The sequence below is a fragment of the Hydra viridissima genome, unplaced genomic scaffold (genome assembly GCF_058129835.1).
Source record: "Hydra viridissima isolate aposymbiotic clone 2 unplaced genomic scaffold, HvirCarnegie_v1 scaffold_4, whole genome shotgun sequence".
Taxonomy (NCBI): domain Eukaryota; kingdom Metazoa; phylum Cnidaria; class Hydrozoa; order Anthoathecata; family Hydridae; genus Hydra; species Hydra viridissima.
In genome coordinates this window covers 5,978,331-6,121,396 of record NW_028324303.1, presented here as the reverse complement: position 1 = coordinate 6,121,396, position 143,066 = coordinate 5,978,331, and the positions used below count along the sequence as shown (strand labels likewise).

Genomic DNA, 143,066 nt, shown 5'->3' with positions numbered 1-143,066 from the left:
GATGAAATGCCAGAGTATGACACTGGCATTGAAAAAGTTGATTATTTCGAGTACCTTCCAACAAATCTCGATTTAAATTCTTCAGGATCAATCACTTTTGAGATTGATTGCCAGTCTGTGCAGACACTTCCGTCAGAGGCTTACATCCTCGTCGAAGGAGTTCTGAAAAAAGCTGACGGAACTGCTTACGCAGCAGCAGACAACATTGCCTTAGTGAACAACGCCATAATGTATTTGTTTAGCGTCGTCACTTATGACTTATCAGGACAACAAAATGAGAGAGTCATGTATCCAGGTCAAGGAACAACCATGCTTGGATTGTTGAAATACCCTTATGGTTTTCAGCTTGCAGATGGTTTGAAGCAAATGTGGTACAAAGATACTGGAACGCAAACTGGAACCACAAGATTCAACGTCAGACGAGACCACTTGTTCGCAGACACCACATCCATTGGATCTTTTTCGTTAAGGATACCTTTAAAACACATTTTTGGTTTTTGTGAAACATATGACAAAGTTGTTTATGGATTCAGACACACCATCACCTTTACAAAGAAAGAATATGACGACGCCATTTATAGAGCTGGGACTGTTGCTGCAGGAATGATCGACATTAAAAAATTCAGACTTTTTATGCCTAGAATTGACTTAGATATTTTGAAGAAAGCCGAATTCATGGATTTAATGACGAAGAAAATTTCTGTTCCAGTGGCATATAAGGCAAACAAAGTCGAAAGGCAAGCCATTCTCGCTGGTCTTACAGAATTTATCTGGACTCTCGAAAGAATCACGGACAAAAGCGTTCCTAGATATATCATATTCGGACTTCAGACAAACAGACCTTCCAGTCAAACTGCAAATCCAGCCGTATTCCATGATTGCGATGTCAACAATTTTTACGTGACTGTCAATGGGATAAAGTATCCAAATTACAATTACTACTTGAATTTTGGAGAAAAGAAAATTGTCATGGCTCATTCTGACGCGTTCTCTTTTGACGAAAAATATTACGGCACAAACGAGCTTGTTTGTCAATCTGGATTGTCTCTGCTTGAATATAAAAATTTGTATCCATTGTTCTTTGTCGATATCAGCAAGAAAAAGAAAGAGTTGTTTCTGAAACGGCTGAATTGGTTGTGAACCTTAAATTTCGAACAGCAACGCCAGATAGCACCATTATATTTGCAGTGATCATTTCCGACAAATTGATTAAATTTGTTTCAGACGGAACCAACATGAATGCTGTTTATTAGATTCTTTATTAATAAATCTTGACAAAAATGAATTAAACAAAATTTTTTTCTTTTTAAAAATAAAAACATGAGATTCACAAAAAATTATCTGAAAAAATTGCTGAGGGAAAATCACAAAAGAGTCACAAAAAATTCAAACAATTTGTTGACTTTGATGATGATTGCGGTTGAGAACAATCTGATCAGCAAAGATTTGCTTTTGGAAGGTGCAAAAGAAGACAGGCCTGTAGGTCGACCAAAAAAAGAAGTGAAAACGGAAAAGGTGAAAACAGAAATAGTGAAACAAGAAAATGTGAAAAAACCGATCGACCCAAAATACGAGAGAATTGGTTTAATTCGAAAAAAACCTGTGACTGTGAAAACGACCAACATCGAAACTGGGGAGGTGGTTGAATACGAATCCCTTTACAAAGCGATGAAAAAAACGGGGCACGGATGGAGATATTTGGAGCGTCGAGATGGAAAAGTGGACAATTTAATCAAGATTGAAATTTTAAATTCTGAAAAACTCGAAAACCGTAAAAACGACAAAATCGAAAAAAATTGATTTTGAGTTAAATAAATTTCTTGACATAATAAAATGGAAAACGAAATGAGGATTAGTGATGTGATTAGATTTGATGAATCAGGCCAAATACATGTATTTAATAGATATGGTGAAGAAATTAATCCTGTAGTAATTAATGGTGTAGAAATTTTTAGTGAATTGGCAACAGGAGAATATTCATCAGAAGAAGATGATTTGGAATACGATGAGGAACAAATACAAATATTAAGGGTTAAAATTTTGAAATCGGAAAAAAAGAGAATTTTGAAATCGGAAAAAAAATGGCAAAGTCAAAAAAAATTTTTTTAACATGAAACTATTTTAAAAAACTTTCTTGATGTAATAAAATGAAAAAAATTGATTTTGAGTTGAATAATTTTCTTGGCATAATAAAAATGGAAAACGAAACGTTAAAGAAAATGCGAAAAATCGCCAAAGTCCAAAAAATTGAAAAATTATTCAAAGATGCAAAAGGATGATCTCGTGAAAAAATAAACGCAGCATCATCATTCCAAATGAAAAAAATTGATTTTGAGTTGAATAATTTTCTTGGCATAATAAAAATGGAAAACGAAACGTTAAAGAAAATGCGAAAAATCGCCAAAGTCCAAAAAATTGAAAAATTATTCAAAGATGCAAAAGGATGATCTCGTGAAAAAATTAAACACAGCATCATCTCAAAGGAGCATACTTTCATGGGCTGTTAAAAAACCGGCTCTTGCTCCTCGTCCTGTAATCGCACCACGTCAAATTGTTCAAAAGCCTTTCATCGCTCCAAAACCATCCACAATTCCACCGAGACCTGTTGTTGTGAGGTCTAACATATTAAAACCTACTATTTGCTCCAAAACCATCTCATTTGCAAAATCCTGCTGTTCAAAGACCGGTTATTGCTCCGCGTCTCGTCGTTCAAAGACACGTTTCAAGACTTGTTATTGATCATCGCCCCGTCGTTCAAAAACACGTTTCAAAACTTGTTATTGATCCGAAACCAATTGTTCAAAGACCCGTTTCGAGACCGGTTCCTAATGAAAGACCTACAGTTGCGAGACTGGTTAAACCTACACAAAGGTCTTTTGTAAGGTTTGTTGTTGGACCTGATACTAAGCCATTCATTGCTCCAAAACCATCCACAATTGCACCGAGAACTGTTGTTGCTAGGTCTAACATATTAAAACCTCCTCTTGCTCCAAAACCATCTCATTTGCAAAATCCTGCTGCTCAAAAACCTGTTATTGCTCCGCGTCCAAATTCTAATTTATTTTCAAGATTGTCAACTGCTGAAAAAAATGCCATTGTTAACAGTTTTAACAGTGTTCTTGAATCAATTGATCCGTACGTTAAAGAGGCTGCGAAGAAAAAAGTGAAAGATGTGGTCGAAAAAAAATAAAGTCGATCGTATTCAACAAACCGGTCACTGCTACTAGACCGATTATCAAAAAACCATTCCAGCTCCTCGTCCCGTCAGACCACGCATTCATTTTCAATTGACCGATCACGCGTTAAGAAATGATGCCAAACAAATTTCGCATCAAGTCGAAGGAAATCATCATGACGCTTCTTCCTTTTTAGATTCAGCAAAAAACGGAGGGATTAAAATTCTTCAAGAAAATAAAAATAAAAAAAGCGTACATTGTTTTAATTTGCGAGATGTCGTGTGTGAGCATTACGACTGGGGATGAAGTGTCTCGAACTGTCACTTTTTCGTCAAAATCTGGAATTATTTTGGAGTCGAAGGATTTGGGAGAATTTTACGACACAGCAAAAGATGAAATCCTTGAAAACATGGTCAAATACAACAAAAAGGGCTCGAATTGCAGAGTGTCTGCCATCTTGAAAATGGACATTAACTTGATTGATTACAATCCAATCAGCGCGAGGTCATACATTCCTTTCGACGATTTTCTAGCGAGCAAAAAAACAATCATCAATATGGTCAACGAAGACAACGAATGTTTCAAATGGTGCTTCTCAAGGTTTTTAAACATGAAGGAAAAACACGGTGAAAAAACTGATAAAGACTTGATTAAAAAATCGAAAGAGTTAAATTGGAAAGGGATTGAATTTCCAGTTAAACTCGATCAAACCAAAAAATTTGAAAAAAATAATCCAGAAATAAGCGTTAGCGTTTTTGGGTACGAAAATAAATCTATTTAACCTTTACTAATATCCAAATGTTTAGACAGAAAACATAAAATAGATTTGCTGCTCATTTCAAACGAAAAAACAAATCATTATTGCTTGATCAAAAATCTAAGTCGATTGGCCTCATCGCAGTCATCTACACATCACGGCAAAAAATATTTTTGCAGAAATTGTCTGCAAGGGATGAATAGCGAGGAAGATCTTTCCAAACATTCGACTTATTGCAAAGAGCACAGCTCAGTACGAATCGAACTACCCAAAAAAAAATCTTTCATGAAATTTGAACAAAAAGAAAGGTCGATGAGAGTTCCTTTTGTCATTTACGCAGACTTTGAAAGTTTCATTACACCGATCAACACTTGCGTCCCCGACCCAAAACAGTCTTACACAAAACAGTACCAAAAACACACTTCGAGTTCGTTCTGCTATTTCATCAAATGCTTTGACGAAACCGTTTACAAAGGAAATCCGGTGACTTTTACCGCAACGAGAGAAACGGACGATGTTGCAAAAATATTTGTGGAGATGCTCGAAAAAGACATTACTGAAATTTATAAAATGACAAAATTCAAAAAAGAAATGATCATGAGCTTCTAAGAAAAAAAAAAATTTCAATTCTGCAACCGTATGTCACATTTGCGATGAAATTCTTGGAGATGACAAAGTGCGCGATCACTGGCATTTGACTGGAAAGTACCGAGGAGCTGCACACAACACTTACAACACAAAATACAAAATTCCAAAATTCTTCTCTGTTGTGTTTCACAATTTGTCAGGTTACGACAGCCACCTGTTCATCAAGAAATTGTCTAGTGAAAAATTAAAATGCATTCCAAACATTGAAGAAAAATACATAAGTTTCACAAAAGAAATAAAAATGGGTGAGTTTATTAAAGAGGGTAAGGTGATTGAAGTAAAACGAGAGTTGTGATTTATCGATAGTTTCAGATTCATGGCTTGCTCATTAAAAAATTTAACAGAAAACCTCATTAAAGATTTATGTGCTGAATGTGATAAGTTAGATGCAGAGACATGCAAGGAAAACTGTCAAGATAAAAAAGGGAATGGATGTAAATGTAAAATAAATTGTAAAGATTGTAAATCTAGAAGCTTAAAAAAAGCTGATACTGTGTGCAAGAATCTGAACTTAATGTATAGTGGAACAAAACGAAATTTGTTGCTAAGAAAAGGTGTGTACCCCTACGATTGGGTTGACTCGATTAATAAACTCTCTGAAACGCAATTACCACCAAAGGAGTCATTCTTCTCTAAACTCAGCGATGAAGGAATAAGTGATGAGGATTATTCACACGCCAAAACGGTTTGGAACGAATTTGGTTGTAAAACGTTTAGGGACTATCATGATTTATACAATTTGTCCGATGTGTTGATGCTATCTGATGTGTTTGAGAGTTTCAGAGATGTTTGCTTAAAAAATTACAAACTCGACCCTGCTTGGTACTATACGTCTCCAGGATTGGCCTGGAATGCTTGTTTGAAAATGACAAAAATAAAATTGGAGTTGTTGAGCGATTCTGACATGCTTCTCATGGTTCAAAAAGGAATCCGCGGAGGAATAAGCATGATTTCAAACCGACTTGGAAAATCAAACAACAAATAAATGGGAGATTCGTTTGACCCAAGTAAAGAGTCAACCTTCATTCAATACCTGGACGCCAACAACTTGTACGGATGGGCTATGAGCAAGCCTCTTCCAACGCACGGTTTCAAATGGATGACTGAAGACGAACTTTTAAATTGGGAATCGATTCCTTGCATTTTAGAAGTCGATTTGGATTATCCAGAAAGTCTTCACGAAAAACACAACGATTACCCTTAGGCTCCGGAAAAAATGACCATTGAAAAAGTGGAAAAACTCATTCCAAATTTAAGCAACAAAAAGAATTACGTCCTTCACCGCGAAAACCTTAAATTATATCAACGATTGGGAATGAAAATTTCAAAGGTACACAGAGGAATAAAATTTAAAGAGAGTGCTTGGTTAAAAGAATACATTGACCTTAACACCAATTTAAGAACAAAAGCCAAAAACGAATTTGAGAAGGATTTTTTCAAGCTGATGAACAATTCGGTGTTTGGAAAAACCATGGAAAACATTGACAAGCGAGTGGACGTGAGACTGGTGACAAAAAGGGAAGAAGCTGCGAAATTGTCGTCCAAACCAAATTACAACCGACACACAATTTTCGATGAAAACTTAATAGCCGTTCACATGAAAAGAACGAAGTTGTTTTACAACAAACCGATTTATTTGATAATGTCCATTTTTGATTTGAGTAAAACTTTGATGTTTGAATTTCATTACGATTACATCAGAAAAATGTATTCAGATCGGGCGAAATTGTTGATGACAGACACGGACTCGTTGATTTATGAAATAAAAACGGACGATTTTTACAAAGACATTGCTAAGGATGTAGAAAGCAAATTCGACAGGAGTGAATTTGACAAAAAACTTTCCGCCATTCATTGTGTTGGGTTTAAGGTTGGTGCAAACAAAAAAGCCATTTGGATGTTCAAAGACGAAACCGGAGGAAAGCAAATTGAAGAATTTGTAGGTCTACGGTCGAAATTGTACTCTTACAAAATCCATGAAAAAGAGAACAAAAAATGCAAAGGGGTGAAAAAAAAATGTGGTTAAAAAATACATTACTCACGAAGATTACAAAGACTGTCTCAAAACTAAAAAAGAAAAGGTAAATAAAATGAGCGTGATCAGATCCCATTTACACGAAATTTACATGGAAGAAATTAACAAAATCTCTCTCAGCGCCGACGACGACAAAAGAATCATTTTGGAAGATGGAATTCACACGTTGGCTTATGGCCATTACAAATTTAAAAAATCTACAGAGGCAACAACCAAGGAATAGTCCAAGAGAATTTAAAAAAATTTAACAAAGTAAAAAAATGAGTAACAAAAGAATCAATATGGAAGGAATTATTTTGCCAAACGAGGCTTTGACCAATTTTCAATTGATAAAGGCAGCAAAAAAACTGAAATTAAAAAACTTTAGAGGAGTTTTTGTCAGAGACGAATTGCCAAAAAAGGCAATGAAAAAAGAATGCGGAATTGTCAACATGAGGGAGTTCAAGCACTGAAGGGTTTCATTGGGTGTGTTGGTACAAAGACGGGGATAAAAAGTTCAGCTTTGACTCTTACGCCCAACCACCTCTCGTCGAGCTCGTCAACTATTTAAAAAGCCCCGTCTTTTACAACAGCGAAAGAGTTCAATTTGGAAATCCGTCTTACTGTGGTCACTTGTGTCTTTACGTCTTGAAAAATTGTAAAAGAGGGAAACAGCTTTCAAGACGTCGTCAACACTCTTTGGTAATTGCAAATCGAATTTAAAAAATTTTGTCCATTTAAAAATGATTGATAAATTCAACAGAAGCGAATTCAGCTTTTATTTCGATAATATTTCAACAGACTCAGCAAGCAACGTTTTTATTAAAACGGACGGTTCCAGCACCATCACTGCAGACATTGATTTTAATTCTCAAAAAATCATTAATTTGGCAGAACCAACAAACTCACACGACGCCGCCACAAAATATTATGTGGACACGCATTCGTCGGGAGGAACTGGCACGGTGATTGGAGCTGCGAACTTGGATTTAAATTCCCATAAATTAATCAATGTGCTTGATCCGTCAAACGCGCAAGACTCTGCGACAAAAAGTTACGCAGACGTTTTGTCACAAAAATCCAACTTTTTAGGACTTGTTCCAAATTCAAGCTTTTCATCCTTAGGGTTAAAGTCGCAAACTGTGACAGGATCAACCACCGCACCAGTCTTTAGCTACATAGACGGTCCTGGAGTTCTGAGAAGGTTATGGCTGGCCATAAGTGGAGCAGGAACAGTAGTTCCTGGACGTGTCTTTATTCAAATATTGGCAGATTGAGAGATTGTAGTTAAAAATGCTTCAACAACTTCGGAAGGAATAGAAGTGGACACCACTACCCTTGCTTGCGACTTGCTCTTTTCCCCTCTCGGCGGACCGGTTTACGCCAACTCTTTGCAAGGTTGCAACGTTTACAACACCACTTCCTTAGGAGGATATTTTACGCTCGACTTATCGTTTACAACAAACTTAACCATCAAATTGGTTAATAATAATACTACGGCAATCACTTACTGGATTCAACCTTTTATTTCCACATTCACAACCATCCCTCCTCTCTTTCCTCCGTTAAATTGTACTCGAAGACGTTCAGATATCTCAACACAACTTACGGAAACGAATACGTGCTTCTTAACACCATAGGAAAAGGAAATGGTGTTTTTCTGAAATACATAAGGATGCACGTCATCGGTTCCTCTGGAAGCTGGTGGGAGTCCAGAGTCAGAATGTATGACGGTAATTTATCTCCTGGCGACGGAACTGTCCTCAGTCCATGGACTCCTTACAATGCAAACAATTACAACACCTTCCCTGGGTATGACGGCGACAGCAAATACATTTTTTCCTCGTCTAGACTGGAAGACTTTTACTTGTCTTCGTGGAACGGATCAAACTTAATCTCGTTCAACAACAAATCAACAGGACTGCTATACCAATCCACCGCCTCTATCGGTTCCACCACCACCATCTCGTTTTACAGAATTTTTGCAGAAGCAGTCTCCATGCCAAGCGTCGCAGCTGGCAGAAGGCTCGTCGTCACGCTCAACTCTGGCGACGCGCAAGTCGGTCAATCCGGAAGCTTTTAACTTCTTCTCGGACAAGCGTATTATTACGCCTAATTCTAAACCTTTTTTAAATTTAATTTTGTGAAAATTTTTGACTTAAAGAAATTCTTGGCACATTAAAAATGAATTCCATTGAAACTCGCAAAATTAAAATCTTACGAAATGAAAACGGAAAAATTCGAAGTTTTAAAGTACTGTCTCAAGATCCCATTCAAATTTTAAAAAATAAAGGAATCAAATGGCGGGAGATAGAAATATGCAAATCAATCATCGAAACAAAAGAAGAACAAGACGAAAGAAAAAAAGAAAAAGAAGTTTTTCGAGCAAAAAAATTTAAACACCTTTACAAAAATTAAAATTTTTCATTACGCGTTTTCACGTCATGAAAAAAATGTTTTGTCCCCGAAAAATTTTACCGCGAGGAAGAAAAAAATAATTTTGTCCCAGACCTCTCATTTCCTAGTAGTCCTAACCTCTTTGGCTTCTTGTTGCAAAAATTATCCAGAAGAAACAAGTAAAGCCACATGACAGATTGAAAAGAATTAAACTTAAATAGTGGAAGGGAGTGGAAACGTAAAAGAAAAAAAGCCTTTTGGAAAAATATTTAGTTATCACATGAAATGAATTTAATCATAGTATCATTTAAAAATGTAGAAACTCTTGATTGTCCCAGAACTCTCATTTCCTAGTAGTCCTAACCTCTTTGGCTTCTTGTTGCAAAAATTATTCAACAAAAACTCTTGATTGTAAGTTTAGTTTTTAAAAAAAATTTTTTAAAAGTTCCGGAGATTATTTACACAAATATTTCTTTCATCAATATTTCTATGATTATAAAAATTGTTCTCTTTAAGCTGTCAATTATTAAAAATTGTTCTCTTTAAGCTGTCAATTATTAAAAATTGTTCTCTTTAAGCTGTCAAAGTATCTGCGCCTCCAAACAAATAACATCGTTGTGTTTTTTTTAAACGAGAAAATACAAAACTACAAAGTATGAGATGACCAAGGTCAGACGAGACCATATAAGACTAAATTTTCTTGTCTACTTTTGTTTAATTTCAAACGAGACAAAGGTAATTTGATTAAGATTTAAGAAATAACGATACGATAATTTCGAAATACTTTAAAATGAGAAACAAATTATGGCTAACCGTGGTTGAAAAGCTCTTCTAGTAGTTATCATATATATGTTGATTTATAATTAAAAAACATGCTTTGTTAAATAAAATCTAAAATCAAACAAAAGTATCAGTTACCTTTTTTTTTTTTTTTATCTTTTTAACCTTATACCTGCCCTGTTCTTCAAAAACTCCTCCTTTAACTTTGGCTTCACATAAATAACTTTCCACCATTTTTTAATAGCTCTTCAAAAGTTTAGCATTTCTCAATGATCAGATTTTAGACTTTTTGTCCGGATGATTAAATCTAGATGATCTCATGTCAACTCAATCAGATTTAAAGTCGACGATAGAGACCCTTGTTCCATAAAATTGAACAATCTTCTTTATTTTTTCTACATTTGAAAAGTGCTCATAGTTGTTATCTTCCTGAAGTACACATCACTAAACTCTAAAATCTGTTTGATAAATCTCACGAGTTACCCTGATTTTAACAAAATCACCAACCTTATTGTTTCCAAAACAGTTCTAAATCATCAATTAGTTCACTTCCATGTTTGGAATAATGTACTTATCCACAAGTTGTTCACCCTTGCATCGTTCAAATTATTTATTTGAAACATTGTCGTGTTCGTGTTTTGTAGTCCAAGCGTATCTTTTATTTTTTTATTTTTTGAGCGTGTGTCAGTGGTTTTTTTAATAGTTGCAATACATAAGAACCTATTTTGTTTTGCCTCATCTTCTACTGTTACTTCTACAACTTATGATCAATGTAATTTCCTGTTTTCAACAGAACAAGCAGTTTTTGCAAGTAAACCTTTTTCTTCAATATTTAAAGCATCCATAAGCAGTCTAAACTCGGATCATCGGTATGAATGCAAAGAGTGTGTACCACTTGCACCCACCAAAATGCACCATTTTGACTTCAGTGAAGCAAACGTTGAGAAACTTTGTAGCTATACTTGATTCACTTCTTTGTAAAAAAAACATACAACTATTTAAGCATAAAAAATTTTTTGTCTGTGAGTGTTTCTCTCAATACTAAACATGGTCCTTTTTTCATGACAATGTTTTTACAAAAATAACTATACTGATGTTTTTAATGTTTTCTTCTACTTCTTTGGGTAGAAACCTATACACACTTGAGGATAGAGGATAGAAACCTATACACACTTAAGGAATAAAAGCTATCTAGCTTTCTTAGCTCAGTATTCAGTATCTTTACACGTTGACTGCCAAAATACGGCAAAATGCGGCAAAATACGAGTTTTCTTGTAGTTGGCAGTCAAAATACGAGTTTTTTGTAGTTGGCAGTCAACGTGTTAAAAGCTTTTTTTTGTTTACTGACCAAAAAATCCTCCCTAAACTATGATGTCATCAAAAAATAACTTATTACCACGCGCAAGTCTTTCATACATCCTTTCCTCGCTACGACTCTGCACTGTTCAATAAGTTAAAAAAGATTTCCAACTTATGATACTTGCAAAGCGCAGTTCAAGGCTTTTTTTTTATTTTGTAGATTTCAAAAGTTGGCCCTTCTGATTAGATCTTTACAAAATAAAAAATGTTTCTTTGTTTTTAACAATATTTGTACTTCATGCAAAATCGTTATTTTAAAAACTGAGCAGTAGAATGCTTCGTTGCTGTTTTTGCAATGGCTTCTCATTTAAATTATAGTTTGTCTCATCTTTTAGAGCTTACGCAATTGAAACGTTGCATAATAAAACTGAAACGTGAGTACTTATTTTTACGTATATTCAACTTTTAAAAGAGTGTTTCGTAAAAAAATCTAAAAAAAGTCTGTTGTTTTTCTGCACTGAATGACTTTGAAAACAATTGACCTGAATTAAAGTTCCAATTCTGAACTGAATTGCCGATAATTTTTTACTAAAATTTTTAAATTATTTTTTTTTTACTAAGTTGTTAAAAATCCTAGAATATTTCTGAGTCAATAGTAGCCAAAAACAATAATACAATAATGTTAATTTAAAGAAGCTTTCCATTAGTTTAGACATTTTATTGGCTTAAATAGGTGTAAAGTGCTCTAATATTACCACAGGGAATATTTCTTGTGTTATTAAACAGTGGGCTTACAGTGTGACTAAGTGTTACAATAAAAACATGCTGGTAAGAAAACTTTTGAGTAAGTTTTATGTTTAACATTTTATTCGAGATATATAAATAATATTTTATTTTTACAAATTTAGTTTTTTTATTCCGTAAATTCTTAACATTATATGATAACATATATGTTGTTATATATGTTTTTAATGACAATATATATGTTGTTATATATGTTTTATATGACAATATATGTTGTTGTATAGTGTTCTCATACTTGTTAATTTTTCAATTCCACTTTTTGGAACTTCGCGATTTTTTAACATTTGTGTTCAATGTTTTATCAACTTTAACAACCAAAATTTTTTCTTAATAGAGGGAGAGAGAGGGAGAGAGAGGGAGAGAGAGGGAGAGAGAGGGAGAGAGAGGGAGAGAGAGGGAGAGAGAGGGAGAGAGGGAGAGAGGGAGAGAACAAGAAAGAGTGAAAGAGAACGAGATTTCCTGTCGAAAAAATATTCAAATTCATAAACGTTTACGAATTTTCTGCGGCGTAAATTTCGCTAATCCAAGCTTCAAGTAAAATTTCTTTGTTTATAAGTTATTTAACAAACATTGCACAATCAGGACCACATCACAAACAATCAGGACCACATCACAAACAATCAGGACAATTAAATTGCACAGTCATTAGCTTTTTTTTGCAGTTTTAAGTGCTTTAGTTTTTTTGATGCCAATTTGTGGAACGCAGTGAGTTTTATAGAAAAAAACTCTGTTAAGAAATAAAGTCTATTTAACTCTGTTAAGAAATAAACTCTGTTAAGAAATAAAGTCTATTTAACTCTGTTAAGAAATAAAATCTACAGAAATAAAGAACTTTAACATCTTTTGTTAGAAATTTAAATCTTTTTTTAAATGTCATTTCATTTTTCTGAAGTCTTTAAAAAACTGTTAGAGTTGATTTTGAATCTCCTAAAGACATACTTTTTAATCTCGCTAACCATTATTAAAATATTCAAAGGGCTTGTAAAGTTGTTAAATATTTAATATCTTTATCTGCTACAGATAAACATTTGCACTTTCTTTACGATTTAATCTTTGAAGTTTTTTTTTTGATCAGTTAAATAAAATTTTTGAAGGAAATATCGTTTTGAAGTTAAAGTGATAACAAATTTTTCTAGGTATTTGAACCTTTTTTCAACAAAACGTGTCAGTGACAAGTAAGATTCAATTTTCCTATTTTCCAACCTTTAAAAAAATCCAAAAAACGTGGTTTCTTTTTAGATATTCTTTGAAAAAATCAAGATTTGTTTTTAAGTTTGTGTTGGTTGAGGAAAACTTTACTTTAGTTTCTGATTCTAAAATATGAACGAAAATACAAAAGAAAACCTCGTTTGTACTTTCAGTTATAAAAATAAAAAATAAAAAAATAAAAATGTGTCAGTTATAACATTCGTTGATGCTATCAACATGTCAAATGGTTCACAGGCTCTGCAACTTTTCTGACAGCGAAATATAAAATGAGTTTAATCATTTATTTTACTATGAAAATGGCAAGATATCCACTTTGGAAGAACCGACTGATGTCGAACTGTAGTTCCAATTTCGTTAATATGTTTGCAAAAGTTTTTGCGAAAAATATTAAGTGTCTAACTACCTACAAAGTTGGGAATTGTTAACTATCTAGCTTCACCTACTAAATGATGCAATATAAATAACAGTTATTTTCTATGAGAAAAAGTAATGACGTTCAATTTAAATCTTTTGGAAAATTTATTTTTAAAAAAATTCTGCTCTTTGAAACAATAAGAAAGTTCTGTATAATATTCGTAAATGGTTCTGTGAGATAGTACCAAATAGTTTTTTCGTAAATAAAAAGAAACTATTTGACAGATGTTATCTTATTGACATTATTCCAATGCTTATGACGTTTTTTCTCATATAAATTATATACATAGTTTTTTTTCTATATCCTGGTCTAATACTTCATTATTGATCTCATCTGTTGTAAATACATATGTCTCTTTATCTCTCATCAATGTCCAATAAAAGTAGCCTTTTAGATAAAGATTTCTGTTACTGGTTAATTAACGCATTATTTTACAATTATAAAATAAGATATTTTTTAACGAAGGATTTCAATTTTTAAAAAATATTAGGGAAATCGAAGTTAGCAGTGTTTTATCGAATCCATTATTACAGTCGCTTCTCTCTTTCTTTCAACAAGGTATGAAAAATTTCATAGTTTCCTATGTTTTATAATATATATATATATATATATATATATATATATATATATATATATATATATATATATATATATATAAAACATAGGAAACGGATGTACATGCTAAAAAAGTTTATCATTAAACCATATGGAATTTATAAATAGACGATCTTTACGAAACATTTGGTTTAAAAGGAACACGATTATATTAGATGTGCGTATTATATATTTATATTAGAATTTGTATTCGTGCACTGTACAATGTAAACTCAAATTAATAGATAAACAAAATTTTCTTTTTTTCATATAAATTTATTTTAATTTTGATTGTTCGCATTGTCATATAACCTTTTTCCGCTGAAAAAATGTCACAGAAATTGTTCAGTTTTGATGTGCAGATGTGCAGCTAATTTTCGTTAACTATCGTGATCATATTTGTTGCGTGTTGTTAATTTTAAATGTTTGCTGTTTTTTTAGCTCGAGATTAAAATCAAAATTAAAAATCAAAATTAAAAATTATTAACTTTGTTAGATCTTTTTGGATATTCGGGAAATAAAATGGGATTTCGAAATTTGATGGCATTTTTAACTTTCTACAGTATTTTTTCAACACAGGCTACAAGAGCGGTAAGTTTTTTCTAGTTAAACAGCGACTTTTGAATAATTTTTACACAAACATAAAAACACCTAAGCACTCGCCCAGATCCGTTAACACGAATATACAGAGAGGTTAAGAGAACACAAACTCCGATACACGTGCGATCAGCATGGTAATTTAATTTCCTTTTTTTTATGAATGTTTTAGATATTTGATCGATGCTTGTCTCACGAAGATTGTTTGAAAGGATTTTGTTGTGCGTATGCTTTTCGGGTTTCACAAACGAACGGATTCTGCATGAGGAATAAAGTTCTTGGGGAGCCTTGCAACATTAGTTTTTTGGTGACTACTTTTCCTTTTCCTTTTGTTTCACAACAATACTGTTGCATTTTATTTTAACTTATTCGCAAGCCTTTTTACAGCTGATTTACTTCAGTAATTTTAAAAATGACTGTTAAACTTGAATTAGTAGGATTTGTCTCAATGTTGTCTTGATGTTGTCTCGATGTTTCTTAGATTCTAGTTGCATGCTATTACTTGCAGATTCAAGCTTAAACAGAAACCCATTATATTTAGAAAGACGAGGTGTTTACATGCGGTTGCGATTACGGGCTTACTTGTGCTGCTCCTGAAACAGTACTGAAAACTAAAGTAAATAAGAGTTTGCAGGCAGAACCGAACAAATACAGATGTATGAAAATTCCTTACGAAACTAAGGAAGAACTTGAAAAAAAAAAAGTGAACTTGAGGTAAAACTTCGTCGATGAAAATAAAATTAAAAAACTCGACCTAAATTAGTTAAGATATAAAAAAAATAAGAAAACTTGAGAATATTGTACTTTTTTGAGACTATTAAGTCAATTTGCCTCATCAAACATGTATATCAAAATATTTATATTTATGTATTGGAAAAGTACTTTCAGTTTGAATGCGTAACTTTAAAAATATAGTAAAAACACCCATAATGATAGCTCATAGAAGACACTTGCAATGATGAAAAAAAACTCACTGCAAGGTAGAAACTTTGAAAGTTATTCAAGGAATATCAAAGCTTTTTATCTAAAACTCCTTGCGAGAAAAGACTACAATGTTTTTTTTCTTGTAATTTTACAACAGCTTATAGAGTAATCACTACACGTTAAAACGATGCGAAAACCCAGTCAAAGTACAAACTGTTCTAAAGTCATGGGAAGATATACACAAGTTAAATTGTGTTAAATTATACATATAAAATACCATATTATCGTATCACCAAATATGCCACAGTATAATCTGTTATGGTATCACCAAGCATGATCTACCGCAAGAAGTCAGTCCGTGAACGTTGAAGGAAACGTTGTCTACTTGAAATAAAATTGTTTTAAAAGAAGCCTTTTGCTATGAGAAGTGATTCAGTATTTTAGTAAATTTTAGGATACCAATCGATTTGGTATCCACGTGATTGTCTACAACAAAAGCAATAATTCTCTTCTTGATATTTTCTGCTGCACCGATTACTGTAATCGATCCAATGTGATTCATGTTGTAGTACCAAAGTTATATTTCTTCATTTTTACTTATCTTACTGATAAAGGCAAAAATGGAGGAATATTTTTTTTTCATTCTTGACTGAGTTAAGATTTTCAAGTATAAATCTTTGATAACATTTGGTGTCATGGTATGCTTTAGTTCACTTTATCTCCTATCTCTTTCTCTCCTTACAACAAACCTTGAAAAAGTTAAAATTTAATATAAAATCAGCAGGCTATAATACAACCGATTCTACATATCTGGCACATGTTCCTGCAAATATCGTAGGCCTTAGTCTCATGTTGCTTAATCTGTCAGCTTCCTGTACTTTGCGTTTATAATTTTTTGGTACAGGTCCAAAATGATAGACATTTTAATAGTTACAAAACATATTTAATGAAGAAATTTTGTCAATTAAACACAACCATCTAAAAAAACCATTTTCTTCCTGATTTTTTAAAATTTTTTTTTTAAAATAAAACGACCGGAAGTTTATTAAACTTTTTTTAAAACTTTTTTTTTTGTTTAATTATTCTTTCTCTTTTTTTTGTTTAATTATTCTTTCTCTTTTTTTTGTTTAATTATTCTTTCTCTTTTTTTTGTTTAATTATTCTTTCTCTTGTCCCATTAAATGTTTTCCTAAGTAATATTTCCATTAACATATATGGAAATTTAGAGGTAAAAAAGGTAAATTAGATTGAGAAGTAGGACTAAATGATATTTCCAATTCAAACAGAATTTGCTATTCTATTTAAATTCTTTTCCGTAAAATCCTGGAATTATTTCCGTTTTCAATGTAAAAGCTATCATAAGATCATTTAGCGTTTTTTAAAGGAAGATATGGGGACCTAATCGAAAGACTTCCTTCCTCTCCCCAGACACACAAAGAGACAGATAACATGACATAAGTACATTACAAACTCGCTAAGAGATTGGTTTCATTAAGTACTAACAACGCCTACGCTACAAAAGCACTTTCAACATCTTTTACCAAACTTCTCTTTATATTTATTTCTTTTTTTTAAAAATATTTCTTTTTTTATTTGTTTAATTAACTGAGATCTTTTTTTTCTTCATCTAAAAAAAGTTGTTAACTTACTCTTTCCTATTCGAACCACTGGTCTTAAAACATAACTAGATAGCGCAATCTGTTGTTTTCTTTTTGTTTTTTTTTAAAAAAAAGTTGAACCCAAGTTGGCCACTCAAGATGTCGGCGATCAAAGCTTTTAGTGGTGATCGATTTACATTTTATAAGGCTTTACAGAAATACGAAAGGAAATAATTAGACGGAGTTATTTATGAAAAAAAAACTAGACAATCAAATGAATTTGTTAATAATTGAAAGAAATTATATGATTTAAAAAAAAAAGTTAGATAATGAAAGAAATTATTTATGTAAATATTAAAGATCAAAATATTGAATATACTTTTTAAGTGCTATTTACGATTAAAAGTAATATTTATATATAATTTATGTACCTTTTAGTTCTTAGTTACCCAACGTAGTGTGCTAGGAGGTTGATAACATAACTGCATTGTAAGCGGAAATTATGTCTACCTACAATTTTGATAAATCCTATATTTTCTATTTTTGTAGCAAGATACCAGATATTTACATGTTGCATGAATTATTAGCTGAGTGCTATGAGTACACACAACTCAGAGGTTCATTCTACGATTATCTAATTCATGAATGTTGTTAATTAATGGATATATTATTTAATAACAATAATTTATACAAAATATATATATTTTTATATTATATTTATATAATATAATATATAACATTTTATTTATATAATATTCTTTGTAAAATTCCAGCTCTCACCTATCGAGTTTTTGACTTGTTATTCAAAACGACTTTAAAAATTATTAAGGCAACTTTTTGATAACATACATAATGTATGTCATCAAAAAATGTATGGTACATATAAGTTTATGTCTTTAAATGTTAATAAAAATTATCCCTTAACGTTTTGGAATAATCACTCCTAGTTTAAGATATAAATGCATGTAAAAGCATCTTTAAAAAATTTCCATAATTCATATTGTTTAATAAATTTTTGAATAAAGAAAAATTTAAATCATCTGTTATACTTTTTTACCTGTATTATTTACTCTTATACTTGCTGTCATATATTATTATATATCGTCATATGTCATATATATTATTATTATATCGTCATATGTCATATATATTATGGCTACAGTTATATAGAAATTATATAACTTTATCATGATGCCAAGTTGCCAAAATATTTTATCTTAAAAAGAAATTCAGGTGTCTACCATGCAGTTGTGTTATTAACCTTCTAGTACACAGCAATATGGGTAGTTAAGAACTAAAAGGTAGATAAGTTATATAACAAATACTAGTTATTTCAAATTTGAGATTTCAACACAAGCAATTGATAAATTACTATGCTGGCAGCTGCCAACAGTTCTAAGTTAGTTAGCAATTATCATTTTAGACCTAATAAATATGTTTCTTTGGTCTGAAATGAAAACGTATGCAAATACTTTTTCTTTACTACTATTAAACAAGCTAAATCTCAACAAACTAAAATTAAAATTTGTACTTAGTTTTAACGAAAATTTTAACTTCATTTTATCATATTCTAAAAAACTAAAAAACAGAAAAGTTATATGCAACAAGTTACTGTAAGTGCGTTTTGTTAAACAAAAATATATATATTTATATTTGAAATTTATGTAAATATGTAATATTCCGTTATTTTTAAGAAAAAAAATGTTGTATTAAACAAAAAAATAGATTTTTGTTTAAAACTTATATATTTATCAATATTTGAACTTAAGATAAAAAACTTCATTATCATCAGTTTCTTAATTTTCATATAAGCGTTCGTTTATTCCGCCGACATCTTGAGAGGCCAAAACTGGCTTCAAAAAATTTGGCGTATACGCTATCCCGTTATTTTTTTAGATCAGTGATTCGAACATTCAACCAAAGCTATTAGTAATCTTGATTGTAAAAATTGTCTCGATAAATATATAGTTTTCTTAGTAACTCATCTAAAAATATGATTTTTTAAATAATTCAACTAAAAATGTAGTTTTCTAACTCAATCAAAAATATAGTTTTCTAAATAACTCAACTAAAAATGTAGTTATATACTCATCTTAAACGCACCTTTCTATATAACTTAACTTAAACGCACTTTTCTACATAACTTCATACCTTAAACAAAATTAAAATAATAAAAGTTATTAAAAAATTTTTAATGAACACTTATCTATAAATAACTTTAAAATCACTATCGGGTGTTATTTCCGCTTTATTGTTAGTTTTGTTGTTAATTAAAGTAAATTAAAGCATAAGCATAAATGATTTTTATTGTTTCACGCTTAAAGTATCTTATCTATCGCTTAATTATTGACACTAAAGAACTTACAAAAAGAAATAGAAACAGTTTGTTAAAGTTAAAATTACTAAACTGTTTAACTTTAATAAACTGTTGATTCGATTTCTTTAAAGTAAAGACATCTCAAAAATGGAGAAGGTTTGTAAAACTAGAATCGAAAAGTGATATTCTATTTTTTAAAATTCACAATGAAAAAAAATCTGAATGCGCTCTTGCACCAACATCGAAAAATATCAAAAACTTGTGTGGAAGACAGCAATACAGACAAAGTGGCAATCATCAAGATTTTCCTCGGTCAGGAAGGCTAAAAACTGTAACAACAAGAGAAGAGCATTTTATTGTTATGACCAGCAAACAAAAGAGACGATTAACAGCACCAGAAATTCGTGTTGAAGTAAACAAATATCTGGAAAAACGTCTACCTCTTACTTCAGTTATACGGATATGTGAATAAATAAAATACGAGATTTTGGTACTCCAAAATCTCGTATTCTGTTTATTCTTATATCGGTACAAATGAAAACGATCCTTATCTCCTATGATTAACTTGTGAATAAAGTTGACGTTAATTCTTGCAATCTCCTAAAATTTGATAGCGAAATTTAGCCGCTGTTGCAAGTCTAATAGTTGCATATATGTATAAATATTCTAATGATTGTGTAAAAATTGAGCCTTTTATGGAAAAATGTTCAAGCCTCTATGAATCTCTGCAACAACCTCCGTGAGATTCAAAGTTTTTGAGAAGGCCTTCGATTCAATGTAGTTGGATTGTCCTCAATACTGCGCCGCACTTTTTCTGTTTTTTCAGGCTTACTTACGGAGAGTCTTCGTCTAAGTCGATACCTATCAGCAACAGAATTCTGTTTTCAAAAACACTTCACCAATTTAGTTAATCTAGTCTTAGTTAGAGAATGCCTAACATTTAAATTGCGCATAAAGGATCTTTGTGTTAAAATAATTGTGTTTATTTTCAAAATTAAATTCGATTATCTTTACTCTTTCTTTGGATGTAAATTTATTCATGGTTAAATTTCCGAAGATTTTACTTTATAATCCTGAAAAGAAAATATAAATGAGCTGTTTTCTGATATGAACAAAGAACTTTAATGCGTATCTGAGTGGTTTAAATGTAACAAATTGACCTTAAACCTTGATAAAATAAAATACATTCTATTTCACCCTATATCTAAAAAACGTTTTTTACCAACAACCATGCCAAAAATTCTTATTGATGAACTAGAAATAAAAAAGGAAACTTTTACTAGTTTTCTTGGCATTTATCTTGATGAGAATGTTACATGGAAACCACATATTGACTACATTCGTTCAAAGGTTTCTAAAAATATAGGAGTCCTCTATAAGTCAAGAAATTATTTAAACAAAACCATTTTAACCCAACTCTATTACTCATTTATACATAGTTATATTAACTATGCAAATATTGCTTGGGGAAGTACAAGCAAAAGTAAGTTGCGTACTCTTTACCGTCGTCAGAAACACGCAATACGCTTAGTTTGTTTTGAAAATCGACTTACGCATTCAAAGTTTTTATTCAATAATATAAAAGTACTTAACATTTATGAAGTGAATGTATATAAAATATTATGCTTTATGTTTCAATGTAAAATCAATCCGTCCTTACACGTTTTTAAAGATTTTATTACCTTAAAAACAAAAAATAAGTATACACTACGAAATGATAACTCACTCTTTGAAACCTTTTGTCGAACAAAATTCAATCAATTCGGTATAGCTTATCGTGCACCCTATCTCTGGAACAAAATTGTTTTACCTAACTTTGATTTATCAATTACCTTCCCAGTCTTTAAAAAGAAATTTAAAAAATTCATTCTCTTTAATGACAATATGTTGAAATACTTTTAAAAATAAGAAATTTGTATAAACACGCTCTAGTTTTTTGTATTTTGTCATTTTTATTTGTCTATATTTATTAATGGCTTAAGTTATATTCTATTATAACTTTTTATGGTTCTGGCGACAAGATCAATAGATCTTCTATCAGTTACCAAGTTTTTATTTAAATTAGTCTATATATCACGGATTTTATTGCATCACGAAAGCATATATCTCGGATTTTGATGTATTACGAGAGCATATATCACGGACTTTATTGTATTACGACAAATTAAATGTAAAACTGAAAAAAAAAAAAAAAAAAAAAAAAAAGAAAATTAAGGTGTATTTCATTAATTTTCAAATAGGATCTTAAACATAGCTTAAAAAAAAACCAAATAAAATTGTTTTGAAGAACATGATTTGACCTTCAACAAATCCTAATCACAACCATTTTAATCTTAATCCTATATCTCAACTATATTGAACTCGACCATCTCATCCTTATCGAACTCGACCATCTCATCCTTACTGAACTCGACCATCTCATTCTAATTGAACTTCTATTGGACGAAAACGAGCTAGACAAAAAAAGCCATAACATGTGATCGTCATCAAAGAAGTGTGGAATATCTTAAAAAATAGTTGGGACAACATTTCATATTTAACCGTAAATAGTTTCGAAGCTCAGACTCGTTAAAAAAATGATTAAATTTTTGTTAAAAAGTTAGACATTTAACCTTGAAGTATTTACTAACATTAGACTATTTAAACCTTACAACATCAGTTAACATCATCGATGAAAACACTTTTTCAATATTTTTACTTAATTCCTGCGTTTGGTGTGTTAATTCCCTGTGTTGGTTAGTGCGCTGGTTTCCAAAATAAATATAAAAAAGTAGTATCTCCCAGCTTATTCCCACATTTTAATTTTTTTTTAAATTAATCATTCAAAATGCATCACATCAGAGAAAAAGCTATACAAGAAACTTTACATTAAAAAGAAATAGGAATTGTAAAAGAATAAGCATCTAAAATATTTGTATTGTAGTAACTTGATGCTATTGCAAGTAAAAATTATAACAAAAAAAAAGTTTTTAACTTCTATGTATCAAGTTCCCTATTTTGAAATATGTCATATTGTGAGAGAATTGTGGTTAATAAAAGAAACTGATACTAAAGTGAATTGGTTTAAAAATTTTTTACAATCGTTTTTTTTTTTTTATAATTCTGTATATTTAAACAGTATTTAAACCTTCTCATATCAGTTTTTATATTGTGTTCGTTCTTTTTGTTATTACATGAGTGGATTTTGATTAAATTTCTGTATGTTTTTGCAAACACCTTACCATGTTGATTTATTCATGAAACTTAATTTCCTTTTTTGTAATAGTTATACGGAAAGTAAAGCTATTACAAGAGTTTAAGAACATTTCAGGTTATTTATATTGAGAAGGGTATGTTGAATTACTTTCAATGCTGACTAAATGTGAGTAAATAATTCAGAGCATTCCGGTCTTGGAAATAATAAAATTTAATCCAAACAGTTTATGTAATGTTGAACTTTATGAGAAACTATATATTGAATTTTATCAGAACCTTGAATATTGAGAATATAAGAGAATATTGAGCTCAATATTCATCATAAACTTTAACTTTAAATAAACGTTTGAGGAATTTTTAAAACATTGAAAATATGCGGTTAATAAAGTTAATTTTGATAAATTTGCAATATTCTTTTAATAAACCTTATACGTTTTAAAAATGTAAGCTTTTATTGACGAGAACCATATGCTGGCGGTTTAAACGCTGACAATCCATCAGATCTGAACTTATGGTTATACCAGGTAAATGTCGAATTTCCTGAGTATTCGTCGTACGAATGCGCTCGATTGGTCGTTGATGTATTTAGTTTGCATGCGCATTCATAATTATTGCATTTGTTCAATGCCTGAGATTGGGATCTAAGCTCGCTTGCCGTTCGTTGATATTGTTGTAAGTTTGTATGAGTTTTTAAATGTTTGAAAAGTTCTTCTGATGTTTCAAAACGACTTCCACATTGCTTACTTTCCGACACCCAATTACATGTATACTGTTTGTTAGCCCCAAATTGAGACTTAGGGGAAAGCTGTTCTGATGTTTGATTCATTAGTGCAGTCCGATGAACTGTTTCCGGCTTAAAGCACTTTATACAGTTAGGATCACGGCAGACCGGTGAAGAGGCAAGATTATAAGGAAAGAAGGAATCTTTGTCTTTCTGAAGGCAAATTGAACACAGACATGCTGATATTGGTTTTGACTCAGTTATTGGCAAAGGGTCACTGCGGGGGCGGTTATTTACATAACTAAAATTTTCTATAAATTTTTTGTTCAGAAAAGGCGGAGAATTCTCTGACCAACTATCACTATTTAATATGAATTTTTTTTTCTCTGGTGATGTTGTTGAAAAAACTGAAGATGGCGAGTTAATTGTAGCAGGCAAAAAATACTGACGAGGAAAAGTTTCTTTATCAGATACCTTGGTGTCGATGTCGTAAGACTTGAATGCTGTATTAATCGTGTCGTACGGTTTAAATGTCGCACTAACTGTGTTTTTCATCTTTGGTTTGAAAGTGGACTGGAAGTTGCTGCTTGTTGTTAAACTGTTGTTTAATTTTGCTTTGTTGTTATTAGACAGTATAGATTTATGAAATTTTATTAGGTAGTCATCGCTTAAACTAAGTTTATCGCTTAAACCTTTATCACTTTTCCCAATGCTATTGCAGGTTGCGGCCAATAATACTAGCGGCGACGTTTGAGGAGCGCTGATCTAAAAAATAAAAAATAAAAATAAAAACAAAGAAGTTTTTTTTTGTGATCCAAAAATTAACAATTTATTATTTTTATATATTTATATATATAATTTTTAAAATATGAATTTAAGAAAGGATCTTAAATAAATAAAACTTTGAACTTCCTTAATATAACGATAATGAAAAATACCAAAGGTAAATACAAGTTTAAAGTTTACAGGAAAGAAGTCATTAGAAATATTCATATCAAACTTCACTTAAATCACGAACCCAAAGTTTTAAGCGCAATATTTAAAGTTAACGTTTACAAAACTTACTCTATATGCAGCGATTTACATTTACAAAATAAAATGAATTATCTAATAAAATAATTCAAATATTCAATGAAAAAATGGCTACGACGAAAGTCAACTGGTAAGTATTGCAAACCAAATAAGTAAAGAACGGTCAATACAGTATTATAAACTTCAATCCGAGTATGATGCCCTTCATACTGTATAATTACCGTGGATACAACTATGTATGGTGCTTAAAGTTAAACTGTCCCAAAAAATAAGAAAAATATCTTGAAAAGTTGGATATGAAGTTTTCAAATCATAGTTAAAGATCATCGCTAACATGTAAAAAATCTAAACTACCACGCAATAGCCAACAGGGAACTTATTTAATTGAATGCAATTGCTTAAAAAAATATGAAGGCGTAACTTTACAAATAAGAACTCGAGCAACACCTAAAAAGTATATATATATATATATATATATATATATATATATATATATATATATATATATATATATATATATATATATATATATAATCTTATAAAAAATTTAACAAAAAAACAAAAAAAACAAAATTTTTCCGTGCGTACATTTGACTGAAGATACTCCATTTGCAAATAAGAAGGTTGGCAAACCAGTTTGTCTTTAAGAAAGTTCATCGAAGCTTGCTGTTGTTGCAAAGATGCGGCTGAGATGGTCATGGTAATTTTTTTGTTTTGTTTTGAAGGTTTTTCTTTTACTAGTTGACATCAAATATGCCGCAGTAGACGACGAAGTGTTTAATATACGCCAATCTTAGAGCCTGTCAATTACTAAAAGTCTTATCTTCACCGATAGCCAATCATCTTTATATATCCTTAAAAGACGGTAATTTGATTGGTTTATAAAAAACACTAGGTTGTTATTAACAGTGATTAGTGAAAGATTGTGATACCATACACCCTAACGAGTAGTAGAAAGGCGGGATATAATTAAATTTTACGTCGCCATTACTCCCGCTGTAGACGTGAAATAAAAATTGTTTATTAAAAAAATTGCTGTCAATCAAATACTTACTTGAAGACTTGTCATAACCTCAAGTACGGTGTTTTGGCAAGAGGTCGGGTTACCGCATCCACAAATGTGCAACGTTACTGCTAAAACGCAATAAAACGAAAGTAAAGAATGTAAATAAAGATTAAAAATAACAGCAATCAACTTTAGAGAATTAGGGGCATTAATGTCAACAAATATTTGACAATTGTCATCAATATGAACGTCGTCATCGTCGGCATCCAAATGCTGTACGCTTGCTCTTGTAACTTAAACGTTGAATACGCTTGGTATAAAAGGTTAACCACTTCTTCTAATAAATACGCTTGGTATAAAAGGTTAACCACTTCTTCTGATGAAATTTTAGCTGTTACAATAAAAGTAAGCTCGACCAATGAGCTTACAATTATTTTGTTCATCAGATGCATCCAATTTAAGTTTTAACGCTTCAAAATATTTTTTAACAAAATATTTCTAAGTGAAACTTGTTTGAAACTGCTTTGCAACTACTTTGCAACTGGTTTATAACATCTTTATTACCTGAGACCTAAAAATTATCTTGTAGCAATAATAATTTTGAAAAGTTTAATTTGTATTTTAGATTGATTAAAAGTACCAAGAGTATTGACACCTTTAATCATGTATTGGGTATCTCTTATCTTGTATTGGGCACGGTTAATGAATTTGAAAAACTTTATCTTATTGTTTTACCAAACTTCTAAAACCTATTGGATGTATGCTGTCTTCATCAATCATTTTAAATTAAATTTTAAAATAACGTTTACAGTTTTCTGTAATTGTAGACACGTGTTAAGCCGAGGTCTAAATGGCGTCTTCGGTGTTTTAGAAGAGGTTAAATGGTGACTTTTCTGTCAGTTTCAAGTTGATCATCAAGTTTTAAGCTATTTAGATATCAATCGATTTTTGAACCTGTCTGCGTTTACAAGTGAGAAAACAATCGAACCAAGAATCGTAAAGAATTACAGATCAACGTTTTTCTTCCGCCAAATTAATTTTTCTTAATGTTTAGGTTATCACCTTAAAAAAGATTGCTTTAAGAAATGATTTTCTTCAAAGTTGCTTTTAAAAAAAATTATAATTATAACTATTATCAAATATTCCCAACCTTATAACCTAATAATCATTTTTAATAGTTGCAAAACATTTTGTAGTTTGTAATTATTTTAAATTATTTTACATTCACATTTTATAAATGCATTAGTCATGAGGAGCTTTACCTCAAGACAGGACCACGAAGTGGTTTTATGTGTAAACCGCCGACTATTATTTTTCACTAAACAGAGAAAATGCAACAACAACAACAACAAAAAAATGTTAATATAGGTTGAACTTTTTGTTGATAAATATATATATATATATATATATATATATATATATATATATATATATATATATATATATATATATATATATATATATATATATAACTTAAATCTTTTCTCATAATGTTTAATTAGGGATTTACAGACCTTTGATTGATTTATGTCTTAATCCAGGAAATGGAAGCTTTAGCCATCAAGTAAATGTTTTAAGTGATAGCTTTTTCTTTCAAATAAAAGTTTTATTCAAAATATCTAATTTAGAAGCATTAAAAGTCAAAATTTAATGCCTTTAATAAATTTGATAAATTCTATCCATGTCATATCTACTACGTAAACGGATTTGCAGATGGAGCGACACTCAAAGCAAATACCGGACCGCCCGTTGCATTAGAGTTAAAATCAAAAACACCGCTTGTAGTTTAAGATCTCTCTCAAGTATCTACCGCACTCTGACAAGTCAAAGAAACCTATATTAAAATTGCTTCATAATAAAAATGGAAATCATAAAAATAAGTTCGGTTTTCTTTTGAGGGATTATAATTAACAACGAAACGTTTTTCATTAATACTTTTTTCCACTTCTTCTTTAAAAATCTTTGTTATAAAAAATGATTATCAAAAATGTTTTGTTTAAAACAATAAAAATTTCTAAACTTTGCTGCTACTGCGATATTTATTCGCTACAAAATCATCGTCAAATAATAGCATGTTAATTTTTCAAATAAGCATTTTTCGAACAACCGAAATTATTTTCCAAATTTAATAAACCATTGTCGGTTCGATTTTTTGGGCGAAGTTGAAATCTTCACCTTTGCTGACACTAAGTGATATTTGATTGACAAAGACGCTGGTGATAGCAAAATAGAAGAGAGGTTTACTAAAACGCTTGTCAATCAAACATGATCGGATTAAGTAGAATGCCATCCTTTTTGATTGGAGTTTAAAATGAAAGACGTTTTGACAGCTTTATAGTTAATCTAACACTCTACTGACTACGAAAAAAAGTAAACGTAGCAAAACTATATTATAATTAATAAAAAACGCATAATTTCAGTAATAAAAAACAACATCAAAATTTGACATAAAAGAACTGAAATAGAGAAAAGAATTTCTCAATTTGAAATCGCCTATTTGAAATCCCCCAATAGAAATCCCTTATTAGCAGTCTCCCATTAGAAATCCCTACTTGAAATCCTCCGTTTAGCAATTCTCTATTAACAACAACAAGCATAAATAAATACGATTTTAATCTCATGGTCAAACACCAGGACTGAAAAAAAAAAAACGTTGTTTACAATTAACTTTATTTCTATAATCACGAAGTCGCTTTGAGTTAAGAAAACAGTAAATGTAAATCTATATATAAATGTTTAACAATATTTATAATTTATATCTATACAATTTATATAAACAATATATTTAAATTACATTTATATAATTTATGTAAACAATATATATAATTTATATGTATGTATGTATGTATGTATGTATGTATGTATGTATGTATGTATGTATGTATGTATGTATGTATGTATGTATGTATGTATGTATGTATGTATGTATGTATGTATGTATGTATGTATGTATGTATGTATGTATGTATGTATGTATGTATGTATGTATGTATGTATGTATGTATGTATGTATGTATGTATGTATGTATGTATGTATGTATGTATGTATGTATGTATGTATGTATGTATGTATGTATGTATGTATGTATGTATGTATGTATGTATGTATGTATGTATGTATGTATGTATGTATGTATGTATGTATGTATGTATGTATGTATGTATGTATGTATGTATGTATGTATGTATGTATGTATGTATGTATGTATGTATGTATGTATGTATGTATGTATGTATGTATGTACATATGTGTATGTATGTATGTATGTATGTATGTATGTATGTATGTATGTATGTATGTATGTATGTATGTATGTATGTATGTATGTATGTACATATGTGTATGTATGTATGTATTTTTATAAACTCTCTTTGATGATAACTTTTTATTCCAGAACAATTTGAAAGACACTTTGTTCATTTTTCACAACTTCAGATTAGTCAGTTAGATCTTTGATATAGACTGCCCCGTGTAACTAGCCCAATTTTATAGTTAATTTTTTAGTGGATTAACATATTAGATTGTACAGGCTCTTAGTGTAATAATTATGAAATACCAGCGCAGTTCCAGGGCAACGTTGAAGCATAAAAAATGAAATCGAGTACTGGGTGATACCCAATACCAACTCTAACATAATTGATGAATTTTAGGATCAACCTAAAACACTTCAATTTCAGAAGCTCTGATTTACGTTATTGAATAAAGACTAATTAAATCTTTGTGAACATTCCATTATTCTATAAATATCCCTTATCATCCTCATCTGACCTGGGTCCATTGATCTATTAAAAGATGAAAATTCATTTGTTGGTTTTTTCAACACTTTTTTTTGTTTATTCTGTAATAATAAAAAAATTTGACAGCGTCTTTAAATGATTGAGTTTAATTTTCGAATTTTGAACCAAAAACTTGAATTAAACAAAATGGTTCTCAAACTCATGATTTTAATTATATTTTTCAAAAATATTTCATACCATTACGATTACCATTATGATTATTTTTTATAAACGCTAAAAAAGTATTGTGTAACTATTTAGTTGAAAATGCAATATCGATTCAACTCCTTTCACGAGGCTGTGCAAAAAGAGAAAAATTAAAAAAAAAAGGTCAAATGGTATGAAAGACCTTTTTTAGACTCCCCAAAAAAATACTGTGGAGGTCCTTTTATCTTTCTTAACACTTTAAAAAACAAAATCGTTGTTTGAAATCGAGGATCGGTAATTGATCGATCCAGTATGTAACGATGGGCTTTGTTTCGGATTTATGTAAAAGAAAAACATGGTTATTATATTCTGCTCTGACCTTAAAAACGAATTTAAGTTTAAAATCCAAATCAAAAACTAAAATAAAACATTAGTTTTTAACTCAAAGATTTTTTGTAGTTTCTGATTTCGGTTCTCTTTAAAAAAAAATTTTAAAATCGAACTTTGTTTTTGCAAGAAAAAGTTTTCTTCATGAGAACTTTTTTAAATATGTTTTTTTAAATGTACAAGAAGAGAATTTACTTTCGGAATTTCTTAGAGAAAATATCGTGAACTTTTGTTGTTCAGTGGCAATGGCCACATAGTTTAATTTAACGGCAGCCACGTTAGTTTTGGTTTTTTTCACTTAAGGAATATCCCTAAAAATTTAAATTTGTCTGCTGTAATTTACAGATTTTGGCTAAAGAGATCCCTGCCATGGCCACGACGGTTCTTATTATAAGAACCGTTATTATACAAAGTTATTCAAGTTGCTCTGGTCTTTTTTTTGGCTGTCAATAAATACCAACAAGCTTAATGTAAATATGTAAGGTAGTAATAATGTAAGATGTAAGATAGATAAGTTCGAATAACTAATAAATACTTCATGAATTATCGCTTAATTTATTTCAGAACCCAAAAAGCTAATTGACAAAATAAAAAAAAAAAAAAAGAAAAGCATCTATGGTTGCAGCGCACTCGAGAGCTTATTGGCAGTGTTCAAGATTAAACTCTAAAATATTATGACATCAACAAGCAGAAACAGCTAAATTCTGATACTAAGCATCAGTGTTTGGTTTTTCCGTTGATAACGAATAAAAATGAATAATAAAGAAATGTAAAAACTTCTATATCATTCTTTTAAGATAAATCGAGTTTTCTGAAGTTTATAAAAATGGGATAGATTGTACTTTGTTTTTATTTGTTATTTACGGAAAATCAAAACCTCGACGCTAAAAACCTCGACGCTAAAAACCTCGACGCTAAAAACTCAATACGCCAGCGTTTTCCAACGTGTAAATCATAGGAAAGTTGAACGTAGATAAATTTAAAAGCATTTCCAACGAAAGTTGATCAACATCGCCAACTTTTACTCTCTGTTTAGAACAAAACAACATTTGAAGACAGCGCGTGTTCAACCTTCAATTTTAAAAAAATAGTTTATGTTTGAGCAGAAATACAGCTTCAAATGTTATCACCTATTTTTGTGACTGTTGAAGTGATGTTAAAGATTATAATACCATATGCCGTGACGAAAAGAAAGTCAAGCTGGAAGTCCGCTACTAGAAGTTTACTGTTACGGAAGCTTATCAAGAGTTTAAAAAACAAAATCCTGGCGATCAGATTAGATTTTCAAAAATTGCAGCCTTCTCACGTCCAATCTCTAACTAGCTTTTTTAAAGATTCCAAAACCAAGCGCGTAATCTCACGTATCAAAAAACTAAACAATGTTTGCTATTGTTTGCTGTTGGTTGCTGTTTGGTTGCTATTGGTTGCTATTGGTTGGTGTTTGGTTGCTGTTGGTTGCTATTGTTTGCTGTTGGTTGATTCAGGAAATTATTCTCATGACTTTGGAATCGTTAAAAAAAATTCAACTTTTAAAAAAAAAATTTAACCTAATTCTACTTAACCTCCATGTCGGAAATATTTATGCAGAAAAATTTTGAAATCGGGAAAAAAAAATCTTACTTTAACATTGAAACAGTTATAAAACTCGTTACAGATTTGGTTAATGACATTTCAAAAAAGCGGGAAGAACATATTACATTTTAAAGTTCAACGAAATCAGTCGAAAGCATCTAAGGGAATCGTGCGCAGTCCCATCATGCAGTCCTTCAATCTGAAGGACTGCATGATGGGACTTCAAAGAATTAGAAATACTTTATATAGAATAAAACTCAAGCAGCTCATTTCAGTCAAAATCAAGTTTTCAACTTTACATCTGCTTTGTGATATCAGCCACAATTTAAAACATTTGCCATAGTTTCGGATTCTTTGAATCACATGAAGATATCAACCTTTTTTTCCAAATTTCATGAGAGTTTTGCCGGCGAAAGCCGAAGGACATGAGAGTTTTGCCGGCGACTTCCAGCAAACTTCTTTAAGACTTCTTAAAAATGTTAATAATATTCCCATGACTACTACATTTCTAACCGTATGTTTATTTTTTTAACGAACTATTGCGTTTCCTTTAAAATGAGTTTTCTAACTTGAGCTTCTTCAGGTCAGATTAAAACAGAATTTAAGTTTTAGACAAGATCATTTGCAAGAAAACTTCTTTTACATTTGTACTTTGCGTTTTGAGATTAGGATAGTTTTGACGTCAGTTCAACCCATGTCATTTAATGGTCTATTTAAACTGATACTTTGGTCAAAAGATTTTAGCGAAAACTTATTTTAAATGGAGTGGAGTTAGACAGGTGGTTAATTAAGGAAATATGTAGAGTTGGTTATCTGTCAAGATGCAAATACTTATTAGTAAAGGATGTGTACTTTGCTCCACAAAGTTAATTTGAAACGTTTCGCCCAGAGAAGTTTAAATTTACTTGCAGTTTAAAATAAAAACACAAACTTTAAAACAAAACAAACAGTATTTCATTCAAGTTAAAAAATATTTACATTTTATAAATACAACTCGATAAAGTATTCAAAGAACCCGAAAAAAAGATTTTCACAAAGTTGTAAAAAAATACCGAAAAAGAAAACTTTTCTGAATAAAAGAAAATTATGACATGCGAATGTTTAATTTTAGAATCTAATATAAAAAGTTTTACACCAGCATAATAGATAAAAGAATGGTTTTAAGTGACTTTTTATGGTTTGGTAAAAACAGACCAAAAAATTTCTAACAAAAAAAATCAAAATATTCTTAGTGAATACTCAAAAGGATATACTTCAATAATAATAATTAATAATAATGATAATAGTAATAGTTAATAATATCAATTAAATAATTAATAATAATAATAATAATAATAATAATAATAATAATAATAATAATAATAATAATAATAATAATAATAATAATAATAATAATAATAATAATAATAATAATAATAATAATAATAATAATAATAATAATAATAATAATAATAATAATAATAATAATAATAATAATAATAATATTAATAATAATAACAATAATAATAATAATAATAATAATAATAATAATAATAATAATAATAATAATAATAATAATAATAATAATAATAATATTAATAATAATATTAATAATAATAACAATAATAATAATAATAATAATAATAATAATAATAATAATAATAATAATAATAATAATAATAATAATAATAATAATAATAATAATAATAATAATAATAATAATAAATATTAGTGTTTTTATTATTATTAAATTATAACAATAAATTATTTATACTATATTTGCTTTGTTTTCTTTATCCATTTTCACAAGGGATGATTTTTTTTGACTGTTAGCATATTCTGCTTCCCGTCTTTCAGCATCTTCTTCATCTTCTTCCTACATTAAAAAACCACAGAAAATATTTTGTAATGTGTAAAAATAAAATGTAATGTTTAAAAATGTGTAAAATTACCACTAATCCATAATACAATTTTAACAAATGCAACAATAAAAAATGCTTCAATAGGAATAGATAAGACCACTTAAGGTAACAACTCATTGGTTAAGCACAGGATGTAACATTATATAAAGTCCAGAAATTATATCTAAACTAAATGATGTCTCATTAAGTCAAAATAGTTTCACCTCTTGCTTCAATCTGTAGTACTCTGCAATGGCATACTGATATTTAGGTGCAGTGATTCCAAAAAAATCTGCAAGTTTTTCACCACAGAATTCTGCAGCTAAATATTATTAAAAGTAATAATTATTTAAATTTTAGAAAGTTTAACAGACATGTTGAGAGAGTTTTCTTAATTACAAAAAAAAAAAAAAGTTTAAAATAAATTTGTAATAATCTAGTTTTACAATAAAAAAAAACAACAAAAAAAACAATGCATTAAAAAGTGAAAAAATAGTATGAAGACTACAGGGGAAGACCAGCAGATGTAAAATTTTTGAGAAAAATGGAATTTGACAACTGTGGTGTATCCTCTATAGTGTTCATATGGTATTCAAAAATGAAAATATATTAGTTACAAAATGGAATTAACAGCAAATAAAGTGCTAAGAAATTATAAACAGCCATAGTATTAACAAGTTTAGCATGTTAAAAATTAGGTTTTCTCTTTGTTGTTCTAAATATAAACGTAGCATTTCTTTTACTTGCCATATATACATGCATACATCAAATCATGTATGAAATATTTATAAAACAAAGCAATAAAAAATTCTGTAAGCACATGATACAGAGCACAAACATGATATGATATTCTAAAAAAAAATCTTTTTTTTTGATTGAAGAGTTAAATATTTTTACCATGGAATGTTGACTTTGAAGCAAAAACTATATAATACCAAAGCCACATCAACCATGACAGATCAGCCTAAAATTAAAAAATAATAATTTCAGTAATAAATACAGCTCCTGCAAGATTTTCAAATGTAACCCATTAACAATTTTCTTCCAGTAAGTTTTCACCACAGACTTTTTGGCAATTTTACATATTTAATTATGAATTTATGTCATATTTATAATGTTTTTGATTACTGCCAACCAATTCTGAAGTGTGAAAAAAGTGTTCTGTTTAATTCATAAATACACATTTTTGCAGAAATAGGAAATTCCTCATGAAAATATTTTTAATGGGCAAATTACTCATTACAAAATCTCTTTTTTGGTTTTAGTTTTTTATTGATTTCTGAATGTCAAATTTATTTGTTTGATTCTTTTTCCACTTCCACTTTATGCGAAAATGAAAACTTTAACTAATCTTTGATGGACCAGTTTTACCAGGATTCAGTTTGACCCCATCTTAATCATGAACAACTTTATCATATTAGTATGATTTTTTATTAAAGCAATTATCAAAATTTATATATATATATATATATATATATATATATATATATATATATATATATATATATATATATATATATATATATATCTGTGTGTGTGTGTGTGTGTGTGTGTGTGTGTGTGTGTGTGTGTGTGTGTGTGTGTGTGTGTGTTTATTATATGATGTTTTATATAACAAACATGAGCTGAAACTCTACAAATATCTGGAATGCAACAAATTATTTCCAAACTTAACAAGTAGCATGACAATCACCTAAGATATATTTTATATTTTGAGGTGAACATTGTGTAAAATGTGTCCAGAAAAATAATCTTCTACAAGTGAACTTATACTAAGATATACTAATAACTTAACTTAAACATAAAAAGATAAAATAAAATCAATATCTTTATCAAACCACAATGCCCCACTATAATAGGGGTTTGATCTTTCTTATATTTTTGTAGATACACAAAATATAATTCCTAGTGACTAATTATATAGACATACTACCTGCATTCATGATATTTACACTTTATTCCCTTGCAACTATTGCAGAAATCACCCCAAGATAATGTAATATATTTGAAAACCACCCAATTGTTGCAAGAAAACTTTAAAAGATAAAAATTTAAAAAAGAAAATTATGCTGTAGTTTTTTTAATGTGATACTGAATATGTAGAGAAATTATTCCCACAAAAGAAAATTTTGAAGTTGCTTTGAAGAGTAAATTTTTTCAAATAAAATTTTGATCAAAGAAGCAGGTAGCAGTTGTGGATGAAAATATTATCACAACATTTATGCCCAGATTTATTCTACTTATTATGTTAGTTTTTTTCATTAAAAAAACTGTTTTAACTAAAATAATTTTATGATTTTTTTTGTGATAACAGCACATGTAAAGATTTCACTTAATGATTTTTGGATCTATTTAGAGTCAAAAAAAAGTAATTGCAATTAACTATCACAATCTACTCTTTTATTGCTCAGCTTACTAAAAAGTATAAAAAGGTAAAGTTATCAAAAATATAGCAGATTGCTTAAACAGTACATACAGTATTAACTTTAGGTGCCTTATTCTTTTCTTCATCTTCAGATGAACTTGTCTCTGGTTCCCCAACAAAATCACTTCGAAAATAAACTTTTTTTTTTAGCTTTTTTTTTAACTTTTTTTTCCTTTTTTCAATATCATTTTTTGAGTCATCTTTATAGTCATCTTCCGTATCTGCCATGCTTCCATCAAGAGTTTCATTTAAACTCACTTCTTTAAACTTCTCATTGTGTTTTTCTTCCATTCCATTTGAACAACTTTATGTATATTATGTTAGACTTGCATAATATTAAGTATAGAAAAACACATTGCATTTTTTAAAAACCTTTCAAGTAAAACAATATACAAGGGTATATATACATTAGCTTCAATTAATTAGTTAATGCAAAACAATAAATCAAGTAAAATTTCACGTAAGGTATACAGTATATGTGAAAAAGCTTTCTCAGAATCATGTTAAAATAAATTGACACTTGCCTACCATTACGAGTCGAAGCCGTGATTTCCAGTGATATAATTTAGTAACTTACAATATAACGTCCGCAATCAAAATTCAAATGACAAACCATTACGTCAAAAAATCCAACCAAACCGCATAAATTCAAAAAAAAATCTTAAAACTTTTTACACTCAATGAATTTTGAGGCTTTTATTAAGAGTGAGAATTTTGAATAGCTGATTTTTCAATAAGAGTCATTGTTAGGCTTTTTCCGAAAACTGGGTTTTACAAATTGTGTTTTTAATCATGTTTTACGATCAGACAAAAACAATCAAAGACATAATTTTTTGCAAAAACATTAATTCAAGACTCAACAGAGGAAAAAAACCTGTTTATTAGACATGCAATGGTATATGCTTTAAAATTATGAAAGAATTATTCTTAGTAAACTAAATAGTAACAATAATAATTACTTAAAATGATGATTGATGTCTCTTTTAAAAGAAAAAATTCACCGTTACGATTTTACATAAGTAGCCCTAATGACGTTTATGCTAAAGTTTATCATTGTATACCCCTAATCTGGAATTAAATGAGTCTACGCCATATTACACTGTTCAAGTCAAAATACAACCCCTCACATATTTAGTATTGAGTGATATAACAAAAGAATTCATTTTTCAACATATAGAGCGATGATTTGTTGAAATGCTTACTAGTTTAAATTTTAAAACTTTAAAATATAAACTCATATTTTACCCAGAAAAAAAAAATGTTACCATGGAGGTGTTAATTAAAAGCACATAACACAATTGTTACATAATGTAAAACCAGTCTAAATGTCCTGAAACTTTATTTTTCAGACGAACTTGTCAATGCGCTAATATATTATAAGATAATACATTTTCACATCATTTTATCACGTATTGATCAATTGTGTGGGAAAATCAATCAAGTAACTCGTCAAAAACGGATTTAATTTGAAACTTCTTTTAAAGCTTAATTTTATACAATTGCAGTAACAGGCAACAGATATAAGTAAAAGGTAATTAGAAAATCAAGGCTGAAAAATGCAGCAAAACAAAAAGAATAAAAACTAATAATTCAAAAAAGAAAAAAAAAAAAAAAAAAGGAAAAACAGTAAAAAGACAATTTATGTATAAGTTTGTATTTTTGAGTTCATTTCTTTTGTACTTAACCAATTTAAATCGGTTTTCCACACAAAATACGAATTTGAGGAACTTTTACGAGGAATTTTTTTTTTTGCACTCAATTCCGTTCAACAGAAAAGTCGGAAATAGTCTTAGATTGTATGTTTGAAGTATTATTTAATTCAAATACTTTACAGTGATGTAATATTGTTATCTTATATCAATAAGTAATAATTGTAAACTATTTATTAGACAGGTACTGGTTATAGTTAAAGGCCTCATTGTAAAAACGATGTCATACTTTTGCCTTTTGAGAATATGCAAGTTTCAACTTTATAACGCATTTCCTGTGTCGTTAATAAAAAAAAAAAAAAAAAAGACGGTGACATAAATCATTCTAAATAAAAGATCAATGTATTTTATATTGGAAAGTGAATAGGGACTATGTTAAATCATTTTTTTGTGCACAGTCCTGTGTTAAAAAGAGTGTATAATTCTTGTTCTGACCATTACATCCATCACCAAATAATTATTTAAAGGCCAAATACAGTTCTCAAAAAAAAAGGTATATCATAGAGCAAGCATCTGCTTCTTTCTTAGCTATGGTCTTATTGTATATAAAAAAAATTCTTGTTCAGTTGTGAGTTGCTGAAGATTAGTGTTTAATGATTGTACATGTTCAACTTTTATAACTTCATCACACACATTAAAAGTATCATTGTGTGGATATTCAAATCTAAGGTTGAATTTTATGATAAAAATTTTTCATGGCTGCCTTCCAAAGATGAGTGGGATGTGAGTGTAGTTCATGGATTTTGATATAGGGTCTGATCATATTTCAACCAACTTCAAGAAAACTTTGTGGGGCACCATCAAAAGCTATTTCCTTTTTTTATTATTAGGGCGTCGCTCTAATAATACAAGAAAAACAAGAAGAAAAAAATGTTTGGATGCCCAAGAACAAGAGAACTGTTAAACATCTTGAATTATTTTTTTTAAAAAAAACATCAATTATGTGATATTATTCGTTTAAACAAACATTTCTAAAGAAAAAGTACGATCTTTTTTAGAACCGTTATCATTCCGGTTTTTTTTTAACCGGTTTATCCTGATTAATTCGATTATTGATTAAAATTTAAAAAACCGACAGTTTTTATATTTAAAAATCTAATTCTGATATATTAGTTTATCTTTTTTAGGGGTTACATTTTTTGTCTCCTACTTATTTTATTTCTTTTTTTATTTAACATAAAAAATATAAAAGTTTTATAATAAGTAAAAGAAAAATATAACTCCAGAGGTTCCATTCCCTAAGCAGAAATAGGATTTTAGACACATTTTTGAGGAACACAAAGACATAAGGCAGAATTGAATCAATTTGAGGCTAATTAACGCAATTCTTCCTTAAATATAAAAGTTTGGGATTCTTTTGTTTAAACTTTTCGGACAATTAGTTATTTTTTTTATTTTTGCAAACAAAAAAAAAAAAGTTGATTGAAAATTGTGTTGATTACGTGAATTACAAAATTATAATTAACTATGAAAAACAGATTGGCTACAACTTTTTCTAAAATCTATCTTTAACAAAATTAAACAATACCATTAAATATCTAAATTTAAAGATATACATGGCTTTCTCCAATATTTACCTTAAGAACAGTTATCTGCTGAATCATCATTTTGCTCTAGCTTTTACACTTCCTGCATTTTGTTCTTGCAATATAGGTATACGTCAGATGTCATAAATAAATATTTAGCTGCATCCCTAGTATATTTGGCAAAAGAAGTTAAATCTGCATGACCTGCTCATGCATTTTTGTTCGCCTTGTTCCTGAATTGAAAAGCACTCTCAGACAAAGAATCTATTGGGTACTTAAAATATTTAGTAAAAGAAACATCATGAACTACCATCTTATACACAGGTTTTGATATTGTAATGGCTTTTAAAAATTGATTGTTAGAAACGAGACCAAATAGGCTTTCAAAGTTCTGCTAGAAAATTTTTTATATATGATATTGTGGTTGTTACAGTTCATATGAATAGTTTAATTATACTGGTATCCAAATTAAAACTTCTTCCAGTCACAGCTAAATTATTTTTTGTTTTCAATAAATTCATGGATATTCTTTGGTAGAATTTGCAAACAGTATTGAAGACTCATTCTTTGCTACATATCCACTATCATTGATTGTGGCATAAATAGTTGACTAACTTGAATTTACAAAAAAGTGTTATCATGTAGTGTAAACTAAATAGAGGAAGTGGGGGTATAGACTCCATAACGTTTAGATTAATCAAATATGAAAACAAAAACGACATTTTTTTTTAATAGTTTATTTCAATAATCACATTATTAAGCTTTAAATTGCTGCAATTAAGAAAAAAATAAAACGACTTTTGAAAATATCATTAAACAAAAATTACACTTAGTAAAAAAAGTTAAATATCATTTTATATTTCACCACAGAAAGAGAGTTTTTCATTCGCTATCAAACTAAAACACGAGGGCGCACCGTGAATTAATTTATACAAGCTAGGTGGAGAAAAAATGATTCAAGTAATCGACTTGTTGATGATATTTTTATAATAACAATCCCTCATTGGGAACAATACTTGAGGTATTAATTATGACCAAGATTCCAACGCAATTAAAGTGACGTTAAAATATAATTTCATTTACATTTTTCCCAATTACTCAGAACTTTCAATGCCATTTTACTAGATTTTAAGAAAAAAACCCTTTTGTTGCTGTCATGGATTGTATTTTAGAGGCTTGAAGACTTAATAAAATTGTAAAGGCCTACTTAATTGATTAGATTTGCTAAAGTAGCAGATTGTAAGTAAGGTCAAAGAACCTAGAAAGAAACTTTTGTTAAAAAAACTTCGTTATCATCAGAAAAATGAAACCAAGCGACGTTATTTGTGGAGTTGTGAAGGTATTTGTGGCTCACAGAGGTGAAGGTATTTATGGCTCGCAGTTGAATCTGGACAAAGGATTAGCTTATTATATCAACTCTAAATGTACCTATTGTACCTAAATTGGTTATTAAAGGCATCAAGTGTTTCTATCTTATCAAAGTATATGATGGTCGAAAAGTTTGTGTAACTTTTCACATAAGCGTATCTCTATTACAGAAACACGTGCCGAAATTAACTATTACGCCATACTGGATAAAACTCCTGAACGTTTACTTAAAGCGCAATGTGAATTTGTTATAAATGTCCCTTTTTCAACGTCATTCACATTATTTACCAAATGGGGATGTGATGGAAGCTCTGGTTATAGAACATGTAAAGGATATTTACGAACTCTGACCGCATTGAAGAGTTTCTATATGTATTTTCATTTGTTCCTATAAGATTGAGTGATAGCCTAAACATTTTTTGGCAAAATCCGCGGCCATCATCCACACACTATTTGCCGACAAAGTTCATTTTTTCAAAAGAAAAAAAAAAACTTTACTACAACAGAAACTAATAAATTTTTATAAGAAATATCTCTTTTTTCAACACCCATAAGAGCTAGCAAACCTCAAATCGCCGTGTTAAACACGACCTTATGCTCTCAACGATAGATGAGTATGCAACGCTTTGACTGACACGACAAATATGTTACATACATGGTGTGACAAAAAAGTTGATAAAAAAAGATTATTGCAGTTTAGGCTTGTTTACTTTGCCTGTTGCTATAGTATCCGATCCTGTCATCAAGTCATATAGAGAAATGCCAAATAAGATAACTGGGATATTACCTTTTTAATTTCTGAATTTAATTGTTCCAACTATTATACCACTACATAGTTATATACAATACGGTATCAAACTCAAATATAAGGGCGCTTACCAATTTCATCGCTAAAAATGGCAATGTTTAGCGAAGACATTTTTGTTTTTTTTACTTTAAAAAATGAAAGGGACCAAACTTTAGGATTCCGACAATCAAAGGCCCTGGTTTCAATGTACGTCCACACTGAGAAATTGAAGGGGTTTAAATCAGGCGAAGAGGTTTGCGAAATGTAGATTAGCCAAAAATTTCTGCGTGACAGAGAGGGCCATCTTGAGCAAACAAAAATTTTTGTGGGCTTAGGCTTAGATTCATCTGATGGCATTTTTTTCAGCCATGAAATGGTCAGTTTGGAAATTGTTGCCTGGATCAACTGTGAAATATTTTTCGTTTGAGAACAATAAAATTTTTTTTTTTCTTTGACAAATGAAAGAGCTTTTTGGAACGTTCCAGTCTGAGAGCCATTAGACGGTCAGTAGGAAAAAGCTTTCTGATTCTGGCCAATCAAATCGCACCAGTGTAATTTTTGACAACCCTTTTCGCTGACGTTTCAAGCACATTTGTCACTTTTCTCATTAACCAGATTTGCCACCCTTCTCATTAACCAGATTTGCCACCCTTCTCATTAACCAGATTTGCCACCCTTCTCATTAACCAGATTGGTTCCTGTCAGACCAGCACTGACTAACCTGGAGCATGAGAACTGAAGGCTTCTTTTCTGATCCTGGCTCACATTTGACATACACTTGTTCTTTGACTTTGTTAATTTTATTCAAAGTTATTTCAACTTCATTATTTGTGAAAGTACCATTTCCGCGTGGAACAACGCTATTGTCTGCATGCTTGTCTTCAATTGCCAGAAACGGAATTATATTAGGCAGTAAGATTAAGTTTTGCTAATTTTTTATTCAAAATCCGTTTTGTTGTTTTTTACTATTAACAAGACCTTTTAAAACTTATCACATGCATTTTAATAAAAAATTAATTTTAAGCTATGATGACAAACTTGACATTTTGAAATATACTAGTTTTTTTGGAAAGACGATGCTCTGATTAGCATGTGTTTGGCAGGATTGAAAATTATGTGTTATTTTATTCCTGTGGTGCCCATCGGAATTTAAATAGTGAAATATCCTCTAATTTTACATGGTCAGTCAGTTTATTGTCATTTCTTTAGTTTTTTGAGTTATTTAACTGTTACATTTTGCGAGTTTTTGTCATTTTGTAAGCACTGATATCAGTGCTAAAGCTAGGCATTTTCGGGCCATTAATAAAAATAAAATAAAATTTTTTGGTCGTTTAATAAAATTTTTTGGTCGTTTTTTCTAAAAAAAAGGTTTTTTTGGCTTTTCAAACAATAACGAAAAAATTTACATCAGTTTACTAACTATTAAGAAATCTTAGTTTCTTAGAGTCTAACCACTGTGGTGCGCCTGTTTAATTTAAATACACAATTTAAATATAACATTATAAAGTTTTTGTGTAAAGTGTATATCGTTACCAAGCTCTTTAGCTTTTGTTCAGTAATTAAGAGAAAAATACAAGATAAAATTAAATATTCTAGAACAAAAATGGGTTTCTAATAGAGACGCTTTAACGCTTAAACTGACGTCATCTTTTCATAGTGTCACCTTTTCTTCAATCTCTTTCAGCAATTGAAGTCAAATGTTCGTCGATTTCTAGCTCGGTTAAAACTCTGCGTGAAAAAAAGAAAAAGCAACATTCTTAAAACCTGTTTTTTTTTTCTAAGCGAAATTGAGTAACATTTCGCTGTTTAAACTTACCTAAATAATCCATCTGAACAATTAACAACTGCTACTTCTATTTCCGATGGTTTAAAATCCACTGATAAAATTGACATTAAACACCCAATAGCAGTCTAGAAAGAAATTATTTAAATATATTCCAAATAATGTTACAAGCTCCATTGACTTATGATATGTGAAATGCTCATCTTTTAAAAAAAAAAAGCATGCCATAAGTTACCAAACTATTTTTTAATTCTTATTCAAAAAAAAAAAAGATAATTAAAAATTTATGAAGAATATAAGATATGGAATCAGACAAACTATACATAACTATCTTAAAATATCTAGAATAAACATCTAGAATAAACTTATTCTTTTATACCTAAACTTTGCAAAAAAAAATTAAACATACATCTATTGCTTCTTTTGATGTAAATGAAGTTTTTTTTTTCAGTTTTTTTTCAAGGTAGCTGTTGGCTTCATTTTGCTTCACACCAGCACTGGTTGCTTTATAGCCACAGAAGTAGCCAGCTGGGTCAGTTTTGTACAGTTGTGGGTTGCCATCTTCATCTGTTCCAATTAAAATCATACCTACATAAATAAACATAAACCAAACACACAAATTGTTAATGTACACACTTAAAACTCAACAACTTATATTTTTAAGTACTATTAACTATTATATAAACAACTGTAATCATAATAGATAAAAGAAATTACAGCAAGCTAAAGGTCGCATTTCTGCATTTTGAGTATAAATTTGAGATATATCAGCAATTCTTCTGCAAAGCATTTCAGCAGATATGTCATAACCAAACTTGTATTTCCATTCAGCAGCGATCATCCTGGCACGCTGCACTTGATATCTGCAATCAGCTTAAAAACAAAAGATACTAAAAACTTACTTGTATATCATATGAAGATTATTAGAAAAATGTATAAACATTTAAGAAAGCTCACTGAATCAGTATCAATATTTTAATGTTTTTTCCTTATTTAACATCAATTTCTAACTATTCCAAATTGATTTCATACCCATCATTCCTGTCATGACACACCCAACTGTTGATGTTATCTTGAACATTTGTGTCATTGTTCTTGCATCAAGTAATTTGTCCTAAAATTAATTTTTCTTTTGTTCATCATCTTTTTCATTAATTAGTCAATGGTAAAAGAACTGCCAACCTTTACTTTATTATAACTATGAAATGATAACTATGAAAACTATGAAAATTAGAAACTAATTTTATTACATTTAAATAATTTATTACATTTTGTTATCATTTTATATTAAAAATTAATATTTAGCACTCACAGGTACTTTCTTTTGAGTTACAACAACAGCACAGTCATTTCCACGGACACCAACTGAGGTCGTACCTCCTTGATTAATTGCTTTAAATGCATACTCTAGAAAATAATACAGCTTAAAGAACTTTTAGAAGTTGATTCAATAAATACTTTAACAATATACACTTATTTTAAAGGAAGTTTTATGAAAATTAGATTCCCAAGAGATTATGACATTTTTCATTAGTATACTAGTATACCCAGCTCATGCATCACTAATCTATACAATATTTGGGGGTCACCAAATTCAAACAAATGTACTTGAAAAAATAAATATATATATATATATATATATATATATATATATATATATATTGATTCAACTTGCATTAACACTTTGATTCAACTTGCATTAACCTAACTAGATGAAGCTGTTTTTTTTTCTAAGTTAATAGCTATTAAAACAAAATATCAATCTCAATAAGACCCAGAGGGTGACTTACAGTTTTTAAATTCCAAACATAAATTTAAATGCAGAAGCAATCATGAGCTCTTTACATTATATATTTTCATTAAATGTTTAAATATAAATCTTTAAGGCTATAAGTATGTATAAGTAAGTATAAATAATCTATAAAGCTATAATTATGTCACTATATATGCATAAATAAAACCATTCTTAAACTTATTATGTTAATTAATGAAAATTAAGTGTTTTATTTCACTATATTTATGTTGATGATTGAAAAAAAACCCACCATAAACCAAGAGTTGACAACAAAATTTTATAAAATATGAGGGGTTGTACATCAAAATAGTTTGTGCACCAATCGTATACATAATTGAACTAAAAATCTGTTCTGAAATTAATTTTTATAAGTTTGTTTATCTATTATGAAAGTTTTATAAACTAATTCAAAAAATGTTGTACACAAGATATGAACAAATTCTATTCTCTAATTCTGTTAAAATGTAGTTAAAATATAAATTTAATAAAAATAAAAAGAAATTTTTAGAAGTAAAATTGATTAAAAAATAATATGAAAGTAACAAAAAGTTAAAAAAGTTATCAAACGTTAAAGTACGTTAAAAACTCTAATATAATTTACCTTTTAGGTTAATTTTACTGTAACTGGTAAAGTCAAAAATAAAGATTTGTTTTTTTGGAATGAAAACCATTTATAAAAAAACTGTTTTTAACAAAGCAGTTTTAAAATGATTTCATTGATTAAAGTATTAGTTTTTTTTGTCAGATTGCTATTATCATTTTTTAATAAAACTATTAGGTGATAAACTATGATAATTTTTTTAGCCATATATTTGCATAAAACACTTAAAGAATGATCAGGAACTTAATATTACACTTCTTTCTAGATTGAATTACATTTTTAGTTTAACACAATTTTGCATACAACTTTTTCATTGTATGCAAAAATTACCAATAATAGCTTAGGCAAAGCGACAGTTTAAGTAAAGCGCCACCATACACTCTTGCACATAAGGTAAGTTCCAACATTTACTTGTAGAAATCAAAACTTTAGAGAAAACTCTTTGTTAAATAATATACCATTCAGTGCATATGTTGCGTTACAATATATCTAAGTATAATCCCAGCTTTTTATAAAGTAAAAATAGCTTCTAAAAATTAAAATGAAATTGCTTACCAACTTGATAAAGACGTCCTTCGGGAGAAAAAACTGTGATGTATCGGTCATAGCCAGCACTAGTACCTCTAGACATTTTGAAACAATTTATTGCTGATTCGGTCTTAACTTCCTCGATTTAAAACTCAATGCGCCAATTTCTTTTATCGCAATCGTTTCTAAGACCTTTACAGGGTCTAATTTATCTTTAGTAAATTAACCTCTAATTGTCAGATCAATAAAGTCCACTTGGTCAATACATAAATAGGAAAAAATAAATTGAAAATTGCATTAGTAGATATAGATTTTTTTCTAGAAAATTAAAAAAACTAGCTTGCAATATATATATATATATATATATATATATATATATATATATATATATATATATATATATATATATATATTGAAATTTTTGAGACAGTCTATCCTAAAAGTTTAATTGTGATCTCATAGTTAAGCTTGAATATTTTTTTTGGTATTTTAAATAATGTTAAGTAATCACTTAGCCAGCGTTTAAAAGTCTTAAACGCTACATAAATTTTTTTTTTTATCAATAATAATAATTTACTTTATTTCAATTTAGAATTGTCATCAGATGAGTATTTAAAAAGTGTTTTTTTTTAGTAACTGATGAGTTTGCCTCTTTTTGTACAACTATTACATCAAGCTGCATATTGGTTGACAGTAGATGTTTTTTTTATTGATGTTAACCAGGGGCGTCGCCTTGGAGGGGGTAGGGGGGGGAGTCTCCCCCTCCCAGAATCTAAAAAAGAGAAAAGTTGGGAATTTCCTTGCCGAGAGTTGGGACAGTTGGGAAATAGGTGATAAAATCAAAAAATACTTTCTAGTTAAATAAAATTAAAATGTTTGCAAAAATCCATCAAAGATCTAATTCTTTTTTGACTTGGACAAATAAACTTTACGTTTATTAAACGACTTATGGCTGTTTTCCACAAGACGAAATAAATTGTGGAGTCATAAAGAAGAGCCCTTTTGATTTCCACGTTGTTTTTTTTTTCGCGCTACTTTTTTTTTGTTATCAACAACAAAAATGGCAGCTGAAAGTTTATGCTGTATGTTTGACTAAAAGCAGTTATTCTTTTTTTTTTTCATACTTTCTACTTTGAAACGTGAATATTTATTTCCATGAATTGATTTCAACATTTGTCTTATTTAATGTTTATAGAAGTTATCACACTTATTAAGAGTGATAACTTTTATAAACATTAAATCAGTTAAAAATTACGGTAAATTATAGTATCTGCATTTGTTTTCCAGCACTAACTATGAAAAGCAAAAGATATAGATTACAATGTTGCGTATGCAAAGCAGTATTTAACAACGACTATAAAACCAGTCATGAAAGATCCGTTCATGGTGGTAGAAAGGTTCATATACAAACAGTGGGAGCCCCAGAGAATCCTTTTCTAGCCTCCTTAGCTTCAAAAAAACGAAAAATGGTACCTCAGCATGCTGGTGATGATGTCGAAGTGGATGATGAAATACAAAGTAGTGAACATACAAAGTTAGACTTGATAATAATTGAAACATCGACTTCAACATGTAGTATATCCATAGAAGAAGAATCAACATCTTCTGATAAAAAATTTGAAGAGGATGCAAGTTCAAAAATTCAAGATAATGATGCAAAAGGGGAAAACTTGGGTTATGTTGTAGTCCAGGAACAAGCAGAGAAACTTACAGAACTAAATTCTAAATCAGATCATTTAAACCAGTTTCCTGACCGAGATGAAAAGGATGACATGAATATTATTAACTTGGATACTTCTGAAGTAAGCAGTGAAACAACAAGTTGGACTTTGCTCATGGGGAATTTAGGTGTTTTAATAGATAATCTTAAAGATTGTAATGACATTTATAAAAAATACTGTAAAGAAGAATTAGTAAATGAAAAATTCGCTGCGATTGAAATTGTAAATGCAACAAGTTCTGTGGTGGAAATGTCAAAAAATGTTTTGAAAATGGGAAATGCTTTTTTAAGAAAACTCGATATCAAAGCTCAAAGTATTATAATTGACAAATCAGATTCATCAGCATTGATAAGCCATGACCCAGGATTACGTCCACATACAATTACAGATAATCAAAAATCGTATTTAATCCAGTTAGGACCACACCAACCAAAACTTGCTAGTTTCCCAAGTGACGGTAAAAATAGATTTAATCCCCAGTGGTACAAAGAGTTTGAACATTTAGAATACAGTACCCAGAAGGATGCCACATTTTGTTTTGTCTGCCGGCTTTTCCCTAAGGTATTTGGAAAGAAGGGAAAAACTGAAGATGCTTGGATAAATGTTGGGGTAAGATCTTGGTCCAAGATGAAAAGCTATGGGAAAGAAAAACTTGGAAAGCTTCAGGCACACTTTACCTCTCAAGCACATAAAGTTGCATTAAGTGAATATTGTCACTTTCTTATGAAAAAAGGTCATATAGATCACCTTATTGATAAATCCAATAGACTTGCTCTTATAGAAGAGCAAAAAATAGAGGTACAGAATAGAAAAACTGTTGAAATTCTTATTGATACATGCAAGACTTTAGGAAGCCAAGGGCTAGCGTTTAGGGAATCGGACAGTGCTAATCAAGGTAACTTTGTTGCAGTAGTGAATCTTATCTCTCGCCACAATCCCACACTAAAAGCCTGGATTGAAGATAGAGCCCTTCGTCCATATAGAGTTACATACACAAGTCCATCGTCTCAAAATGAAATGATTAGTTTAATTGCAACTGAATTAAAGGGAAAGATCATAGAAGAAATTAATAGCTCCAATTTTTTTTCCGTGATGGCCGACACTACTCCCGATATGTCACATAAGGACATAATGAGTATAGTTGTGAGAACAGCCAGTGAAAACGGTGAGATTCGGGAAAGGCTTTTAAAATCCGTTGAATGCACTGATAAGACTGGAAAAGGGATGGCTGAGCTAATTTTATCTTCTTTACATAAAGAAAGCATTGACACATCAAAGATGGCTTTTCAGTCGTATGATTACGCGAGTTCAATGTCTGGACAATTTAAAGGAGTACAAAAGTATGTAACAGAAGAAGTTGGCCATAATGTACCCTACATACCTTGTCAAGACCACAGAACAAACACTGCTCTTGAACATGCATGCAATGTTAATACTTTAATACGAGAATTGTTTAATGTCCTCGAACAGTTGCATGTTTTCTTCACATCAAGCACAAAAAGATTTAGTCATTTAAAAGAAAAACTGGAAGACATTGACAGTGCACTACAGCTTGTAAACCTGTCTAGAACAAGATGGACCGCACGAGCAAAATCTGTTAAGGCTTTAAATCAGTGTTTAGAGAAGGTTGTTGATCTTCTTCAGAGCATCTCAAATAATAAGATTTTTGATACTAACACAAGAACTAAGGCAATGGGACTTCTGAAAAAAGTAACAACTTTTGATTTCATTATTACTCTTTTCTTCATGAAGAATATCATTGAGAAGATAAAAATATTAACAGAAATCTTAGCAAGTCCAAACTTCAATGTTATCGACAGTATAAATGTAATTGAAAGTACTGCCAAGAACATACAAAATATCAGTAACGATACAGATGCTATGAATAATTTGATTGAAAGTGCAGTAATATTTTCTAGGAAATTACACATTGATGCAGAAAATGATTACGAACGACACCATAGATTAATATTCCTTTGTACTAATTCATTTCCGTAAAATTTTAAACTGCTATATATGCTGCCAAAATGGTTTGTAAAGTTTATTGGATTTGTAAATTGTAACATTTTTTTGGACTGATACAGTTTCACTATGAATGGGTAAAACCTTTAGACGTTTTTTGAATTGAATATTTTGTATAAATGTAAAGGAAGCTATGTTTTGTTAAAAGAAGTCAATAAATACTGATAATTGACAATTCATGAAAGTGAGTGCAATGTAGTATAACAATCAGTAGATTTTGTAAATAGGACAAAAATTGATTTTTTGAATTCTTAAATTATAAAAAACAGTTGTGAAAACTATGTTAAGCAGTTGGGAAAAATAAGGTCTCTCCCCCCCCTGGAATTTTCTCACGCAACGCCACTGATGTTAACTATAGTCGAAAACGTCAAACCAGACAAAGCAATAAATCTAAAATCTAAACGAACCTATTACTTCTTCAAGGGGTTTAGCTTCAAAAGTAACTACGAGGTCATTCTTTTTTTTTTCTAACTTCTAGAAAGGCTTTCCTCATTTCTGTCCACATCTCTGGAAGCGCAAAGTTTCAATGCCCTTAATCCTGTTTTTCAGTGAACAAGCCATAGACATACCCAAAAAATATGGGAAACCTTTTATGCTTCCCGTTTCTTAGAGATATGTCATCTGAGATTGAATGTATAAGCACAAAGAGACCCATGAAAAACTTTTGATGGCAAGTAAATCTTTTTATAGTTCACTTGTATGAACTGTTATCCAAAACAATTGTAGTTGTGAAATTATTCACTTCACAATTACAAACACCAAAACTTATCACATGTTATTTCTCAACATTAATATTAAAAAGATTTTTCAAAACTCTCATTAGTACTCAGTAATTAGTTATAAGAAATATATTTTAAGACTTATTTCAAAAAGAGATTGCACAAAAACGAACTATTTATTATTATTTTTTAGAGTGGCAAAATTTGACAAGTATTGCAGATAGCATCACTTGAAAATAACCCAAATGAGCTCATTCTAAGCATACAGTTACCTTTTTATAAAGTTCACATAATTGATTAGCTGATTATCTATTGTTAGCATAATTGATTAGCTGATTATGTTGATTGTTAGCATAACGATCGACATTCGATCGACACGAGCAGAAAAGATTAAAGAGGTTTTCAGCTAAAGATCTTTTCTTACAGCATTTTTTCTAGAGGAACTTTTTTGCTCATAAATTTCTCCACATATGAATAACCTTTCTCAATTTTTTACAGTCAATTCCTTCAAAACAATATTTGAAGATAGCGTTTAACTAGGGTTATAATATACAGATAACATTCTGAAAATCCAGGTTTAACCTTGCTCCTATTCGAAAGGAGCTACGAAAGCCACAGAAACAATTCCAATTTAGCATTTTCATTTTTCGAACAATGGACTTAAAGAAACCATATTAAATATTGGTTCATATTTCCTTTACCAATTACATGACAATTTTCGTATTATGTAAAGTGATTTTCATGTATAACGTCCAATACAATTAAATTTTGGTAACTCGAACACCGGCTAAGTCGAACTTTTATTATCTTGAACTGTTTGGTCCCTTGAAATCGTTTCACCAATTAAAATTTCCCGGTTAAATCGAACCCTAGATAACTCGAACTTCGTTAAATCGAACCATTTTTTCGTCCCCTTTCGGCAAATTTCTTTAGATAAAATTAGATCAAACCTTTTTCAAATGGCTTCTGATTGTTCGTAGCGGAGATGTCACTGTCTCTGCTTTAATTCTCAAAACTAAAGCTCTGGAATTCGCTGCGAAAATGAACTTTGATGATTTTCATTCTTCAGTTGGTTAGATCGTTGGAAAAAACGACTTAACATATCATTCAAAAAGATTTCTCGTGAAACTAATGTGTGCACAAAGGAAATGGTAGTACCATGGGAGGAAAAAATGTTACCAAATATTTTTTCAAAATCTTAGCTGAATCAGATTTATAATGCTGACAAATTTGGCTTGTTTTATCGGCTCAGACCATATAAACGTCTATATCTTATAATGAAAAATGCGTTGGTGAGAAACACAGCAAGCTACGTCTAACACGATTGGCATCCGGCAATGCAATTGGAGAAAAATTGCCAATATTTATAATTGGCAAAGCCAAATCCCCCAGATACTTCAAAGATGTAAAGCACTTGACATGTTGTTATTGCAGCCAGAAATAGAGCTGAATGGATAGTACACTATTTGGGGAATGGGTTCGTGAAATTGATTGGCAATTTTCTAAGAAAGGACTAAAATTGTTTTATTAGTCGATAATTATCCAGCCCATCTAACCATTGATAATCTTATATCAATAGAATTGATCTTTTTACCACCCAACACTACCTTAAAGCTCCAACTGATGAACCAGGGCGTGATTAGTTCACTTAAAGCCCATAATAGAGCATTGTCTGTTTAAAAATTGATTGATTCAATAGGAAAAAAAAGCGTCTTCCGGAATTATTATACTTATAAAAGCTTACAGTTCATACCTCCGAGTTCTTCCCTGAAGGAACAACGGCGAAAGATGTAGTGTCCATAGGTGAATTTGACCTGAACCGATGAGAGTAATTAAGAGATTTTTTAGTAACACAACTGAAAGGGAGGTCTGGGAACTATATTATGTTCATTTTTTGCAATTAGGCATTCTTCATTCCTATCTTAGACAAGGTGAATTTTTACCAATTGTTAATCTTATAAATGGAAGATGACACAGATAACTTAATAAATGTAACACAAGGAGAATAACTAAAGTTTTTTTTGTATATCATCTAGGAGAACAAAAGTAACTAGTATAAAAAATCGTCAAAAATATTTAGCACTGATAGTAGCATACCAATGTAAGGTATGGTGGATGAATCTTTCATTAGTGTGATTGTGATTATCACAGTATTATTAAGCTTGCTTCTTTTTATTTGGAGGTGCAAAATTAACTTATTCCGAGAAGTTGAGTTATTGAAAAGAAATTCTAAAAGACGTTTATCAATGTCTGTATCTACCGAAAAATTGCCTTTTAAATTGGAAGAAAACTCTATTAAACGTGACAAAGAAAATGGTTAGTTTTACAATTATATACTTACACATAATACGTAAAGTATAAATACTAATTGTATACCTCTTTTTCTAATAAAATGGCTCTAAATAATTCCTGTTATGTGTGTAAAAATTTTAAAATTTTCAACCTTTTCAATAGATAAAGACTTTGGTATTATTTTATTGCATTTACAGTTTCATTCAGTGATATTAGATAGAATGATTAAGATAACAAGTTCATTGCACTAAAATATTGGTTGGATGAAATAGATATATGAATAACATATTCACTTAAATTTCATGCTATATACCTAAGGATTTTAAGGAATGAGAAATGAATAAATGTATTTCCGTTTGATCAAGCAACAAAAATCAACTTCCACTAAAAAAAAATATTATTCTGCTCTTGTTGAAAATTCTGATTAATTGTAACTGCTTTGAAATGTTAAAGCCATAATCTTGACTTCTTAAAATTTGTTAGCTTTTATCAACCATTGTTGTTCATTCATCAACAGCCGTTCTCATTCATCCATCAAGAACCAATTTCATTCATCCATCAACAACCGTTCTCATTCGTAACTTTTTCCTACTTAACCGAAAGAAAAATAAACTAAAGTGGAAATAAGAATTAAGTGAATGCTACAAAAAACTGCATCTTAAGGAGAAGAAAAATTTAAGGGAGTTAAACCTCTTTAAGTGTATAGTTAGGGGATTAAGAGTAATAAGTAGTACTGGTTACAGGTGTCTGTCTAAGTAGAGAATGGTGTTTGTAGAGCAACAGCTAATTTCCAATTTTGAAATTCCTATCATTAACAGCTAAAACTGTATCTCCATCTCTTACAGTAACTTTTGATAAAACAAAAGCAATCTGCTGGTATTAAATTTACTAACATTCTGCCCTATAGAATCAGGATTCCATACTGATATAGACAAGAATGCTAACAAATTCAATATTAACCATCGAATAGAAATAACAGCTTACTACCAAAGAGTAATCTAATACGTGTTAATTGACTCAAAAGTCATTTTTCGTATTTCTCTGTAGGTGTGTGTGTCCACGCATGCACACACATTTACAGAGAATTTTTTTAACACTTTTTTTAGGAATTGTTTCTATGATTGTTGCTGGTGACTTCAATTTTACTCTCCAAATCTGCTGTTGTGTAAACTTTAATGATTTTAAAAGAGGGTTAAACTCAAATATTAAAAGAAAACCTATTGATTTACTTCATTTAATTTCACAATGGGTGTCAGTTCCTGCTGAAGTGTATCTTTTCTACAATTCTAATAACTTTCTAATAAATTTCTAAAAGCAATGATACTTAATCTGTAGTATATCATAGCTTAAATTTTGTGGTGGTAAAACAAAACTTTGATATTATTTCTTAAGAATAATTTTGAAAAAAAAAATCACATTTAACTTCTAAATTAGGTGCCCAATAATAATAACATTGGGACATTAAGATAATCTATAGATCATTTATCCAATATGTGGTTAATGTTAATATTTTAGTTGATGTGAGCAGTATTTGTCTGATTTTTACTTTATAAATGAATTATAAGATTTTTCTGCAAGCAATTATCTAATGCAACCAATAAGAAATGTGCACATTTTAATAGATGAATTCTACAGTTTTCTTGAGTAGACTTTCATTAAATTTACATTATTTTAGTTTGTGGGTCTTCCTTGTAAGTCCCATGAATATTCGGAAAGATGAAAGTCAAAAAAGTTCACTAGTTAAAATAAAAGGGATTTTGTTTATTTTTATTAATGTAAGTTTACAGCCTAAGATGAATCTACTCACTGAGAAAAATTCAAATTTCCACAGAATTTTTTTTAACATAAATGACACATGAGACACAGGATCTACATCAATTTGAATTTTGTTTCAATCTTAACTTGTATTTTAAAGACCTGATGGCTTATATCAATTTAAAGATGATGATATCTCTGATATTGCTGTAAAAAAAACCTTGAAGGAAATTTTAACTAAAGAAGTTACTCATTTAGTTCCATACGCAGTTCACTTTGCTTTAAATTGTAAAGATGAAAATAATCAAATAGTATGTGAAAAATAAGTATATAATTTCTTTATTTAAAAAGTTTTTGTCTTTTTGTATAATCAAACTATATTATCTTTATATTGCATCTTCTTTGAAACATACTTAGATTTCACTGACAACTTTTATAACATTGGGTTCTTTGAAAAATACATTAGAAGTTCAGGAGCAGTTTATTGAAATTGTTGATGGCAGAGTTTTAAGCCTAAAGGTACCATTAACATTTTCATATTATTAAATTATTTTCATATTTTGGTTGTTAAATAAAAAAAGAATTGTTTAAAATATCACATGGATTTCAATTCTTCATTAAAACTCTTTCAAGGTTTAACAGAGCTCTTCTAGTCATCTTTTGTAGATCTTTTTGTTCTCTTTTAAAGATTGTTAGAATAACAAACAACAATTTTCTTTTTTTTCAGTTTAGTTAAAGAAATATCAGAATCAACTCTGCTTCCTATTATTGGACTAATTAATTTAGTTAGTAATATTATTTAATATCTTTTTGTAGAAACTGTATAACTCTGGTATTCCTGATGATCGACTATCACCTCAGGAACCTATTGAAGCTTGTATAATTTGCCATTTCAATCCAGTCACTCGTGCCTTGGTCCCATGCCGCCATTCTTGTGTTTGTAAAGTATGTTTATACAACATTCAAATGTGTCCTGTTTGTAGGATGAAAATCGAGTCATCTCTTCAAATAAAGGACGAAACTGAGGTTCCAATATCAAGCGAAGAACAGCAAGGACAAATTAGCACCAGTATTAGCAATATGGGATTTTGGAATTTTGTTAAAGCAGTGTGGAACGCAAGTTAAACTAGTGAGTGAGAATTTTATTAAAAATATTTAACCTTTTAAAAAGTTCTATAAATTAATCTTGAAAAATAATCTTCTGCATTAGTATTTCATAGAATACAACTCGGAAAAGAGATGTTTTTCAGAATATGATCAGTTTCAGAAAATAAAATCCCCAATACCGTTAAAATCTAGATGATCATGTGATTAGACAGTCGTGTGAATAGGCCGATTATTTGTTTCAACTTCAACGTGTAAGATGAGTTTTTTTTGCGGAACTTGACGAAGGAGAGATTGCAAACTTCCGAATTTAAACTTTGACAGTGATCATCCAAAGGAGAAAATAAACTCATTAACTATTAAGTATTAATAATACATTTCAACAATAAATGGCAAGCAAAAAAAAAGTAAATCATCGATACCTTATGTAATCAGATTCGTTGTTTTATATTAAATTGTTATTTGAAAGAAAAAAATCCGCGATGCAAAAACTTTAATTTTTAAACGATAAATGACGAGTAAAAATGTAAATCAATTTGGGAATAGCGTAATCACTTTAGTTTTGTTGTTTTTTATTAGTTTGTTATTTGGAGAAAAAAAATTTTTTTGCAGTAAACACCTCGAGAAACTTTTAATATATACAAGAGATCTATGAATATATGGACGAATATAATTTATCCGTTAATAGCTACCTCATAAATATTACTAATCGTATCAGTATTTTCATCGGAATCAAGTTTTTTGTGGGCAAGTGAAGGAAACCTTCTTAAATCACGCGGTGGTAATGAGGGTGGTTCGACTTGAGTTTCAAAATAAACTCTCTCTTCGAAAACGTTGTCATAAATTTCACTGATACAATCAGGTTCGCTCACCTTATCACACATGCAATTAGAGCTCATAGAGCTTGGAATATCCTCTAAGACTATTGGAGAATCATCAAGATCTCCAAAGCTTTTAAGACTTGCTGTTGAAATACTTTTTATCCGTTGGGTCGTTAAGAAATCCCCTAAAAATAAGACTCCTGCTTCTTCTGCTTCTTTTACTGGTGCAGACCTTGAGTCATAAACTTTTTCTTCCACTGAGTCGTAAATATTCTCAACTTGCTCAGCATCATCATCGCATTGATTTTCTTCGATAACTTGAACACTACTTCCACATGGTTCTTCACAATTTCCACCTTTTTTTTCCCCAGGACCACTCTTTGGTTTTTCCTCTTGACATTTGCTTTTACGGCTCCATTCATTTCTCGCTCGATATCTTCTACCAGTTGTATCAACTTTATCAGTGCTCTTTTTTTTCTAATTAAAGTTTTTTAAAGTATAAGGTAACTTTAATAATCTATTTCGTATAATATTTCGATATATATATTTCTCTAATAAGCATCTAACTGTTTTTGTATATTTAAAGGTACGTAGGTGACATTGCCTATTTCTATAATATAACGCAGAATATCAAAATATCCCAGAATATCAATATGAACCGTAAAACTGAAAATACGAATAACGTAGTAATAATAATGGCGTTTGCGGAAGGTTGCACAAGATGGAGCAACACGTTTCTAAAAACTGTATTTTATGCTTTTAATTTAACTATTGTTTTTTTTTTTAATTTACAAAAGTTGCTTAGCTCTTTTATTATCTATTTATATTTTTAATACTTGTGTCATATATTTATGTTTTTAACATTTGAGTTGTTAATATTTGTATTGTATATTTGTGTTTTCATCGAAAGTATGTTAAAAATGCTTAGAGGTTATTTTTGTATTTGACCATTGATTTCTAAGTCTGCAAATTTTTTTAAACGAAAAAATTCTTCCTCGTTGTTCTTAAAATGTAATGGTACGCAGTTCCTTTAGACGTAACTTTCGTCCGAGCAACTTTCGACTTGCTGAAAGACAATAATTTTAAAACTTGTGCAAAATTCTTCTACTTTAGATTACTTAAAAATCTGATGGTACTGTGAACGAGGTTGGTGGCTAGAATAAAAACGAGAAAGTTTTGATAATTTTAACTTCATTTTACCAGACATTGTTGAACTTTTGATGTGGACTAAAAAATTTACGCCAAAGTTCATGCAAAAAATCCAAAGCCTCTTGAAGAAGCAAAAAGTTCAAGATTAGTCAGCCACCTGCTTTTCAAAAAATATTTTTTAGAAAGTCTAAATGCAGTAATTCAATTCATACTTTAAAACCAACTTAAAAATTTATACCCCAGTAGATATGAAATACTGAGCCCAAAAAATTTTAGTAAATTATTTGTTTAAAACTAAATTGACAGTAATTTACAGCAGATTTACTTTAATTGGTAAATTTTCTTTACAATTTTACGAATAGTAAAATTGAATGCTAGATTTGTCTTAACTAAAAAATAAACACCTTAAATTAGGAGACAATTTGCCAAACATCAAATGATAGGTCAAGTTTATTTGCGCTTTTTAAGACTTGATGATATAAAATTGTTGGCAGATGAACTATACCGTGTGTCGAAAAAAGAACAGCGTCGTAAAAACAAAAACCGAAGTATTTTCTCACGACAAACTTACGGCGTTATTCATATTTTCATAATTACGTTAATTGAACTTTGACGGGTAGTACCCATACCTCTAAAATCATTCAAAATAGTTGCTGATAAATAGTTGTAACAACAAAAGCTCAATTAAAATGTTCAAAATACCTTTTCCACAACGTCAGAACTGGTTAAATATGTTGCGTCCTCGATGTTCGTCATTGGATTTACAACCTCATAGAATGCATCATTCTCCAGATCATTTTTGTACTCATTTGATTGTGCTGGGCCTCGTCTGACTACTTTTTTCCTTCGTAATAAAAATTTTTTAAGATTATTACGAGTAAATGGATAACCAATGAATGTAAAACGTTTATTTGTAGATTTACAACGCAGAAAAACCTACCACAGAAAAAAAATCAACCACGATAAGCAAGAAAGCACCACAATAATAATAATCGCTAAAAGCGGAGTAAAAAATTTACTGTTCCAAGTTATGGTTGCATTTATTTTTCCCATTGTGGCAGTTACCACGATTTCATCTGCCATACTTTCGATTGTTACATTTTTTGTGAAATTACCCAAAGTTCCATTTAATAAGTCAGTTTTAAAAGATTCGATTAACCTGCTTTCCTCCAAAGAAAAAACTGAAGCTGGCTGTGTGTCCACATTTTCTAACTTAAGCGGTTCAATTGAGACGGATTTTATTTCTTCGATTTCTATAGAACTTTGAATTGGTGATAGAAGTTCTTTTTTACTTTTATTTCCCTCTGTAAAAGTACTTGTTAAAATTATTGCGCTGGTTGTATTTACTTTTGTTTTTGTAGAAAGTTTTTGCAAACCGTTAGTTGGTGTAAATGTAGCGTTAGTTGATGTAAATATAGAACTTTTGGCTTTCGATGTAGTTTTTTTTGTTGGCGGCAATACTGGGTTTGTAGCTGACTCTTTTTTTGTCGAAGTTAGTTTCAATATGCCAGATAAATTTGTAAACAGTTGCATCGTTGTTGGCAGTCCTGATTCTGTTTTTTTTGAGGTTGTAATAACAGATCTTAGTCTTGATACAGCTTTAGTCTCTGCCGAAGATTTTTGAACTTTTGTTGATGAAGCTTTTGATACCGGTTTTGTTAATAATGGTAGCTTTGCATTTAAAATCTTGACCTCTGTTAATTGTGGTATGTTGGTAGCGATTTCTGTTGATTGTGTTATGTTACTGGCAATTTCTAGAATACAAGTTGATAACATTTTATGAGGAATAAAGTGAACATGATGTAAGCAGAATATTATTTGATAATATTATCTAATTAAACTGTTTTCCTTTCAAAAGAAAAAAAATACATGAAACTATATTTTCTCTGATGCAATAAAATTTAAAATACAGGTTTATTAAAATTTGTACTTTAAATTTGCATTTTATTTAAATGTAAATGAATGGTTTTTAAGGTTATTAAAATTGAAAACTTTGAATGAATAAAACTTTCAACCAATATTTACATCTTACCAACGCAACTTCCCGTTGATTTAACTATCATACAGTAAGTCGATGTAGAGCATTTTCTATCAAACTTGAATAATCTGCCAGTGTTATCCTCCGCTGTCTATAAAAAGATGACATTTTAAAGTTTCATTTGTTTATCAAATGTGAAAAGCAAACATTTTGTTAACTTTAACAATCACTAACTAAATGTGATGCATTTATCATTTCCCAATGATGGTTCTTCCACACCTGCAAAGATATTGTTTCTGAAAAGCTATTGTTGCAAATTGGAGGAGAACTTGCAAAAAAGGTGCTCAATCGAACATCATTTGAACCGTCGACAATAGCAATTTTAGTTACATCTATGGTATCAATGCTGTCGCTGCTCCCTTCACCATACAAATCGCACTCTAAAAACAAAATTTAAAAACCAGTATTTAGAAAAAATTAAAATCAAAATATTATCAATTATTGTTAACTCGACAGAGCGAAAATAAAAACACTTACCAGTGCCTATAGATTTTCTGTTGAAGCAACCAAAATTGGTTACATTGAATGTAAAAAATGTGCTGAAATCTTTTTTACAACTGCATTTGTTTTCTCTCCATACTGCTTCTTTGATATATAAGCACTTACTTAAGGTTATGTTCACATCGTTTACTAAAAGGATCTCGTCGCCGTCAGCTTTTCTAACAATTTTTAGAAGGTCTTGACATTTAATAAGGTAAGGGGCAGTCAGAAGTTGTATCAAAAGCCACAACATAATCTAATTTCATTCCAGCAAACAGCGTACAGCGTACAATTTCATGTTTATTAGAGGTTGATTGATGACAAATTTGAATGCATTAATTAGTATGTTCCTGTTTGCAAATTATTGTGGTTTATTTGTTGAAAGCATTCAATGTTGCCTTCAACGTTGCCTTCAAAGCTCAAATATCTCTCATATAAAAACTTTTTTGTGATAATATTGGTATGCGATTTTTTGAAAAATATGGTCAAACCACTTTAACTTACAGGATCATGGCATTTTAATAACGTTAAACAATAAAATATGCTTATTACGTAAGCAGAAAAAAATAAAACCATCATTAATTTCTACAAAAAGATTCTTGAACCGTAAACTTATTACCTCATACTTATTAACTCATACTTAATTTCTATAAGATCTTTAACTGAAGTTTTTTGCAAAGCATTATTTATTCCTAATCTCAGGCTGGTACTGCTCAATTAAAGAAGAATGTAAAAAAATAAATAAATAGAAAAAATAAAAAAGTAGTAAATTAACTAAACAAGAGCAATAACAAAATTAGTTATTTACTTCAGTTTAACTTACAGATTAGATTTATGATAATTAATGATAAATATTGAAAAAATTGTTGTTACGTAATATACGGTAAGCTATTAGCGTTTGAAAATTCTCATTACGTCGTGAACGTATATGCAGTATTGTAAAAACGCCAGCCATTAATAATATAGAGCATTACATCGAGAAGAACAAAAGATGTTCAAAGATATTTCTCAAATTTACCTAAACAAGTGATGTAACTCAAATCGGTATATATAAGATGAAGCATTTGGTTTTTACGGTATTTTAAGTATAGCAACAAATTGCAAAGTTACTCTAAACTTTTTTAAAAGCTCTTTGTCTAAAACAGCAAAGCTTTTGGTATGACAAGTTTATATTCATACTTATATTTCTTAACGGTATACATACATACATACATACATACATACATACATACATACATACATACATACATACATACATACATACATACATACATACATACATACATACATACATACATACATACATACATACATACATACATACATACATACATACATACATACATACATACATACATACATACATACATACATACATACATACATACATACATACATACATACATACATACATACATACATACATACATACATACATACATACATACATACATACATACATACATACATACATACATACATACATACATACATACATACATACATACATACATACATACATACATACATACATACATACATACATACATACATGCATGCATACATACATACATACATACATACATACATACATACATACATACATACATACATACATACATACATACATACATACATACATACATACATACATACATACATACATACATACATACATACATACATACATACATACATACATACATACATACATACATACATACATACATACATACATACATACATACATACATACATACATACATACATACATACATACATACATACATACATACATACATACATACATACATACATACATACATACATACACATGCAAAATATCGCTTTTTTTATAGAACCTTACAGCATTTTCTATATTTATACATATATGTTAGCTTCATTTTTTTTAATGACTGATAAAAAGGTTTTAGTTGATTCGTCATTACTCATTAAACTCCGAAAAACCGAACGTAGATGCTGAGATAAAATTTTTTTAAGCATGTGTCATTTACAACCTTAGAAAAGACTTAATTAATTTGAGATGGAATGATTATAACAAAACTTTAGGAGTTTATATATATATATATATATATATATATGTATGTATGTATGTATGTGTGTATATATATATTGAAGCTTTTATATATTGAAGCTTTTTCAAAGTGCTATCAGAAAATTATTTAGATAATGATATTAAACAACTTAATTTAAAGAAATAAGTGGTAGGAGCTCAGAAAGCAGCAAAATTTCGAAAAACTTGAATTTAAGTTTTGTTCGCCTCTTAAATTACTAAAAATTTACTGTAAAACATTCTATTAGAGCAAAAGCAAAGATCAATATGATGATATTTTTAGACGCTACGCGCATAATTTTTAGACTCTACGCGCATAATTTTTAGACGCTACGCGCATAATTTTTAGACGCTACGCGCATAATTTTTAGACGCTATGCGCATAATTTGGGTCCTGAACGAAAAAAAGGAAGCGGTCAAAAGGCAGTGAAAATGAACAAAAAGAACACCGCCAGGCTGAAATCGAAGTTCAACAAGTAGTATATTGTTTCCCAATCTCAAACTGCACGTAAATTCAATACTGTTCAGTTGCATGTTAGTGCAACTTTAAGAAGAAAAAAATTTTTTTTTGAAGATTCCAGCTTGAACCAATACACAAAACGAGAAAAATTTTAGAAAATAAAAATTCCACGAGTATTTAAAGAATTTACTTTTTTTTTCTCTTTTTTTATCGAGCAGAAAATTTTCGCGATGGAGGAATTGTTCAATAAAATGAATGAGTGTGGTATGCCCTCTTTCACATCAACTCATTACGAAAAAGATGTTAATGATCACCTAATTTTAATTTTGTATAGTCTTAATTTTGTAATGGTTTGGTTGGAGCCCAGTATGATGGAGTCACCAAACTTTGTTTTTGTAAAAGAGAAGTGAAAAAATCGGCGAAAGTGAATCAACTCGTCGTTTTGGAAAAAGTTATAAAGCTTCTCAACATTATTTTTAAGCTGTGGACCTTTCAAAAATATTTTACTCTGGCCCATAAAGCGATATTTGCTTAAAAGTGGCTCAAAAATAACGTTTCTAAATTAATTTTCACGGATCAACGACTATCGGGTAGCCCAGACCTGAATCAATTGGACTACAAATTGTGGTCTGTTTTGTGTCCCAAGTTTTTAGCTTGTTTTTATTTGAGTAATAGACAAATTTGTTATGCATGAGATTTGTACTACAATTGATGAGTGGTTGAACAAACTTCGCTGGTGCAGGAAAGCAAATTGGAGCAATTTCGAATAAGTTGTTCTAAGATTTTTAGCCATTGAATGCCTCAATAAATTAAAAAAAAAAAAAGCTATGTAAAGGGCTTTAAAACAAAGAATGCTATTAATTTTCTTTTTAAGGAAGGTTAGCTCCTTAAGTACAGAAAAAATTAGGCGTTTTTTTTACGAAGATTTCTCATAACCTAAGGTTCGAGTTAATGAATTTCGATTTGAACGCAGTTGGACGAGTACACATTATTCCATGTATTTAATAAAAAATCAAAAAATTTTGGCTGTCCGATTTTATCTTAGAAATTCTAACGTTAACCCAATAGTGTATAAGTTTTTTTCAGTATTTTTCCATTTTTTAAAAACAGTAAAAATGATCTGAGAGTCTATAAAGATAACTAAAAAAAAAAAAAGTTGGAATACCTCCTTAACAAGTCGCAGATAAGAGGGGACACCAGCTTATATATGACAGCTAACAAAAAGAAATTGGTCAAACCTGCGCTGCAAGAAAGGTTAGGATTAAATTGTTCATGCGCTAAAATCTGGGGGGGGGGGGGGGCGGGGGATCAGTTATGATAGTTATACCGTTAGGAAACTCTTCTATAGTAGCAGTAGTTAAAAAATTGATGAAAACCTTATAAAAAAGAATCTAAAATATTCTTTTTGTTTTTTCATGTACATCATGATATAGAGATAGACCTGCTCAAGTTGAAAGAACATTGCTAGATAACAGCCAAGCTTTATGCAGAGAAATACCCATGGTATTCCAAAATTTCTAGAATAGGAACCAATACATATTTGATGGCAAGGCTGCTTCCTATTTACTTATCACTTTATACCTCTTATTATCAGCATAAGAAGAGTCGATAAAGATAAGTGGCACAAAGAACTGACGAAGGAGGCTCAACCTCTTCTTTTATCAGAAAAATTTTCCTAAAACTATAAATATACTCCTTTATCTGATAATAAACAATCAAATTAAAATACGTGTGTTTGTTATGATAAATTAATGATTAACATTTTTATAGTTTTTATTTTCCTCCTCCCCCTCTCTAATATAAAGAATGGTTGAAAGATTTTTCTTCTTCGGTTATCTTTAATTATTTTGTCAAAGCAACCAAGAAAACTCAACAATTTTAGAACATTTTTGGTAAAAGCCTTTGAGGTTACTAATGGAAGTAACATGCACAACTATTAACTTTTTTATTGATTATTAGGGAGTTATAAAATGAAGTTGTTGGAACTTTTCGATTAGATATTCACTTCCCCTTTCCCAAATCTACTTAACTATTGCATCCTTTTTTTAAAGCTATAAAAACCATTAAAATGTTAAACGACTTAAAATACGAAAATTTCTTTAAAATGCAAAATTTTAAATGATTTCGTATAACCATTTAAAATTTCGAATAAAAAAAAAAAAAACTTTTTTCTCAGCACGGATAAAATTAACTTGTTTAAGAAGAGCTTTTCTCGATGATTTTAAATTTTTAAATGGTTTAACTATGATCTCCTGTAATATTTAGCAATCGGGTGGGGAAGGAGGAGTCGAGGGTAGAACATCTGAACTCTTATACTTTTTTTTGTAAACAGCTGCGCTCTAACCAGTGTATATACGATTTGTAAGTTGTTTAACAGAACATGAAAGTCTTTTGAGTCTGTTTTAGATATTCTTTTAAGAAACATATATGTATATAGTTAATATATCAAGACTTTTTCTACTTTGGAGCGAAATGAAATATAGAGTTTAAAGACTTCAGTAGTCTTTAATTCTAAACATTTTTAAACAGCTCGATAGAGCCTGATAAAGGTGGTTTTTGACTTGAATATTTTCAGAAGAGAAGTAATAGGTGAGCACCAGTGCATGTTGAAAAGGACACAAATGCAAAAGTTTACGAAATGAAGCACCTGCGGTTTTTCCCTTGAAGTCTTCATAGAAGGACAACTACGACACATATAATGTTAAAAGTGATGGGATTTGTTATTTATATTAACAACCCAAAATGTTTATACACTTGGTACGCGTGTATAACCATTTTGAAGCTGTAACAAGGATTTGTGAGTTGAAGGCTCAAGATGTTAAGACTATTATTGTTATTAGTGTAAAGGCGGATTTCCACGGAGTGAATTAATTCGTGCGACGCGATATTTTTCGCGGCTCGTTTTTCGGCGAATCAGAATATTAATTTCCACCATCAAGTTGGCACGCTTTTTTTTGCTAGAAATCATGTCATTAATAAGAAAAAGGTTGTTATTTTAAAGATACTGCAAATGAAACGAGAAAAATTAAAGAAACGATTTTGGGTAAGGAAAATTTATGGAGAACTCCTACAGAAATGAGAGTTTCATACGTTTGCACGACCAGGAATACTTTTTTAAGTATTTTCGTATGTCTCCAACAACTTACGAAGAATTGCTTGCGTTTGTAGCGCCTATCATTGTGAAACAAAAAAACTATGAGAGATCCTGTCAGTCCAAGTGAGAGGTTGGCCGTAACACTTAGATTCCTTGTAACAGGAGATGCTCAGTGTACTATTGCTGCAAGTTACAGAATCAGTGCTTCCACTATCAGTAGAATTATTAGTGAAACGTGTGCAGCCATTTGGAATTCTTTGAAAGAGAGAAATTTTCTACACGTCCCATCAGAAAAACATGAATCAATTGCAAAAGAACTTGAAAATACTTTGGATTTTCCACATGCTATAGGTGCAATAGATTGGAAGCACATTATTATGCAAGCTCCCCACAATGGAGGGTCAGAATATTTTAACTATAAAAAAACGCATAGCATTGTCCTTCTAGCAGGTTGTAATGCTAAATACGAATTCACTATGGTAGACATTGGTGACTCGGGAAGACAGAGTGATGGTAGTGTTTTTAATAACTGCAGTCTTGGTTATGCAGTTGAAAATAATAAATTAAATTTTCCTGATCCCAAAAATATTGGTCATTCTGAAAAAATATTACCATGTGTTTTAGTTGCTGATGATGCTTTTGGTTAAAAAAAAACACATGATGAAACCGTATCGTAATAAAAATATTCCTTTAGATCAAAGAATATTTAATTACAGACTTTCAAGAGTCAGAAGGGTTATAGAAAATACATTTGGTATTGCAACAACACGCTTTTGTGTGCTTCGCAGGCCAATTATTGCTAATCTCGATGAAGTTATTTTGATTACACAAGCGATTGTAGCTTTGCATAACTTTCTTATGAAAAAAAGATCAGCAAATAGTTATCACTACAGTCCCACAAATTACACTGATATTGACGGTCCTGCTAGGTTTAGACCAGGTGATTGGAGGAAAGATAATTTATGTTCCGCTGCACTTCAACCACTGACACAATCAGGTTCTAACAACTACTCAAAAGATGCAACAAAGGTTAGAGACGACTTTAAAGAATACTTTAATACACCAGAAGGAGAACTGGGATGGCAATTAGACTTAGTAAATAGAAACTCATAAATTTGAAAAAATGTCAACCAATCAGTTCCTGTCTCAATTTAAAAGTGAGTAAAAAACTGTAAATTATTACTTTTTGTAAAGTTTCTGAAGTTAAAGTAAAAATATTGTTACTCTTAATAAAAAAACAAAGTCGTTTACATTCAAATGTTTATTTGTGTAATGCATTTATATTTGCATAACTTTGATTACACATAAAAATAAAGCATGAGAAAATAAAAAAGAAGTCATGAGATAAAAAGCATCTTCATAAATTTTAACCATATAGTTTCAGGGTAATGTCTAACAACTTTAAAGCAAAATATTGACACTTTTAAAGCTAATATTATTTAAAGGCAATTATTATACAGTTAATTAATAAGTAAAAATTGAAATGGTGGAATTCATTTGCAAGGTTAACTTTTAACAGTTGGAACATATGCTTTTAATCATATATTAACTACTGTATCACACTTCAACAATAGCTTTAAATTTTGAATTTAAAAATAATAATTTTCATGTCAATCTAAAAAGATCAGTTCATCTAAAGAAGTATTTCATGGAGCATATAAATCTGAAGATTTTTATATATATTCATATATATACATATGAATATATTAACCTAAATTTCTTCTTGTTCACCGTATTTCATATAAAAAAGAAGTGTTTTTATCTTTATCATAGCCCGTCTGAGAGACATCTCTGTCTCTCAACCACTCCATTAACGGGTTGTTATCGGCCATTTTTTAATTTATTTTATTTTCAACAACTTCGATGTGTTTGTTTTATAACACGATTTCTGAGTTTGCATATTTTAAAGAATCTGATTGGTTCCTTATTTAAGCGAATAAATTCGCCACAAATAAAGTTGAAACCTACCCAACTTTTTTGCGAAACGAAAAAAATCGCCAGGCGATAAAAAATATTTTTGTGCGCATGCTCATAAACATTTGTGGCGAAAAAAATCGCGTCGCGCGAAATAATTCGCTTCGTGGAAATCCGCCTTAAAACTTATCTTGTTAAATCTTGCTTAAGGTCACAAGTTTGATTATTTAAGTCACAAGTTTTCATATTATAGCTAGATGTCTGTTAGTTCTTTCAATGGATGAATAAATTTATGTTATAGAAACATAGAGTCTGACTATTTCTCTAGTTATTTAGGTAAATAATATTTTATAAAACAGAGATCACATAAATATAATTTAACGTTCATACAAAATTATAAACATTTTGATATAACTATGAATATTTGAGTAAAAATAATTTTTATATAGTTTTTTGTATAAAAGCATCACATTATATCATATTACATCACATTACGTCACATTAAACAAGAAGTAATCAATTAGAAAGCATCACAAAAACAACCGTTATAAAAGGAAAACAACTCATAAACTAATCTTTAAGTGTTTTTTTTTTTTAAAAATAACATAAAAAGGTAAACTTAACATATTTACTCGTTTAAAGATCATTTCATCTCACTCCTGCCACAAGAACTCAGAAGTTACTTAATACTTGTTGTACCTTATGACAGGAAATTTAAAAAAGAAATACTTTAAAAAAACTAAAACCAAGTGTAAAGAATGTACAATAAATTTATAATGAAGTATTTTTTTATCCTGAAACTATGCAAATAAACTTGTATGCAATTCTGATCATAGTTACCATTCAAAAGTGATCTTAAAAAAATTTCCATTACTTTAAATATTGAACAACTTAAAATAAGAAGCAATGTCATCAAACATAATTAAAATTTAAGGCTAAAGCATCGGCATAAAAGTTTACTTTATCTACATAATCAAAAATGAATAATAACATTAATCTATACATGTTTTTAAGTGCTAAACATTAAAATTAATACTTTAAATAAGAATTAACAAAAATGAAAAAAGAAAGCAGAGGTTTCAACATTCATTAGAAGTGTTCAACACTTTGTATAGGCATTTACAGGCTGTGCTGTTAAACGATTTTTCTCAGATAGTGCAGCACTTTCACGCCGAGTCTTACAAACATAAAATAACCCACCTACAAGTAATAGACTTAGAGCTGCAATTACAATTAATGCAATCCATCCTGGTGCTAAAACTTTTTGTTGACAATTTTTTCCATGAAAACCAGTTTGACATTTGCATAGATATTTTTCCTGACTATCATTATCAATACAAACTCCTTTGTTCTTACAAGGGTTACTCAAACAAGCTTTAACATCTTGGCAATTTTCACCTCGATAATTGGCAGTGCAATTGCAGTGATAACCTTTCGTGTTTTCTATACATAAACCATTGTTAAGACATGGTTGTTTTAGGCAATCTTTTATTACTTCACATTGCATTCCTTTGTAGTTCAAAGTACAATTGCAAAAATATTCTTCTTTTGATTGTACATTGATGCAAGTTCCATTATTTAAACACTGATTTAATTCACAAGCCGGCCTTTTAGTTTCACAATTTTTTCCTGTGTATTCTCGGTTACAGTTGCAGACATAATCTTTAGTCTGTGTAACATTACATGTTCCTCCATTTAAACAAGGATTTATTGAACAGACAGTACAATTCAAATAATTGTCAATTAAAACCTTTTCTAAAGCTAATCCTTTTAAAGATTGAGGAAATTGACAAATTCCTTTAACTTTAAGCTGACTTGTTAATAAATTTAATCTGCAATCACAAACAATAGGATTATCCTCCAATAACAAATTATCAACATATGTTTCAACAAAAGAATCCATTGACAATGTTTGAATAACATTCCCTGAAAGATCTAGATTGAGTATATCTTGGTTTTGAAATGCTGCAGGTGAAATACGATGTATGCTATTGTTGGCAAGATAGAGCTCCAAAAGTTTAACCAAACTGGAAAACAAGCCTTCTGGAACTAAAGTTAGATTATTGAATTTTAAGGATATTACTTCAACAACTTTAAAATCATCAAAGCTTCCTAAAGGTATTGAAGTCAACTTGTTCTCTGCAAGACTCAAAGTTCTTAATTTTGACAATGTGGCAAATGAGTTTCTATCTAATTTATCAATTTGATTAGATCTTAAATATAAATGTAAAAGACTAGTGCATTTTCTAAAAGCATTAGCAGGTATGGTTGTGAGTAGATTGCCATGTAAATCCAAACTAATAATTTTATCAAACCCATCTAAGTCACCCTCTTTGATTTCTTTGAAGCGATTGTTGTTAAAAGATATAGTATCAAGATTAGGAAGTTCTGAAGATAAATTTGAAGGAAAGGTGTCGATAAGGTTTTTGCCCAAATCAATCGATTTCAGTTTAGTGTAATTCCTAAAGATTCCTGTGGGGAAGTAAGTGAGCTGATTTTCTTCCAAATTTAAAATGGAAACATTTATTGGAAACTGCATCATTTCAATGTTCTTTACTGTTAAATTTTGTTTTGTGCATGTAATATTTGTCATCTGATGATAGCACTCACATCTTGGCGGGCACAATTCGCCGTAAATTGCACAAACGAAGAAAAGAATAATTACTTGAATTAACATTGTTTTTTTTTGTTTTTTTTTATCTAAATTTATAAAATTTTACCAGGAAATTAACATCAAAAACTTGTTAAACTGCAATTTTTGGCACGTCCACAGCCATATTTCAGTGGTTTGTATATTTTTATTGAACAACGGAACTGCAGTTGTCAGAAAACTCCACAATTTACGTAAAATTTAAAGCAGCATTATAATATATGTTCGATTCGTCGTTAACTCACAAAATTAAAACAAAGAATTTAAGTTTAAATTTTTGCATTTTTTAACTTTTTTGAGAGATTACCAGACATTTCATGCAAATACAATTCGTTTCATAAACGTAAACAACGGAAAGAATATAGATAAAACTAAGTATCGGCGTTTGGTTTTATGGTATTTTAACGAATCGGAACGAATTAGGTACAAACTTTTATATTAGTATGTTGAAACAAATCGAATCTAAAATGATTAATATATTTAGACCTAAAATGATATAAGATTCTACAAAAATTTTAGTACCTTACATACCTTGTTATTTTGTTTAAAGACTTCACAGCAGAATTGCTATTCATCAACTTAATTTTTAACAAGTTGTATATAACAAGTGTATGTATGCTAACAAACTTGCCTCACCAAAAGCTTTTATATTTCAAAAGCATTAAGAATTCTATTTTAATAAACTTTAGAAACTTGATTTACCTTAAAAGAAGAGTATAGAAGTTGGTCATTATTTAAGTCGTTATTACTCGTTAAAAACCAAAAAACCAAACGCCAATGATAAGATAAAACCTTTAACTGCAAGACCATATAGAGAAAGCACGTTTGTGTAAAAAATTTGACGCTTGAGAGTAATAAAACACTCCAAAAAAGTATACATAATATTCTAAGGCAGCTTTTAGAAGATCTCTTCAAATATCTTTTAAATTTGTAATATTTATACTTTAAATGAAAGAATCTTACGTCAATTAAGTCGAATGTTTGTCAAGAAGTTTGTTACGGATTCTCGTAAAAAATGACCATTTCCCTCGAAAATATTCAACCATCAAAAACACATCCTGTTTATTAAAAAAATAAAAATTAATAAAATGTTTAAAACTAGAAGAAAAGAAGAAAAAAAAAAAAAATTGAACCAAAAAATACCCATTTACTTTTCCTGTATTTATAATCATGGACATATAAGAGATGGACGTGCAACGATTTTGTTTTTTTTGCAAATCATGCTCGTTGCGCATTGTTACAAATCTTTTGTTTTAAACAATAGGAATTAAATTATATCAAAGTCTGTCGGATTCTTCGAAAATTTTTGGTCTCACCTAGCCAGTCACATTAACTTCCTTTCACTTATTAAAGATAACAGCAATAGAACCAAGTTTTAGGTTTATTTTTATATAGATAGACATTCTTAATATTTTAAGAAATAACCCGGACGATGAAATGAAATTGAGATCATTTGCTTGACTACTTTAGTACCTGTATAAGTTGAGATATAATAAATAATACAAAATATCAACTTGTTTTGTAGCTACCTAGAGCACAATGTTTTCATGTCCAGGGAACATCTACCATAATTCTGTAGACTTCCAGTTTATGAATATTATAGAATTTTCTATTTTTATGTTTAACAACAGAAATATATACAGTTAAGAATAAATAACTTATACTTAAAATGATTATAAATACAATAAAGAAAAAAATAATTTGTCACAGTTTTAAAGAATTTAGCAAAGCAAATTTATGGCAAACCGCAAGAATAACTAAGCATTTAATATTAACATAATATGGTTTACCAGCTATACATAAACTAATTTTTATTTGACAAAAACAAATGGGTTATTATGTGCTTTTTACAACCAATGAAATATATGAAATATGAAAAGCGAAAACATGAAATATCTGGCCGCATTTTACAAGATAATTATAAATTTGAATAACTTTTTAAAAGGTTTTGGATTATTAAAAGAATTATAAAAAAGCCCATTAGGAAATACACTTACTGAGAAAATAATGCATAAAGGAAAATATATTATGGAGCTTATAGTGTAGTCGAGGCAAAAAATGGCGACGTCGAAAAAAATATTTAAAAAATACACAAAATTAAGGCGGTGAATGAAGGACCAAGGAATAAAATGAAACCAGATCTAGACAAAAAATTTTATTTAAGCTTTTTTATACTTCGCTATACTATTTTTAGTCATTTTAAAATTATCCTTTCAGTTCTATTTTATTATTGACAGACTTTGTTTACACGAAAAAAGTTCCCAAATTTACAAATGTTCATCTTGAAAAAATGATGAAAATCTGTTTGTGCCAACATGTAATTTCCTTTACCTCGGTGTAATTTTTTAGTAGTTTGTCAACTCGTGAAGTAGTTATTTTATCCTGAACAGTTTTATCAAACAAGTGCTATAAAAGTTTAAACTAATACCACGTGATCAGAGTTTCTGTTTTAAAACTGTGGGCAGCCATCTTAATAGATTTTTTTGTTGACGGGTGAAAATTTAGAGTTTGACGGAAACTCGCATGGCTCGCTGATTTCTGCGGCCTCTCTGATGTAAAACAATGAGTTGCACATCCATCTATTATACGTCCATGTTATAATTAAGCTAGGGCGTTTGTTTCGTTAAAACCCGAACCAAGGCGAAATCTCAGTTTGGAGCAAACAATGTGTAATAGCGTCATTCAGAAATTTTCTTTAAAAAATCGATTAATCGAATCAAGGACGTATTAATAGATGGACGTTCAACGCATTGTTTTTTAAAAAAGATATGCGTGTTACGCTATTGTTTAGATAACAAAAGCGAAACAATAGGTGATAGTTGCGAAACCGGGGAGTATTTTTATTTTTTTCGACGTCGGAAAAAGATGGTCTCGACTATCCAATAAAAATATTTTTAAAAGTATTTTACTGAGCATCGATACATAAAATGAGTATGACAGAAAACTTTGCTATTAATCAAGATTATTCTTTTTTGCTTGAAAGTATTGATAACCAAATTGAATTAGTTGTGGATGATTTTATTGAGATAGATCTTGAAGAGTTAGCGGAATTGTTATCAGAGGATTTTGAATTGGAGCTCATACCACCAGCAATTCCTACAGAGAAGCTGATTGCAGAAGAAACCAAAATGCTGAAAAAAAACAGAAGAACGCTTAATAACTAAATTTACCTGTCTGAAACGTTACAATAAATATCTTAGAGAATCGAATTTTAAAAAGCATGAAAAGAAATGTTACATTGCCACTAAAGGTGTGCTTATACTCACATGTTGTGGAGCTTAACGCCTAAACGGGTGCTAATTTATATTTGCAAATACTCCCAGATTATGAAAATATTGTAATAACTCTTAATTTTGATTTTAGAAATTATTCAAAACTGTAAATTGTTGTAATGTACTATTGAACTTCCATATAGAAGAATGCAAGTTGTCTTTATTACATTTTTTACATATACTGGTGTAAGAAAATGTACACAGTTAAAAAATGGCTAGTTAAAGGTAATAGATGATTGACATTTCTCTTTAACCTGGGTTCCATTACAGCCAAGTTAGTATGGTAGATGGTGCTAAAATCACAACAGACTTCTAAACATATTAATGAACAACCTTTATGTCTAATAAGTTTTCAAATGTATTGCCTTCTTTCGTTTCAATTATTCCAACATCCTCATTTGATGTGCTTCGGAAATTTTTAAAATCAGAAAATTTATTTCTGATTAGAAAAAAAGATAGTGGAAGTCATTATTACATTTACAGATGTTTATGCATGAAATGTTGGAGAATATAATATTAGCAGATTGAAGATTTAGTTGATCTGGAAGAGATTTGTTAATATTAATGGATAATGGCATTTCACGATTTAAAACAATTAGTCAATACATGCCATTTGATTGGCGATAACTATTGATTTTAACTATTACAAAATAATTTTTCTTATTTTCATTGTAACAGTCAAAACCATGTTTTGATGCAAATGCTTTTAACTGTTGATGAATACTTATCACATGTGCTTTTTTTTTCTTCCAACTCTTGTGAGTTACGTACATAACAGGTTTTTGTGTGTTCAGAAAAAGTGAAGAATTTATCATTCCTCTCAACTTCAAAGCCTTTTTTTGATTTTAAATCTAACCTGTATATAACCATATAACATGATTTGCATAAATATTCAGGATGAACTTTTTGATAGTCTGAGGTATCCAGCTTGTAAAAGCTAAGAATTGCTTGTTTATAGATAACAGGTTTTATTTGACAGTGACTATCCTGCTTTGTTATGCAGCCACACTTTCTACATAAATGTTTTAAATATTCCTCATGAAGACTCATTATTTATCCTGTAATGAGATAATAAATATGAATATAAAATTACTTCTTTTGATATAATATCTAGAAAAGGTTAAAAATAAGGCTATACATCACTTGTAGAAGGCTCAAGAATATGCAACTAAAAGTATGGTCTTATCATTTTTATTATTTCTGTTGTTATTATTAGTAACAACAGTAATAATTAAAAAAATAAGATTATTATAACTTAAAGTAGCTCTACATGGCAGTTTAAAATGGCTTAAACAAAAAATGCTCATTAAAAATACAAACTTTATATATCTTTCCAACTCCTGAAAGGAATAGTATTTTATGAACTTTAAGATGCTTTTAGTTATAATACCTTTAGACAAAATGCAGTTTAGGTATCGAAAGTAAGAAATTTTTTAACTAGGTCTTTCACGAAAAAAAAAAATCACAAGTTCAAGAGAAAAAAAAAGCGAGGCAAATTAGTTCGACATTTCCGACAAAAATAAGAAATACTCTCTGATTTGAACCTTAAAGTGGGAAGCATAATCTGAGAGTGGGGTGAAAAAAACACTAAAAATATCTTTTTCGACCTTTAAACTATATCATAGCAGCTTCAATTTAATAAGGAAAATTTGTTTCACTTTACTCTATCCATTCTAGTAAACCAAACATAGCCTTTTTGCAAAAGCCTAGTTTTAGACGTTAAAGTTTAAACACAGCTAAATTTTTATTAAGCAAAGTTCATAGCTCAAATCAACCTTTTTCAGATTTGTGAACTATTCTTGATTAATTTTTTTGTCTTTTATAACCATAAGCTTCTGTAATGCATAATTATAATGGGTTTACTGAGGGAGGTTTTTTGACGGAAATTTGACGGGTAGAAGTCGGAGTATCTGTATCATGAATTTAGCAAATTGACGGTAACACGCATAGTTTTTGGCTAATTGGCGGCACCTTTGATCTATAACAATGCGTTGAACGTCCATCTATTAATACGTCCTTGATCCGACGTGCGAAATAAAAGTTAAAAATGCATGTTTTTGCCCAAATTAGAAATGGCTTCCACGGCTTCACTTTATTTCCAATAAAATCTCGCAAGTTAGACATCTAGTATATATAATATATCATTGGTTAAAAGTGACAATAATAATTTAATTATCGTAAAGGAGCATGTTGAAAGCAATATTTATTATTTAATTATTGTAAGTGGGTTTTGTTAAATGTGGCATTTGTAACTTAATTATTGTTGTATTGTATCATTGTTAACGGTTAGTTTATTGGTGCGTACTCTCCACAGACCTCTTTTATTACATATTCTGTTGGTAGAACGGCTACTCTTCTATTTTTAGCTTAGGACTACTCTTCTATTTTGTACAAGTTTAAATACGTAGTCTCTCCTAAGCAAAAGGAGCAGTTTTTAATCCTCGAGATTTTACAGTTTAGTTAACTTTTAAAGGATTTAAAAAGGTAAAGAAAATTTTTTTGCTGTCTTCAGAAAAATTAAATAGAAATTTAAACGTAAAGACAAAAGTTTAAGATAAAAGGAGAACAATTTAATAAAACTTTTCGCTGAATCCGTTAAACTTTCGCTGAATCCGTAAATTTTCATTGAATTTAAACAGGTTTTATCAGCTATTTAGTATTTATCTAAAGTAAATCGCATAAGTATAACAAAGAAATATAAAAGAAAGAAAATGAAATTAGCTTTAAAGTAGTTTTCTTCTTCAACTCTGCAGTTTTGAGAGGATGAACATCCGCAAATGATACCAGATGACACTAGATGATACCAGATGATACTAGATGTCTTTAAATTCAGGTTTGTGTTGCATAGTTGGTATTTAGCTATAATGTTGCTATTACAACTACTTCTCTCTTGTAGTGAGTTAAAATGGGAAATAACTTCTTAGGCATATTTCAAAGCTTTTAAAATTAAATGGTTTGTTTAAAGAACTTACCTATACCTTAGAAGTAAATCTTTAGATTTATTTGTTTAAGCAATTGAATAACAAAGTTTTGAGGCTCATTAAAAGCTAAATATTTGAATGCTTGCACTGCTACTTATTTTCCACTGATTTATTTAAGTCATGATTCAAGAACATCACAACATTCTGAACATCGGCACACGTTAAAGAATTTCAAAATGCTGAATCGAACTAGGTCTCTTAATGATTACAGGAAAATTTTCTGGATAGCAAAAAAAGCGCAAAGCATCTTATAGAAACGCTAGCAAAAAATCCTCCAAATATATCACGTAAGCATTGATGTTTGCGATGCAAAAATCCCTCTAGGCGTTTCAGTGGATCTAAGCAGAAAGGATGAGAGGAAAGATATCACATTGCCTATTCTTTTTTATTTCTCTTTGATTAAAATTTGACCTGAAGCAAATTTATGGCTACTTCATTTGTCAAATAGGATGGTTGAAGCTAAAAGAAAAAACTAATTGGAGAATAAGAAAAGTTCACAAGAAGGAGCTTGAAAGAGGTTTGCTAATTGTTTAACCATTTTTGGGTTGGGATTGCCACATGCAAATAAACAATTGGGTTGGGATTGCCACATGCATGTAAACAATTTACCTTCAGAGAAAATCTTAAGCTTCTTGTTACACAAAATTTTGATGCAGCTGAACAAGTAACATTAGACTTAGAATAAAAAAAGGGTGCAACCCTTGGAGGAACTATCAAGATTACACAATCAAAGAGTTAATGACCTTTGGGAGTAGCATGAGGTATATTTTTTATCTGATCTTTTCTTTTTTATGCCATTAAAATTTTTATGTTTACCTCATATACTTTATATTAACTTTGTTTAAAAAACTTAGTTGCACTAAAGTCAACAATTTAAACTTATGATCTTGTTCATGTCCTGAATAATTTCAAGAATTCAAAGGAAGTTCAACTGGAAGTTCAACTGGAAGTTCAACTGGAAGTTCAACTGGAAGTAAACCAACTCAAAAAGTTTGGAAATGTAAACCAAGTTTTAAAATGTACTGGATTAAGCAATTCACTGATTTTAGAACTTATTACACAAATGGAACTGCCTCTTCTTAGCGTTATTAATCACTTATTTAGAGAAATAAAAGATATCTGGCCGAAAGCATAGGAATGGCTAATAGTACTCCATATTCCGGAAGAGCAATACTATGGAGGACAATTATCTGGCAATCAATGTTGCATATTAGTAAAAAATATTGATCTACTCCAGCAAATGGCAGAACAAGACTCAGCCTTCCTTGTCTTTGATTTCATTAATGCTTTTAGAAAGTTTCACACAGATTTTACTGCTTGCTTTGAAACAAAACTGGAGAGAAAAAATTTTCATAAAAAGAATTTTGCAATTCAAAAACTACTACATAGCAATATCAAACTGCAGCATATTTTTTAATACATTTATTATATTAACATATATAATATGTAAAGAGATATTACATATTAACAGATATTCTACATATTTATAAGATTACTTAAAACACTTGTAAGAAATGCACACTCAAAACAATTCACATTCAAAACAAAATGTTTTTTAAATGTAACTTATGAAACCATTGGTTACGTACAAATACCTAACTCTTAGTTGTCTATCACACGTCAAAAATTTTTTTTCTTTTCAAAAAAAAGATAAAGTTACACTCTAACTTTCATTTATTCAAAATTTTAAATCGTAGCTTTTATTTACTCAACTCGGTAAAGCATACGTCGGAGGAGGATCAACTAAAATACTTTTCTAAAATGTTTTTCTAGTGTAATGATCTTAAGTTCTTAAATGTAACTAGTTGTTTATTATCTTTATTTTTTTTTTTGGAAAAATCAATTCAATTGTATGAATCTGAAAAGTATAAACTAATAATAGTAAATTTTTAAGAAAACATGACTCAAAAAAAAAAAAAAGATCGTGGTAATACTTACTTCCTCGTACCTCCTTGGTTATAAGTGTATGATCATTCAAGTAAGTATCATTTTACATAGCATTTTTTTGATTTCACATATTGAACTCTGAGACTTTGCTTACATTGGTTAAATTTGCCTCATAAAACCAAGAAAATATTTTAATATCGTAAGTTATTTTCGAAACAAATACTGAAACAATAAATAAAATGAAAACAGTAAAATTACAAAACAATGAAAAAGTATTCGATTTCAGATATTTATTAATATAATAATTTATTAATGTAATAATTTATTGATATAATAATTTATTAATATAATAATCTATTAATATAATAATTTATTAATATAACAATTTACTAAAATAACAATTTATTAATATAATAATTTATTAACATAATAATTTATTAATATAACAATTTATCAATATAATAATTTAATAATATAATAATTTATTAATATAATAATTTATTAATATAATAATTTATTATTATAATAATTTATTATTATAATAATTTGTTAATATAATATAGCAAGAATGTAATATCGGAGAAAATGGTAAATACATCAATCTCTACTCTCTGGATATACAACCAGTGCTGTGGAGATCTCTTAAACCTTCAAAAAAAAACTATGTATTAAGAGATTCGAAAAATCAAATATACAAGGTGTCGCAAAAGAAACAAAGGGGTTTGAATAATTTTTTCATTTCATTCAATTAAAATTTTTACTCATTCAAAATTGTGTTAAGAAAACTTAGGAAATTTAAAATGGAAAGTTAGACCACGTAACAATAAACGAAAATTATTGAACATTATTTTGAAAATCATTGATCAACTATGTTGACGTACATTTGGAAATTCTTTCTTATGTAAGAACAGGACCTTCAAGATAAATTGATCAGTTTAACTTTTTCAACAATATGGTGTTGTATGTAACCTTCCTTGAAAAACTAAGAACAGCTCGTAGTCAAAAAATGTAAATCATCAGAAAAGATTGTTACCCCGTATTTATTTTGAGAATAAAGCGGTGCCGTAGTTGCTATTCATGCTTGCCGCAAAAAAACATTGAAACATTGTGAGGCAAGCTGTGGATAACCATTGTGTAGTTTCATCCAATATTCATCCCCATGATGCATAGTGAGAGGGGCGGGAGAGGATTTAGCTCGTCTAAAGTATTAGACAATAATCAAACATTAAAAACACAACTTTTGTCAATTAGAATTAATATGCAGAGGGACCTACGAATTCAGAAAAAAAAAATTATTTACTGTACTACAAAATACTACGACTTTATGCATTTTTCTGACCTAAATCTAATTGAGAATTTATGGGAACAATTTGATGATAAAGTACGTTTGCATGGTTCAGAAATGCAAAAGAATGAAATGAGAAAATTTAAACTGGTCACAATTGAAAAAAGTTCAAAAATAAGTAATAAACTTATCTAAGTTTTAGCCTCATAGAATCATTGTGGTTATTAAGAACAATAGATGTCATTAAGAACAATAGATATGTCATTAATTACTGATCTGATATGCTTTTAATCATACATTTCTGAAAATTCCTTTAGTTTTGGAGTTATTTGGAAATAATAATTTAATTTTTCTGTAATTTTTTTTGTTATATTGCTAAGGGCAAAGAATAGATGCTTAAACTACATTTTATCTAAACCAATATTTTTTTGTATTGAAACTGAAATAGCAGCAAACGTAAAACTTTTTTTTTTAAATAAATTTTAGTTTGTGTTCCTTTAGATTTGGTGGACAGTGGTTCCTTTGGTGGGGAGTGAAGATATGTTCAAAAATAACATTATATTTTGAACTCTAAAAATTTGTTAAAATCAAACTTCTAAAAATTTACTCCTACAAATTTGTTCTGTTCAAGTGTTTGAAATTATTGCTTACTTTTCGAAATAACATTCGGAACCTGGGATTTATTTTAACATTTTAACATTCAATAAAAAAAAGATGCATAGTTGCTGTGGACTTCTTTTTCTATAAAAAGACAAAAACTTTTATTTTTGAGAATAAAATTAAAAGAAATGAAAATACGCCATTTATGATTACAACACTTTGACAGTGTGAATCCGTTTTATAATCTGTTCATGTTAAAGTAAATACAATCGATATTTGTATATTTTACAGTGAACATAAGTAATCATAGTTTTCTGTATTATTTACAATACCAAAATTTTCTATATTCGACCAGTCAAATTTGTAATTCCTCCCACTGTTTTGTGCATACAACAGAAACAGCGGTACTGCCACTGGACATTTTCGGCTTTTCCTTCCAGAGATTTCACCGGCACCAATATTTTTCCTTGAGATAACGTGTGTATGTGAATAACATGTATATGTGAATAAGCTACAGACCATATCTAATTAAAAGCTACAGACCATAACTAATTAAAAAAAAGAATTTAAATGTAAGTTCTAAAATTTTTTAAGCAATTAGGCATTCATTGGTAAACAGGAGGGTATTAATTTTTTCACCATATTTTTGAAAAAATAAAAATTTCTTCCAATAAATGATTTTACACCTTAATTAAAAAAAAAAGTGGGGAAAAAAAAAACTACTTTGAAATTAAGGTTTCAAAAAGTATTCCAAGTTGTAATAATATTTTGAAATAATGCATATTGAAAATTCCAAAAGTTCAATATCAGTGTTTTGAACATTGAGCTTTATTATTTACGCCTCGCAGCAGCGTGCGAAAGTTTATAAATAGCTAAAATTTTCAATTTTTTATGCTACTATTTTTTGCCTTTTCACTGAGGCTACTTAGAAATAAATAAATTAAAAAAAAAAAAAAAAAAAAGATAATTTCTAACGAAAGGAAGATATTCAAACTTTATTGAAAACATTATCGTGTTAATGTTTATAAACAAATAAAAAAAATTCAAAAAAGAGATTTAATTTCTAAATTCTTCACATTTTTTCATCGCAGTGCATCAGTATTTTGTTGGATAGTCTCTAGATTTTAATAATGCTTGACAACAACGACGCATAGGGTCAACTAAGTTGACAAAAATATATACGGGGATACCTCCCCAGCAATCCGAGAGCATTTTGAATAAATAATTTTTATTGGTTGGCTTTTCGCCCTTCAATTGACGAACGGGATGTTCCTAAAGATATTCTATAGGGTTTAAATCTAATCTTTGAGAAAGCCAGTCCAAAAGTCGAATTTTTTTTCTATCTAATAAATACTTTTGATAGAATTTACACGGTCCTTTGGATTGTTGATTTGCTGGAAAATCCAACTAACAGGCATTTTGTTTTTTCCATTTCGCAATATTATATCTTGATTATATCTAAATACATATTTTGATCCATTTTTCCTTCGATATAATGAAGTGGGATAATAGAATCACGATAAAAGATCCACAAACATTATATTGCTTCCACATGTTAAACTGTTGGCATTTGATACTTAGGAGCAAATCTTTCACCTTTTGGACGTTGTTGATACCATCGCTACTGAACAGGCAAAGGTTTGTTTCGCCACTGAATAAGAGTTTTGACCATTCTTTTAAATCCTAATGTAAATGATCTTTTGCAAACTTTATTCGGGCTGACGATTCTTTAATAATGTTAATGGACGACGACCAAACAACAGTTCATCACCACAATTCTTACTCAAATTTCAACTTAATTTGAGAGCACTTTTGCGGGGATTATGTATTGATTGTCTTACAAAAATTATGTCTTGATATTCTGTAGTAATATTTGCCCTTCCTAAACGATTCCCTTAACTATACTTTTACTATTGATTTAGCAACATCCTAAAGCTCAGAAATTTGCTTTTAAACAATCTTCTTCTCTTCACTTATTAAATATTTATTTTCTCGTTACAAATTCTTAGACTTATTTCTTTAATTCTTAGAATTTTTTAAATTCAACTTAAGTTAAAACTTATCTCCAGTAAATTAATTTTAATTCAAATATGCTTTTCTTACCTAACTTTAACTTTTTTATGGGGCATGGAACTATTTATAATATTTGCACGATTATGTTTTCAATAACATTTGAATTTCCGTTATAAGTTATAATTGTTTTTGAGTTAATTTCACTATGTAATCACATTAAAGAACCAATTGTTAAAAATTTCATTTATCTTCAGTGAAAAGGTCAAAAGTGACGAAAAGACTCGAAAAATTTACCTGTTTATAAACTTTAGTGCGCTACAGTATTATCGTCCTAAATTTTATCACTGTTGCCAATCATATAGAGCGATGATGTCATAAACTAAATTATAAAAGGAAATATTGTAAAGCTTCCTGCTTCTTAACAAACAGATAAAAATCTTATGTAATTTTAAATATTTCAATTTGACCGAAAAGAAAAAAACTTCATTGTTTAGAAACTCAAGTTTTCAAAGGAGTCAGCATTTTCGAATAAGTTGAAAAATAACTTTTAATAGGAACAAAAAAATTTTTATATAAACAAAAGCTTAAAAAATAACCATCTTTTTTATTTCTCAAACATTTTATTGTTTCACCAAAATCTATTCAAGATCCAATTTAGAAATACTCAATCCAAATATTTCAAAATAGTGTTTAAATGCTGACTGCTCAACATTTAGCATAAGCTTGTTTCGACGGCTTGAAAAAAAGGACAGTTTTAATATAATATTTTTCAATGCGTATATCGAAAGTCAAGTACTTATTCAATTTACTTTTACACAACCCAGGTTTCATAATTCTGTGACTCAATAAAAAACAGCTAAAATGTTCTTATTTAAAAACAGCTTTTTTCAATCAGTAGTACAAATGTACAAACGAAACGTACAAACGAAACGTACAAACGATTAACATTTAAATGGTAGGATTAAAACGATTTCTGGTGCATTTAAGTACTTTGCACCGTGCTTCGTATAGTCGCTTCGGAGAAAAGTTAGAACTTCATATTGACATTAAAATTTATTTACGAGGATTTTGGAAACTTGGAAAGAATAATTTCAAATCTATCAGCTAATAAACAAAATAATACAAAATATACTGAAATTCTGTAAGACTCCAACCTCTTCCTTGCCGATCATCAATACCTTAATTATCATTGAAGTAAATAATAATGCAATAAACTAACTGGCTACTGATACTCAGAGATTTAAAATTTGAAATGCAGCAAATATTTTTGGTAGGTAGCAGATTTCTCAAGAAATTTATTTTTTCTAGTTATGTTTCAGTAAGTTTTAGATCTAATAAGAATGATAATACTTCTTCATGAGTGTATTCACAGTATTTTTAAGTTTTAACAATATTTATTTGGAATTAAATGTAGTTTTTTTTGTGGCTATTTCATGACTTAATACTTTCAGCGTAAATATTTTTATTTGAAAATTTTTATGAGGATCGTCAGAAATTCCGACATTTTTTTGGTTTTGTAGAGATGTTGTTAACTACTTTTGACCGATGTCTGTCTTTTATATGAACTAACACAACAGCGCAGCCAGACGGGGGCAAGTGATATATGTGTATACATCTCTGCGTTGTAATTTTTGTCCCTAATTTTTTTTTATAAAAAGTTCTTTAAACAAATTTTATCAAATATTTTAAAAGAACTTCACGCCATTACAAATTTGTTTTTAAGTTTATTTATGTTACCCATAAAACGATTGAATTAACATCTCCCAAGTAATTCACAATTAAATCACTGCTCTGCACTGTCATAGTGTTTTGTAATTAAGATACTTGGTTAATTAGCACCAAAAGGAAGTTGTTAAACTACTTTTTTACGATGCTTTTATTACTGCTTTTCTTTTTACTTTATGCCACAAATTAGCGCCGCGGGCTACAATTTATTTAATAACCTGTGTATTTTATGCGCCGATTGACATTAGTGAAAATTCGCAATTTAGGAGTGATTTGGAGTTATCGTTTTGTGTTACTAAAAGATAGAGATTAATTAAAATTTTCATAACTTTTTTTAAAGAAATTTTTATAAACTCGTTGCATAATAAACAAAGTATATCAACCAAATAATTTGCCCTACTTTTGTAACCACAACATTCGTATAATAATAAAATTAAAAATACAAAGAATTCAAAAAAAAAAAAAGTAAACTATTTGTTGTTTTTTAAATTTCCAAACTTTTTAGGCGAATGTCAAATTGACAATAAATATTTTACTCAGATATGTTAAAAAGTTGATTTATTTATTTTCTTAAAAATATTAACAAATCCTTAATTCAGAGGTACCGTTCACTGCGTAGTGTGTTATTTACATTTTTAACACAATCACGTGTGTAATAGCTGGTTAGGAATTAATTCCATTAACCTATTAATTAAACGATGTAACTAACAATTTAATAAACAATTCTCTCCACTCAATTTAATTCCAGGATACAAAAGCAATTATGAGATCTTAGAGAAGATTATAACAAGAGTATAACATTTATTAGCATTCTCAAAAAAATTCAAATCAAAGTATGTTTTTTTTTTTGTCAAATTTTTTATTTTTTTTTGGTTAAATTTGTTGTCCAAAATTCTTGTTATTTTTTTGTTAAATTTGTTGTGCAAAAAAAATTCTTGTTATTTTTTTGTTAAATTTGTTGTCCAAAAAAAATTCTTATTGCTTTTTTTTTTTTGCCTACGCAACTTTTTTTCCAGCGAGATGTTTTTTCCAGCAGCGGTTAATCCCTTATTTAATCAGAGTTTTATTTTATTAGTGCCCTTAATTTCATTTCATTGAATAATTTAACATAATAAATATTATGTTTTACAACATTAGTATCACGTTTTTTTGTTTACCAAGTCTGTTATATTTTATAAGGAAAAAAAAGTGCTCAGTTATTTCCCAAATATTCAATTTTTAAAAAGAAATAAAAATAACTAAACAGCTTCTCCATAAAATGCACTTCTTTATAAAAATATTTTCCTAGGAACTATTTTTAAACTCGACATGAAGAATCTTTTTTAACATAGTTATGAATTTTATCAATGTAGGGTTTAGTTATATATTTTATACACTCATTTTCAAAAAAAGGTTTTTTTAACAAATTTTCTTTCTGAAAATATTAAGACGAAAGTTGATTACAATGCAACTTAAAAGTAATGAGATTGGAGAATGTTTTCTGATTTATAATTTAATTACCTCATTGCATGCGAAAGAGAAAGAACTAAGTTTTGTTAAACAACGTTAATGTCTCAACTTTTAGCAAGACACTGAAAAGCTTTGAAAAAGTTGGAAAAATATTGTGAGCTAAAAAAATACTCAGAACTACCTTAATAATATGAAAAAATGCACAGCTGTGTTGGTGATTTCCAATAGTGCTTTCGTTCTTATTGGTTTGGGTTGTTTACTTTGCGGCGTATTTGGAGAAGCATTTTGGGTGCAGAGTTCATTTTCCAGTTTATATGAGGAGGGTTTATTGCGTTCATGCAAAACATTGAAGGGAGAGTCGAAGGTTTGCTCATTTCGAAAAACAGCTGTTCAGTTTCTTAGCAGAAATGACCTTACAAGTAAGAAAATTTAATTCTCTATTTTTTCTGACTTAAGTTCATCCTTTTTTTTAACATTTTGATTTGTATTGTATTAGTGGTTCACTAAACCTTTATCAGTTTATATTAAATTACTCCTCCATCTTTTTTAAAGATATTCTGACCGTCAAAACTGTGTAAACTGTATGGTGAGAAAATTCTCAAAGTTCCAAAACGCATTCGTCTGATATTCATTTGTTCGTTTTTTTTATAACTTTTTTAATGTTTGAAAACTTGAGCATTTAATTAGAGCACTTTCTGTTGGAAAAAAACCTAATTGGTCTCCCTTTTTCTTTTCATTACAGACGATGATCTTTTGTAATCTTTAAAAGGGAAATGGAAAAAAACAGGATATAGCTTTTACAACACCCCAACACCCCCCCCCCCCCCACATACACACACACACACATCACACACACACCACACACACACACCACACACACACACACACACCTTTGACTGATTAAAGATATATCTTTCTGTTAAATTTTTCTCTCCTGCAGATGTAAATGGTGATCACCGTGACGTAGTTTTACTATTACTTCTGATCAGTGCTTTGTTAGCTTTACTTTCACTTGTGCTATTGATTTTCTTGTGGTGCAGACGTAAGAAAGCAACCGCTTGGAAATGTTTAACAGCTTTTATCACAGTTATGACATCTTCTAGTGGTAAGATTATCAGTTATATACTAATTTAAACAATTGTTAGTTAACAATCGTGTTTAACAAAAAAACTGATAAAAGATTTAAATAAAAAATTATCAATTGGTTTTTGTAAAAAAAATTATTTTATTTTAAAGCCGAAAGACTTTTGCATTTTTCGAAATTGAGATTTAATTTTATTCTGAAAGTTAACCTTTTCCGACTTCTGTCATTTACAGATAAACGCATGCTTTCGTGTATCTTTTATAAGCCTTTACCTTTTTACGCATGAAAACCAAACGAAAAAAGCGGATGTTAAATTTTTGTATTTTTGAGACTCAAATTTTTTAAAACTTTTCAAAACTTTTCAAACAACAATTTAATTTTATTAAAATAATTGTTCACATTTAAAGTACTCCTTATTTTTTCAGTTCAATTTTATAAACATGAATTCAATGCACTTTTTTTGTGTTTTGACACAAAAAAAAATAAGATAAAATTCAGCTGAATTTTACTGAACTGTTTTATATATTTTAAATATCAGAGATAGGGCGGCCCTGCATAAGTTCAATAAAGGGCAAAATGTTTGTGTGTGTGTGTGTGTGTGTGTGTATATATATATATATATATATATATATATATATATATATATATATATATATATATATATATATATATATATATATATATATTTGCCATTAAAATTAAATTTATATTAAATTCAACACAAGTTATTGACACAACATTTATATTTAATTCAAAACAAAGTCAAGGGATGTTCGGAAAATTTGTGCTAACTGTGATGAAAACATAAAATAATAACTATTATAAAGTTTAGTTAAATAATTATATCATCGTTGTCGCAAGCAAAAAATTTTGAAATTTATTTTATTGATGAAAATTGTAGTTTAGTACAAAAAAGACGTCTAAATTTTTTTTTAAAAAAAGCTTAATTATATTTTAAGTATTATTACAAGATTATTAAATTCACAAAGATTTTTAGCTGATTACATAATATTGACAAAACAAATAGTTTTTTGTATGTCCTATAAAATTTAGTTTTTTGGACTTAAACGTTTTGCTTGCGACAGCAACGATATATTATTAAGATTGTAAAATTATGTTGTTTTTTTTAAAGCAATAACTTGCCTTGGAAGCATGATTTACCTAGAGTTTAAACTCAACGAAACTTGGAAAGAGTTTGGTCGAATGAAATGTTGGTCATACATCCTCTCTTGGGTTGGTGCTGGTTTCTTAGTCATTCCCAGTGTTAACTCGTTTATTTTAATATTGAAAGACCCGTCGAACAATATTGTAGTACCAAAAAGAAAAATGCAGTCATCAGCAAATAATGCTTACGAAGATGAAGGAATAGTTACTCCTATAAGTATAAAAATGACACACCATGCCTTCATATATTAATAGGTCACTTGACAGATTAAAAATTGGAGTTATCAGCTCTTGGTGAACGGGGGCGTCTTGCTTTCAATAACCGAAAAATAAATAAACGTTTCACGGTTCTCGTTTTGATTCTATTTTTAGAATTCTTAAGCCATCAGTTTCTCTTTTAAAAAGTATATTAAACAAATATATAAAACATAATTTATTAGTCACAGAGTAAATATTTTTTAACATTTGGTAATAAAAGAATGGAAATCACCCTTCAATGTTAATGGAGTTGTTAATTTAGAACATCTAGAGGGAGTTTTTAAAAAAGTGATTAAAGTTGTGTAAACCATTAACTTGTATATAAACTTTTTGAAGTAATTTTCTAAATAATATTTAATTTTTGTTTTTAGAAGATTAAAAAAAAGCTCGGTTGAACACGTAAAAATAGTTCGGTTGAACAAAAGGTCTCGGTAAAGAAAAATCTTCACAGTTGTACTTTTTGATATATTTACATACTAAGGACGATATTAAGGATGAACACATTTCAAAATCTTTTCACTCTGAGTATATTTTTAGGTGTTTAGGCCTCTCAATAGTTACGCGATTATTTTCCGACTGCATTTAATTACATTTGGAATCACCGATTCAAAATTATTTGAAAAAGTACCCTAACTTTAGTTAGAAGTCAGGACGGAAAAAAAGTCAGAAAGGTAAAAATATAAAAAAGGAAATTGTTAAAATTTAAGTAAATTTGAAACAAATTCCCTTTATAACAAATCAACGAATCATATTTTCTTCTGGCTTGATCTTAGCTCAACTCAAAACTGCAAAGAAATCTTTTTTAAATATTACTATACTCAACACACAATTTAGATGGTTTTATGGTATATGGAAACGAGACAGTTGACTTTGTATAACCGCGGTTAATTTTTAATGCCATAAAGATCAAGCGGTAAAGATCAAATGAACTGTGGAATAAAAAAGTAAAACTCCACCCCTGAATAATTTTTGGATATTGGACTTTGAGCTGACCCGAGAGCGCCATCTATCTAGGGTGAAAGTAGACATAGTCCCACACCCAGGAATGTCAATTTTGCAATCAAGTAATGACGTCCGCGGAAATAAATTGGATTTGAAGTCAAAAATCATACTAAAAAAGGACTAGCAGGTGTAACATACAAAAATGCCTATAAATTTTTTTTGGTAGTTTAGATATTACCCAAAATGGGCATGTATACTTCCCATATGTGTGCCAAAATGTGTATAAAATTTCAGGCCAAAATATTGCTTACTTTTGAAATTATGGCAATTCCAGTTTTCAAAAACCTCACTTTTTGCCAATGTCACCATGTAAAGTTACCATCCATTGAGCCACTATCTAAGTTATCCAACAGGCAACACTACACTTTAGCCCTACAGGTTGTGGGCAACAACTTTTGTAACAAAAAGTTTTTTCTAAGACTTAGTGGTAGAGAACTATGTCAAGAAAACTTATCAAGTTAAGGGATTTTCCTTTATTAATATAACTCTTAAATCATAATAAAAAAATGAGTATAGCACCATAGTTGTCCATTTTTTCAAAAAAGTGCATAAAATAAAAGTTGTAGGGCTTAAAAAATTAGAGGGGGTCATTTTTATACAGTTTCCATTAATTTTGTGTTCCACTTGGAGAAATTTTGACAACCTGTGATGTATTTCTAGTTTGGTAAACAAATCTTGCTGTCTTACAAATATATGATTGATTTTTCTAGTCAGCTTGAAAAAAAAGTTAAATTCGGAACTGCTTAGGATTTTTGGACAGTTATTTAAGTTCAGTAATCTTATTATGTAAAATTTCAATCAACTATTGAAATGACTAATGTTATAAAATTTATCTCCATTGTTTTAAATTGCCAACGGCATTTTCAAGATTTACCTAGCTACGATTTTTAACAGAACTTCATGAAAGTAAAAAAGTATTTAAAATGGCTTTAACATCTATTTTAATTCTATAAAAAAAATTTTAGGCATTACTGAAAATTTTGCAAAACCATGAAAATTGAAAAATTGACTTGTGTTCTTAACAAGTTGATCTCTGTTTACACTTTTGTTTTCCTTGAAAATTTTCACATTATTCTCAAAGAACTTATTAAGTAATAAGGTAAGAAACATTTGAAATTTAACATTAAAATGAACAGTGATACTTTCATATTTTTTAGTCAATTTTGTAATGTTGTTTTATATTGAAGGTGACTCCAAGTTGTTGTTCACTAAGACTTGCATTGTTTTGCCGTAAATTCAGTTGTCAAAGTATTTCGCTTAAATCACCGGCAATTTTCAAGATAAAGGTATGAAATTTTGACAGCAGTTTACGGGATAATAAAGAAACATATTTTATTTTATAAATTTTTTTGTAGGACTTAGTTTTGGTCCAGTTTTATTACTTCCAATCTTATTGCTCTGTTAAGCACTTAAGTTTAACCCAAATTTGTACACTTCACAATTACTTTAAGTACATTAGTTATCCATATAAATCAAAGATTAGTATATTTATTTGTTTGCATTGTATACTATAAGTGAAAAAAAACTTTTTCATCAAATAAAAATCCCTTAGGGGCTAACAGAATGTTTAAAAGTTGCACTAAAATATTTACAATTATGCAAAGATTAATAGATTAGATATTTCCTTGAAACTTTGATTTTAATTGTATGTATATAGGGAAATCAGTTTTATTGTGGTATTGCAATCAAATTAAAAAGTTTTCTTGCTTTTAATTGATTTATTTAAACTGCCTGTTCTCATAAAAACCACAGCTTTACTAGCAAAAACATTGAGGTACAGCAATATTTCTCTGACTTATGATAATCACTTTTTATGCTTAAAGGTATTTGTGAAGCCTGTAGAACAATGATGAGGCGTAAAGGTGAAGGGCAAGATATCACTCTTCCCCCTCTGTTTGACTTCACAACTATTTCTGTCAGAACAGAAACACGAGGTCATGTCTGTGATTGCCTCTTGTGTAAAATTGGACGATTACAAATGAATGAAAAGCATCCACTCGATGAGACAAAAGCTGAAGAAAAAAACACTCCTTTGAGATGCAATTATTGCCTTAGTCCAATTGGTAAAGGTTTAGCACACACCTGCAACCAGTTTACCTTTAGAGAGAGCCTTAAGGGTTTGGCAGCCCGAGATGCAATGGCTGCCGAACAGATTGCTGCCACTGTAATCACAAACAAGGAAGCCTCACTCCATGGGACTGTTCGTCTTTCTTAGGCTTCTGGAGGTCATGCATTTCCCATTACGCCAGGTAATTAAAAATTTATTACTATATATAGTACAGAGCTCACAACAAGTTATTATTGTTCAAAATTCACCATAATTGATTGTTTTTTTACTTGCAAATATCATCAGAATTTTAGTTTTTGAAGGAACTAAATAGAGGCTTTAGTTTTCAGCAACAAAAACTGTATTTAGAAGTAAGTTATCTAAAATATTCTAATCCTTTAAAAAAAAAGAAATTCTATTTTAAGGCCCAAGTGGAGCTTCCTCAAAACCTGCTTCTTCGTTTTTGACTACTCAAGACCTTGTGAATGTTCAACTGAATACTGGATTGTCCAATGTTGGTATCAAGAGATTGGTCAGTACAGTTAACCAAGCATCAGTTGGAAAACTAGTTGAGCCTAACTTTGCATCAAAATTTCTAGCTGTTGGACAACAGCTCAGTGAGTTCTTCACACACACACAAATCAAGGGGTCAAGCACTAAAGGGGACTCTAGAGATTTTACAGTTGCTCACTGTAAGAGCTTGTCGGATCTTCTCAACAGAGTTCTTACCTCTCGGAATATTTCTTTTGAGCCCCTGGTCAAGCTTGGCATTGATGGAGGCAAGGGGTTTATGAAATTTTGTCTTACGATTGTTGAGAAGAGCTCTGCAGTAAATAAGGAATCTAGAAGTTCACCTGCTAAAAGATCCTTGACGCAGCGAGTTGCCAAAGACACTGGAGTGAAACGTCAGATGCTACTAGCTGTTGTTGAAGAGTTTCCAGAAACATATGAAAGTGTTCACCAAGTATGGGCACTTGTTGGTTGCGATGCTGTGAATCTTTTCATCGCATGCAATCTGAAATTGGCCAACATTCTCTGTGGCCTACAAGCTGACTAGAAAAATCAATCATATATTTGTAAGACAGCAAGATTTGTTTACCAAACTAGAAATACATCACAGGTTGTCAAAATTTCTCCAAGTGGAACACAAAATTAATGGAAACTGTATAAAAATGACCCCCTCTAATTTTTTAAGCCCTACAACTTTTATTTTATGCACTTTTTTGAAAAAATGGACAACTATGGTGCTATACTCATTTTTTTATTATGATTTAAGAGTTATATTAATAAAGGAAAATCCCTTAACTTGATAAGTTTTCTTGACATAGTTCTCTACCACTAAGTCTTAGAAAAAACTTTTTGTTACAAAAGTTGTTGCCCACAACCTGTAGGGCTAAAGTGTAGTGTTGCCTGTTGGATAACTTAGATAGTGGCTCAATGGATGGTAACTTTACATGGTGACATTGGCAAAAAGTGAGGTTTTTGAAAACTGGAATTGCCATAATTTCAAAAGTGAGCAATATTTTGGCCTGAAATTTTATACACATTTTGGCACACATATGGGAAGTATACATGCCCATTTTGGGTAATATCTAAACTACCAAAAAAAATTTATAGGCATTTTTGTATGTTACACCTGCTAGTCCTTTTTTAGTATGATTTTTGACTTCAAATCCAATTTATTTCCGCGGACGTCATTACTTGATTGCAAAATTGACATTCCTGGGTGTGGGACTATGTCTACTTTCACCCTAGATAGGTGGCACTCTCGGGTCAGCTCAAAGTCCAATATCCAAAAATTATTCAGGGGTGACTCGTTTCAGAAAGAGTGTTTAAGGGAGGAGGGGGGAATGGGGAGGGGGAGGATTTAACGCAAATTTAACACCATTATCACTTTTTACCGCTTTTATCACTTTTTTACCGCTTTTTATTCACCTTTGTGTTTGAGTCTTAGTTTTAGATTTTCTCTGTTGTAGAGTTTTCTCTGGTAGTGGTGTGACATTACGTGAGAAGGAATCCTTGTGTAATTCTGACTTACAAAAACTTGCATGCTAGGGTTTTCTAGGTTTACATTGTCTAAAATTTGTAAGTGTCCTATCTCCTCCTGAAAACATTCTTTCCGATGAAATATAACTCACAGTACTGAAGTACTGTAGGCGCTTTGCAACTTGAGGGTCACGCTCTTCATTATCATTTACAGTTCTTTTTAAAAGTAAGTGGAGATCTAATGTCTTTTTGAATTTTGAGTATGGTCACCTGTTCTTCTAAAGAATAGGAATTAGAGCATTGTTTACATTCTGCCAGAAACGACAATTTGTTTAGAGCATCGTTTAAATTCTGCCAGAAACGATAATTTGCTTGTAAATACTATTGAACTCTTTTAAGATCTGTTTTGTTTAGGGTTTCAAGAGCAACCAGCAAACCAGCCTTCAATCTGAGGATTAACTTAAGTATCACGAAGTTAGAATTCTATCTTGTTAACACAGGCTGAATGATCTTGACTGGTTCTATATTTGCTGCCTCCTCATGATTTCTTGGTGTCCTGCTAGTCTAGTGAACTTTTGTGGGTTGTTTAAGCAAGTCCTTTACATTTTTTGATTGTAGCATTGAGTACTTCTGATTTTTCTACAGCTTTTGTTTAGCGAGTGTTGAGTAAATGATCGACACAGTTTAAACGATCACTGATATCTTTGTTTTTTGTAATTACTTTCTTTATGTTGGCTGCAGCATCAGTAACACCCACTTTGCAAAGGTCTTCCCTCTGAAGAATGGAAAATTGAGAAACCATGTAGTCTAATCTTTGAGCAAGCAAAACTCCTGAACGCCTCCCAATGAATAATTAACAATTCAAAGATAACTTTTTGAGCCTTCGAAAACATAATCCAATGTAAGGGAGACGAAGGGATCACCATTTCTTTGAATCCATCAATTTTTTGTGAAAGTTACCATTTTGCGATGCGGGATGTCTCTCTCAAATTGCTTTTTTAGATTACGTCTTCGATTGCGATATATCATTAGTAGCTTGTAGTTGGATAAGGTGGTTGAAATTTTTTTAGTGTGACTTGTGGACAAAAATAATTCATCAGCATTTTAATAACATGAAACGGGAGGTTAGAGAAGACTAGTGCCAGGGTTAAGATTGAATGCCCTTTGTGGAGGTCACTTTATGGTTTCAGTAAAAATGTCAATTTTTGTTTAGCACTTGATGTTTCATCTTGGAGGAAACTATCAAGCCTTTTATTTTTTATCAATCAAAATATCAGAGCATTCAGAGTTCAAATATCAAGAGCATCCCTTTTTTCTTTAAGTTTCTTCTCTTTATTTTCATTGTCAGCTTTTTGCATCTGGCAAAATGATAACTGGTGGTTGGATCTGAAAGAAAATCGTGAAATTGTAAATACAATGTTTAAATACTAGATAGTTCATAAATATTAAATACATGAGCCACAAAACACATTGATGTGTTTTGAGTCATTCAAAATATATTTTTTTCATAAAAAAAAAAAAAATCGCGTTTTAACACAGAAATTCCGATTTTCGCGCGTTTTTTACTGCATTCACGGAAAATTGCTGGGATTTGAAATGTACTAAATTATTGTCAAAGATATTAAATTATTGTAAAAGATATTAATTTATTGTAAAAGATGTTAAATTATTGTAAAAGATATTAAATTATTGTAAAAGATATTAAATTATTGTAAAAGATTAAAACACTTTGAGTGAGCTTTAACTCTACTGATACCACCTTGAGACATGTTAATCACTTTTTTGCACTTATTGCACTCAGCAAATCCCGATTGATTCTTGATTCAAAAATTAAATTAGTTATGTTTCAGCTCAAAGTCTGTTAGATTTTTCGAATTTCCCACATTTAGGGTGACGGTACATATTAAGTTAGTTTCAACGATTACATTAGACTTTTTTTTATTAAAACTAAATTAATGGCTGCAAAGAAAAAGATATTGTTTATTCAAAAAGATATTGATTTTTTTAATCTTTTTTTGTTTTTTTATGAAGGATCCATCAACTTAGTGATATGTTACGTTGCAAGAAATATATCAACTAATTTCAATTCAATTTGAGTTTTTGTTACAATGCCGAAGTTTTTGTAATTATTTAATTCTCCATACTCCCCAGCAATTATTTAGTTAAGTTATAATCTTAAGGAGACCCGAGGTTTCAATCGTTTCATCCTCGGCAAATGGAAAAGATTACAGAGAGTATTATTACATCACTCAGACATCTAAAAGTCATTTTTGTAAATATTTTTAGATTTTTTTATTTTTATAAAGCAAAATTTATGTACTAACTTCCATATAAAACATGAAGCAAAAAAAGAGAAAAAAGGGGCGTCAAAAACAGGTACTTAATATTTGCCCAGCTACTTAAAAGAGAAGAAATTTTCGCTATTGCTATCAAAAAACCAGGAATGTCAGTATTTTTGCATTTTGTGTGTTTTTGATACTGCAAAAAAAATTTTCTTTCACTTCATGATTAATATTATTTACAGGTATAATATTATTAAATCAATTTAGACTAAAATTGCATATAACAATATTGTAGCATGCCACAAACCAAAGGAGCATCAGGTTTATCCGAATTACAGCGAGGACGCAACGTGAGTCAACATGAAGTTGGTCTCAATCAAAGCAAAAAATGGGATTTTTTGGTAAAAGTATGGGGTGCAATTTGGAGTGATGGTCGCTCAGAGCTTGTTAAGTGTGAAGGAAAAATCAATCAACCAAGTTTCTATACTACAGAAAGGGCTCCTTCCAGTATTCTTAGCGATAGAATGAGTAAAGTTGACTCCTTATTTATAAAAGACACGGCTCCATGTCACACTGCTCAAGCAACGCAAAATTGGTCTAGACAAAATAGGATCAATAAACTTCCAAGGCTAAGTCAGTCTCCAGATACGAACCCTATCGAATACTTTTGGGGAATATTAACCCTTCTTTGCATAATGATGGATTCATTAAATCCTTTATTGAAATTTTTTTTTGTACTGAGCTTATAATGTAAATTTGCATGATTACGGGAATTTCCATCACACAACTTTTTATGATGATATATCTTATATGTTTATTCTGATATTTTTTCATCGATCTAGAACTTAAACTACATCGCTCTGATTTATTTCACAAAAAAATAATCATGCAAAGAAGGGTTAAACCGAAATGTCCGAAAAATAATAATAAAAAAAAAAAAGAAGCCATCATCTTCTAAAGCCGAACTTTTAGGATTTTTATGTCCAGCGAAGAAATTCCTCAAGATTCGTCAACTCATCACTGGCATACCAAGACGGGTCCTTGCATTTAAAAGAGCAAAGGGAATGTTAACCAAGTATTAGGTATGTATGTATGTATGTATGAATGTATGTGTGTACATAGGGTAAAGTAGGGTAATTTCGGCAGGGAGATAATTTCGGCACCCCTTCAAAAAACACCTAAAAATATTTATTTATTGGAATAATTAAATCATAGTTGGGTATTGTAGCAAGATAAACAATTTTCCTAAAAATATTGCTTTAAACTTTTATTTTTACATTATAGGTGCATTAATTTATGATTATTAGCTTTTTCTTAACATTTTTACCTATTTGAAAATGTTGGATAAATGATTTTTTCTCGAAAATTTTTACCAAAAGTTGTTATTTATTTTATTCAAAAATATAAACTGAATAAAATGTGAGCAGCAATAAGATAAAAATCAAAGTATATTACAAGATATAAAAGTTTCTCCAAGGACTGCTCTAAGGAGATAATTTCGGCTTATTAATAGTTTTTAATTTCGGCAGTGCCGAATTTGCCGACCTGTGCTTTCTCTGAAACCAAAATGTAAATAACCGTTTGAAATATTATGTATAGAAGAAGTTGATTTTAGTAATTCAGATAGTAATAAGATAATAACGAGTTAGGAAAAACTTGAATTCGTTAGTGTCTCTGTGAAACTTAATAAAATAATAGTTCCCCACCATATAAATTAAATTTATGTCATACAATAAATTAATAGTTCATTAATTATATATATATATATATATATATATATATATATATATATATATATATATATATATATATATATATATATATATATATATATATATATATATATATATATATATATATATATATATTATTGTGTGTTAGCATTATATAATGGATTCAAAACGTGTAAAATATGGTAATTGGTCAAATGAATCATTAAAACTAGCAGTAAATGCAGTTTTAGTTGATGGATGCTCGAAATATTCTGCTGCTAAACAATATAAAATACCAAGGCAAACGCTACATGACTATATAAAACGAGTTTCTGTTGATAATTGTGTTAAAAAGTTAAGAGCAGGGCACCCAATAACACTCTCAGCTTTTCAAGAAAAAGAACTTGTTGAAGTTCTTCTGACTATGTCACAGAGATTATTTGGTCTGTCTCCAAAAGATGTAAAACAAATGGTATTCCAGTTTTGTGAAGAAAATGGGATTATTCATAAGTTTAATTGTGCAACTAAGTCAGCAGGAAAAGAATGGTTTAGGGGTTTTTTGAAACGTCATAATAAACTCTCTGTAAGAGTTGCTGAATCAACGTCATTGCATCGAGCCATTGGTTTTAATAGAATAAAAGTTAATCGTTTTTATGATGAACTAGAAAAAATAATGTTTAATGCTGATGAAATGCAGATTATTCCACCAGCAAACTTATTCAACGTAGACGAATCTGGATTGTCTATATGCCATAAACCAGGAAAAGTTGTTGCCCTGAAGGGAAAACATAGTGTTGGTGGCTTAACAAGCTCTGAAAGAGGAAAAACAATCACAATAGTTTGTTGCCAATCAGCAAGCGGATTTTTTGTCCCTCCAATGTTGATTTATCCACGTATTCGAGTGAGACCTGAATTTTTAGATAAAGCCCCAATCGGTTCTATTTCTGGTGGCAGCAAAAATGGGTGGATAACAACTGATTTGTTTGAAAAATGGTTTGATCATTTTTTAAAAGCAGTCCAGCCACAGTCAAGAGACCAACCAGTTCTTCTAATTTTAGATGGACATTCAAGTCATAAAAAAAATCTTAGTGTTATTATAAAAGCTCGCAAGACAAATGTTATTATACTATCACTTCCGTCTCACTGCACGCACAAACTGCAACCACTTGATGTTTCATTTTTTAAAAGTCTCAAAATATTCTATGATCAAGAAGTTGGTACTTGGCTTCGTCACCATCCAGGTCGTCCTGTAACTGAATTAGAGGTTAGTGAATTATTTGGAATAGCTTATGGGAAAGCTGCAACTGTTCAAAATTGTCAGTCAGGGTTTAAAAAATGTGGAATATATCCATTTGATAGAAATGTGTTTACTGAAGAAGACTTTGCTGCAGCTAAGGCTACTGATCACTCGTATATTGTATCAAAAATTTCAAAACCAAATATTACCTCTGAAATGCACCCTACTCTCGACAATGGGTTAGACTCTGCTAAAGATTTAGATCATGTTGATTTTGTCACAGAATGTGTAATTGCTTCTCAAAAAGGTAAATCATTTTAAAAGATGTATTATTTTTACTATCTTCCACCATTTATTTAAAACACAAATGTAATTTTTTTAAAATCAAGCAAAATAATAACTTATCTGTTGTTTTATTAACCTAAAAAAAAGTTTCTTAAACAAATAGTTCAAATTTTTTATAATTTATATGTTGCCTAATTTTATTCACCTTTTTTAGTTAAATATTTTTATTTAGAATCTGCTTCACCAAACTCATCATTTACACTTCAGAAGTCATTAGAATTAGCCACCTCTGATGAAACCTCACAACCTCATGGTGTTACATTCGGATCACTAGCTGGACTTGACATTAAAAATAAAAAACGAACAGGTATAAAAAGGAGGGTAAATCATGCTGAAAAAATTACTGGATCACCATATAAATCTCAGCTAGAGGAATCTTTAACTTTGAAATATAAGAACAGGCAGCCACGTAAAAAGTGCATTAAAGAAAATATATCTACACATCAAAAGACGTGTTTGAGTAACCTTGATGCTAAAAGTGCAATTAATAAACAACTTTGTGCAATGTGTCAATACAGTTATGGGGATCCTGTCGATCCATACTTAAAGGATAATTGGGATAAATGCTGTAGATGGTGGCATGAGACATGTGCTGCTATATGTGGTGTTTATGCTAAAAAAGTATTTACTTGTGATGACTGTATGAAACACTGATTCTTTAAGCTGTTTTTTAACTTTCTTAAATAAATCTCTTTTTATAAAGTTTTCTTTGTATTTTATTTTTTTATGTTTAACTATTGTAGTTATGTAAAATATTATTTTATGAACTACTTATGAGCTTATAAACATGAATTCTTATTTAAACAGAATTTAGAAATAATCATCGAAATCATAGAAATTAGTAATCATTTTATTTACAATTTTACTTTACAGGCACATTTTTCTAATAAGGTTTCTGTTTTGGGTGATGTATTCATACTTTACTAAAATAGGTGGTTCAAAAAATATGAATCTTTGCAATTGCAACGCCCTTAATTAAATGTCAATTAGGTGTAACAAATTCCATTTAAGAGACAATTACTTTATACAATGCAGATTTATAGCTGTTTATAATATTTTAATTATATTAATGCGTTTTCAACGAACATCTTAATTTTCTTAAGTATGCCGAATTTACCGTATCATTGTGCCGAAATTACCATACTAGGTCGCTAATTTCGTCATTTTTGAGTATTTTGTAAAACAAATTTTACATAAAACTTTGTAAGTTTGAAACAATTTTTTAACTATTACTTAATAGATATATCTGCAGGACATCGATATGCATGATTTTTTAACGTTATTAAAGCAACCATTGTCTATAAACAACAAAATAGCTTAATACGCCGAAATTACCCTACTTTACCCTACATGTATGTGCTTACATATATCTTTATCTCCATTTGTAAGCTTTATTTTTTTGTATTAGAGAAAAGCTTGCTGCCTTCTATCTGCCTTAAAAATTAATGATACAAAATTCGCGCATTTTTTTCCATTTTATGGTCTTTACACTCAAATCTCTAAAATGAAACGAAATTATTTCTATTAAAATGAAACGAAATTATTTCTATTAAGATTTAAAGACTGCGGATGTTGTAATCTTGTTATATACTTGTAAAAACTTTTTCATCAAATTTTTACAAGATAACAACATCCGAACTCTTTTATAGTTGCCACGCCAATATTTTTTTCTTTACTTTTTTTCTTAAAACATTAACAGCTCAATTGGTCAACAATAAAATATACTAAAACTTAAGAGTTACTAAAGTATGGGCTGTAACATTTGTGTTCGTCTTTCAAAATTAAATATAAATTACTTTTGTTTCAACGTTCAAACGTTACAAAAAAAAAAAAAACTGATCGACTTTTTTAAGGACCACCTAAGAAGACTTAAACCAAATCAAAAATTCAAATTGAAATTAGAATTTATTGATAAAAGCTCTAGAAAATATGAAAACAAAACGAAAAAAGTTTTTTGCAATTGGATATTTTAGACACAATTTAAACCTCTTAAGTGACGTTTATTCAGATGAGCATGTATCCCGCATTTCTTTGTTATATAAATTTTCTATTAAAAATCTCTCGGGGAAAAATGAAATTGAACAAAGTTTTAACAGCACAAGGTAACACATAAAAATCGCGTTGAAGCCAAATGCTTAGACAACCATACAATAACATATAATAACTGACAAAATCTCTGAAATTTCTTTCTAGGTGATAAATAAATTAAATATTATGTTAGACAAGCTGTCATTTCTTTCTTTTTTTGCAAAAACTACTTCCTATTATTGATATCTGAGCTGCTATTAGTTTTACCGAATACCATTTTTCGGTGAGAACTACCTGAAAGAGAAGAAAGAACTACCTGAAAGAGAAGACAGGCAATTATAAAAACACTAATACACAACTCGAAGTGATAACTGCTTACACTTTAAAAACAATTTAATACTCACAGAATACTAATAAATTTAATACTCATAGAATACTAATTAATTTAATACTCATAGAATACTAATAAATTTAATACTCATAGAATACTAATAAATTTAATACTCATAGAATACTAATAAATTTAATACTCATAAAATACTAATAAATTTAATACTCATAGAATACTAATAAATTATAAAATATTCACAAAAAGTAGACTGATGTACTTGATGTTGGAACAGGAGAGAATTCAAGGTTACACGACGAAGATAAATATCCAGATGTAAGAGTTGGTGAAGAAGGTACCCACGATGCACATAATACACAGTAAGGTTGAATGCCATTAGGACCCACGGGACTGAAGTCTTCAATGTTTTCATTAGGGTAGATACGTACAGCGCCACCATGATGAGACTTACGCTCTCGTCTCCAAATGGGATGAGATGGGCAAAGTAAAATCACCTAATACAAAAATTTAACTCATCTTAAGTTAGTAGAAAAATTTTCTTTAAACCATAAGCTTATCAAAGAACAGAATCTTAGTAACAAAAAATATACATACCAAAAATGTGAGTCATACCTCATCACAAGTCAGTTTACTGACAACAGCCCGAAATTTCATTCTTTTTAGTAATGCGTCTCTTTGAGAAATGAACTGTGTATGATTTTTCTTCCAATGAGAACCCAGAGCCCATGGATAAATTTCTAGCTTTAAATCTTCATTGTCCTCTTCAACATCATGAGCGAGGTATCTGAGGATTAAAGTTTTTGCAAACAAGTATTTATATGGTAAATTTAGGATCAGGGTATTTCCTCGGCAGAAAAAACTGAAAATTTTAAAAAAAGTTTCAGTTGTATTTTCAGTTGAGAAGGTTGTTGAAGTTGAAAAAAATCCATGAAAAATCAAACCAACCAAAATCCATATAGCTTTAAAAAATCTAATTTATGAATTGTTTTCTATTTTTAATGCAAAACTGTGAATTAACTCCAAAGTTCATGCTTAATTTCTTTTTGAAATCGCTGCATATCTATTTTTACAAAAGGGCAATGCTAGCAGTCTTTGTTGATGAAAATTATTCATTCGAAGTTTTTTTAATACAACTAAAGAAAGCAAACCAAAAAAAACCAAACTCCAGCACACCTAAACATAATTAAATTCTAGCAGATGAACCAAAATTATATTTGATGACACGAATGTTTGATAATAAATAATCTGTGGCTTAGCTTGATAATGGTGAAAAGAACACTTACAGAAACATTGATCTGACTAGATCAGTGGCTTAACTTGATAATAGCGAAAAGAACACTTAGAGAAACATTGATCTGACTAGATCAGTGAAAAATCAATAATCACTGATCTAGTCAGATCAATGTTTCTCTAAGTGTTCTTATTGTGGTTATCTTGTAACATTTTTAATGAAATAAACTGGTTATGCAAGATTGACATTCCTTGTAATCTTTATTTTGCTTTAAAAAAAGTGGCCAAAGCATGTCAATAAAAAATAGAAAATAAAATTTTCATTTTCTTGTTTACTTTATTTCATGCCACAAATAGCATTGATCCAATACTTTTAAAAAATATATATTTTTATTACATTTAATATTTTTTTACTTAATGCACATTTACTTAGAGATAAGTATAAAATAAACTTGTATTAACAGCTTAAGGAAAGTAAAAGTAGTAAACTTAAAAATGATCAATATAAATTTTTAAGCTAGTACTCTATGATGTACATACAATGCCACAAAGAAATTCATTCTTGTATATTCCCTTTTGTTCAACTTCGCTCTTCGAAAGTATGTATACACCATGGCCAGTAAATACTAAAAGAAAAAGTATAAAGATTTTTCATTTTTTAAAATTCAATTTAAAAATACTTAAAAAAATGAAACTATCAAATAAATCAAAGCTTATTTAAAAATAGATTAAAATATGTAGAATGGAAATGGTTAGTTAAAGGACTGATTTTACAGAACTAAATAATGCAGAATAAAACCAGTTATTTTTAAAATTACTAAAGAACTGACCAAACTGGTAATCAAAGAATTAAAATTTTGTTGAGTAAAGTAAGGATTTCGTTAAAGAAGATAACAAAGTATAATTAAAACAGCAACTACTTCATTTAAACTAGAATTTAGTTATTTGTTGGTATAGCTGGGATGATCAAATATATAATAAAAAATAATAAAAATCCAGGAAATATTAAGTTTTCTAACTCTAATAAAATAAAAACTCATGCGCTAATACTTTGTGTGTCCTCCTAGTGCTACTATGACTTTCTGCACACAATTTGGCATGGAATCTACCAAATTATTACAAATGTTTTGGATTTCTGTGTTTAGTTTTATTTGTGCAATCATATTTTCGCAGTCTTTTTTTAACAATTGCCCAGAGATTCTCAATTGGATTAAGATCTGAGGAGTTGCCAGGCCATTTAAGTGTTTTAATATTATTTTTTACCATGAATTTGACTTTTTTTGGATGTATTGACTGTGGCTAAATCCTGCTGTAATATTCTGTTTCCATTTGGAAACACTTTTAAAATCTCTGGACTTAAATATGTTTGCAGAATCGCAATGTAAATGTCAGAGTTCATCATCCCAGTAACTAGGTAGAGTGTTCCTGGTTCAAAAGCAGAGAAATAACCCCAAAACATCTTCTTTTCTGGATGCTTGGCATATTGTTTAATGCGTCCAGGTTGTATAGGCTAACCATCAGAACGACGAACAAACTGTGACCGCTGGCCTTGCACTTAAAATGTGATTCATCCGGAAAAAAAAACCTGCAATAAAAAAAAAGGGAATTATTATCAAGCCTCTTCAATTTAATAGCCACAATTTTTAAAAATAGTATGATTATATAAATATAATAAAACAGCTTTAAATTTAACAAATACATTTTGTCTTACCCTTCTCCACTGTTCTTTAGTCCACTTTTTGTATTCCTTTGCCTACAAGAGATGCATTTTCTTCATGACATCTGTAAATAATGGTTTTTAGAAGGTTTTTCGGCAAACCTTCTAACAGCTATCAACCCCCTCTGCATAGTACTCGAGCAGAAATGGATGTCATACATAGCTAAACCATTCATTAGTTGGTTACTTGTCTTTTTTTGATTTTTGATACTCTCCAGTATCAGATATCGGTAATAAACATAACATTAGCTTTACTTCAATATTCTGATAAATCTCCCAGTGAAATTTATCAGAATATTGAAGTAAAGCTAATATTTTAAATCTTTTTCTTGGTGTAGTGTCCATCTTTGTTTATTTACTTTTTTTAAATTTATTTATCCTTCTAATCACAGTTAAATAATAGAAAACATTGAATAAACAACAAATAAAAAGAAAAAAAAAGTTTGATGCAATTAATTTTCACGTTACTGTATAAAGAGAATTTTAAACTAAAAAACTGAACATTACCAAAAACAGATATTAAAAACTCTACATTGTCATGCACAAAAAATTTATGATACCAGTAGTCAATTCTCTTTGTGAATAATTAAGACTGCTACAAACTAATGGAAGACAAGAGATATAGTTTATGCATTTATAGTATGCACAGTAGATTCATATTGATAATGCTCTAACATTTTAACTGATTTATGTTTCCTGCTTTTTGTTTGATGTTTGTATGAACAGCGCTTCTTAGTGACAATTGAACCAAGCAAAGTGACAATTGAACCAAGCAAACTTGGGGGAGGGAAGGGGATGATGGTATTGCATTAAGCATAGTTCATAATAGAAAAAGATGGATCATAAGTTAGAAATAGGAGAATAAGCCTAATTTGAAGAATGAAACTAAAGAGTATTATTTAGCTGAACAAAGACAAAATGCATACAAAAATGCAAAATTGCAAAACACTACAATTGCAAGTTCAACAAGAATAGATCTTAATAACTTTCTTGCAATTGATAAAAAAGATCAAAGATTGTCAAATAAAGAACTCTTGCTATATTGCCAAAGCATTTTTGTAAAGATCCAGTGCAGTTGCTGGAAACAAAAGTTGTATCAATCCACTTACCAAATATCTGTGTTGAAACAAAGTTGCAATATTCCATCTGCTAAAGTAATAATAACAAAGAAGGATCTTTTCCATATGCAGAAACTTAACAGCATAATCTACTGGTTGCTGGGTGGTAAAATTATTTTAAAATAATTATTTTAAAAGATCCATAAATGAACATGAACGGGATAACCTTGTGATGAGAGCATTGTTAAGGTGTTGTAAAAAGTTATTACAAATACACTCCTTCATGTTTGATGAATGCAAGTGTATTGGCAAAAGTGTGATGCTCCTAAAAAATAGATGTGTACTTTGACCAAAAACTGACACATTCCATATTAAAGCTGTAAAATTCAGGATAAATTGTTTAAAGACAAAATTAACCTCAAGAAAAATTATCACAAGTTGGCTGTAATCTAAATTGGTTTATCTGAAATGATAAACATGTAAAGGCTGCTGGGAAATCTGCAATACTAAAATGTTGCAGACTGTAAAGTTTTAGTAAGTTTGAGGAATAGTGCACCCTAAATGTTAAAGTGATTTCTAGTAGCAAACACATAGTGGATGAACTTCTAAAAGTAAGTTGTATCAAGTGAATTTGGTAGCAGGTATATGGTTTAACACCTGAAAGTTAATAGACTATTAAATGGAAATTTTTTAAATCCTTAAAACTCATTAGGTGTGATTTTAAAAAAGCTCTCCATCACTAAATGCAACCCTAAAACTTGTAAATTCCTAGATGCTCTAGCTATTTTAAAAATTTTGAGTAATCAATTGTAAGGTTTTTAAGACTAAGGAAGTTCAAAAAATATCAATAAATGCAACTACAATGTTAAAAAAAAAACTTCATAATTACTTTATCAGAAAGTATATAACATTTGTCCATCCACAGAAAATCTTGTACAATATCATCATCTAAAATAACAGTATAATATGATAAATTTAATTTTCATTGTGTTTCAAAATGAATATTTACAAATACAGTTACTATTTAACCATATTTGTAAATACTCAAGCAACTTCAAGCCACTTTTATGTAGATGTTTTTTCTAAATCAAAGAAAAGATTGCTACACCACTTTTACTTTTAAGTGAAAATCTTCAGGTATCTAGTTTGATTTTTATGCTTATTCTTGCAAATTTTTTAACCCAGAAGGAATTTTTTTTTTATTCTAGAAAGAAAAGGTATAAAAAAGAGGATTTTTCAAAAAACAGACTTTTTCAACTTTCATACCAATTTCTTCTAGAATAAAACTAAATGTATACTTAAATTAAAAATAAACTGCAGATAAAAAACTTATTTTTCAAATAAGTTTCACACAAAAAATATTAACTTAAAGTTAAAATAAATGTAAGCAAGGTTAAAAGCTATTATAATAAATCTTTGAAAATAGCAAAAAGTTAAACAAAAAAATGCTAAACTAACTTACCAAAGACTCTAAAAAATGCTGCTAAAAGAGAACCTTTGTCTGAAGTTATACAATAATTAAACTTTTTGTTGTTTAAATGAGGACTAATTTCTGGATCTGGGAAACTCAATGATTTTCGAGAGCGCTTAGCTAACATAGGGAAACTTTCAGGTGTATAAACAAGACTTTCTCTAGAGTCATACTTTCTAGACTTTGTATTATACTTTTGAACAGTTGTTATACTTTTGTTTTCTAATGAAACTTCACTTGAGTTTTTCATTTTAAATAAAGAAATATTTGAACCCATATACTAAACAATAAAAAGTCCTTTTAATGTTTTCCAATGGAATCAGATAACTATTCTCCATATGCTAATCTATAATACCAAATTAAAACCACACAAATTCTATAAATATAAGTACATATATACATTTACATTGATATATATATATATATATATATATATATATATATATATATATATATATATATATATATATATATATATATATATATATATATATATATATATATATACACACAGATTTAACATCTATGCATAAAAAAACTCTATTTGAACTTTCTAAAAAAAAAAAAAAAAAAACTGTATAGACGAATGGGTTATTACTAAGTAAATATTTTTCATCTTGATTTCTAATGGAATTTAAAAAAAAAAATGCAAAAAACTATATTAAAAATTCTATCAGAAAGCATTTACTTCCATATTTAAAATTATGGGACATTGGTTGATTACAAACTTCTTACCTTCTGAAATTAATTCAAGAGTTTAACAAACGATTTATCTAAGTGAGTTAAAGTAATTTCTTAAACTCGAAAGAACAATTTATACTAGTTTCGCGCGCAAGTAGACAAAAACCAATCCCGAAAATTTGACGCATAATCGAACAACTGTTGAGCAACCAACTTTTAAACAGAAATACATTTTTGCACTTTCTTACACTGATTTTAGGTTAGGATTTTAGATATATGCTACAGATGGACCTGATTAGTTAATTTGCAAGAAAAGTAAAAAGATGTTTTCTTTGTGAATAATTAAGACTGCTACAAACTTATGGAAGACAAGAGATGTAGTTTATGCATTTACAGTATGCACAGTAGATTCATATTGATGATGCTCTAACATTTTAACTGATTTATTTACGCTAAAAAGCACAATCGATTTCTAAATGTTTTTTTTTTTAATTTATAAAAAGAGTCTGTTCGGTACAAGTAATGCGTTAGCGCAAACGTGATACAGTCTAGATTGAGCGCAACTTGCAATAAGTGCGAAGTACTATAAAAACGTCCCATTTTTGAACTTAAATTTATTGCAAAAATGATGTTTGTTTGTTCTTGTCGGATTACATAACCAATATTCTCAAAGCTCTTTTAACATTCCCAAACCTGTTTCAATGTTGATGTTTTGTTATGCCAGAAAGATCCAGGATAAAAAGGCAAAAGGCTTTAGCCGAAGTTTTGTAAGATATAATCGTTTATCAGTTAAACGTAATAAAAATCAAAAATATTCACGCGAAAAATAATCAAAATTTGTTGCATTTCCTTTCCTTTCTCAAAATGTCTGCAGTCGCTGTGAAACTGACTAGTTTTGTGCTAACTTTATTCGGGATCATGTTCGATTGTCTTTCGAAGAGGGGCTTGAAATAAAGAACTTGAGATCATTTAGGCTGCTTATTTTTTAATCTCGAATTATAGAATCAAAATTATCCAATTTGGATTAAAATCCGGAGATTGAACCTGAATAATGAACCTTTTTCTTTGAAAGCTAGTTATGCTACTCCAGAAGCAACTACAAAGCCTCATCAGCTCAATATTAATATTGAGCAGATGAGGCTTTATGGTTGGTCTTATGAAGTAAAAAAAAATCAGATTTATAGACACATACTATAAACAAAAATATCTAGAAATAATTTGATAAAACATGATACAAAAAGAAAGAACAATTAATACTTCGTATGTCCGCCTTCTGCGTTGATCACAGAAGCGAATCTCCTGGGAATTGATTCATATAAATTTGTAATGAAGTTTTCTGGAATACTGTCCCACTCTCTTTTTAACATTCGAAAACATTCTTCAACATTTTTGGGGCTATATTCAGTCTTTTTTTTTATCCAAATAATCCCAAACATGTTCAATAATGTTCAAATCTGGACTTTGAGGAGGCCAGTTTATTACTTCGAGAACTCCCTCCTTACACATGTCCTGTAAATATTTTTTTGCCACTCAGGAACAATGTTTGGGATCACTGTCTTGCTGTAGAATGAAATTATTACCAATTAGTTTCATTCCAGATGGTATTGCATGATGTCTTAAAATTTCTTTTTACTGTTCTCCTGTCAGTTTGCCATCAATTCTGATTAAATCACCTACTCCAGATAATGAAATACAACCCCAAACTAAAACAGAACCTCCCCCATGCTTGATTGTTGGATGTAGACAATCAGGGCGATAAGCCTCTCCAACCCTTCTTCTTACATACTGTTGTCTTCTGCTATCGAACAATTCAAATTTTGATTCATCTGTGTATAGTACACGGTTTAACATTCCTTGCGTCCAATTATTATGCTGTTTTGCATATTTAAGTCTTTTTTCTTTATTGCCACGACGCACAGTGGAGTATTTGTATGACAAAACCGTTCAAAAATATTTTATGGATTTTTTTCACTTTATTAGTTTAAAACACAGAATTTTATTAAAACCAAATATTTATTTAAAAAGTAAAATTTTTTAAAGAGTAATTTATTATTAATAAAAAGACATATTCGCTTATCAAAGCTTCATGCTGAGATCATCATATTGACTTCTTCTTTGGAATAAGGCAACGTTTTTTTGTGCCGTTTTGATCTAGAACTACTTATGTATGGGTCTAAACTCAATAGCAGCCTATTTAATGCGTCTGTATTGCAGTCGATACGAGAAAACTTTCGACAAAATTTTGTCTGTACTGCTGAAAGTGTTTGTTTCGGGCTTCAGCTGCCTCCTCAGATAACTGGCCGATAGGGAGGATTGCATGAGTTATTACTTCGGCACCATGCATCAAACCTTTATGCATGGTTGGAGACATGGGATACCAACCATACAGATTAATATACAGTTTAGCAGTTTCATGAGCAAAAGCGTCGAAAAAGGTTTACACTTTATTCTTGAAATGACTTCAAGAATAACGTATAAACCTTTTATCAAATCCAAGTTAACAACAGTTATTTGTGAAGATAATTCCGGGTTTGAAAAAAATCTTCTTGACGCATTGCCGTCATTCGTGTTTCCAAACCCTGCTTTAGGTATATCTACTTGAAGCCCTAATTCTTCTTTAATAGATGTTTGTATTTTCTTCTTTGCTTCTTTGACAATTCTTTTTTCCTCGTCTGATCGAGCTTGCCACTTTTGTAAAGGTATTTTATAAGCTAAATGAAGAAGCGATTCAAAAAAGCGGATTCTTGCATGAAGAATTGAGAGTCCAAATGAGATGGTTTCCGTATTGATTGGCTCTTTTTAAATCAATTTATTAAAATCTTTCGATGTTTGTCCGCAAATGTAGCACCTCATAGTTGATGTAGTATCAGTTGCAAAGTTGCACACTTTACCATCTACCATTGTAAAAAGCAAGGTATGCTTTATTTTTCCAATTTCTTTGGGCAATCTTGTTTCCCTGAGATTCCTTATTTGGTTTTTTTCGTGCTCTATCTCGTCCATTGTTATGTTTTTAGACTCACTAATGAAACGTATTCGAATGGGCCTGCAGAACCTTGGAGATGAGGTGACTGGGTTTTGCCATATATTTTTTTCCTGTTGGCCATCAACTTTAACAATCATTCTCAGAGGTACTAAAGAACTTTGAAAAATATTTGCATCAGTGTCGGTGTTGTTTTGAAATTTTTGCTTAAATTTTGCTTGTTGCGATCCATCACAGCCCCATTTTGATATTAAAACCATATTTTTCTGTTCTTCAATTGAACACTTTTCTACTACCTCTTAGACATATTTATATAAGCGTAATGTAGTGTGGTCAAGTAATGCTTGTAGTTGAATTTCAGCTGTTGTTTCAATTACTTGTATCGATTCCTTATTAGGGTAACATTCTTTTTTGGCTTGTAGTATTATTGAGTAGCAGGGGTAGAAATTTTTGTTTCTACTTTGAATAAGTTCCCACGGTTTTCTGGTAAAATTGCCTTCTACAAACAGTGCCAGTGCCTCTTGAGGTGTTAGCTTATTGACAGTTAATTTTTTAAAAAAAAAGCAGAGTTAAACGCTTTTCGGTATTTCTTTGCTCTGGTTGGCGTGGCAGTAATTTCTTTAAATAAAATTTTGAAACATCAGTATTTCCTGAAGTGTGCTGGCTCATTCTGGCTGCATACGTCAACTCATCAACAGAGACCTGTTTGCGCAAATCCATAGTTTTTCGACGCTTGCTGCAATCACTTAGTTCTATAAATGATTTTGATAGTCGTCCAGGTTTCTGTCGAATGTTTATTGACCAATAAGATAGCTCGATGTTTGATTTGAGCCATTGTTTATTGTTTTTTATAAAACTTTCTTGTTTATAACTTGCAGCTATCCATCTTTTCTTGAAATCGCTCTTAAAGAATTTTAAAATTCTTGTTATGGTACTTTTTTGATCTATTAGATATTTCATAACTGTTATAAGGTGTTCTTCTAACAACGAAAACTTTTCATCAAATTTTTTACCTTTACAGTCTTTCATTATTTCATATAACTCTATTCTAGCAAACAACTTTTTGACTTCTGTCGAATCTACATGATAAATAATAAAATAAGTAATACATAGCGGTGTGTCCTTAATGAACGACAAATAAAGTATATTTTTTTGTTTGAGATTTTATAGTTTAATATATTAGAAACAATTTAAGATTTACCTAGTTTGGTTAAGTTTGTACAAAAATATTTAAAAATTAGACAATAAGAATTTATTTTTATTATTATTAAAACTTTTTACGAGATTGTGTATATTACGAAACGGTTTACACACTATTTTTGAAGCATTAAAATAAAAAGTGGCGGACGTTGGCGGATAATTTTACAAAAAGTATCTGATTGTTTACAGCCTATTTCTCGTAAAAAAACTATTACTCGACAAGACCATACTTGTTAACAAAAACATTATTATTTTATAATTTTATATGAAAATTAAAACTCAAATGGTCCATCATAAAAACGCTTTATATTATACACAATAACGACAGAAATTTAATGTAACTTTATTTTAAAATATAGGTCATACCTTCCTCTGCCATAAATAGCCGTTTATTTTCTCAATAATATTATAATGCAATAATATTATAATAATGCAATAGCAAATGTCACAAATTTTTGAATTTTTTTTTCCCACGAAATTTCAAATAACAACGCCACGTTCTGAACAAAAATACGACAAAAAGGAAAAATCGAGAAGAATTTTCTGTTACATAATCTAATGAAGCAATTATCTAGCTTGAAAACGATAAAGTTAGTAAGACTTTTATGCGAACTTGATTTTTTACCTTTGAGCGATTTTGTCATACAAATACTCCACTGTGCGACGTAGTAAAGGCTTTCGAACTGCAACACACCCTTTTAACCCAGCTTTTAGCAAAATGTCGTCGAATGCAAGATGAGGAAACATTTGTCCCAGTCGCAGCCTGAATGTCTTGGGCTAGTACACTAGAGGTTTTTTTCTGATTTCGCAGAGACACATTTTTTAAATACTTTATGTCATGTTTTGTAAGCTTTGGAGGTCTTCCATTTCGAATTTTATCCTCAAGAGATCCCGTGTTTTTAAATTTTTTTACAATTTCTCTAATGGCTGTCCTTGAATATTTTGTTTTTTGGACAATTTGTCGTTGAGAATAACCTTCTTCATGAAGCACGATAATTTTTTTACGTTCCAGTAGTGGAACTTTACCCATTTTATTACTTAAATAACAATAAAAATAATAATACAAAAGAAAAAAAAAAAAAAAAAAAAAAAAAAAAAAATACGTAAATTAGAAGTTTCGCTCTTAAAAAAACAAATAATAATATTAAACACACAGTATCTATGAAATATCTTTGTAAACTGCACTATCATCTAATATGAAGATTTCACAGCAATAAATAAACAAAAATGCAAGAGCAAACTAAAAACAAATGAGCTGATACGAATTGGGTTTAGATCAGCATACAATAAAAATAAACACGTTAGATATCTAAATACAAAAATCTATGTAAAATTTTGATAAATATTGCTTTTGTTTGTTAAAATAGTGTTAAGTATTGTTTGAAGTTAGACATTTTATATAAAAAAAAAAAATCGGAAGCTATTATTCAAAATCTGTTAAAAAAACATGAGTTTTAATCAGTGGGCATTTACCGTGAGATTTCTCTTTTTTTTTTTAGGTTGATTGGCAATCTTGTTGTAGTGTGAACCTTTCATAGATGGTAGGAAATAAAGTAGCTATACAAATCCTGCTTCGTCGTCATATTTCAACATTGAAGCAATATTAATTATTTTTGTAAGCTGTGCAATACTGTTTATTTATAAGGGAGAAGTAGTTTTTAGGTTTATATTAGAAAGAGACAATTAATTTTTAAGTTAAGATTAGAGAGAGACAAATAGGAAGTATTTTCGACTATATTCTTTAAAACAATACAACTCACTATCTTAATATTCAAAATAAAAACGGTTAAGAACACAAAATTTTACGAATACTTGATGCAAAATATATATATATATATATATATATATATATATATATATATATATATATATACGATGTGTCATAGCAGACTTTAATACATTATAGGTACAAATCGCGTAAAGGTACAGTTCGCGGTCTATAAACACGCTATAAGAACGAGTCGGGAAAATTTACAACTCGCGGCTCATAACTACAGTGCTCAGTATGGGTTCTCTTTGACTTTCGAGCTCATACGAAGTTTGAGAAAAGTCTACGCTGGGGTAGTCGATATTAGGCTGATAAGAATTCTGCGAGAAATCGAAATTATTTGTATAATGCTGCGATGAAATCTCCGTGAAAAGAGAGCTTTCACCCTTGAAATCCTGATAACTTCTTGGAAAGAAGTTTTTTTCGTAAGTGTCATTATCATGTTGATTAGATTTGTAGAAATACTCATTACAGCATTTTCTGTTTTCAGTTTGTTTTTCTGATGTTTCCGTGGTTGTTTCAATAATGGAAGGCATGTTTCCACGTATCTCTTTAATACTGCTTATATTTGAAGGGGCAGAATAACGACGAGGTATAGAAAAGTCGCCATACAAGTATTCAGATTCGAAACTTAAAGGTGGCCTACTTTTTTGAAGCTCTAAGCTACATGTCTGTGAAACAGGTCTTCTACCAGTAAACAATGGTTTCATATGGTCATTCGTACGAGGTCCACCATTCTAAAGTTATAAACAAAAAACCTATAGGTTTACATAACAAACCTTTAGCTAAAAAACACCAACAAAATATCGTATAACCAACCTCTTCCATGAACAAACTTTCAAGCCTGAAAATGAAGTAAATAAAGTTAAGCTGTGAAATAATAAATGTACCGTGACTATTTTACATCAAATTGCCGCGAATTTATAAATGTAATGGTTTTACACAGATCTGCACTTTCATAAGCGTATTTTCGCGATTTTTTTTTTAACAATATTCAATTTTGATAGTTCAGACCGTAACAGTAATTACTTAAAAAAAGTAATGAATCGTGTAAATGTCACGACTGCTGAAGTGAGAGCTTTCTTAAAGAAAAACATAAATATCGCGAAAAGTAACATGCAAAGTATAGCTTTAAGCCAAAGCCAAAGCCGCGCTTAGCCCCTATGGACCCTTTTATAGTAGATTTTTTTTTTAAAAGCGGAATAAGATTGAGTATTGCTATTTCTTTTAATAAATAGTTTACGCGCTTTTTCATAAGCAAATGTCTAAAACATGCACGTGAGAATCAAGAAGCCTTTACCAGAATCCACAGTCAACTATTACAATTATTGAAAGAGGGTCTTAATTTTGTTCATTGAGTAAAAAGAGAACGATTTGCTATTTCTACACCTTCAAAAATTTTGCTTTCTTTAGAAGAAAAATATTCAGTTCAGTTTTTACAGTTTCCTATTTTTCAAAAATGATTTTTTTCCTTGCTGATTTGAGATAACAACCCTTTTCTGGATATAGACAAAAAAGACTTTTTTTTTTTTAATGATGGGATAGGTTTAAAAACCAACAAGCTCTGTAATAAGCTTCGTAATAAGCTCCGAGTTTTTCAACTCTATTGATGTTATTCCTATTCCATTTTAAATATTTGAAGTTACCATTCTTTATTTGTTAGATCCAAGCAATATACTGCAATTTTTTCGACTAAATTTTTCTCATCTTGAACATAATCACGTAAGTGAATAATACCTTTAGCTGAAATTCCGTAAAATTTTCAACACAGCCTAAAATTTTGTTCTTGATTTGGTTTAGAACAATATTAATATCTTTAAATATTTCTGATACATCTGCGGTTAATCTAAATAAAGAGTCTATTTTTTATGATTATTCTTCTGGCAATTAAAACATGCATCTTTATTAATACTAGTATAAAATAATAATACTAATATAGATAAATTATTTGAGTGATTACAGACTTAAATTTTGTATGTAAAAGAGAAAGTTTTCTTGTTGCACATGAGAAGTTTGTGTTATCAAGATTTCTTATTTCATTTTCCAAACCATAAACATTCTTTTACAAATTCCTACAAATAACCTAAGGGTGATTTCTAAATTTTGCAGCTTACCCAGATAAGAGTTTTACGAAGCTTTGTTGACTTTTCACTGAATGTTTTAAAACAGAAAGCACATATTTTGGTTGGATTGTGCTTTATTTTTTACACAATGCACAGCGTAAAAAAGACGCAATTTTAATTTAAAAGTTTGAGTTTTTGTCGAAAATCATTCTTTGTGAATGATTTTCGACAAAAACTCAAACTTTTAAATTAAAATTTTTTCCAGCTCTGAGGTCTTGATACTGAACCAAAAAAAATATGTTAAACTTATAACTCTCTGAAAGAGTTATTACTTTTTACGTCCTTAAAATAAACATCTTATTTGGTCATTTCAGAATCTTAATGAACAAGTATTAAAAATGAAGAGGTTTTTTAAATATATAAACAGAATATACTTAAACACTAAAAAACATTTTTATAGCAAGATACCTACAGTAGGGGTGTTCAAAAAAAAAAAATTTCGAAAACGCGAATACACAACAAGTTAAATTTGGGGCAAATGTAAAAAAAATACGATTACAAAAAAAAAAGTCAAAAATATTGAGATTTACCTTGTGCTCAAGCGTCAAAACCCCCCTAAAAATGCCCCAAATAGTACCCTCGTAGCAAGGCTTTGAGCACAAGGTAAATCTTAATATTTTTAATTTTTTTTTTTTTTTAATGTGCTCATAATAATCTATACTTTTTTTTAAAACTGATGTGTATCAGTGATTTTTCTTAAAAGTTCTTTAAATTTAAAACGATTTTATGCAAAAAAACGAAAATATGAGCATTTAACAAAAAAGAATGCGCAATAATTCGTACTTATTTTATTTGTTTATATTCACATCGTTTGGTTTTTTAATTATTAATGTTTCTTTTGTTATTTGATTTGTGTACTTTGTTTGCATTTTTCTTTTGTTCTCACTTAATAAACAATTTTATTACCTGTCTAAAACTTGTAAAAAGAAAAAACTGACAATTGTAAATTAACGTTAATGTATATTGCGAAATTCTGCAGTAAACATTTTAGTTTCATCTCATATTTTGAAGTTAGTGAATGTCATTTCTTTTAAAATAGTTTTAAAAATCATAATGGAAAATTTAATAGAAAACAAAGGAGAGTCACAAAAAATGAAAGTTTCAAGTACAAATAAAAGTAAGAAACTATTAAAAAGTGGCAATGAAAAGCGAAATATAAAAATGAAAAAAAAACAAACATTTTATTATTGAGATAGTGAAACCAGCAATACCAAGTAACAAATTTGTTTTGAGCTTTTTTTAATTTTAAATATCTAGTTTAGGATATAAGATTATAGTTTATAATGTGAAATCTTATGACTATAAGATTTCACATTGTACAAGAGCAAACTCAACCTGAATATTTTTGTTATTAACTTTAGTTGATCAACTGCCAACTGGATTAGATATTTTACAACACATAGCTTTTAATAAGTCGACGCTTTCTAAAACATCAAAAAAGTCAATGATAATTGCATGCTCGGTAAAAAAAGACAGAAAATACGAGAGATGTGTTAAACTGCATTGTAGGTGTATTCTAAGCAAAATCAAGGGTCCCTGGCTTAAAGCTGGATTCCCTCTTCAATCAGATAATAACTTGATACAAAAGCTGAATAGTTGAACAAAAAATATTTGAATTTGAAATAAAACATGCACAGGAGGTCGCCTTTAGAATTAAAAAAGCAACAAGACTTTAGAAAGGATCTGGGAAAAATCTTTTGGGCAGGAATAGCTGACTTACAAAACTGGATAAAGAAGGACAAGAATAGATCAGACCAAGATAGGAAAGAGGACCTAGATTTTTTATACGATCAAGAACACAACAGAAAGTTATTTCTAGGGCCTGAAGACAAAAAATATAGCGAGAAGGTATTATATATTATAATATAAATCCATATTATAAACCTTTTTTCTGAATTTAAAAACTCTCCTATCATTGCTCACTCTTCTCCAATTTTTCATTGGTTTTTATTTTGGGTACATTAATTTTTATTTTATAATGTATGCTGTTTAGATTTCGGAGAATACAAGAAAGAGAAATCCATCTATAAAAAATGCTGCTAAATCAGTAGAAATAAGTTCAGAGTTAAAATTTGGTACGGACACCAGCGAAGATTCATCCTTTGATTCCGATTTTGAACCAGGATATCGGCGTTCTATAGAGTCAAGTAGTCTTATAAAAGCTGAGATCCCAAAAGATATTATTTCTGGTAATGTTGCTCTAATAGCCACAATTACTGATATTTCTCCTAACGTTTTGACAAAAGTTACTGCTGCAATCCTTGATAGTTCTGGGGTTGATCTTACAAATGTAAATTGCAGTAGGTCAACAGCATCTAGAAAGATGAAACAAACAGCTCATGAAATGGCAGTTATTGCTAAAGAAGATGTCGAACTTAGCATCCGAGCTTCTCCCTACCCATGCATTATACATTTTGACGGAAAGACACTTTTTGAAATTAATAATGGAAAAAAATTAAAGCATGATAGACTTGCTGTTCTGGCAACTATTGGTAATGACTCCCATCTTCTCGGAGTTATGCCATTACCCTCTTCATCTGGAGAAGATCAGTACAATGGTGTAATGAAAGTCCTAAAAGAGTACAATCTCGAATCAAAGATTGGATTACTTTGTTTTGATACCACATCAAGCAATACAGGAATACATAAAGGATCTTTAATAAGAATATCTACTGAGTTAAATAAGTATCTAATTCTTTTAGTTTGCAGACATCATGTTTCTGAGTTGAGAATCACACACTTTTGTGAGGCTATAACAAATGAAAAAACTACGGCCCCCAATAACCCTTTGTTTAAACATTTCAAAAACTTGTTTGAGCAGCCTAATTTTGAGTACAACCCATCTATGTTAGTAAAATTTGGTTGGGAAGAAATTAAAGGAACCGTTGTTGAAAAAGCTGCTACAGAATCTCTTGAGTATTGTAGATCTTACTTATTGAGAAATAATATTGTGAGGGAAGATAGAAAAGAACTTGCAGAGCTAGTGGTCAGCTATCTTTCTCCTTCTATCACTAAAATTCGAAAAACTGGAGCGGTTCATCATGCAAGATTTCTTGGGAAATCTATATATTATTTAAAAATGCAAATTCTTTCAACTCAAATTGATTTTATTCAAAAAAATAGAGAACATATTAAGGTAATAACTGAATTTATAGCTTGTTTTTATGCAAAGTGGTACCTGCAATCAAATGATACAATCAAAGCTCCTTTTATGGATGTAACTGCTATTCATCAAATGCATCAGTATAAAGCAGTATGTGCAGAGCCATTTGCTGTTGATGCTGTGTTGAATTCTTTATTTAAACATACATGGTATCTTGACTCAAATCTGATTCCTTTAGCCTTGCTGGATGATGGTGTTGCACTCGAAGAAAAGAAAAAAATTGCTGCTGCAATATTATCATTTCCAAAACCTAAGTCATGTTACTTTAAAACTGAAAATAAGCAAAAAAAAGATATAGAAAAATTGTTGAAAATTGAACTTAACATTCATCAGCAAATTCCTAGCTTAGCTTCTTTGGTTGATGAGTTCTCCTGGTTAATGTTTGATATGATCGGAATAAAAGATCAACGAATTGATGATTGGCTGACCTTGCCACCTCAGTATTGGCACACGCAATCAACATATAGATTATTTTTAAATTTTGCAAAAAGTATTGTTTGTGTAAACGACCACGCTGAAAGGGCAATTGGAATGATGCAACAATTTGTTCACCGCTACAGAGACGAGGAAGAAAAACAAAACAGGCTTATTGCTGTGGACAAAGTTCGCTCAATTTTTAAGGCATCAGGCAGTGAATCTTTATTAACCAAGAAACAAAATAACAAAGTTATAAGCAAGAAAAGAATCGCAAAGGGATTACTTAGCTTACGCTCCAAAATTCAGAAGATAGCTTGAACTTTAGTATTTACATAAAAAAAATATTTTTTAAAGATACAAGTTGCATGTAATTTAAGTTTGTATTATTCAATCAGCCTTTAAAAAAATGTTTTTCTAAAAAGCTTAATACAAATAAAATGAAAACCAAACGATGTGAATATAAACTTAATATATTAAGATTTACCTTGTGCTCAAAGCCTTGCTACGAGGGTACTATTTGGGGCATTTTTAGGGGGGTTTTGACGCTTGAGCGCAAGGTAAATCTCAATATTTTTGACTTTTTTTTTTGTAATCGTATTTTTTTTACATTAGCCCCAAATTTAGCTTGTGTATTCGCGTTTTCGAAATTTTTTTTTTTTGAACACCCCTAACCTACAGTTAATTTAATGACCAATATTGAAAACAGTTCAATAGAATAAAACATAGTCTTGTATAGAAGATGCATGATTATGAACCAGAGATGTCCTTAGGGTAAGCAGTGGTATTTTTATGAAGAATTCAACAAAATGTTGACCAGCAAATGTACTTGTACTTAGTTGCTAGTTTAAAATGAGTTATTTTTTATATCATAATATTATTCATACTTGTAACTTAACAGAGAATGGATTGCTTTCCTCTTTTAGGTTGGCAGATTAATCAGTTACTCTGCTTCTACCAAAAGTCTGTTGGTTTAGGCTTCTGTTAGCTAATCTGTGAAGGGTTCTCATTTTTTTAATGGTGTCAAAATTAATAATTCTACTCAACTACATCAGCGACATTTGGAGAATGGACACATCCCCTGGATCCAAAGACACTAGATAGATTTATTGTTTATCTTTCAGGTGGGTAGCATTTCTGCTCACAGTGCAAAGCCACTCATAACTGCCTGTACAATCTCAGTTTCTATCAACTCCACTTTGTGGAGTTGAGGATGAAGTTGTGGAGCCTATTTCTCGGATAATAACCTTGATAATAAGACTTAGAAATAATTTAAAAGCCCTATACCTTAAATAATAAACCGCTCAATTTCTCACTAAATGACAATTATGAAAAGTCTCATTCCAGTTTGTGCAGCTTGTGCTCAAAAAGTAACCAAACTTTTGACAAGTTACAGCCAATCTCTTTAAGAGAACATTTGTCCCCTACATATTTTAGAATGCAGCTAATCAAGAGCTGAAAAGTTTAGATAAGCACTATAAACATGAAACTTAAAGAAAAATAAAAGGAAGCCTATATATTGAGAAAAAAATCCCACTACCAAGAATCAAAAAAAAAACCTTGGCTTTTTTATTAACAAATTGTTTAAAAATCTGAGAATTTAAATATGGTTTTTTGTTAAAAAAAACTTTATAATGAGTAAGGGAAATATATCTGTCTTTTGATATTTCTCCAAATTGTGCAGTTTTTAGAGGTTTCATTGTCACATAAAACTATTATTCTTTTTATTTTCTATTGTGGAGTTGCAATAAATTGAAAAAAGAGATTTGATGGATTTACCTCTAAACACGATTGGTAATCACCTAAATATTTTTAAGAAATCAAAGTCACCTCTTATAAAGACTTAGATGCATTGATACCTGTGATCTGAATGGAGTTAATTTTGATGCGGAGGTTTCAGCAATATATAACACATTAGTATGAATGATAGATTAGAATGAATATATTAGAATGATATATTATTATAATCATATATAATTTTTCAATGTATGTATGTATGTATGTATGTATGTATGTATGTATGTATGTATGTATGTATGTATGTATGTATGTATGTAAAAATATAAATAATATTATTTTGCTATATTACTTTGTTTCCTATATTTTCTACTAACATCTCAAAATGATTATAAATAGTTAATCTTTTTTTTAAAAATAAACTAGAGTATGAATTATCACTAGCCAGAAACTTTTTCATGCCACAATGTATATAAACATATATATATATATATATATATATATATATATATATATATATATATATATATATATATATATATATATATATATATATATATGTATATATATATACATATACATATATATACATATATATATATATATATATATATATATATATATATATATATATATATATATATATATATATATATATATATATATATATATATATATATATATATATATATATGAGTGTATGTATATTTATATTTATTCTTTAAATGGAAAAAGTAACTTCAATACACATGAAATCCAATACAAATCTTATTAACCTACCTGAAGAACTTTTCATCAATCTCACTTATGATATCACTACAAGAAAATTCATCAACTTTGCTCAATTCTTTCATTAATTCATTCATCACTGCATTCCCCAATTCATCGTTCAAAGAGACCTAAAAATTTATTATAATGGAAATTTTATGTATTGTAAAATTTAAAAATTTTTAAAAATTAGTACAACCCATTTTAAAAAAAAGTTGTTTTTGAGCAAACAATCAAAATTAACTCACACAAGATCCTTTATTTTTAAGTTTCATTATTTCAGCTTGTCGACAGCGTTGTGTCTAAATAAAATACAACTTTATAATGATTAAAAATGTCTATTTTATTGTTAAATGATACTTTTCTATTACTATACATATAAAGAAAATAGTATCACCTCTTCTATGCTCATTTCAAAATTATTGAAGTCTTGTATCTTTGCATTTAAGTCCAAAATGGTTTTTTTAATTTTTTCTTTTATTGCCATGATTTTTCTAAAACAGTGTCAAAAACACAAAATAGTTGTGAGGCAAAAATTGTAAAAAAAAATATTCTTAACAGTAAATTCAAGTCCTCTTTTTCCTATTTTATGCTATAATTATTTGAATCAAAATAATATTTGTATGCTAAATAAACTTATTATTTTTTTTTTATTGGTTTAAAAAAAACCCTTGTCAGCAATTATAAACAACTTATGCTTAATAGCCTGAGTAAGGCCTCGTACAAAGCCTAAATCCAGCTTCTAAAACATTAATCTTTTCAAAGTTATTTCTGTAATGCAGGCCCATACACTTTATAGAAAATCTTGATCAAAAAAATCCAATTAGTCAAGCCTGAGGAAGATTTGTTGGATTATATTTTTAAATCATTTTTAAAACACAATACCCTTAGCAATCAATAATTTAAAGTATTGAGCTTTTGGCTTTAAATGGTTTTTAAACAATCAAGAATAATTTTTTTTAACTTAACTTAATTTGCTAAAATATTATGAGACAGTACAGCTAAATAAAGCTATTCTTAAGCAAATCATAATAATTTGATTTCTAAAGTAAAACTATTGTTTGACTGTAGTAAAATCTCAAAACTTTGTAGAAGGTAATCAAAAATGTAAAAAAAAAAAAAAACAATGTTTAAAGATACCCTAAAAAAACCTTTCTTAGAAAAAATAACAACCTCAGTTGGATGTAAAAGTCTTTAAAAGGACCTTCATTTAGGTGTAACTTCCAAATTATGCGAAACATTTCACTTGAGTCATGCATATTTTCAGAGTTTTTTGATTTCTTTAAATTTTGAATCTCTGTCTCTGCCTTTTTTTTTCTGGTTGAATGAAAAAGTTATAGTTGCAATTACAATAAATAAGTAGCTGTTATAACTGGAATCAAAAACCCTTTAATTTAATTTAATTTAATAGACTGTTTAAGATGTAAAGAAAAGATGAATAGAGAAAGCAAAATAAATTACGTTATCTCAAATTCATTAGGGAATTGGTTGTTGCTGGCTGATAGGAATTTCATAAGCTCATTCTTTAAAATGGAGACATCATTCATAAGTGAGTTAACATTCAAAGTATCATCCTTAAATGTATTAATATCCACCTGTGCTTTCAACCATTCTTCTTTCAGAGTTGTTGCAGTTGCCTCATAGAACTGGATGTCATTATCAAGACTTTTATTGAAGAAATCTACTTTTGCTTTTATTTGGATGATCAAATTATTCACCTTATCTTTTAATTCATCTATGGTATCCATTCTGTCTTTTAATATCTTTAGCAGAGCATTTTGCCCTTTTAGAAGTCTATCATAATTATTGGATTGCTTATCACAATAGTAAAGACAGTGAGACCATTTTAACAAAAGCTCATCATGCTTCTGTTTTTCTTCACAATTTCCCAGAAGTTCTTTAACCCTATCAGGCATATCTTTGTTTAATTTATATTTTGCATTCAGATTTACCCGAAATATATAAACAATTTCTGCACTTTTTTCTAAGAGATCTTGGTCAATTAAAATGTCTGATCCAGCTTTGACAAGGTATTGATCATTAATTTCAATATTAAACTCTTGTTGAATAAATTCTTTTAAGTTCTTTACAGTATCACCTGGCTTTAAAACATATGCACTTTCTTGACATGTCATTATATCAAACAAATGAATTTCACTAATGTTTAAAATATCAGAAATCATACTGAAGCACTTGGCAGTTTCTCTTTTTTCCGCATCATGTTGCAGCACAAGTTGAAGCCTTAAGTAAAGAAAAAAAAAGTAAAAAAAAAGTAAATAAATGAGTAAAAAAAAAAAAAAAAAAAAAAACCCCAACACTTAAATTTCAAACAACATTTTTCTACTTTATTATCGATTCAGAAGAAAGTTGCAAATTTTAGTTAAAAAAACAACAACATTTTTTGTGATATTTTACTCACTCTTACAAATCTCTGTTTTTGCATTAAATATACAACATAAGTTAGAAACATAATAGAAATGCCATTTTAAAATCAATATTACCCAAATTAAAAATAATAACATTACTTACCATTCCTTTAATGGCTTTGTTAAAGCTTTGCACAACCAGTTTGGTAATGATAATTCAGAATAAAATTTTACACCATCTAGTGTATCAGATCCCCATATATCATTGTCAGTTTTATTACGTGAAATTTGCTGGTGTTTTAAGAAAGTGGTCTTATAAATCAATTGGAAGGGTCTTATTCCTGAAATACACTCAAAGATCACAGTTCCAAAGCTCCAGTAATCAGCAGCTTTTGTGTAACCTTTTTGAGATTCAATAAGCTCAGGAGCCTGTAATAATCGAAATCTTTTAACATGGTGAAGAAAATAGTTAATTCTCTTTTTTTTTCTCTTTTTTTTTTAAAAAAAAACAAAACAATAAAAACACAGTTAAATGTATTTGTTGTTAAAAATTCATACCATGTATTCCTTTGTACCAACAACTGTCTTGCACATACTCCTATCTAAATCTTTTGCAAGCCCAAGGTCAGCTATCTTGTAAAGTATTTGATTGCCATTACAACTTTTTAAGATATTCTCTGGCTTTAAGTCTCTATGAATAATATTACTTTCATGCAAGAAGTTCAACCCACAAGCTACATCATCAAGTATTTTCAGCACCATACTTTCTATCAAACCACAGCAGTTTGCAATATAGCCAAGAACCTAAGTATTTTAATGAATGATAAATATGAATTATTTCAAGTTCAATTTTCAAATTTCAGGTTAAAAGAAATGCCCAAATAACATAACAACTGCCATTACTAAAACTAGTCATAATTTCAAAAATAAATATCTTAACATTTCTCAAAATGTACTTTAAAAACAGGAGATGGAATAAGCTCTTATTTCTCACCTCTCTTAGGTCACATTCACATGACTCCATGCCCAACAAAATTTCAGGAGAATTAAGTACTTTAGCTATCTCTTTAGGTACATCACGCCCTTCAACTAAATTTTTGTGTCTATGCTTCTTTAACAAATTTATTTCATCTTTCCACCGCTTGCGATTCGATGTTGAAAGCTCGCTACTACATTGTTTAACAACAAGCTGTTCATCAGTTTTCTAAAAAATGTTTTACAGTAATTCAATCTAAGTAAGAAATCATAATGATAATAATAATAATAATAATAATAATAATAATAATAATAATAATAATAATAAATAAATAAATAAATAATAAAAAACCACAACACCAAAGTGAGTTTTTCATATTGTTTTTGTTACTAATAATGAAATTTGAAATCTAAAACAGTGTATTAGGTAAAAAAGAACCTACCACACGTTTCCACCGTGTTACAATTCCAAAAGCACCACTACCAATTTGCTTTTCAAACTTCCATTCTCCATAAATTTTACCTCTCTCAGGTTGATCCATCAATACTTAGTTTTATATATGCATGAGCTATATTACATATGAAGTGTGAATATATATATATATATATATATATATATATATATATATATATATATATATATATATATATATATATATATATATATATATATATATATATATATCACTTTAGCATACAACAATTTACTTGATTTTGTTGGATTATTTTTTTTTTTTTATTGATTTTTTTGTCTACTTTTTTCATTTTTCAATATTTATCTGCACAAAAAAAACCGTAGTGGTATATAAACACTACGTATCAGAAATAAAAGTTAAAAGACAAGTTAGATGAATTGTTTAGGCTGAAAGTCTATCCAATCAATCAAATCACCAAAAAGCAAGTAACTTTGTTGCTGAATGGTGCATTTAAATACCTTTGTAAACACAGTAGAAACAGTTCGTCAAACACCGAGTTCGTCATACAATAATGTTGACGATTGTGTTAAAAAAATCTGGGTAATTTTTTCTGACAAAACTGAAACAGGTTTTTGATTTCATGTCAAAATAGGCTGGAGAAGAGAGAAACAGCAAGGAGGAATCATTCGCTACCAGTTACTTTCTTCGTTACTCTTTTAAAGTAAAAATGCTCTTTAAAATATATATTAGACTTTTTAAAATATAAAATCAATCGTTTATATTAAGGGTCTGCGTATCGGTATTTTTTTAAAACGATAACGATATCAAACGATCTGAATTTGTCTATAAAACGATAACTTATCGTTTGAAACGATAAAGTGCTAAATATGTATATTTTCAAAACTAAAACGCATAATTTTTGGCTTTTTTTTCTTCCAAAGTTTTAATAAAGTCAGCCATTATGGTAATCAAAATAACCCATTTATATTTATTTTTTTCATTTACAAAAAAACCATAATATAAGTACATTTGTATCACAAATGATATTAACGTTAATTTTTGTTTAAATTAAAATTTACTGTGTCCTATGTTTCTTTTATAGTTCATCCAAGTTTTTTTTAAATTTGTTCTATCACCTAAGCTAATATTAATGTGTTATACAAAGGGGAAAATGTGACACACTAAAATATGTATTTTCCATGAAACTGTCAAGTCATTGCCAAATTCATCTTTTGCATATAGTTGAAGACTAGAAAATAAACTTTTGAAATCTTCAATTTTAACAGAAATACCTGTACCCATTTCCAAACCAAACACAGCTGATTTCCCTAATGAAAACATATGCAAACAATTAACTATTGGTAAAATATTGTTGCAGTTAAGGTAACATCCCTCTCCAAAGTATCAAACAGGGGCATAAATCCATTAGGATTGTTTCCATCTAAACCTACACCATGGTACCCTCTCATTAACATGTAATGTGTTTTCAACCAGTTTTGAAAAGCTGGTCAAACATATTAAAGCAAAATGTACAGAGTTTATCCCCAACTCCCATCATAATGTGAAGCTCAGGTGGAGGAACAAAGTGTTCAAGAAAAGTTTCTTGATCTTCTTTTAAGTAAATTAAACGAGGATTTTTTACATTTTTGTATTTCTGCATTTTTAATCTTTTTTTTCCACCATATACATATTGATCATAACATAAGTCTATGGAGCCCAACGTTCTTAGTTTCCCTGCTTCAAGGGAGCATTCTCTTTCACAATACAGACAGGCATTTTTGCGAGAGTGACTTGAAAGTAATTTCATTCACTACAACTGTAACAGAGAGAAGATGTAGAGATCTTGAACTACTCTCCACTTACAATCCTTTCACGTTCCATTTTATGCTTTAACAAACCAGATGCTACTTGCACTGCATGTTCATCTTTAATTGATTCACTAATATCTATGATATTGCTTACAGCTTTACTTTTGCAACAATCATGAGAAACTAAAACTAATAGTAAGAATTTTATAACAATTTTTGAAATAAGTAAAAACAATAAAAAAAATCTATTGACTCAAACTGTAAAATAACATAAAGAGAAAAAATGTTTTAATTAATCTTATTTTAATCTAATTCTAAATTATAAAATCATAAATATAAACAATCCATACTAAGATTAAAAAAGCTGAGTCCACAGATTTTTTCAGCCACATTTAAAGTTTTTGACTCTGGCTCAACATTTTTCTGGAATTTAGTTATTTTAACTAACTAGATATCTAGTTAGTTAAAATAACTAAATTTTTTTCTCTAAATGTTTATTTTTCATATACGGAGTTTTTCATTTCTTAAACTAGGATTTTCTTAAAGTATAGGACTTTGTTAGGTCACACCACGGCAATAGCTCATTGATTTCTTATTTTAAAATTAGCCGATTATGAATATTGATTAAAGTTTGTATTTTTTTGATATTGTATATTGTGCGCTAATATAGAAGTTGAAGTTTGGTAAAAGTCATAAGATTTTATGATAAATTTGCGTATTGTATTAAAATCTTAAATCTCATTTCTAAAATAGCGCTGCATTATTTCTGATGTTTCTATTATTTACCATGCTCGTCAGGGATTGCTGAAAATTTTCTAGCTGGCAGGATTTATACATATTTATTTCCAAACGACTTCCGAATCAACTAACCATCGGCGTTACCGCACCGGCGGTAAAAATGCGTAGAAATGCGTAATTACCGCGGTAATTTTGCGTAAAAATGTGTAAAACGCAAATTTATCACATTTTATCGCTTTTTATCACAATGTACCGGTTTTTTTGCTGATGACCGAAAAATTAAACAAGGATTTTTTTTAATCGTTTTTTGTATTTCTATTAGTAAATTTACATTTACAGTTTTAAACAAACATGTCATTAATAAAAAATTAATCATTAGATATTTCATTATCTGCCTATAATAAAATATTTGTAAGCTCAGATCCTCTGTACTTTTTTTTTCTCTTTCCCCTTCCTATTCGATTTCATTATATTATTTAATTTTTCTTTTTTGCTAGTACTGCTACTACTTTGTCTTCGTTGGAGTGTCGTTGGAATAAGCAACCTTGAGTAACTTCATACCCTTCTTGTTGAGCTAGAGTCTTTGACTCTCTTGAGTGTCTAGCTGTGGCTGTTGTTACTCTTTAGGTTCAGGACCAGTTTCAGATATTTGACTTGGAGAAGCTTTTTCAGATACACTTTCTTTTTTAGTTTTAGTTTGACTTTGTGATCTTGCCTTTTGTTGAGTCTTCTCAGTTGGTGGTAACTCATATCCCAGATAACACATTAGCATCGGCCCGATATTAGTGCGACGTCCGCATTTAATCGGCTACAGATGTAGTTTTTATGTACTTTTGATGGGCGGCTGCTCATCGGCAGGACGTAAACAAAAACGTAAAAATGACATATAGATATGGTATATATATATATATATATATATATATATATATATATATATATATATATATATATATATATATATATATACATGCTTTTAAAATTTCTAGCATTAGTTTTGTTTCAACTTTGGTGTTAAATAGAAAAAGTCTACAAAATAAACTTAAAAGTTAAAAGAAAAACTTGCCTTTCAATTTATTATAAAGATAAACTTTGATAGAGAACTCAAGTCTCAAATACTAAGTTTACTAAAGTGTAAAGCTTACTTCAGCTGAAAACTTCAAAATATTAGTAATGAAAACTTTAAGACAAGAAATGCGACCCTTTGCGCACGTTTAGTATGATTACGCCTGCGCATTGTAAGCATTCACAGAAAAAGTCATTTTATGGTGCGTTCGCATAAAGCCGATGATGTTTTCCGATGGAACGTAAGTTAATTTATTTTATTAGTCGAACCGACATCGGACCGATGAAGTAAAACGATGCCGATCTAATGCTGATATAAAACATGTCGTCAAGACATCGGGCCGACGTCCATGTGTTATCTGGGATGGACTCTTCTTCACAAATTTTTTCCCAATCTTTGAAGTTAAAAGGAACCTTTGTGTAATTCTGACTTACAAAGAACTAAACTTGTGCTTGTGTTTTCTGAATTTATATTATGCATGAAATCTGTAGGAGAGACCGGGGCTAGTTGGCTACAGGGGTAAGTTGACACAATGCGTTTAACTTCTTTCCATCCACATTCCTTTCAGGTAAGGCTATTGTCTAATACTTTTCACGTTCAAGCATCAAGGGTGGCTTGAAATTTAATTGTATTGACTGTGAGGTCTCAGGACGCTGCGCTGAATCCTGCTTTCTTTCTTTTTAAAACTCAAGCTCCACTACCTCAACTGAGGAGGGGGTTACGAAAAACGTTTAAACCTATTGTTAACTTATAAATACGAAAATATTTTTATAGATATTATTATGTATATTAGAAGTCTACGTAAAAAAATCTCAGCCCCGAAAATATGTAACGCACGTACTCGTTTATCATTTGTTTGTTTATGTTCTCTGGCCTTATAGCTCTTTTTCTTTTAAATGCGTTTTTTGGACTTGAAAGAAAAAGATGCAGAAAAGTAGCATGAGGTATGATAAACGAGAGTTAGTCTCTCTAAAGTCCGTTGTAGTTTTTTTTTTCTTTTTCTTTGTTGCTCAATTCAAAATTCCGAATAACGTTCACATTTGATTTTCATTTATACATAGTTGAAAGTTTTCTAACCTTGAATAAACATCTAAATTAAAAATTAAACGAGAAAAAAAATACTTTTATACTTTTTAAAGTAGTTAGAGTGGGTTTTAAACTGAAAACTTTATTTTAGTAGCCTAGGAACATAAATAAAAATGTTTATTTTTTACTATGATGATATTTTAGTGAAATTTCTAAATGATGTACACCTGGAAAAGAGAAAGAAAATCATACATTTATTCATGTCTATAAAACGTTATTTCGCGATTTTTTGAAAAATGATTATTAATTATGGTTCTTGTAAAAATGGTTCTTACTTGTAAAACGGTTCTTACTTGTATGGTTCTTACAAAAATGGTTCTTACTTGTATGGTTCTTACTTGTAAAAAATTTTTTTTCCGCAAATTGCAAATTGTAAAAAATTTTTTTTCCGCAAATTGCAAATTGTAAAAAATTGTTTTGCTTTTTATATATTAATATATTTTTATAGTGCTTTTTATATATTTATATATTTATATAGTACCTAAGAAATTAAAACTATGAAAGGTTTATAGAAGAAAGAAATAGCGCCGCAGGTCGAAAAAGATGTTTTTTAAGGGCTCAAGAAGTAGAAAAAAACAGTAAAATTTCTGAGACACAAACCTGCATCAGTAAGTTGAATTTGAGGGCGAAGGTCCAGGATTAAAACAGATGGAGATGTCAATATCCAAAAGGCGGAAAGGACACTCCAAGGATTGACAAGGGACTTTGGTGTGTGGCCTATAGGATACACTTTGTGATCAAAATACTGTGGGCCACTTAAATGTGTAGAAGCTGGGTCTGAAAAAAAAAGATAATTCAAGTTTTTCAAAAAACTTTACTGCGACAAATAACCTTAATTGGCTAGGACAGCTAGGAGGCATTTATACATAACTGCAGCCTCTGCAACGTCAGAGATAGTGTTTTTCAAAGCTAACAACATTGTTAGTGGCAGGAAAACATATCTTTAAATAGGGAATGTAGAAAGATTAGCATTTTTGAAAGAGAACAGGAAAGTAATTTATCCAATGGTTAGACTAAAAGTAAGAAATTTCTTTTTTCAAAGCTTTTTGAAAATTTCTATCATTACTTTTAAATCTTCAATTTCTTGTTCAATACTTTTATTTATATTTTTGGATTACTTCATTTCTTTTGAAATTTTTTTTTTCTGTTTTGATTTAAATGAAATAAGTAAATTTTAAAATTCACATACTTATCTTGTTTAGTAAAAAAAACCTAATGTATATGTAAGTTTTGATATTTATAGTTTGTATCAAAACTCTCTAGAGAGAATCAAGATTGTACTAGAGACTACTATATATATATATATATATATATATATATATATATATATATATATATATATATATATATATATATATATATATATATATATATATATATATATATATATATATATATATAAATTCTCTTGAGAATCGAGATCGTACTAAAGACCAATAAATATATTTGATGTAATGTTTATTGATTTTAACCTTTAATCATCATAAAACTAGTTTTCATTTTAACCCTTTTGCTTTTACAAAATGCTTTAGGTGTTTTAAGTTTATTGAATTTAAAAGCATGTTTATTCGCATTATTTTTTCCAAAGTTTTTAAATTAATCCTAAAATTTAGCAATATACACATATAAACAACAATGTTGAGTTTTCCAATAAGGCGGGTCGATCCTAAAATGGAATAAAACAAGTTATATTTGAAATATTAACAAAACTCTTTTTTTAGTTGAAATGCCCACGTATGCTATTATGTATGGAATACGATATCATTCAAATATCCGCCAAGGCTTTGCTCGATGGTATGGATCAGAGAGTTCTAATTTTCAATGATTTTGTTGTATAGATCTGGTTGAATTTGAACGATGTTTTTGGTCATATGACTTCGAGAACATCGGTTGATTGCGTCTTATTGGTATAGACCTGTAACATCAAAAAACTCCATTAGAAAAAGTCTATCTGAGTTAAATTGCACAATCTTGGTGACCAATTAATGCCCCCTCCGCAAGAGATAAACACACTATAAAATCGTTGATGCAGAATGTCTGTAGTGGCGTTCGCTATGTGACACGAAGCGCCGTCCTGTTGGAACCACATCCATATTGTTTATTTCGAGTCGAAAAAAATAATTTTAATGCTTGTTGATCTTTTTTTCAGTCAAAATTAGGATCCTCTTCCAACTGTTCGGAAGTCCGGTTAGCGAACAAATGGCGTTGTCTATGCTCATTAACTTTGAGCCCCAGGGTTAGTTGGATCTTGTCGTGGTGAAGGGCCAACTCCTAGCGCAATACTTGCCAAGTTGAAGTCTGCAAAAGACCGAGTTCTTGACTGACTCGGATTCTCCTGCACACTTTCACGGACGGCAGCGATATTCTCGGGAGATCTGGTTTTTCTTTAGCCAATCGTTCGTTTCGAATTTGGTCACAAGATTGGAGAGCCAACTTGGAAGAGCCACCGTGTAACGTTTGCACATTCAAACACTTATTTTGATGATAATGTTTTATCATTTGGACTTGCTTCTAAATTGGGTAACATGCCATGTTGGTTTGGCATCAGTGACTGTATAATAAGTTACAAATGCTGCCAAAAAAAAATTGGCTACTTCATCTAGTCAACATCAATCCATCCCTATTGGAAATTCTTTTAAATAATATATATCAAAGAGAATAATTGCTACGCGTAATTCAAAATACAGAGTTAAGAAAGTATCAACCATATTTGATAAAAATATTCCATTGATAGCTTTTGAAAAAATACATCTGCTAAAATTAGGCAACCATGTAAGCTTAAAAAACTGATAATCGTTTAATAACATTTTTATGAAACAAAAAGAAAGCAAGCTATATAAATATTAGCGCAATAATAACTTTTTAAACAAGTTTTGAATAATAAACATGAGGATTCCGCTCTCTTCGATGGATTGATTGTTTGACCTGTAAGAAAATGCATAGCTACTTCTTTTCAAGAATTTGGGTCAGCTTCGCTTTTCCTGAAGTAAGAAAAGTTCAAAGATTAACAGTTTTTCTCATTCCACTCGCCAACAGCGAGGTAAGAAGGCAGAATTCTTATTTGCTGCAGGGCATGGACGAATGCGAAGTCATTCTTCTTTAGATTAGTCAGAGTAACATCAATCTCCTCATTCTCAATCTTTATTTCTTTTAAACTGCGACTAGGAAACCGTCTCTGCCACGTTAAAAAGCTGAACCTTTTTCTCAGAGGAGTCACTAAAGTCAGTGTTTACATGTTTTATTTTCTTACTTACGCTCAGTATATGTTCCACTTCTTGAAGGAACGTTTGTGGAATATTTACTTTTGCCATACTGAACGGTAAAGTAGCGCTAAACTATTTAAAATCCCTTAAAACTGGTTCTTTCAATTTTTTTGTAGCAGATCAGAGACGCTTTAGTTTATTAGATTAGTAAGAGGCATCGCTATTCCTTTCCATAAAAAAGGTTATTCAGTCGGAGCCACTGATCTCTATAATAACTGGATAGCGCATCTCTAATATCAAAACTCACGCCAAAATCGCCATATTGGAAAGCCCCAGAACAATGAAATCTGATATGTGCGATAAAGCGATAAAGCGATAAGCCGAAAAACAGAACTTAAAGCTTACGGGATTAAAATTTTTGGGGCTTTCCAATGTGGCGATTTTGGCATCAAAAAATAAGAAGTTTTGCTCGGAGTTGCGCTATCCAGTTATTATAGAGATCAGTGGTCGGAGCTATAACGCTGAGACCGTTTTATGGGGAAACCCCCAATTTCTCGCTCTAATCATTCGGCTTGCTTTTATTCTAGCTATAAAAGTAATCCCTCGTGATTAAAAAAACTATAATAAAAAGAATTCTAATAGCGTGCGAACGTTGTACGAATGTTGTTCAAACAAAGACTTTTAATATGCAATATGTTCTTTTAGCGGTTTAACAATCCGCGATTGTCAGCGTTCGAGAAAGGCTATCAACTGCCATTGCAAGATTGCACATTATTGAGCAAAAGTGAAATCTTTAAAATTTTGGTTACAGTTAAAATACAAATAGTTAAAGACAGCCTGAGGAAAGTGAGGAATCTGAAGATGCCCACTACCAAGCCCTTAACGCATGTCATAGAAGTTGTCCAAAGTCTTATGGAGTCAATTTTTTGATGTATTGATAATATAGTTAAAAAAGAAATGTGACGTATACAAAATATTGTTTGATTTAGTTTTTAACTTTTTTTTAAATACGTTTTAAATTTACTCACATTTTCTTTAAATATTACTATTTTCTTTAAATATGTTTTTCATTTGTTTAATTTGAATTTAAATAAAGAATAAACATTCTAATTTTAAAAAATACTTGACTATTTAATCATATTTTGTATTTAAAAAAAAAAAAAAAAAGTTGTCAAAAACTTTTATAACATTAATTAGATATCAAAATTATGAACTTTAAAGGCATTTGAAGGATTCTTTAAGCTTAGTCAGTTTGACCTTGAGTCAGAACTTGGATCTTCATAACAAAGATGCTTGATTTCATGACATGATTTTATGAATCAGAAGAAATTATAAAGTGGCTTTAGAACTAATATACGATTAAAGAGAGTTTGGAAAATTTAAATAATCAAGCCGTTCCTTTAGGAAGTAGTAATTTTAGAAAACTAATCGTTTTTCTGAGAGATAAGGAACGAACAGTCTTTACAAGTATTTTTCAAAACTCTTCAGGAGTTTATTGAATAAAGAAACTTTCGTTGACTGCATTCACGTGATAAAGTGCTTTTAAAAAATCTTTACCTCCAAATAAAAGAATTTAATAATTAAAAGGGAAAATTTCGAAAAAACACAAAAAATCGTCATGTGAAATATTTTAAAAGTATACATATTTTAAATAAACTTTCATATCCTATTTTATATATTTTATACTAAACTCTCAAATTAGATTTTTCGTGTTGTTAAAAACAGGTTTTTTTGATCTTCATAAAAACAGGCTTCTACTGACATAAAAATAAAACTAACATCATAATTTTAAAATTTTGGCTTTAAAATTTTTATGAATTAGTTTATTAACTTACATGTAGAAACTTTTTTTTTTTTTTCTACACAGTTTTTTTCTTTCGAAATTACCATCTTTAAAAATTACAGCGTGTTGATTGCGTTCACAACTATGTCATCAACAAAAGGTTAATAAACTTTTTTTAACATAGTTGCAGCTGGTTTTAATTTAACACAATTGTATCTAAAAAGATATCTGAAAAAAATGTTCTTATCTACAATTGTGGAAATTTCTCTCTAGATCCAGGCTTTTATTAATAATTGATGCATCTCACGTTCGGTCTAATAATTCACAAAGTTAAACATCTGTTTCTCCAGTTTATCAGCTTTAAAAAACGGCACTAAAGGTGTTTGAAGTGGTTTGATTGTCTACTTTGTCTAACATGAAACACAACTGAAATAACTGCCGTAATGGGAGACACGAATTTTACGTTATTCCAGAGAGACGGCTTAAAAGGTAATGCAAAAAGAATTTAATAGCAAACAAAAGTGTTGTAAAATAAATCTTGAACTGACAACTATTAAGGCGTACTTATTACTAATTAGTACCGAAATGTAAAGGGAGGGGGTTAGCGGAGGTGGAAATTTTGCTGCATTTATAATAAACTTTGTTAGAGAAACTTCTTTTATAAATTCTTTAGAAAATAAAGATGACGAAGTATCAAAGAATATTTTAACTAACGTGAGGTAATATTTCTTTTTTAAGTAACTAATATTTTATTTTAAAACGCTGTGTAATATATCTTCATGACATAATATATCTTCATTACATAATAGACTTTAATGAAATACAAGCCTTTTGTTAAATGTTTCCACATAAAGTAAAAGAGATTTAAGTCAGAACTCATTGTGCTATTCTTTACAAAATTGAAGCATTTTGCTCTAAACATACAAAAGTGAGAAATTTACATTCTTCGAGTAATCTTCCGTTTATGGCTTTTTTTTTTTTATTGAAATAAATTTGATTTTTTAATCATTTCATTTATAGTGCTAACAACAGAACTTTGACAACGAAGGATTTACAAGATCCAAAAGATGATCTTTACTGTTTAGTACGTCAGTTCGTAGATGCAAAAACAGTAAACCCCTCTTCAAGTTATGCAGGAATGTCTCTATGTTAAAAGAAGCGTTCGATTTTAATTTAAAGTGCATCTAAAATAGATTGTAACAAGCAACTAATTATTTAACTAAAAATAAAAATAATAACTGTAAGCAGGTGTAAAAGAAAAACAATAAACAGTTCCAGACATAAAAGCCCAATACTAAATCATAAAAATACAAAAATTAAGAATTTTTAGAGACGGACGATAATCCAATAAGCAGTACTTAACTCTAGCAGAACTTTGAACGGCGATTTTTTTTTTTTTTTTTACTCGATTTAAGGACAATTGACTATTATATTTAACATAATAACATTTAACATAACATATTTGTTTTTCAAAATGTGGAGCATATTACATAAAATATAAGAAAACATTGTAGAATATAATGTTTACTATATATCAGCCCATTAGTTATATATGTATATATATATATATATATATATATATATATATATATATATATATATATATATATATATATATATATATATAGACACACACACACACACACACACACACACACACACACACACACACACACACACACACACACACACACAATTTTGCATGACGATTTCTCTTACTAAATTTTTTCTTCATTTCACAAATGAAAGTACAAAAAATATATATTTTAAAAAAATTTTAATTTCCCTTACTGAGAGCTTGTACTCGCACATTCGTGTACTCCACACATCAAGTGTATAAGTTAAAAAAAACAAAAACTGAACATTGTTTCTTAAAAGTAAATTTTTAAATAGATAGGTAAATAAACTTCAGTTGCGATAATTTTTTTTTTTACTACAAATCCTAAGTATTTGTAAGATTCTCTTTCTAAAATAAATTCTCTAAAATAAGCGAATAATTGAATAAGCAGCTGGATTTAACGCTGCGCTGTTGGAGTAAAAGATTGACAAGTATATATTTGTGATGACATCCACTGGTGGTTGTTCAGTGGGGTGCTGGCGCTGCTGAAGATTTCGTTTGTTTAAACTACAAGTTTTTTAAGAATAACTAGTTAGTATTTGAAACAGACCCTAGCAACTAATATTTGAAACAGACTCTAGCAACTAGAACAAACGCCCACGCTAACAATTATACATATATATATATATATATATATGTATGTATGTATGTATGTATGTATGTATGTATGTATGTATGTATGTATGTATGTATGTATGTATGTATGTATGTATGTATGTATGTATGTATGTATGTATGTATGTATGTATGTATGTATGTATGTATGTATTATGTATTTATATAAACAGTTGTGGGGGTATCAGTTCTTATAACTTCTATATGCGCTATACATGCTACAAATGGAGTCTGATGATTCTTAATCTGCCACTTTAAGATAGTTATAATCAAAAGATGAGAAAAGCAGATTTGCAAAAATGTTGTCTGTCTGTATTATTAATCTAAATAAAATTAAAGTTTTTCACGTTGGTGAGAAAATATCAATAATGATTGTGGTTTAATGATTAAAAAAAAAACTTCGATCAGGATAGAAATCTTCTATCGTAATCAAAATTTAAATAGCATTCAACAATGCTTCATGGTTCACTTTAAGATTATTGACCAACAGCTTTTTAAAAAACCCTTTTTTTTTTCTATAGTTTTTACATTGTTTATACTTTTTTTATATTTTCTACATTTTATCGATTTTCTACATTTTCTATACTTTTTATTCTTCTGAATACGTTACGTACGAACCATTAACGTACACAAACGAGAAATTAAACTTTGAACAGATATTTTGCTTAAGTCTTTACCCACTTCAGACTTTAACTAACATTTCTTTCCCGCAATGCATTTGTGCGTAAGACAAAGGATTTTTTACTAATATATAAATTTATAGCACAGATATTATGTATAATATATAAATGCTTTTAGTCAGATAAAATGATTGCAAAAAGCGTTTTTGAAATTCGTATTTACTATTAAATAAGACAGCATATTCACGATACTTCGAATAATTAGATAAATAAAATTTTCACGGATATATATTTTATTTACAAAGTTATTAAAAAAAACTTAGTTACAGTTTATACATTGAAACATTTTTGTGAAGAATCCGATTTTAAAACTTTCAAAACTTATAGCGAAAAATTATGATGTTTCTCTCATCATATCATACGCAAAAACAAAGTTCGTCTTATTCACATATACTTGAGTTACATATATATATATATATATATATATATATATATATATATATATATATATATATATATATATATATATATATAATAAAGAGTAAGAAACCTATTACTTCTAAAATGATTAAAAAATCAACTTCCTGCCTTTAAAATAACATTATCAACTGAAAAGCTTGAATTTAAAATATTTGACATCATAAAGTTTGACCTCTGTTTAAGTGGTTTTAAAGGATCGCTCAGCGGAGGATACGCTTTAGATTCTTCGCGTATGACAGAAGCGCCTGCTTCTGATGTCATCTCATTTTCAGTATCTGAAATATCGAGTATATTATCTAATGAATCGTCGTCGTCATCGTTAACAGTGCTGAAATACTCCGGCTGTCTATGTTGGGTGCTAAAATAAGAAGAAAAGATATCAACTCAGATTCGTGAAAAGATATCAACTCAGATTCGTGAAAAATCTGAAAGTGTTATAATTAAAAAACCTACTTATTTTTTGCCGCTGCAGCTCGATCTCTCTGTCGTCTGTTTTTGAACCAATTACCAACTTGTGTGGGCGTTAGATGAGTTAGATCTGCAAGTTCACGTTTTTTAGACGGACTTGGATAGGGATCTTCTAGATAAAACTCTCGCAAGTGTTTTCTGGTTCGTTCTTTAAAACAATGAGTTTTTTGTTCTCCATCCCAAATAGTTCTAGGTAAAGGAAATCGCTTTCTTACGCGATACTTATCAACAGGGCCAAGTGGCCTACCTCGTAATTGTTCAGCTTCTATATAGTGTGCTTCTAACCATATTGCTTGCATTTTGCTATGAAACTTTTTACCGAATCTAAAATGTTCTAATATAAAATAAAGCTCTTCGAAATGGCGGTTATGAAAAGCAACTATTGATCTTGAGCGAAGAATAGTTTCGTTGTTGTTAATTAAAGTTCTTACATATGGCGTGTTCGGTAATGACCACAAAAATCGCGATAAACGTTCTATATCACCACACTCTTCAAGCGTTTCGCACACTTTTACAATCTGTTCAGAAGAAAATGGCATAGGTGTTGAGCACGTTGCATTTGAAAATAAATGTCTCTCTGCAGATGACAACGGAGAAGTTGGAAAAGCAGGATGCTTCGGCTCTGATGTTGAGTACGAAGACAAACAAACTATAGGTGATGTCATAAGCATGTTGGAATGCGAATAGTTAGATCTCTTGTGATTTGTTCCAAAAGAATCTAAAATTAAACCAAAACAGCTCAATAGTGCTGAAGAAATAGTTTTAAAAAAATTTTCCGAATGTAATATCAATTTTCTCTGTAAAAATAAGAATATTTTTCTCTTTAGCTTCAGTAAAAAGTTTTTTGAGTGACACTGTATTACAGATTAAATTACAGATGTCATTTTGTCGAAAGAGTCGAATTAAGCTTGAAATTTTTTTGAAAAATTGGACAAGGAGCAAACAAAGGATGGAGCTGATAGCAATCTTTTGTTACCAATTATAGAATAGCAGGTCATTACATAGAACAATAGAAATAGAGATAAGAAAAAATTCTGTTCTCATTAAAAGAATGAAACCGACGTAAAGTTTACGAATCTTATTAATTAAATATAAGTTTACGTTTTACAAAAAAACGAACAAATTAAACAAGTGAAAAAAATCTAAAATCTTTCTTAAATACTTAAATGTTTAAACTTCATTTTTCTGCAAAAATTTGTCTCTCACCAATAAACTACATTGTTTATGCTGTTATTTTATAAGAGGAAAACTTTTCCAAGTCCAATCAGGTATATCATATATGAGAAGATCAATTGCTATGACAATTATTCAAAGTATCATGGTCGCATTTAATTAGACGTCTTATTACACTTAATAAGTACCAAGTGTATTGTTAACAAGCTATCATAAAAAATAAATAACAATAAATTAGCAGATAATTTATATATATATATATATATATATATATATATATATATATATATATATATATATATATATATATATATATATATATATATATATATATATATATATCTTGGGGGTATAAAAATCATGATAAAAAAAGATGAAAATATTAAAAATGTCGTTAATTGAATTATTTGGCAGGGCTAATTTGATTTTGAATTTAAATCAAAGGTTTAAATCACATTGTGAGAAAATTAGAAAGTTAGAAATAAGAAACATGGTTTAAATCAAGAGAGAAAGATTACTAAAATGTAACTTTTTTAAAATTTACTTCATCCATTTTTTCATTCTTTGTTTTTTTTTCATTCTTTGTTAAATAAGCGTCATTAATTTAGTTGAAGATTTTATAAATCTTAAAGTAAACTTTACCCTCGGCATTACGTTTTTACCCTCGGCATTACGTTTGAGAAGTTATTTCCTTTCTTAACAAATGCTTTATAGAGGAGAACGCAAAATCAGTTTTTTTTGTTCTATAAAGAAATGCCTTTCACGTTTTTTCCCTAGGATGGAGGGGTTTTTTAATAATTCGGCTACAACAAATTCTCCTTTGAATGCTGATTACTTTTAAGTAATGATCTTAGAGTGGTTTGATTGAATAAAATTTGGTAACGTGATTGCATTTTTTAATAAGTAATTTAGTCATGAAAATTCCTTTTTTTTTTTTGGGCATGGACAAACAGTATAAAAGATGTAATTTAATGAAGTCAAATTTAGATAATATCAATTATCGTAAACAGGCATCAGCTTATTTTTTACACTCTAATCCGAAGATGATATCAGCATTTAGTTTGTGTAACACGAGATTTGTTGTTGATTCAATTCGGATGTAGGTTAAAATTGTATTTGAAATCAATGGTATATTTGATCTTCGGATTGAATCACCCACTACAGTTAAAAAACCTCTCAATGAAAGTTCTAGAGCCTAGAGGAAATGCTTTATATGTTTTGAATGCATTTTAGATAGAATATCAGATGATGATAGCTTGACAGTCTGCAAATGTCAATGAAGAAGAAATCTCACGATTATATTAAAGCTATCATAACTATTGTTATTAAATATGTCAATTTTTAAAAAGGTTTTAACGATTTTAAGATTGATTCCTATATTCTCTTACTAGCTTGATGACGAAACAAAAACCGCGAAAAATAAGCTGCTCTAATTTAATCCAAAAGTGCTTTTTTTTTATTAAACATTTTTTGAAAAAGAGGAAGCGTAAAAAAATAACTAACAGAAATTAAAAAGATGCAATAATATGCTACCTAAACTTTTGTGCGTGTTGAACCAACGAGGAGCCATTCGATATCCGACAGTCACGCGAGAAAACAATTCTTCTGTACTTTGTATCTAGAGATAAAATTAACTCAAAATTTTCAAGCTTGTAATCCATCAAAAATATGAGATGAACCAGATGTCATATTAAAGGCTAGTAAGAAACAATAAAGTCTTCTCAAAAATTCTTTAGGGATCGCAAAAAATCTCTGTCTATTGCTCTACTCTTAATAACGAGAAAAGAATAAAGCGGACAATATCGTCTACAGCAGAAATAAATATAAGCTGTTAAGAAAGTTTACACTCGTTTATACTTAAAAAATTTTAAGGCTTGTCTTTAGTACAAGCGCCGCATTTAATGATTTATCATTTTCTGAATTAAACATTTATCTTGATAACATCTTTTAGAACATACAGACAGTTTTTCTTTAACGTTTTTTACAAGAAAGAGAGGTAAAGAAGTGTAGCTTTTTTTCAAATTTAATTGGAGACCCATTATACATCTTTTTTGTAGTGTACGCTTATGGGCTCATTTTATAAAATGTCGCCTTTTGATGCTATCAATTTAATGGAAAATGTTATCAGACATATTGATAACATAAGTTTTTCTCTGTACATTTAAAAACTTGGCTTCAGATGTTATCATATTTATTATTTTATTATCCCTACTATCTATTATTCTATTATTGACTAATTATAACTTTTATCCACTAATTGACCGTTAAAAAATTAACTAAGAATTAATACAAGTGATAAACATCATGAGTATATATAAATATATATATATATATATATATATATATATATATATATATATATATATATATATATATATATATATATATATAACAATAGTAATAACAATAAAATGGTATTCAAAATAAATGTAAGAAATTAATTGCAATATCACAAAATATGCCAGCTGTGTAGTAACAAACATCAAAATTCTTACCAAATAATCAAATGATTTTTAGCAAGTACTGATGATAATAATAATGATATAAATAATACTAATAATAATAATAATAATAATAATAATAATAATAATAATAATAATAACAATAATAATAGTAATAATAATAATAATAATAATAATAATAATATTAATAATAATAATAATAATAATAATAATAATAATAATAATAATAATAATAATAATAATAATAATAATAATAATAATAATAATAATAATAATAATAATAATAATAATAATAATATTAATAATAATAATAATAATAATAATAATAATAATAATAATAATAATAATAATAATAAAAATAATAATAATAATAATAATAGTAATAATAACAATAATAATAATGATAATAATAATAATAATAATGATAATAATAATAATAATAATAATGATAATAATGATAATACTAATAACAACAACAATAATGGTGATATAACAATAATTCAACTTTTGATAATAAATTCATATAAGCATTTACAAATTCATCATTTATAATTTTTCGCGTATTTTAATTTATTATATGCATAACACAAGAAAAGTAGCAAGAAATCGATAATTGTGCGAAAAATTATAAATAAAGAATAGTTTTACAACTGTGTCGGTTTAAAAGTTCAGGATAACAAACCATCAAAAATACAAAAGAGGAAAGTGCGTCTTACTAACATCAGCGTTGCAGATTTTAATTTTAACAAAAATTACAAAGGTTAGTGTATATCTATGTTTGAGTTACTTAAATTTTTCCGTACATTTTTCTAAGTTCCCTTTCCAATTTTGCAGTGTTTTTTGATTGTATTTTTCTTTTAAAATTTGGATGATTTTACAATGCATCTATGTTTAAATACAAACTTAATAACAGATGTCAATCAAAAAACATTCAAGATTTCAAACGGCAGGGTTAATCTTCGATGTTTTTTCACAACAATAAGACGTTAAGTTAATTGAACGAATCGTTCAGCCTTCGCACAGTATGGGACCAGACTGCTATCTACGCTCTGAATTATGCAGATAAATGTTGTAAGCCCGCTTAACGCTGTTTGGATAATTGTTAAGCTTTCGGA

At 29.4% G+C, this 143,066-nt stretch overlaps 15 protein-coding genes, 2 long non-coding RNA genes and 1 pseudogene across 32 annotated transcripts; 7 read left to right on the top strand and 11 right to left on the bottom strand.

Moving 5' to 3' along the window:
- Positions 1–13,906: 13,906 nt before the first annotated feature.
- LOC149889571 (uncharacterized) lies at positions 13,907–15,478 on the top strand. Of its 2 annotated transcripts, XM_090086525.1 has the most exons (5): positions 13,915–14,057; positions 14,165–14,271; positions 14,590–14,684; positions 14,863–14,997; positions 15,232–15,478. In XM_090086525.1, exons 3-5 carry the CDS (start codon positions 14,616–14,618, stop codon positions 15,406–15,408), a joined length of 381 nt encoding a protein of 126 aa, XP_089942651.1. In that variant the 5' UTR covers positions 13,915–14,057; positions 14,165–14,271; positions 14,590–14,615; the 3' UTR covers positions 15,409–15,478. The 2 variants fall into 2 exon arrangements, with proteins under 2 accessions (XP_089942650.1, XP_089942651.1); XM_090086524.1 differs by lacking the exon at positions 14,165–14,271 and having other exon boundaries at positions 13,907–14,057.
- A 7,629-nt stretch (positions 15,479–23,107) lies between these two features.
- On the bottom strand, positions 23,108–25,606 carry LOC145183475 (uncharacterized). Its single transcript, XM_090085972.1, has 3 exons — positions 25,532–25,606; positions 25,066–25,331; positions 23,108–24,210 (listed from the first exon to the last, which is right to left on the bottom strand). The coding sequence occupies exons 2-3, from the start codon at positions 25,174–25,176 to the stop codon at positions 23,176–23,178; spliced, it is 1,146 nt and encodes a 381-aa protein (XP_089942098.1). The 5' UTR covers positions 25,177–25,331; positions 25,532–25,606; the 3' UTR covers positions 23,108–23,175.
- A 7,456-nt stretch (positions 25,607–33,062) lies between these two features.
- LOC145183088 (uncharacterized) lies at positions 33,063–36,075 on the bottom strand. Its single transcript, XM_090085392.1, has 4 exons — positions 35,723–36,075; positions 34,144–34,210; positions 33,471–33,568; positions 33,063–33,221 (listed from the first exon to the last, which is right to left on the bottom strand). The coding sequence occupies exons 1-4, from the start codon at positions 35,960–35,962 to the stop codon at positions 33,114–33,116; spliced, it is 513 nt and encodes a 170-aa protein (XP_089941518.1). The 5' UTR covers positions 35,963–36,075; the 3' UTR covers positions 33,063–33,113.
- Positions 36,076–42,632: 6,557 nt separating this feature from the next.
- On the bottom strand, positions 42,633–45,954 carry LOC149889570 (proteasome subunit alpha type-6-like). Its single transcript, XM_090086281.1, has 7 exons — positions 45,796–45,954; positions 44,157–44,251; positions 43,877–43,958; positions 43,562–43,717; positions 43,254–43,432; positions 42,878–42,972; positions 42,633–42,789 (listed from the first exon to the last, which is right to left on the bottom strand). Exons 1-7 carry the CDS (start codon positions 45,869–45,871, stop codon positions 42,732–42,734), a joined length of 741 nt encoding a protein of 246 aa, XP_089942407.1. The 5' UTR covers positions 45,872–45,954; the 3' UTR covers positions 42,633–42,731.
- An 833-nt stretch (positions 45,955–46,787) lies between these two features.
- LOC149889569 (zinc finger MYM-type protein 1-like) lies at positions 46,788–49,690 on the top strand. Its single transcript, XM_090083970.1, has 2 exons — positions 46,788–46,850; positions 47,056–49,690. The coding sequence occupies exons 1-2, from the start codon at positions 46,829–46,831 to the stop codon at positions 49,485–49,487; spliced, it is 2,454 nt and encodes an 817-aa protein (XP_089940096.1). The 5' UTR covers positions 46,788–46,828; the 3' UTR covers positions 49,488–49,690.
- Positions 49,691–51,499: 1,809 nt separating this feature from the next.
- On the top strand, positions 51,500–55,940 carry LOC145183803 (uncharacterized). 7 transcript variants are annotated; one of them, XM_090083978.1, is made up of 8 exons: positions 51,993–52,161; positions 52,267–52,336; positions 52,413–52,546; positions 53,629–53,791; positions 54,438–54,588; positions 54,695–54,796; positions 55,094–55,406; positions 55,577–55,940. In XM_090083978.1, the coding sequence occupies exons 3-7, from the start codon at positions 52,477–52,479 to the stop codon at positions 55,400–55,402; spliced, it is 795 nt and encodes a 264-aa protein (XP_089940104.1). In that variant the 5' UTR covers positions 51,993–52,161; positions 52,267–52,336; positions 52,413–52,476; the 3' UTR covers positions 55,403–55,406; positions 55,577–55,940. The 7 variants fall into 7 exon arrangements, with proteins under 7 accessions (XP_089940099.1, XP_089940103.1, XP_089940101.1 ...); XM_090083976.1 differs by having other exon boundaries at positions 52,028–52,161; positions 55,488–55,940; XM_090083977.1 differs by lacking the exon at positions 52,267–52,336 and having other exon boundaries at positions 51,980–52,161.
- A 42-nt stretch (positions 55,941–55,982) lies between these two features.
- LOC145183796 (uncharacterized) lies at positions 55,983–60,241 on the bottom strand. Its single transcript, XM_080059265.2, has 6 exons — positions 59,867–60,241; positions 59,564–59,769; positions 59,384–59,480; positions 58,292–59,105; positions 58,054–58,195; positions 55,983–56,679 (listed from the first exon to the last, which is right to left on the bottom strand). Exons 1-6 carry the CDS (start codon positions 60,120–60,122, stop codon positions 56,056–56,058), a joined length of 2,139 nt encoding a protein of 712 aa, XP_079915391.2. The 5' UTR covers positions 60,123–60,241; the 3' UTR covers positions 55,983–56,055.
- Positions 60,242–60,825: 584 nt separating this feature from the next.
- LOC149889568 (uncharacterized) lies at positions 60,826–66,812 on the top strand (annotated as a pseudogene). The gene is made up of 2 exons (XR_016451483.1): positions 60,826–61,025; positions 63,837–66,812. The product of XR_016451483.1 is annotated as an uncharacterized LOC149889568 (transcript).
- Positions 66,813–67,742: 930 nt separating this feature from the next.
- On the bottom strand, positions 67,743–70,971 carry LOC145183797 (uncharacterized). Its single transcript, XM_090083969.1, has 2 exons — positions 70,764–70,971; positions 67,743–70,523 (listed from the first exon to the last, which is right to left on the bottom strand). The coding sequence occupies exon 2, from the start codon at positions 70,086–70,088 to the stop codon at positions 68,511–68,513; it is 1,578 nt and encodes a 525-aa protein (XP_089940095.1). The 5' UTR covers positions 70,089–70,523; positions 70,764–70,971; the 3' UTR covers positions 67,743–68,510.
- Positions 70,972–72,939: 1,968 nt separating this feature from the next.
- LOC149889567 (uncharacterized) lies at positions 72,940–74,387 on the bottom strand. 2 transcript variants are annotated; one of them, XR_016451482.1, is made up of 2 exons: positions 73,299–74,183; positions 72,940–73,192 (listed from the first exon to the last, which is right to left on the bottom strand). XR_016451482.1 is itself a non-coding variant. In XM_090083968.1 (2 exons), the coding sequence occupies exons 1-2, from the start codon at positions 74,381–74,383 to the stop codon at positions 73,024–73,026; spliced, it is 363 nt and encodes a 120-aa protein (XP_089940094.1). In that variant the 5' UTR covers positions 74,384–74,387; the 3' UTR covers positions 72,940–73,023. The 2 variants fall into 2 exon arrangements, 1 of the variants encoding a protein (XP_089940094.1); XM_090083968.1 differs by lacking the exon at positions 73,299–74,183 and adding an exon at positions 74,190–74,387.
- A 5,888-nt stretch (positions 74,388–80,275) lies between these two features.
- Positions 80,276–89,111, bottom strand: LOC149889566 (uncharacterized). 4 transcript variants are annotated; one of them, XR_016451911.1, is made up of 3 exons: positions 89,033–89,111; positions 82,394–82,478; positions 80,276–80,610 (listed from the first exon to the last, which is right to left on the bottom strand). It is a non-coding gene; the product is annotated as an uncharacterized LOC149889566 (long non-coding RNA). The 4 variants fall into 4 exon arrangements; XR_016451912.1 differs by lacking the exon at positions 89,033–89,111 and adding an exon at positions 82,909–83,013 and having other exon boundaries at positions 80,276–80,634; XR_016451909.1 differs by lacking the exon at positions 89,033–89,111 and adding an exon at positions 82,909–83,013.
- Positions 82,989–92,133, top strand: LOC149889565 (uncharacterized). 2 transcript variants are annotated; one of them, XM_090085570.1, is made up of 8 exons: positions 82,989–83,369; positions 84,573–84,657; positions 85,389–85,692; positions 86,214–86,378; positions 87,490–89,880; positions 89,969–90,067; positions 90,605–91,030; positions 91,254–92,133. In XM_090085570.1, exons 3-5 carry the CDS (start codon positions 85,464–85,466, stop codon positions 87,771–87,773), a joined length of 678 nt encoding a protein of 225 aa, XP_089941696.1. In that variant the 5' UTR covers positions 82,989–83,369; positions 84,573–84,657; positions 85,389–85,463; the 3' UTR covers positions 87,774–89,880; positions 89,969–90,067; positions 90,605–91,030; positions 91,254–92,133. The 2 variants fall into 2 exon arrangements, with proteins under 2 accessions (XP_089941696.1, XP_089941697.1); XM_090085571.1 differs by lacking the exon at positions 84,573–84,657.
- Positions 92,134–100,139: 8,006 nt separating this feature from the next.
- Positions 100,140–107,107, bottom strand: LOC149889564 (speedy protein 1-A-like). Of its 3 annotated transcripts, XM_090085084.1 has the most exons (7): positions 106,979–107,103; positions 106,235–106,589; positions 105,662–105,720; positions 102,538–102,623; positions 101,380–101,551; positions 101,027–101,261; positions 100,140–100,712 (listed from the first exon to the last, which is right to left on the bottom strand). In XM_090085084.1, the coding sequence occupies exons 2-7, from the start codon at positions 106,518–106,520 to the stop codon at positions 100,645–100,647; spliced, it is 906 nt and encodes a 301-aa protein (XP_089941210.1). In that variant the 5' UTR covers positions 106,521–106,589; positions 106,979–107,103; the 3' UTR covers positions 100,140–100,644. The 3 variants fall into 3 exon arrangements, with proteins under 3 accessions (XP_089941210.1, XP_089941212.1, XP_089941213.1); XM_090085086.1 differs by lacking the exon at positions 106,235–106,589 and having other exon boundaries at positions 106,979–107,107; XM_090085087.1 differs by lacking the exons at positions 106,235–106,589; positions 106,979–107,103 and adding an exon at positions 105,890–106,013.
- A 4,637-nt stretch (positions 107,108–111,744) lies between these two features.
- Positions 111,745–112,134, bottom strand: LOC149889563 (uncharacterized). The gene has a single exon (XM_090085145.1). It carries the CDS (start codon positions 112,132–112,134, stop codon positions 111,745–111,747), a length of 390 nt encoding a protein of 129 aa, XP_089941271.1.
- An 876-nt stretch (positions 112,135–113,010) lies between these two features.
- LOC149889561 (inhibitor of nuclear factor kappa-B kinase subunit alpha-like) lies at positions 113,011–124,997 on the bottom strand. The gene is made up of 11 exons (XM_090084893.1): positions 124,862–124,997; positions 124,438–124,647; positions 124,002–124,247; positions 123,607–123,872; positions 122,539–123,318; positions 122,251–122,394; positions 121,475–121,571; positions 121,326–121,379; positions 121,090–121,208; positions 113,692–113,716; positions 113,011–113,609 (listed from the first exon to the last, which is right to left on the bottom strand). Exons 1-11 carry the CDS (start codon positions 124,958–124,960, stop codon positions 113,076–113,078), a joined length of 2,574 nt encoding a protein of 857 aa, XP_089941019.1. The 5' UTR covers positions 124,961–124,997; the 3' UTR covers positions 113,011–113,075.
- Positions 116,612–118,944, top strand: LOC149889562 (uncharacterized). The gene is made up of 2 exons (XM_090084894.1): positions 116,612–116,843; positions 116,989–118,944. The coding sequence occupies exons 1-2, from the start codon at positions 116,625–116,627 to the stop codon at positions 118,891–118,893; spliced, it is 2,124 nt and encodes a 707-aa protein (XP_089941020.1). The 5' UTR covers positions 116,612–116,624; the 3' UTR covers positions 118,894–118,944.
- Positions 124,998–134,846: 9,849 nt separating the features above from the next.
- Positions 134,847–135,759, top strand: LOC145183340 (uncharacterized). The gene is made up of 3 exons (XR_013846251.2): positions 134,847–135,004; positions 135,189–135,234; positions 135,536–135,759. It is a non-coding gene; the product is annotated as an uncharacterized LOC145183340 (long non-coding RNA).
- Positions 135,760–137,901: 2,142 nt separating this feature from the next.
- Positions 137,902–142,864, bottom strand: LOC149889560 (homeobox protein SIX6-like). The gene is made up of 4 exons (XM_090086405.1): positions 142,755–142,864; positions 141,023–141,107; positions 138,302–139,034; positions 137,902–138,206 (listed from the first exon to the last, which is right to left on the bottom strand). Exons 2-4 carry the CDS (start codon positions 141,057–141,059, stop codon positions 137,945–137,947), a joined length of 1,032 nt encoding a protein of 343 aa, XP_089942531.1. The 5' UTR covers positions 141,060–141,107; positions 142,755–142,864; the 3' UTR covers positions 137,902–137,944.
- Positions 142,865–143,066: the final 202 nt, after the last annotated feature.

Bases quoted from the DNA above. Each gene is read 5' to 3' on its own strand.
- LOC149889567 (XM_090083968.1), bottom strand. From the start codon at position 74,383: ATGAGTCTTCATGAGGAATATTTAAAACATTTATGTAGAAAGTGTGGC. The intron at 73,193-74,189 runs GTTAGATTTAAA...GTTTTTTTTCAG, and splicing joins TGTTATATGGTTATATACAG to CATTTTGGTTTCTTCTGCAA.
- LOC149889562 (XM_090084894.1), top strand. From the start codon at position 116,625: ATGCACAGGAGGTCGCCTTTAGAATTAAAAAAGCAACAAGACTTTAGA. The intron at 116,844-116,988 runs GTATTATATATT...TATGCTGTTTAG, and splicing joins ACAAAAAATATAGCGAGAAG to ATTTCGGAGAATACAAGAAA.
- LOC149889563 (XM_090085145.1), bottom strand. From the start codon at position 112,134: ATGGGTAAAGTTCCACTACTGGAACGTAAAAAAATTATCGTGCTTCAT.
- LOC149889560 (XM_090086405.1), bottom strand. From the start codon at position 141,059: ATGGCTCCTCGTTGGTTCAACACGCACAAAAGTTTAG. The intron at 139,035-141,022 runs GTAGCATATTAT...GTTTAATTTTAG, and splicing joins CAACACGCACAAAAGTTTAG to ATTCTTTTGGAACAAATCAC. The intron at 138,207-138,301 runs GTAGGTTTTTTA...TTCTTATTTTAG, and splicing joins GCTGCAGCGGCAAAAAATAA to CACCCAACATAGACAGCCGG.
- LOC149889565 (XM_090085571.1), top strand. From the start codon at position 85,464: ATGAAAAAATGCACAGCTGTGTTGGTGATTTCCAATAGTGCTTTCGTT. The intron at 85,693-86,213 runs GTAAGAAAATTT...TCTCTCCTGCAG, and splicing joins TAGCAGAAATGACCTTACAA to ATGTAAATGGTGATCACCGT. The intron at 86,379-87,489 runs GTAAGATTATCA...TTTTTTTTAAAG, and splicing joins AGTTATGACATCTTCTAGTG to CAATAACTTGCCTTGGAAGC.
- LOC145183796 (XM_080059265.2), bottom strand. From the start codon at position 60,122: ATGTTGTGGCTTTTGATACAACTTCTGACTGCCCCTTACCTTATTAAA. The intron at 59,770-59,866 runs GTAAGTGTTTTT...TTTTGTTTTTAG, and splicing joins CAGAAAATCTATAGGCACTG to AGTGCGATTTGTATGGTGAA. The intron at 58,196-58,291 runs GTAGGTTTTTCT...TTTATTACGAAG, and splicing joins TGGTTGATTTTTTTTCTGTG to GAAAAAAGTAGTCAGACGAG.
- LOC145183475 (XM_090085972.1), bottom strand. From the start codon at position 25,176: ATGACCATCTCAGCCGCATCTTTGCAACAACAGCAAGCTTCGATGAAC. The intron at 24,211-25,065 runs GTACGCACGGAA...TTTATTTTTTAG, and splicing joins TGGAGTATCTTCAGTCAAAT to ATCAGCGCTCCTCAAACGTC.
- LOC149889569 (XM_090083970.1), top strand. From the start codon at position 46,829: ATGGCAGCTGAAAGTTTATGCT. The intron at 46,851-47,055 runs GTATGTTTGACT...TTTGTTTTCCAG, and splicing joins GGCAGCTGAAAGTTTATGCT to CACTAACTATGAAAAGCAAA.
- LOC149889570 (XM_090086281.1), bottom strand. From the start codon at position 45,871: ATGTCTAGAGGTACTAGTGCTGGCTATGACCGATACATCACAGTTTTT. The intron at 43,433-43,561 runs GTAATTTCTTTT...TTATTTATGTAG, and splicing joins AATGCGACCTTTAGCTTGCT to GTATGATTTTAATTGGAACA. The intron at 42,973-43,253 runs GTATGTTTAATT...ATTTCTTTCTAG, and splicing joins CATCAAAAGAAGCAATAGAT to ACTGCTATTGGGTGTTTAAT.
- LOC145183797 (XM_090083969.1), bottom strand. From the start codon at position 70,088: ATGTTAATTCAAGTAATTATTCTTTTCTTCGTTTGTGCAATTTACGGC.
- LOC145183088 (XM_090085392.1), bottom strand. From the start codon at position 35,962: ATGGAAGAAAAACACAATGAGAAGTTTAAAGAAGTGAGTTTAAATGAA. The intron at 34,211-35,722 runs GTATGTACTGTT...TTTTAATTTTAG, and splicing joins AGGCACCTAAAGTTAATACT to GCTGATCTGTCATGGTTGAT. The intron at 33,222-33,470 runs GTGAAACTATTT...TTTTTAATGTAG, and splicing joins ACTACAGATTGAAGCAAGAG to GAAGAAGATGAAGAAGATGC.
- LOC145183803 (XM_090083973.1), top strand. From the start codon at position 52,339: ATGGTGGATGAATCTTTCATTAGTGTGATTGTGATTATCACAGTATTA. The intron at 53,792-54,437 runs GTATCTTTTCTA...TGTATTTTAAAG, and splicing joins GTGTCAGTTCCTGCTGAAGT to ACCTGATGGCTTATATCAAT. The intron at 54,589-54,694 runs GTATGTGAAAAA...AAACATACTTAG, and splicing joins AAGATGAAAATAATCAAATA to ATTTCACTGACAACTTTTAT.
- LOC149889571 (XM_090086524.1), top strand. From the start codon at position 14,616: ATGGGATTTCGAAATTTGATGGCATTTTTAACTTTCTACAGTATTTTT. The intron at 14,685-14,862 runs GTAAGTTTTTTC...TGAATGTTTTAG, and splicing joins CAACACAGGCTACAAGAGCG to ATATTTGATCGATGCTTGTC. The intron at 14,998-15,231 runs GTGACTACTTTT...CATTATATTTAG, and splicing joins CTTGCAACATTAGTTTTTTG to AAAGACGAGGTGTTTACATG.
- LOC149889564 (XM_090085084.1), bottom strand. From the start codon at position 106,520: ATGGGTTCAAATATTTCTTTATTTAAAATGAAAAACTCAAGTGAAGTT. The intron at 101,262-101,379 runs GTATGACTCACA...TTTTTGTATTAG, and splicing joins GTAAACTGACTTGTGATGAG to GTGATTTTACTTTGCCCATC. The intron at 100,713-101,026 runs GTACATCAGTCT...CTTCTCTTTCAG, and splicing joins CTCTCCTGTTCCAACATCAA to GTAGTTCTCACCGAAAAATG.
- LOC149889561 (XM_090084893.1), bottom strand. From the start codon at position 124,960: ATGGATCAACCTGAGAGAGGTAAAATTTATGGAGAATGGAAGTTTGAA. The intron at 123,319-123,606 runs GTAAGTAATGTT...TCTTTACTTAAG, and splicing joins ACAAAGCCATTAAAGGAATG to GCTTCAACTTGTGCTGCAAC. The intron at 121,209-121,325 runs GTGAGTTAATTT...ATAAATTTTTAG, and splicing joins TTAAAAATAAAGGATCTTGT to GTCTCTTTGAACGATGAATT.